We start from the raw sequence: 134,369 nt of genomic DNA, 5'->3' as shown, positions 1-134,369 counted from the left end.
ATTTTTTTTTCTTTTGTCGCCTTTTCAGTCTTTCTTTCTTTCCTTTTATCTTCCTTTGACCTTTTCTTTCTTACTTTAGATTATGCAGTCAAAAGCTTTACGACGGCAAACGCGGGAGTGCGTGCTGCATCGTACAAGCAGAGCGCTCTAGCGAGAGGCTGGCGCGCCCTCGTAGTTTGTATACAAGCTACGAGAGCGCGCCAGCCCCTCACTAGACTGCACTTCTTGTACGGAGAGGCACGCGCTCCCGTGTTTAATGTCATAAAGCTTTTGACTGCACATTACTCAGTGGAATATATGAAATATGCACCGCTAGTCAGACGTGTAGCCAGAGGCTATATACAAGAATGCGAGCCCCACAGGAAACGCGTTCGTTCACGCAGTTTTTCCCACAAACATAATGTAAGTTCAAAAAAAGAGACACACAAAGTACATACATACTTGCCAGTACTTAAGTAGACCATGACAAAACCAGCCATACATAACAGAAAATACTAACAAATGAAAGAACAGCACAAAATACCGGCGGAAACATAAAGGAGCCAAGACGAAGGCAAATGCATCTTCGATCCACGCTATTCACATTTGGCTTCTAAATAGTCGCGCGTGACACGTGGTAGCGTCACCTGTGCTACAGGAAAAATAAACACGCGCATAAAATCAGGCTTCGCTAGTAAGTTGGCATCCTGAAAAACCGAAACGGCCACACGGTCTTACGTTTCGCTGGCATCGCAAGCAAACGAAAAGAACAAGAAGAAAAAGACGAGCAATCGAAATACTAGTGGCGACGCCACCGTGTAGTTTCCGCACGGAATGGCCGGGAATACGGCCCCCGTGGAACAGCGCGCAGCGCCCGATCTCTGAGGCCACACCGTGACGACGTTGGGAACTTTGACAACGCACGCTCGGCTCTACATAGTCGGTTGTCAGTAGACGATGGCTACAGCACAAGCTAGCTATAGCTGCGACCTCTTTAGGCGCCGAAACGACCAACATACGAGAAAATACGTTGAAATCAGTGACGTCACTGATGTACCGGCGCTGAGGCTTCGGTGCGAAATTCAGGAAAAGAAAATTTTGATCTCCACATCAGTAAAAAATCTATCATTTTGGAACAAACGAAGGGAAACAGTGTTTCTGGCATAAGACTTCAGCGCCACTTCGGCCAGCGGACAATCTCTTCTCTGAGCTTCTAACGGCCCTCGTGTAGGCTTCTACCGATTTGAGTAACCTCTGTGAAAATTTCAGCAGCTTAAAAAAGTTTTAATACAAATTTATACACGTGTGCGACAAATTGCACTCGTAGGTGGACAGAAGAAAAAAAATAAAGTGTCTGACTAGGCCTTGTCATATGACTGCAGGGCCATAGAAGATATTTCCGTTTAACAGACGACGAGACAACGGGCATTTAGCATATTACAGACGCAGGGACATATGGATATGAAAATAAAAAACGATTGTTGAGTGCAGGCCATGTATATAATGCTCACAAAGTGTAAAATAGTACTGAAATAGCGATGGCTGTATTGTAAATTCGCGAATTTCCGTAAAGAAAGCATGTGAACAGCGCCAAACTTGAAACATATTTTGGAGAAAAATCCCCCAAACAAGAAGTTCCATCTCTCTTTTCAGTATTGGCTTAGATTACAGTTTGAGTTCCTATGGACGTTCATTAGTGTTTCATAAGTTCATAGATATTTCTTTGACACGCGCGTTTCTACATGAAAATTCTTCGAGACTTCATCTCGCATGATGATATGCTCGATAAATGCCTACCGGGGGTCTTGCGCAGATGTGCTAAACGTTCTCGTCGTTCCAAGCGTCTGCGTGCCTATTTCCTTCCGCTAATCCGGCTTGGCGGTCCCGTCGCGCACGTCTAGTTTACTCCGGCTCCCTAAAGTGGCAATAGTCTTTCACGCGAATGCATGCCGCCGATCAAGACCACCGATCAACAAAAAGTGTGTGTGCGTGTGTCTTTCTTCGCGATCACCGCCGTCACCGCTCAAGAGAAATAAAATTTTGCTCATACTTCTGATCTGGTTTTTGTGTCACCTCTATGTCTTGTGCTAAACTGTTTCGCTGGAAATCCACCTTCACAGCAGTGTAAAGGCGAGTGATTTTTTTTTTTTTTTGCTTTGTTTCACATCAGGAAATGCAAGAACACGCACTGACAAAAAATTACCAGCGGCCCCGCACATTCTTGGGAATCTACATGAGGTCAGACTCGGTCTGCGAGGCAGTTGCGGAGTATATCAAGTAAGGCTCAAGTTATAGCATCTTATGCGAATGTGCATGACAGCGATCGAACCCTTGAATGTCGCCACTCGCTGTACTTGGGTTCTTATCGAGCTCAACAAAGATGCTGCGAAAGTGGAGACGCACTTTGAGACTGCAGAACTCCGGCCTAGTATGCGAACATACGAGTTATATGGCTTCTCATGCCTGATGTGCCATAAATTTAGACGAACGTATCGTTGGTCGCAGTTGATGCAAGTTTACGTGCAACTCATTTAGAAGAAGTTATAGGAAAGGATAAGTTTTACATATACGGGGTGTTCTTTTTTGTTGTGTTGTTTTTTAGACCATACAGACCATACAAAAAGAAATTCGGGAAACATAAGCAAAACACAACCAAATGTGGTTCGGAATTCTTTGGAAGTCGAAGAAACCGCTCGAAGATAACGGCGAAGAAACCAGGTCGCTTACATATTTATCCAACACCGCTTGATGCATGTCTCCATACAATGCAACAGTGTTTTCCGCGTGCATTCTGTACGTTTCCGTGTGTGTGCGTGCGTGCGCGCGAGTGCGTGTGTGTTGTTTTGTGTGGTGGTGTGTCACTGTCCTAAAGAAAAAGTGAGCGTAACTTCTTAAGCTATATTTTCGAAGCATAAACTAGGAAATGTATTGACAACAAGCCCTCTTTCTTCTAAAGGTATGCCTTGTTTAACGTGTGTAGTCCTTACAAGTTGTTTGGACATTTTAGAGAAACATCAGAGATGTAGTAATCTACGGTTCTATTGAATATCTCTAGGCAGATTTATGTAGAAGGCTAATTAGTATCCTGCCCGTAAGCAGCCTGTAGCCTGTAGTTTTCTTTTTTGACTAATATGCCTACGAAGTTCATGCTATAATCCAGCTAAGAAATTTATAAACCGCAACGGACCATAGAATATAATGTTGTTAGCTTCTTCCGTTATACATCGTACTGTAGCGAAGAGAGACGCTAGTGGGTCTGGCTCTATTGGGCACCAACGTCAGTGGGTCCAGTGCTCTTGCTCGGGAACGGCAAGGCATGCTGAAGAATGCCGCAATCTCGCACGTGGCTATACTTCCAACGACCAAGAGCGCCAGAAGAGCACTCGCAGGGACTCCACTTCCGCGGTCACCTTGCTTCATGGCGCGCTTGTGTGGCTCTCTGTCCCGTTCACCGCCCCTGGCCTCTCATCGAAAATACTTCTGTAAAGGCGTTTATTGCACGCAAGCGTAAGGCTGACCGTCCGATCAGTTCAGGGAACCGCGAGCGCGAGCGGTGTAGTCCGAGCGATGCGCTGGAGAGACTGATCCACTAGACAGCGCTGGTAAGGATGCCCCACTGCAGTCGTCCCTCTTCACTACAATTACCCCGGGAACGAAAAAGGGAGCCGTCCGGCGACCTAACAGTTTGTCACTATTAGGGGATCATAAAACGGCTTGAGGCGCTCAACGTTTACAATATCGCGTCCGCGACGGCGCAAGTCCGAAGATGGTTCAACGGGCTCAATCACATAGTTGACGGGTGATGCACGCTCGACGATGCGGTAGGGACCTTCATACTTGGGCATTAACTTGGAAGACAGACCAGATGCAGCGGAAGGAACTGAAAGCAACACAAGCACTCCAGGAAGAAAGGTGGGCGCAGAGGTGGTGTCACCGCGAGTGTTCTTCTGGCGCTCTTGGTCATTGGAGGTGAAGGCGCGGGCGAGGTCGCGGCACTCTTCGGCATGTCTCACCGTATCAGAAATGGGCGCACATTCAGATGCGTCGGGCCGGTATGGTAGCATTGTGTCGATGGTGTGCGATGGGTGCCGGCCGTACAATAAGAAATATAGCGAAAAACCAGTAGTGCTCTGCGTAGCGGTATTGTACGCGTAGGTGACCAAGGGCAGAATGGCGTCCCAGTTCGTGTGGTCGGAGGAGACGTACATTGAGAGCATGTCGCCGAGCGTACGGTTGAATCGTTCCGTGAGTCCATTGGTTTGAGGATGGTATGCCGTTGTTGTGCGATGAACAACGTGGCACACTTTGAGAACAGCTTCAACTACTTCCGAGAGGAAGACACGTCCGCGGTCACTGAGCAGCTCCTGGGGTGGCCCATGACGCAGAATGAACCGACGAAGCAGGAAGGAGGCAACGTCGCGCGCAGTAGCTGCCGGAAGCGCCGCAGTTTCAGCGTATCGCGTATGGTGGTCAACTGCCACAATAGCCCAGCGGTTTCCAGCCGATGTCATGGGAAGGGGCCCATACAAATCTATACCGACGCGACCAAAGGGCCGGGTGGGGCAAGGTAAAGGTTGCAGCCCAGCTGGCGAGAGGCGGGGTGAAGACTTTCGGCGCTGGCAATCTGGACAAGAGCGTACGAACTTTTGGACGTAGCTTTACATCCCTCGCCAGTAGTACCGCTGTTGAAGGCGCTGGTAAGTCTTGAAAACGCCAGAGTGGGCACACTGGGGATCGGCGTGGACAGCTGCGCAAATATCGGAACGCAGGCTGCGAGGCACTACTAACAACCACCGGCGGCCGTCGGAGCTGTAATTGCACCGGTAAAGCAGGTCGTCGCGAATGGCGAAATGGTCAGCTTGATGGCGCAACGCGCGGGTTGTTGACCTGGTCGATGGATCAGAGAGCCAGCCTACAAGCGACGCAATCCAGGGGTCCTTGCGCTGCTCAGAAGCGATGGTGCGAAAGTGGATGGAAGACACAGTCAACCGAGATATATTGTTGTCAGCGAAGGGAGAGCGCGAGAGGGCATCGGCGTCCGAGTGGTGTCGTCCGCTGCGGTAGAGTACGCGGATGTCGTAGTCTTGCAGGCGAAGTGCCCAACGTACAAGACGGATGGAGAGTGGTATACGCTCGAACGCATCCTGGAGCTTCGATCCCGTACCCTCTCTTCAACCATGTCTCAGGACGCATCTCCGCCCACGACCCAGCAAACGCCTCCTGCACCCTCCGTCGTGTGCTCTGGTCTACCCCGCACCTCCACCACTTGTAAAGGCGTTTATTGCACGCAAGCGTAAGGCTGACCGTCCGATCAGTTCAGGGAACCGCGAGCGCGAGCGGCGTAGTCCGAGCGATGCGCTGGCGAGACTGCCCCACTAGACAGCGCTGGTAAGGATGCCCCACTGCATCGTCCCTCTTCTTCACTACACTTCCGAAGTATGAAGGCCCTTAACGCATCGTCGAACGCGCATCTCCCGTGAACTATGTAATTGAACCCTCTTCGGACCTGCGCCGTCGTAAACGAGACATTGTCCATGTCGACCGCCTCAAGACATACTACGATCCGGTATTCCTGACGAGCTGTTAGGTCGCCGGACGGCTCCCTTATCACTCTCGGGGTAATTGTAGAGAAGAGAGACGCAAGTGGGTCCGACTCTATAGATGGTGTAGCCAGACGCTTGTGGGTCCAGTGCGCTCTTGCTCGGCAACGGCGCTCATGCTCGGAAGCTGGGTCCTCGTTCGACTGTCGCCGATGCGCTGCTCTGAGTTCTAATAAACACTTTTACAGTATTAACTTGACATGACCTACAGGAAAAAATTTACAAGGAGGCGCTGCAGTTTACGAGCAGTCCACTGACGGCATGCAATACCACATATAGGTTGGCTATTATAGCTGCACAATTCGAATAGCGAATTCATCCCCCCCCTCTCCCCTCTGCTTCATCGCAGGACGATCTTCACTCCAACTGGTATTGTTGTCTTGGGGCACTTGTCCTACAACGATAATACCAGGTCTGATTGCGTCATCATGCCACCCGTGAACTTGGTCGAGCCACGCACTGAGATACCCGGCGTCGTCTACGGCCACAGCATGGTAAGCCGCGCATCAAGCAGCAAGGCACGCGCTGTTTTCGCTACTCCTTAGCTTCACAGTGAAAACAGCCTGTGAGTCGAAGCGCGCTGCGGGACCCTTTTATTGCGAGGCATTCGTTGCCTCATTCTTGCCACTCTGCGGCAAGTAGGTAGGCATATAGCTAGTTCGATTCCTGCCTTGACTGGTTTTAGTAAAAGCAAGATAATATGTGACCGACGGTTGAATCGTCGAGCACAGCAGCCCGGTGCCCGAACCATTAGGCCACAATCGCACGCGCTCTACTCTCGTTCCAAAGCCGGTCAGCTGATGAAACGCTCTGCGCATGCGCCCCGTGCCACTTACTCGTCATCTTTCCTTGCGACGGCTCGCGCTCTGAAGCGCTGTGTTTAGACGCCACTATCTCCGGGATCGGCCCTCTTCCCTCAGTGCTTTCCTCTTAGCACGCTGGGTAGAAATTGTGCTACGTGGTATGCCAACTTTATGATCGCTCAAGTTAATTATGCTGTAACATATTGCTTCGCCGGAGTACCAAATGCCATTTTAACATACACCGCGTGACATAACCTTAGGTACTTAGGATTGTAGAAAGCGGTGTCGCCGATGACGTCACAATCCGTGTTTCTCTCGGTTACGACTCGTCCACTGCTTTTGTAGAACCCAACAGTCAGCTTGCCGTAAGCTCGGGTCGAACGGCTGGCGTAGCAATCATCCCTTGGCCGCCATACGATTGTCTTCAACTTGGTCGTTGTCGTGTTGCTTAGTCGCACTGTTGTAGACCCACGCACATAAAACTAATAATTTTGCACAAAAATGAAGCTCCACCTGGTATCGCTTTGCAGAACCCCAAACCAAGCTGGATGGCCAGGTACTTGCAAAATTCTTCGCATAACGTTGATTCCCACAGTGCGTGGGATCTTCAGTATTTTTTTTTTTTGACAGTGAAGCTGTCTATGGGTAGGCCATGGCGTCCGCGTGGAAAAAACTATCAGCAGCAGCAATGGCTCGAGCGTCGTCGTCTTCTTTCGCAGCTGGCTCGTTGGCGCCCGTCGGCGCAATTCCGCAAACGCGCTCGTGCCACAGCTCAAGGGTTCGTCGTCTTGTTCCCCAGCTGGCTCCGTTGCCGCTCATCATTCCAGCGTAGAATTTCAATTCTCTTCTGTCGTCGTTATGAGGAGGCCGCGTTTACGGTGTATGAGCCATTTCTTAAAGGGGTATCAGCCCTTCATTGTCTTACGTTACGGACAGAGTTAATAGCAGAGGGGATACGCGAATGTCTGTGCGTACCTATCGTCAACGATGACCACCAATCAGGACAATAAGTATGTTCGTACCTTTCTTCTAAACTCTGTGTCACCTCTGTGTCGTGCGTTAAACAGCTTCGCTGTCCGGGTCACCCACGTTCACTAAGTGGAATGCCTCTTTCTTTTCTTTTTTTTTTTAACAGCGAAGCTGTAAATGGCTAGGTTCTGGCGGATCGCGTCCGCGGACAAAATGACGCGTTAAACAGCAAAGGGTGCCGATCCTGGTGATTTTACAGAAAGGGTCCAAGCTGAATGGCACATAATTCCTGTCATGTGGGCCGATCCTGGTGATTGTGCAGAAAGGTTCCAAGCTCAATGGCACATACGCCTGTCATGTGGGCCGATCCTGGTGATTGTGCAGAAAGGTTCCAAGCTCAATGGCACATACCCCTGTCATGTGGGCCGATCCTGGTGATTGTGGAGAAAGGTTCCAAGCTCAATGGCACATACCCCTGTCATGTGGGCCGATCCTGGTGATTTTACAGAAAGGTTCCAAGCTCAATGGCACATACCCCTGTCATGTGGGCCGCATTTGCCTGCGCACGTCCGGCATTGCATGTGTGTACCAAATTTCCGAGGCATCAAAATTTTGGGCAAAAGCCGCGATACTACTGCCCGTGAACTGTTGGAAGCCTTTCACATTTCGTCAAAAGGAGATGGCTGCATAAGTGATACCTTCAATTTCTTTAAAAGAAACTGAGATGATGTTCTTGCGCGGCACGTTGTAAGTATGTCATGTGATCACCGCTGTTGTACCTACGTCATTCTTGCGCTCGTCCCCGTCTACTTCTGTGTCCGTGTTTTTTTTTTTTTTTTTTTTTTTTTTTGCGCATAACCATTTCCTTTGCAAGTATGAACCAACTCGTCCAGCAGAAAGTTTTACTGACCCTGTGGGCTCGTGGACCTGTAACGTGCCCTTGTCACACGTGGGACCCTACGAGACAAAAACAATGCGCCGGAGCGATGAACGCTGTTGCCCAAACGCTAGGCCATGATGATGCGTGTCGAAACGTCAGTGATAACACGTAATAGCGTACCAACCAATAGCTGTGTCTCATTCTTTCTTGACATAGCCATTTCCCTAGCGACGTCATCAGTTGCCTCTTGAACTCGGTATGTGTTTGTTGGTTATGTTAAACCACTCGTCGTATACCAGAGTGATCACAACGCGATGGTTACTGTGGTTACAAAATAAATGATGAACACCGGGATGTTTGAGCGTATGTCTCTTTATTGGCTCAATATAGTCAATAATAATAATATTATTATTGTATATGAATTCACTATACCAATATTCACTATAGCAGACCCACCATAGTCACAGCTTCGCTGGCTTCCATCTTCGCAGTAGTGGAAGGGCTCTGAATTTTTTTGTTTGTCTTAGGGTTCTAGCTTGTACGTGTATCGTATTACAATATACGGTATACTGGTAACACAACCGGACCAGTCGCGCTAGTGGCATCATATCGTGACACTCAGCTCAAGCAGATCGCTCACAGCATATCCTCCGTGATTGTATAATAATCTCGGAGGCCATGTAGATACATGTGCAAGCAGGTTGTGCAAGCACTCTTTGTGCAAGCAGGTCTTTTTTTATTGCGATATGGACACTCCAAGCGGATTTCTGTCGTCGCCGTCGCCGTGAGGTTCCGTATAAAGTCCAACGGTGATAAAGTCGTCGCCGCACGACGTATGCTTTATATGCGAGTGAAAGCGCGAGGGACGCACGCTTTCACGGAGAGAGAACGCACGGCGGAGAGCAAACGCGATGTCTTCGTCGCAGGAAGGCCGTGGGGGAATGGAAGCGAGGGAGGGGGGGGGGGGTGCCGTTGTGCTACGCAACCAACTGCGCATTTACCGACTCGGCGCAAGGGGATCTGGCGATTCAATCTCGCGGGCGACAGGAGGAAAGTAGGAAGGCAGCGCGGTAGGGAGGGGGCGCGGCTTCGGCTCTGCCGTCAACTGCGAACGTGTACTTTGCGCGGCTGCGAGCGGTCGCGCGCACCGTATCTTGAAAGCGGCTGCACACAGCTCCTACCTTTGTATGCGCTGTGATTTCACCGCCAAGTTTCCGTTGAAGCGATAGACCGCATCGAACCTTCGCTCGCCGCTGCCGCCGCGCTTGCACACGCCAGCGTTTTGACAGCGGTTGTCTGCGGTCATCGAGTGTCATCAATGCATGCTTGCTTGTGCGCGCTAACACCATGCTTGTTAATTCAGTTGGTAAGCAAATGTGTCCAAGTTTAGGCAGCCGATAAAACTACTATCCTTACTCCATACAGCTATCTACTAATTTTCCATCGCAATTGATGCTTCGCCTTTCGGGCGAAACTGCGACTTTTATTGCGATAGCAATTATATGGACACTTCAACCGGAGTTCTGCCGTCGGCGTCGCCGTCGCCGTGAGGTTCCCTATAGATAAAATCTTCGCCGCGCGCCGTATGCCCGAGCGGAAGCGTGCGGGGACGCGCGCTATCACGGAGAGCGAACGCACTCAATCTTCCACGCGCAAGCAAGGAAGCGGGAAGCCAGCGCCGGAGGGAGCAGGGCGGGGGGGGGGGTGCGCACTTCTACTCTGCCAACAACCGCGCTCGTCGCTCGCTCGCACCGTCGCTTATCTCCACACGGCTCTGACCTTTATGCGCCGTGCATTCGCCGCTCAGTTTCCGTTGAAGCGATAGACCGCACGTACCTTGGCCGCTGCGGCGTATATATGCGCTTGCTGCCAGCGTTTTGACAGTCGTTGTCTGCAGTCATTCAGTGTGATCTATTCAAGTTTGTTTGTGCGCGCTCACACCACGCTTGTTCATTGTTAGTAATAGTCGGGCCACATTTTCCAACGCACGCTACACATGTAATGCTGCCCGGATCGGCAGTGCAGCACTACAGGTGTGTCCCTTCGCACGCGCTGCCCACGGGAAGCACTTCTCCTCAACACCACCGTTTCACACGCGCCTTCTCGTGGTCATCGAGTCTCTCTTCATGTCGGTCTACTTACGCCGCAGCACACCTGCTTACTTAATCAGCTCATGTTTACTACAATTCATATTGCTACCAAAGCCGCTCACCTTACTTCGTATGACATTGCTGTGTTGCTATCGCATTCATTGCTTCACCCTTAGGGCGAAACTGTGACATTTTTTTCTTCTTCAAAAATAGCCAACGAAATTTGCTGGTAGGCCTAGATCTCAGAATGCTGCTCGGCCGAAACCGTCAGGCAATTAAAGCTGGATTCACACGACGGACCAAATTCCGCGGACCAGCATTAGGTGGACCGCGTCTGCCGTCCAATCACGCCGCACATAAGGACGAAAGGGAGCGTTTACGCTCGAGCCGCCCATCACCGCTAGCGGCACCGCACGCGTGCGGTCGTGCGAAAACTTACACATATCGGACAACTGGTGCACAAATTTCAGCTTACACTGTGTGCACAGTTTAAACCGTGCACAGTGTAAACCGTGCACAGTGTAAACTGACATTCGTGCAAAAATGTTCGATATGTGATTTTTTTTTTTTCAAGACGTCAACCATTCGTGCGTCTGCTTGATCCTCGTGCATTGACAAACGCCCGACTGCAGTTCCGAGAACACGCTCGCAAAATCCATATAGCGTGGAAGAGAGCTCGCCCGCGAAAATCGGTGTAGTGTTTCTTTCTAGAAGTTGGATCGTAGAAGTTGGAGTGCAAAACATTTTGACAGCGAGACACAACGAAGAGAAACGCACACAGCGATCCGCTGTGCGTGTTTGCCTTCTGTGTGCCCGTCAGAATGTTGCGCAATTCAACTTCTACCATGCTATACCAACACCCCCAGTCTTCAACCTTATCAAGATATCCCCCCACCCGCTTTTGTTTTACAAAGAACTGTTTGTCCTCCGTGATAGAAATAAGTTTGAATATTGATTCGCTGTAGTCTTTATTACTTCTTGATCAGCCTGTGTGGTGTTTTCTGTGCTTAGCACGAAGCCATGCTTGATCTGGAGTGCCTTTGGGACAACGGCGTCCGCACCAACATGTCGCTATCCGTCACCATGCAAGCCCGCCGGTACAAGCTTAAAAGCGGCAGCCAAGGAAAACCGCCGTTCTACAGCGAGTGTGGAACAGGCCAGTACGAACAACGTGTCACGGCTCAGGAGGTACGCATGCATTGCGTTCTGCGTTCTACGGCGACATCTCTCGTGGCGTATAGGTAATCGACGCCCACCCTTAACACGATCAACGCAATCCCGAAAATAGTAGGCATTAATTGATAGCATAGCCTCAGGAGCTCGTATCTAAATTGCGTGTGAAAGGAGACGTCGTTTTCCGCGGCATCCACTGCACCTAATTTGAAGATCTCGCTTGCGAGAAATAAATATAAATCTACTTTCTCTTGTGAGAGGATGTGAATTATTGGCCATGAATTTTTCTAGGGCAATTGTTGAATATAGTAAAAATTCTGCAAATTAAATTGTCAAGCTAGCATATTTGTCATTAAATAGACACTAACGGAAAATATGAGGACGAGCTAGATTAAAAGATTAGGCTTCTGTTTTGAGGAATTCCTATTGGTATAGCCAGAATAGAGCTTTTCTGAGCGAGAAAGCGTTCGAAATGAAAATATCGGATCTGGCGATACCTGTTGTTTATTATGGTACATCTCGTGTGATGTCAACACCGACCGATTCACTGAGGGCCGCAAATGAGGAACGTCACGTGGGGGATTACGTCACTCGTCCGTCTGGGCGCCGGCGGTTCCAATTAAGGAGCAGCGGCGGTGCCTTCGGCGGCACCTTTTCTACGCGTCAAAGGGGATTTATCGCAGTGCGAAGGATGATAATAGACTTCTAGAGGAATGCTCGATCGATCTAGCCCGAGTTAATGTTTTCGTTTTTCCTAGCCCGGTTGTGTTCAATTTGGTTAAACTTTTTGTCACAAGATAGCGCTACAAGTACTGCAGCTCCTAAGTCTTGTGACAGCTCGCTCCACGCCTTTCGTTGTTTTTCATGGGACGTCCGTAAAATCTTGACGGCGCAAATCTCCGAGAGTAACACACAAAAATAGCCTTACATACAATTGGTGCGGCAGCGTTCAGACTTAGCCAGGGCTTAAAATAGGATCTCATCAGTCGAGGGGGGGGGGCTCACAGGGCGAAAGCACAGGGAAATGGGCTCACGCAGGCAGAAGAAGTTCTTACGAAAAAGACAAAGATGTTTCCAGAACAAAAGACATTTTGCAAGACGTGATTCTTTTGCAAGAAAAAAAAAAACAGCCAACGGCAACAGCAGCTTTTGGAACTCATAATGCAAACAGGCCTCCAATCTGTAAGGACACCAATGGAACTTACTACACCGGATATCTTCGACGGCTCATTGCCAGAGAGTGCATAGGCCTGGATTTATTTTGCGAATATGCCTGTGACCGTAATTGTGGCAGGATAATGTTGACAAGGTTATGAACATGCGGTTGTTTCTCTGAGGTGTCGCGAGTACTTGGTATGAGGTCACCGAAAAGGCAGGACCTCCTTGGGCGGACTGGCGAAAAAGCTTTTCGACCACATTTTCTGTAAATAGGCTCGAAAGTTGGGACAGGTCAATAGCTTGCAAGTACGTTTCCGGCCGTGTTCATAACTATTTTTTTTTTTGAAAATTGGAGGCTATTGCATGCAGAAAATTCTGCACTGTCAGACTCATCGCTCATGCCCTTCATCATACTAGCACTTCCTAAGCAGATACAGCATCAAGTTCAACTTGGCGCACCACAAACACTAGAAGACCTACTGCCAATTATAAAGCAATTGTTTGTTCATGAGTGACAACATGCGATGACAGACGCTATATAATGCCAATGAAATATCTCAATTACCGGGGTTCCGAGGCGACAGTTGTTGGAAGGCTGGCGGCAAACCTGGTTCGTTTGTTAAACGCTTTTCTGAACAGAATAAAAAGAAAATGCTTCAAAAGATGCCTGGTGACCTTTCACAACCTCAACGGGAAACAATTTTCTTACTTATCGGGTCAAGCTGATACATGTTCCCGGACAATGAAGGGAAAGGAGGTTAAAGCACTCGTGGACAGCGGAGCTTCAAACACTGGTTAACAAGAACGAGATCCCAGAGCTAAACATAGCCACATATTATCCTGTCATCGTCTACGGGTACGATAGAAACAAACAAGTGCATAATGAATGGGCGGATGTGCTCTCATTAAGTGTCAGGGCGAGAGCACCTCCGTAAAAGCCCTCGTTCTTAGCTGTGTCAGGTACCAAACGCTTTTGTCCCGTCCGGTAATGCAAGAGCTCCGTTTAAACCTCTACTGGGATGGCCAAGTCACAACGCAAGACGATCGCCGGTTGCCTGCCTTCACAGTCCTGGATGAAAACCCTCGCAAGCCCACTGCAGCTGAAGACGTCACTCGGATGCACCCAGAGCTACTTTGTGTCGGAGGCTATCCAAGAGCGACGTCAACGTTTCAAGTCCCATTCGAGCTACGAGATACGACAGTATAGTGCAGCGGAAGGGCCTTACAACATGTCGAGAGACAAGAAGCTTTGGCTGAAAGAAGAGCTGCAGAAAATGCTTGACGCTGGTCTCGTACGCCCCTCTACATCTTATTTTGCTTCTCCGATCCCGAGTGCGCCTAAAGAGGATGGAAGCTTTCCTCTGTGCACCAGCTACAGGCAGATAAACAAACAGACCAACCTCTTCCAGTTTCCGATGCCACATACAGACGAAATAACTGCCAGTTGAGGTCCCACGGGGAATGGTCAAAAGGGTGTAACTGCACTGACTGGTCAGTTTTCCAAAGAGGGACGGCGAGGGTATGGCGATGGCGAGCGACGGACAATCGGTGAGCGAGAACGCCGGATCTGTGGGGACGACGAGCGGCGGTCGCTGCGTAGGAACATCGTGGTGTGGCGGCTCATTGCGGGCGTGAAAGGACGAGGACCGGGCGGTAAGTGTATGCGGGACGAGGAGGCGGTATTAGGGAGCCGCACGATTTGTTCCGAGACACGACGGCTGTTTGCTTCTTCAAAGCGTCGGCACACTCTTATAATGTAGTCGATGATCGAGCAGTTCTTATGTACAAGTAAATTAACGCGTTGTTGGTGATGCCTTTAAGAATGTGGCTGACTTTATCAGCTTCGGGCATCTTATCGTCGACCCGCCGACAGAGTGCTAATACATCTTGAATGTACACAACGTAAGGTTCAGTAGATGTTTGAGCCCAGCACGAAAGGTCCTTCTTGGCAGCTCGCTGGCGCCCAACTGGCTTTCCACAAATCTCTCTTCCACTCTACACTTCCGCATCTTTTTCTATACCCGCAGGACAACATGCTCATAACAATATATATCTTTACATAGGCATAGCAACGAGTCTAATTTGGAACCAACGTTTCGAGAAAGGAACTCGTACCTTGTCAAGTTCTTGGCAACAGGTCAAGGCCTCTCTTGTTAGTCCCTCGTAACGCTTGACAACTGCCAGCGATACTCGATGCTAGAATCAACTGCACTAACTCCACAATCGATCCCTCGTTCAATGAACTGTCACGTCGACCCAAGTCATATAGAACAAGTGCAGGCAATACGTATAATAGCGCGTGACTCATCGATAGAGTTGAGTAATGATGTTTGCAATGAGCGGCTGGAACAATTGCCTAACTTTAATCATTTCAGGTCTTGGTAACTATACTTATCTTGTCCCCATATTTTTTGTCTTCTTTCTTAAATCTAGATCTGCGACAACCCGAATTCTGGGTACAAGAGGAACATCAACTACGATGGCGTGTTCATGTCCGGGATCACTTACGACCAGCAGGACGGTTTCGCCATCGCGTATGAGAACCGAGTGTCCTTACGTGTGAAGGTGAGTACAAATGACGCGGTGTGTAGTGGCCCATGTAGCATGGGCGGTATGTCGTCGAAAAGTTTGGCAACGATATGTACAGTCTTTGTCAAAAGTATGCGGGCTATTTCACGCTTTCACCCCGTATGTTCTTCGGCTGTCTGGTTCCCGCGGCATTCATAGCCCGCCCGGCATCTGAATATTTGAGAACGACTGTTCATTTTCATTTCCCAGGGAGATGGATGTAATGACATACGCAAGATTTACTATAAATAGCCTTTGTCAGCTCTGCAGTCGCGGGCGATCTAACCCGTATAATTGTAAATATAGCTCGCGGCAGACAGCACAGTTCTAGTGTATAAGGTGGACACAGAGAGAAGGCGGAAATGACTTGCACGAAAAAAATAACATCTAATGTTTAGCTAATTAGAAGTAGTTCAAACACCTTAGGCTAATCGCCCTATAGCACCTGTTGGGACTGATGAATTGATGCTGTTGAGTTCTTAAGTGCTGAACTGTCTGAGTTGGAATTGCGAATTCATCTGAGCTAACTGCAGCGTCAGAAATTCACATTCCCACGAGGACAAAGAAGTCCCGTGTACGTTTTGTGTGTGTGCGTGTGTGTGTGTGCGTGTGTGTGCGTGTGCGCGTGTGTGCGCGTGTGTGCGTGTGTGCGTGTGCGTGTGCGTGTGTGCGTGTGCGTGAGAGAGAGAGAGAGAGAGAGAGAGTGTGTGTGTGTGTGTGTGTGTGTGTGTGTGTGTGTGTGTGTGTGTGTGTGTGTGTGTGTGTGTGTGTGTGTGTGTGTGTGTGTGTGTGTGTGTGTGTGTGTGTGTGTGTGTGTGTGTGCGTGCGTGCGTGCGTGCGTGCGTGCGTGCGTGCGTGCGTGCGTGCGTGCGTGCGTGCGTGCGTGCGTGCGTGCGTGCGTGCGTGCGTGCGTGCGTGCGTGCGTGCGTGCGTGCGTGCGTGCGTGCGTGCGTGCGTGCGTGCGCGCGCGTGTGTGTGTCCGTGTGACTTTATGCGCTGGTTATCTGAGGTGGCGTTTTCGAGGCACGTCAAAATTTCCGAATACAAAGATTTCCGATCTTTGTAGAATTTTCAGAAATTCCACAAAGATCAATCATTGTGGCTAGCGAACATGAAGGCACCCCTGTACCTGGTTTTGCGTTACATAGTGGCTCCATAACAGTACATGCGCAAATATATATTTGGTCGAAAAACTTAGTGAAGAGGAGTAAAAACCGAACTCTTCTCAGAAATAAATCATCTGTAAAGAAGTTGAGTTCCCTTTTGCACACGGTACCGCTGACGCACTTGCTCTTGCTCATCAGTTGACGCTGCACGTGAAAGCTCAGGAACTTAATTGATTTAGACGGCGCAGGCAACTGCACGTCCTTCGCAAAGGTAATACGCTAATAAATTTCACTTTCGCTACATTGGTTATAAATGAGTGGCATAGTATGCTCTGTTGACGGAATCTTGCCAAACCTTCAGGGCTGGTAATGGACAAATTTTGTTACTAACTTCCTTTAAACAAGCACCTAACCAAACTACGCGTGGTGGTCATTGAATATTACGTGAATTCCAGCGAACCCATTCCGAGAATGGTTCAGTGCACCACGGCCAGGCTAGCCTCCGAGATCTTAGCCAGAAGGCGCGCTGGTTCTCTACGTTCTCGGTTATTCGTCACTTCCGGCGAGCAGTGATGGCGGCGTTTTATTCATTTTCAATTTCAGATTCGGTATTCAGGCTTTGTTCCAATACTCGCCATAGATGGCAAAGTAGACGGCTAAGTGGTCTCGTTCCACTTGTCACTAAGACGTCAAAGTAGACAGCTTGGCGAAGACGGCATCGAAGTCAAAAACGATGCAGGCTACTTTCCTGTCCAAAGAAGATGGCGGCTGAGCAGGACACTCGAAAAACTCGACGCGAAGGTCGTCTGCGCACAAGAAAACGTAGACACGCTATATCCTACGCCCTTGTAATTCACATTGTCTGTTTCATAGCTTCGCAGGCGCAAACACTTAAATTACAGAAATAATGTGTGCTTCTCTCAACTTTTTCCTTGTCACCGCAATGCGGCGTCACGTCGCAGAAGCGTCTTCCATACTTCTTCCAGACGGTTCGAAACGCATTCCATGACATGACCTCGAAGCTGTCTGGGCTGTCTCCTTAGCATTCTACGTAGACGGTCTCCGATGCTGTCGAGAAGTGGAACACGTAAAACCTCAGTTTCGGTATCCTTTTATTCGGTTTCCTTTTCTGAAGCAACCACTCGTGTCTAAATGTAAAGTTTCGCACGGAGGCTGCGCTTTACCTACGCTATCTGAAACGAGACTTCTTACACGGTCCGCAACTTTGTTGGAGTTGACCTTTATGCTTCTGTGTTTACCGCGGCTTTAGAGTCACTGTGCAAGCTCATATAGGCTCCCCAAAGGCAGCCTATACAGTAATTATATGGTGATGATGATGATGGTTTATTGGCATCCCCTTTGAAACGGGGCGGTGACAAATAGTCACCTAGCCTGTTTGATTTAATCAGGTATACTGTACATGCGGTTTATCTAGCATTTTTGTATACCTCTCATTATTCTTTTTTCTTCTTCAAAAATTTTCCTTGTACCGCTACCTATGATTTTAAGAGATCAGGTCGTATCCATCTTTTCCCTGCTTTTTTCCCACCAGTTCTCTAATCGTCTCTTGCTTATCTCGGCTGATCTGTTGATGTTTCCTTCCACTTTATACCCAAGCGCTTCTGGGAGTTGCACGTTACCTATGGTTCTCGCTGGGTGGATACCGTCTCATTCCATCAGGATGTGGTGAGTGGTTTCTGGATCTTTACTGCAGCATACACATGCCTCATCTAGTTCCGAATATTTGTTCCGGTATGTTTTGGTCCTTAGGCAACCGGCTCGAGCCTCAAATAGCAAGGCACTGCCCTTTGTGTTATCGTACAGATTTTCCCTTCGAATTTCTTTCTTCTCACTCTTGTAAATCTCCATTATCCTTTTTGTTTCCATTCTTTGCATCCAATTCACGGTCTCTATTTCTCTCACTTTCTTTCTGATGACTCCTGGCTGTCTATTTACAGTTTCGATTATCCTGTACTTGGTTGCCAACTTCCTTGACCTCTTCCTCCATTCTGTGTCCACCCTTTTCATGTAGAGATACTTGTGCACTTTAGCCGCTTATTTATTTTCATCCATGTTCCTGAGCCTTTCTTCAAAACTAATTTTGCTCTGCGCTTCTCTGACTTCAAAAGAGGCCCAACCCATGTCACCCTGCACTGCCTCATTTGTGGTATTACCGTGGGCTGCCAAAGCCAACCGGCCTACTGATCTTTGGTTAACTTCCAAACCCGATAAGATATGCGATTTTAAGCATAGAATGGCATTTGCTAATGTTAGCGCTGGCACCATTACTCCTTTCCAGATTCCACACGCCACCTCATACTTATTGTGGTCCCACAGTGCTCTGTGTTTCATTATTGCTGCATTCCGCTTCCCCTTTATTTTCAAATTATCTTGGGCTCTGCATTGCAGCCCACCTAGCTCACAGTCTGTGAATGACGGCTGTTGCCTCCGAGATTTCAGTTGAGATGTTCCCGTTTTTTTTGTTTTGTTTTTTTTTTCTTTAAACTTAGTTACTTTGACTGATTTGACAGTTTAAACTGTTGTTGTTGGACAGAAAGTTGCATTTAGTGTTAGCACTGGTTCGTAACGTTTATTTCTGAAACCTCTAGTATATCGTTTACGAGAGGCTTCACAAACAATTACATTACGAACGAGAGCTAACACTAAATACAACTCCCTGTTGTAAGTAAAACTTCGCGTGGCTATAGACATCTCTATTGAACAAATGACAGAGAAGAAACTTCAGGAACCAACGCGAACACTGAGTGCAACTTGAGCTAAAAGGACATCAGCCGATTTTTCAGTGCTTGTTAGGAATCGCAGAGCGGTCAAAACTAAGTAGCCCCTTTGGTCTTTATGCATAGGGCGTCGCTGACAGCTGATGATTTGTGACGTAGAGCCGGTTTAATCACCGTGAAATGAAGCAGTAGTGTTGTCGGCGTCAGGATGATAATAATAACAATTTCTCATTTCAAACACAACCGAAGTAGGAGGCAGCGCATGGGTAAAAATTGCTTATCAGAGAGACAGCTTAACAACAGTGCACAAAGCCAGATGAGTATAAAGCAATCAGCTTTGAGCGCATTATAGGCGATGTCCGAGGATAACGTGATTGCATGAAGCGTGTGGACGTATCTTGCGCAGATCTGCGACACCTGGACTCTCGAAGCTAAGGGCATAGGGGTCGGCTTGGCCGTGTACGACGTGAACTACGACCACAGGCCCACGATGTGCAACCCCATCTGGCTCAACGGGACCTGGTCGCGGTTCCGCTTTCTGCTGAGGCTACGCGACTTCCTCAATCAGGACTACCCCGAGGCAAACCTGTTCGATGATTGCATGCGCGTCACGTGATTTGCGGCGCACGTTGGGGAAGGTTTGAAATAAAAGATAAAAAAAGGTCGGTGCACAGATGACGATCGTAATGATTCAATAGCATCCCCTTTGAAACGGGGTGGTGACAAATAGTCACCTGGATTACTTGATTTAATCAGGTATGCTATACACGTTTTTATCTAGCATTTTTGCACTCATCTCTTTAATCTTTTCTTTAAAATCTAACTTGTACCACTACCTATGGCTAACAGATCCGGTTGTATCAATCTCATCTCTGTTTTTTTTTCCACCAATACTCTAAACGCCTCTTCCTTATCTGGACTGCTGACCGGTTGATGCTTCCGTCCACTTTAAATTCAAGCATCTCAGGAAGGTGTACGTTACCTACGGTTCTCACTGGGTGAATCCTTTCGCATTACATTAGGACGTGCGGAGTTGTCTCCGGACTCTTGCTGCACCATACACATGCCTCATCGTGCTGCGAATATTTGCTGCGGCATGTTTTAACAGCGAGATATTTAAGCCAGCCGTAATTTGTGGTGCGTAGCCTCGGTAGCCATGGCATCTCGGAAGAGGAGGAGGAGGAGGAGGAGGAGGAGGAGGCCATCCTCCTCGCCAGCTCCCTGCCTTCCCAACCCCTGCCTCTCTTCTCTCCGCGGCGCGCTGAGCCAGGTGAAAAAAAAAAAGGCGAAAGCTTGAACTAGGCCACGCAAAGCTCAAGACGCAGCTAAGCTGGCCGATTGATATCGAGCGGCTAGCCTCCAACGGTTCGGCGTCGGCAAGCAGCAGCGTTCTTGGCACTGTGCCAACCTAGGTTAGCCTGCCTGCGTTTGTGACATCCCAGGAGCGCTGTCGCTCGTAGGCACCCACGCGTCCAGCGCTAGTCACGCGAAATGTCGCGAAAGGGAAGGTACCTCCGAAAATGATCGCTCGAGAATACCTTCCTACATGCGTAGTTAAGTTCAGACCTAGCAGCAACCAAGTTCATACCTAGCAGTAGCAGCCAGTAAGCTTTTTGTCTTTAAGCAACCAGCCCGAGCCTCAAATAGCAAGGCACTGTCTTTCGCGATCGCATACGTACAGGTATTCCGTTCGAATTTTCGCCCGGACGGCGGCAAAAGCCAATGGCCTTCCAGACTAGGAGGTCCGACCACAAACGACTATTAATTTTTCACTAATAAATGTTTTATTCTCTCTCTGCTAAGCCACCAAATGCATAGTGGGTATGGGGCATATCTAGAAGGAAAATCGCCTAAAAACTTAAATGCAGCTGGATCGCAGAACGGGGCTTCATTTCTGAGCTGAAGAGTTTCTTTGCCGTGTGTCCACGACAATTTCACAAGAATCCAACTGCCGCGCACTGTTATATATTACACGAAGAAGACGACGACGAAAGTCCCGATGGGAATTTCACAAGAATCCAACTGCCACTGTCAAACATTAGAGAGTTTTAGCAGTGCCAAGTTACCGTACGGTAAGTGCGGCAATACCGTACCGGGCGAGCACTGCGCATGCGCGCACTTTACCTTACGGAAAGACTTTCCGTACGGCGCACTTGACGGTAAGGAGTCTCTACCGCAAACGGTAACGTGCGCACCATGTTTTGCGAGCCGTGCCGGACCAAGCCTAAACATAGCGAGCAAGTGGCGTCGGCCAGAGCCCATGCCGTGCATGTCCGCGTCTCGCGTGCGTTTTTCACCAAGGTAGGACCAAGGGACGAGTTAACTTTAATTCACCTTCAGCGACGCGGCGAAGTAACGGCACGTATGACAGCAGCCCTTCTAACCGAAAGCATAAACTTGAGCTAAGCTGAACAGAACTTGTTACCGTACCACCTTCGTAACAGGCGAGTAATATACTCACGCCGAATGCGAAAAAAAACTGATTAAAATATACGAAAACCAAGTACAGAAACAAAACATAAAGCATGGCAAGAGAAAAAAAAAACTTCGGGTTGGTGGCGCCATCTAGTGACGCATACATCACTTAGAGGGAGCTACGAGTTTTTATTGCAGTAATTAACTATATTCGACTTATCTGTTGGTGTAAAGTATTGTCAGCGATGTAATTTACACCAAACAGTCCTATTTTTATATATATTGCGCCGACAAAAACACCTACGCAAAAAGAAAAAGTTTCACGTGTTGCTGGACAACGCGTCACAAGATGTCGCCACCGGCTTCGTAACTGGTGTCCACGTTTGGCGTAACTGGTACTTCCGTGAAGAATAATGTGTATGGACAAGTAAAAGCTTTCTAGTATTCGACAAAATTAATATTTAGGGCTCAGCACATAGTCCTTCTATATTGGCAAAGCCCTAATGTTAGCCACTATCATCATTACCAAGTTACCGTACGCATCGAGCACACACGCAGCTAAAACGTCTTCGGTCATCGCGGTACGTTTGTACGGAACGGTAATACCGTACCGTATACCGCACTTACCGTACCGTAATACGGCAATGCTAAAACTCTCTATTAACGGAAGAAGACGACGACGAATACGACCACTAGCGTGTAAGCACGAGCGGCTTTCCCCGTGTCTCGTGATTCGTGGCTGATTCTGACATAGGGACCCTTCTCGCTCCACCTGTACACGCATGCTCACCCCTTTCTACGCGTACGTATACAATGGGTTCCAGGCCGTCAAGGATTGCGAGGAAATGTAAGAGCACACCAGCTCGCCCGCGCAGAAAATCCGGGACCTCCTATCCTTTGGCCTGTCGAAGATACTTACAATCCCAGGAAAGAGCAGGAGATGCAGCGGAAAGAAAGGATACATATTTTGGAGTCTCGCAGGAATAGCATCAACAATTCTCAACACACCATCCTACACACATTCGAGGGAGGACGCCTCAATCATACGAAAAGCACAAACACACACATTACTCACACCACACTATACACATTATATTATCATGGACCCAGGCTCCCCCACTTGTAAACAGTGCGGGGCCTATCCATCAAATAAACACGTCTTGTGGGAGTGCCCTGCAAACGCCATCTTCAAAAAAAAAACATTACTTTCCAAATTACCACACAACCAGCGTCCTGGCAGCTGGGAGGAGTGGACCACTCCCCCACGAAGGTTTGAAAAACTATGGTGGCCGCTTCTGGTGCAGCACGTCAAGAACGTGCTGGGCCAGGAGGCATGAGCCTACCAGGAGGCCCGGACTTGGGCTTTAGTTCCTGCTAATAATAGTTCCGTGGTAATAAATGTTATTTCTCTCTCTCTCTCTCTCTCGCCTGCTCTCTGGGCACCAATTACTAGGGGTTCCTTATGCTAGAACTAAGACGACTTGAAGGCGAAAGCCCGAGTGCCGCTAATTCAATGACACCTCCTTATTTCACCAAGCTTGTCATCCTTATCTCACCAAACTAATACCACTGCTCGGCACTTCTTTTTGCCGAGTCATCGTCACCCTGAACCCATATTTTGCAGTTCCTTTTGCAAGTCGTCATCAATCTGAAACCACAATTTACAGTCATTTTTGCAAGTCATCATGTTCTTTTGCAAGTCAACCTTCCTATGATCCACCAAACTCGAACCATGACTCGGCACTTTTTTTTATGAGTCACTCTCACTTGGACCCTCAAATCTCACAGATTTTTTGCAAGTCACTTCCCCACTCCATAACCACTTGGTTCTCTCTCATTTCACACTTGTTCACTCATGGTTCACCCTGTCACGGCTTAGTTCACCTTCATTCACTCAATTATCTCAGTTTTACTTCCAACACGCTTGGTTTGCTCTAGTACTCCAAATTTTCAATTTTCATCACTCTTGATTCACCCTATCACCACTTGGTTCACCTTCATTCACTCATCATTAACACTTATTCACTCTTCACTATCTTCGCTATCTCATCATAACCTTTCGTTTGACTCCTTATCACCCAACTAAACCCATTTAATTCACCATCAATTAACTCTTAATTCATCTCATTCACCTCTCTGTATAACCTTATCAATCATTGCATTCAACTGGTGCTAACATATGGGTCAGAAACTTGGAGGTTAACACAGAAGCTCGAGAACACGTTAAGGACCGCAGCAAAGAGTGATGAAACAAAAAACGTTAAGCCTAACGTTAAGAGACAGGAACAGAGCGCGGTGTGGATCAGAGAACAAACGGGGATAGCCGATATTCTATTTGACAATAAGTGGGAAAAAATGGAACTGGGCAGGCCATGTAATGCGTAGGATGGATAACCGGTGGACCATTATAGTTACAGAATGGATGCCAAGCGGGGGGATGAAGTTAGGAAATTTGCAGGCGCAAGTTGGAATCGGCTAGCGTAAGACAGGGGCGATTGGAGATCACATGGAGATGCCTTCGTCCTGTAGTGGACATAAATATAGATTGATGATGATGATATCATTATCAATTCAGTTCACCTGCTTAATCATTCTTCCACCGTTAATCGCGGTTTTGCGCGCATTATCGCCTCTTATCCTAAGATGACCATTGCGTATTGAAGACGCGGTTTTACAACGGCCTTGAAACGGAGACCTCACCAATGAGAGACTTTCGCCTTAATGAACCCTTTTTATAGCGATAGCTCTACTACTCCAGCAGAAAAAGCCTGGTTCCGCAAATCTGACCTTCAAGCTCACTCAGTCAAGGTCAAACTGTGACTTAGCCTGCCACTACCGGAGGCTGCTGCGTACGCCACGTGGGCGCCCATATCTTGAAAGCGATCTGCGATGCGGAAAAAGTGTGCCGAGTGCTGGTAGCTTCGTTTGCGCTGTGCTTTTGACGGTTCGTGTCAAAGCGAGACGCATCATGAAGGTCAATTCGCTCGCTGCTGCTGCTGCGCCGAGTAGCGTCTGTGTTGTCTTGTGGTGCATTTGTAGTTGCGGTAGCTGCTGACGGCGCCGGGCAGCGTCTGTGTCGTTTCCCAAACCAAGAAAAACCGTGCTATATCGCTCGACAAACTTGGTTTAACCGCGTTCAACCGCGGCAAAATTTTTTCTTGGCCTTATATCGCGAAGACGGTTTCACGGCCACATCGTGTTGTGTGCAATCGTCAGCGTTTTATTACACCATAGAAAACATTTGGCGGCGCACCTATCCTTTGTCGATGTTAATGCGACTAGCAATCTTATGAAGGGTGTGTAAGTGACGATTATACGTTTTATATAATAAGATTATTAATATCGTTGCGTTAGCATTCTTAGGTTAAGTCACTCACTTTCCAGGGATCTGTATGTTCTTATTTATCTAATCGCTTTCCCGCCTACCGGGCTTACTGAGTAGTCCATGGTCGAATGGGTAGCGCATCGTGCTGCTGTGCTGAGGAAACAGGATTCCAAACCAACCATCGAACCAATTGAGATGGCTGAGTTTGTTAACATATGCTACGCTCTTCAACGAACCTTTTTCAAGCCGGCATGGGTCATTGTAAATTAGGGGTGTGCGAATATTCGAAACTTTTTGAATAACGAGTCGAATAGTGTCCCATTCGAGTCGGTCTTCAAATCGAATAGTTACTATTTGCAAATGCGAAAATTTTTCGAATACTTTTCGAATATTCCTTAACGTCAACTGTGCCCTAATAAACATAAAATTGGAGCAAAAATATGGTTATTTTTCACCCCCGCGGGCAGGGTTTTCAATCCCACTGTTGGGCACGTGATTGCGCAATTCAATTTCTTTTTAAGCACGAGTTATTCGGCAATACAGCAGCAGCAGCAGCAGCAGCCACGGTCAGGAAAATCCGGGCAGGGTAGGCAGCAAAAAAGCTACGCTTTGAAATTGAACACGCCAAGCAACCGAGTGGGTGAAGAATGAAGTGAACGGAATGGTATCACAGTGTGCATTGATCGTAGAGGCTGCAAAGAAGGGAACCGAAATTTCGGTAACAGAAAATTGAAGAAGTCGGCTGCAGACAAAGTGTATGCCAGTACGGTGTGTGGCTACGTTGCTTCAATGCTGAACGCAATAACGACCGCAGTCATCGTGAGATGGTCCCTCCCGGATGTTCTCTGTCGTTTTTTTTTTTTTTTAATGCTTCAATGACTAAATAGCCTTTTATTAAGCATCGTAAACAGCACTACAGTGCACTTTAGCAGCAAGTTTGGCGGGGCGTATAGCGAGACTGGTGTCTTCGTCAAGATTCATTCCAAGTTGATATGCCTTGCGAACTCACCTGCTACATTCCGCAAATTGTAATACGTACCGTAATGTAATTAGTCAGAAACTTAATTAGTAATTTTTAATCAGTGTAGTATGCATTTCGATTTCTCGTGAAAGTAATTTCCGCCTCTTCGGAAATTCCAGCTCAGTTGTCCCATCATCCACATACGAAGACAGACAGACAGACAAAGACCTTTAATGAAGGTCCTGAGAAGCTCTGTTACCCGCCGTGGTTGCTCAGTGGCTATGGTGTTTGGCTGCTGAGCACGAGGTCGCGGGATCGAATCCCGGCCACGGCGGCCGCATTTCGATGGGAGCGAAAGGCGAAAACACCCGTGCACTTAGATTTAGGTGCACGTTAAAGAACCCCAGGTGGTCCAAATTTCCGGAGTCCTCCACTACGGCGTGCCTCATAATCAGATCGTGGTTTTGGCACGTAAACCCCATAAGTTAGAAGCTCCGCTGCCCCCTCTCAGGGAGGCGACGAAGCCGCGGGCCGCACCCCCGTCGGGACGGGGAGACCGAGCTCCAGCGCCGCATCGTGGGCTCTCTGGACAGCCCAAAATTGCCTCCACATACGAATTTTGAAAAAAATCTTCTTGGCGGCTTTTGCGAAACCATCAGGTATAGAATCGGGACACAGAACTGAAGTATGAGTTGCCACGGGAGTTGCTAGGTAAGCAGTGATTAGCTGCTATTCGAAAAAGAACGCGCCCCGCACAATCATGCGTAAGTTTCAAATGACCCATTGATCGAAATGCAGCTCCACTAACGTGAAACCGTGAAAACCTTGAAGGTGTGGGGATGACGAAAGTTTCAGGAGGCTGGGATGGAAATGATTGCATAAGTATCGTGTCCTGGTCATCCAGCTCTAACCATCACAATATTTCAGTGTCTGTCGTTTACATTTAGTTTTACCAGCGGAGCTGATTAAGCTCTTAGTTTCGCCGCGTACTGCAAACAAAAACTGCTCCTGGCGATGACGTCACTATGTGTTGCCTAGCAACTACCTCGCGGAGCGGCGTGTGCTTCGCCTCCTCACATACCGGCTGTGCACATGTTGCCTTGACTTGTGACGTTAAGGAGAGGAAGGAGAGCATGCGCGCGGCGCGCGCTATGCTCGGGAGAGAGAAAGAGAAAATGAGAGCAACAGAGAGAGAGAGAGAAAGCAATTGTAGCAGCACCAACGAGGCAACGCGCAGAGCTGCTGCCGACCTCGTCCGCGTTTCCCCGTTTCCCCGCGTTCGCGCCGAACGCGCGCGGTGTCCGTGACTGCAGCAGGCGCCTCTGGCGGTGGCTCGGCAGGTTTCGACCAGCCACGCCACGGCAAGTGTGGAGGCGCAGTCTGGCCGTGACGTCACCGGAGAAATAAAGCTCGGAGCCGCCGCGCCGGTGGCAGAACTCTCGTTGATTCTATGGCTAGTACATGTAGCCCTTACATGGGACGACCAAAGAAGATCCGGACAACCCGAAGAAGACGCCGCTCATCTTGAAGCGCGTCGCGCGGCCAAGCGAGAATTCTGCGCGTCGGCGGTGAGCTGATTCGAAATACCGTGCCTAGCAGCACTTAGCATTTCCTATCAAAACTTAGCCAAGCCTAGTAAAACCTAGAAAAGGCTAGGTACGATCGCCAGCTCCGCTGTTTACTCCCGCCTTGCACCACTTGTGCATGCTGCCCACATTTTTTATTGTTGATTTTTTTTCACAATGGTATTATTTATGATCGAGTTGGCGGCGAAAATGAAGTAATTGTATACCGTTTCGATAGCGAACCTTAGCAAACCATTGTTCGTGGGTAGGTGCCAAATTTAAATAGGCGACGACAATAACGAAAACGAATGAGTGATCCTTATGGATGGATGGATGGGATAACTCTATTGTAAGGTCCTGCGGGCTACGGGGCGCAAGGCCCCATAGAGCGAAACTTATTATTAAACATCCTTATTAGACTCCGATCATTTGTTTCTTCAATCACCTGATTATTGGCCAATCCCCCATAGTGGGTACGAGCCACTCACGAAGGGAAGCAAGCAAGCAAGCAGCTTAGCAAGCAGCGGAAGCCAGGGTTGTCGAGTCTGTCAGACCTGCTACAAAGGCGTTTTTTCAGCTTCCAGCATGATAGGTACGTACTACACTTGGCCAATGTTCGCTCTTTACCAGTCAAGAACATTTGTAAAACAGTTTACGATTGTCGGGCAGGCGTCTCTTAGACGGGGGGTGGAGGGTCAAGGTGACACTGGGCTCTTAGAGACGCCCAAGTGTAAGGCTCCTGATCTCATTCGACAAGCTGGCTTTGTTTCTTAAACCTGCGACGTAAAGATGGCTGCGGTTGCGTTGAGTCAAATCAACATCATCCGACAACTGCTACCACGAACCATCAACTTTATGTTCAGAAGTAGAACGTGGTATTCACAGGACAGCAGGTCGACGGCAGATTTAAGGTTGGATCATAATGAAGGCCCGTCCACCATAGGAAGTCCTAAAAATTGCAAATTTTTGGGCGCTTGCCCAACGCTTGGGCACTCTTCTCAGTGTGTTTTGCCGTGCGTTCTGGGGCCCTATAACGTAAAACTATTCCAATCTGTTTGTATTCCAATTTCCTGACGTCAAATTTACGTAACCGCCGACGCAAGCATCAGGTGGTGATCCGTGGCGTTGTCGAAACCCCTCCATCCAACGCTCTCATCGTTTACAGGAGGTCATCTTTGTTCGCTTTCAAAACAAAACGAATGACATCGCCTACACTGAGCGGTTTTTCTTATCTAATTGGCTCACAAGAGGCGAGGAGCACGCTCAAGTGGAGAGGGTTTCGATAGGGCCGAGCCAGCGCGGTGAAAATAGATAACAAGCTGAAGAGGGTGGTGCCGGCGTCTCCGATTGGTCCGCTTCCCCTTAGCTTGCGGCGGCTGGTCGAAAATCGCGGCGGCGTGCAACGGAAGGTTAACAATGCCGCAAAAACGGATCCTCAGCAAGGATGACTTGGAAGAGGGATGTCGTATACGTGCCAAAAGGGCTCGATAGCGATGACGATAACGCAAGAAGGTTTATTATACGCAAATGAATCCATGCTCACCGCCAGGTACCAGTAGCGAGTGCCTGAGCGATCGGCAGGTAGCCATCTTCTATTCCTTTCGGAACGGGGCAGTTTCCGGCTATTCACCAAAAAAAATCCATTTTGTTTGGTATAGTAACGCATCTTTGACGCGTACACGTCAATTTGACGCGGTAAGTTGTCGCGGTTTTGTGACGTCGCGTGACAGACAGGCGAAGTGGGCGCAGCCCGAAAACGGTTGACGAAGAGCAGAGGGCTAATGGCGAAAAGGCATCTAATCAGGAATATTTTTTTTTCTTTTGTTTGGTTTAATCATGTACAATTCGTGTGTACACGTCATATCAGATGGGGAGACATCGCGTTTTTCGTGACGTCGCGTGCCAGACAGGCGAAGGTGGGGGTAGGCCGAAAATTGTTTTGACCAAACGTGGAGGCCTGATTGCAGAATTGGAAATAGAAAAGTTTGGAATATAGTTTTACGTTGTAGCGCCCCTGGCCCCCACGTCAGCCTCATTTGAACTTCTCTACTTGAAGTTGCTTCGGTCTGCAAATTACTATTCATCTTTCAGATCCCATGACAGGAGTGATCGCAATAGAGGGTAAGTGGCAACAATGGACTGTCCCGTTCTAGGATTCGTTGAAAAGGAGCGTCTCCTTTAAAAGCTAACAGACTCCGATTATTCTCTGCCGTCCCTGCACCAATTTAATTCGACAGCAGGTAAGCCAAGAACCAAGAGAATAACGAAGAGCCTGTTGGAGCACAGCTTTATTTTAGAGCTCTTCATTTTGTAATTTTGAACACCCAATTAGTCCAAGACACTGTAAAGGCCACCTAATCAAATGTATGCGTCCCAACGTGGCATTGCGAACGTGAGAAAAATTCGGCAGAGACACTTAAAACTACTTACGTGTGGGAATGTGAACGCATTATGCCGTTCGTAGACCTCGGAACGTCATGAGCGCGCTCAATTTACACACTCGTGATGTGGCGCCACCTCCTCCCCATTGGGTGCGCCGTCACGTGCCCAATGACGTACGCACTAGGCCACACCTCTAGTCAGCAACATGGCGGCGACGTGACGTGTGCAATGACGCACGCACTAAGGCACACCTTTAGTCAGCCAGAACCGTGGAGTCACCGTGACGTCGGAGAAGCGCTCGTCTCACACCGCGGACGCCCGGGTTCGATTGACATCAAGACCGAAATGTACATTTTCTTTTCAAAGACATTAGTTTACTTTGTTTACAGGAACCTCGCACAATTGATAGCCTGGGGAATGGTTGATGCCCCAGTCTTCTAACAAGTGTTTAAAATATGATTTGAAACATGTATTTTTCTTGATCTTGCTTGATAATTTTTAATCTTCTGAAGCAATGGCAATTGTTTTAGTATTGGCTGTTTCCTGTTTATTTATTTATTTATTTATTTATTTATTTATTTATTTATTTATTTATTTATTTATTTATTTATTTATTTATTTATTTATTTATTTATTATGTTTGTTTGTCGCTTTCCTTCAATTTCACAAGCACTGTAACCTCAGCACTATAATGCCTTCTTGGCGCTGTAGGTGATGGTAATAAATAAATAAATAAATAAATAAATAAATAAATAAATAAATAAATAAATAAATAAATAAATAAATTATTCAAGTATTTAATTGATTAGTTAATTGACAGTGAAGCTATTTAAGTCTGTAGGGCAGCCATTCTGGACAGGGAAAATTTCTCCCAATAATGAGAAAATTCACCATCTCGCGAACCCCGATTGGCTCACCGAACGACCGTACCATCTCTAAATTGACTGAAAGCGAAAGTACGGAGTAATTCGACAATATAACAGATTTCGGCACAATCCAAATTAGTACCCCCGGGCAATCTCTCGCTAATTGCAAACCTGTGCGGCGACCGGCAAGAATTTGGTTGCATGAGTGGTGGGCTATGCTCCTCTCTCCCACGTTTCATTCAGCGTAGTGACATTTTAACCAGGACATGTGCGATTGAACTGCATACACTTCACTGTCTTGCGCTACCTGTGTTCGTCATAGCCTTCTTTTGCGCGGAGCATTGCGCATGCGAAGGGGCCACGCCCATTTAGCTGGGATTATATTCCGTTCCATACATAGCACTCAACGTTGTGGAAGCTACGCGAGAAGTTCGTTCAAGAAAAATTTTTTCACTCCGCAGATAGCTGCAGACGAGAACGTTTGTAAACCCGGTGATCTTGAATCTGTTACCCAGAGCTTTATCCGTCAAACCAATGCCAAGTTTTGTGAGGTCAGGGCAACCCTGAAACACATGTTATGGGAGTGCAAACAAAGGGGAGGGGGGGGGGGGGGGGTTCCAGACGGGGACGCAGCCTGGATCCGAACGCGCTGGGAGACTACGCTGCTCAGCTCCGTCCTCGAAGACCAACTCTGGGCCGTCCAGCAGCGAGCCGAGGAAGCCGCCAGAGCTCAAGGGCTCGTGGCCGACACCTAGGCCAGGGGTATTCGCCCAAATCCCCGAATAACTCGCCGGACTGTAAATAATGCTGTCGTTATTTTCTTGTTCCGCAGATCGCGCGCGACACATCAGGATCTGCGGAGTGATAACTTTTGTTGACCGAACTTCCCACCTCGACCGAAATGTTAGCAGTGGCAATCGCCTTCGTTCACGCAGAGCGTTCGAAAAGGGACTCGGTCGCGGTCACGGACTCCCGGGAGAAATGTGGCATGTTTCTCAAGGGGCCCGTGACTGCGGCTAGCCTTTTCATAGGTGGGGTCGCCAACTTCGCTGTTTGCCCAGTCTTCGCACCACTAGTTTGAAGCTGCCCCTGCCGTTTTTGATTGTCTTGTCTCTTGCGAAACAACATGGACAACTATACACCTGTGGTCTCCATTGTCTGTTTCCAGCTGAAAAATTCGGTAAGCTTCTTTTCTACATTACTTTGCCCGCGGTTTTAAATACAGGATAGCGCGTGAGTACGCGTGGTCAATCTGCAGGATCACACGCGAATCGCTCACTCTGCAGTAGCAGTTAGAACAGTAGCAAGTACAGAATATAGCTGAAAGAAGTACATATAGCCCAGTAATCAGAATAGCTGCCGCCAGTCACTAGAGTAGCAATACTTTGTGGCCGTGCCGGTCAGCGCTGGTGTGGCTTGGGCATACGTCTCTCTGCAATCTAAACGGACACTCCACTGACTCGTTATCATTCGTTTACGGCCGTGCGCTCGCTCGCATCTACACTCACTTTCACACACGCTTACCGGACACAAAGTTCACCCTGATGCCCGCTAGCTCACACGTCCACGCGCAGTCACAAAGAATCACTCACGTCCACTCAAACTTAAATCTCTCTCACACACACGCGCGCCTGAGAAATAAATGTCTTAGGGAGTGAGTGTAGTCATGAGTTATTATGCCGACATACGTGGACGTACAATTTGAGCTCACGTCCGAAGGTGACGTTTATTAATAAATAGCGCCAAGGAGAAGCATAGTGTTGCTACACGCAGAGTAAAATGTAAAGCACGAGAAGCTGCACTGATTGGCTCGAGAGGATTATTGTACAAAGCAGGGCAAATTTTCAGAATTGAGCACTATTGCTCGTTACTTGCGTCCCGTTCCCTATATTTCGTTGTTTTTACAACATTAAAACTTTTTTCTTTACTGAAGGCCCTATATCACTTGTAATAGTAATAGTATTACTTGTAATCTAAAGGCACTCGTTGCTGATACCCGAAGCAGCCAAACAGTAGTCTGTTTTTTTTCGAGTCAAAGGTCATTTAAGATAAGAGGTCTTAAATGTAGCCAACTAGGAGCAAAGTATACACGGTTTCATGCTCGCGATAACAGCAGCGAGCGTGCCGCCCCAAAGAAACTTCCGGTCACGTGCCTTATCAGTCTGCTATGTTTTAACGCATGGTTGCTTCTTTGCCATTTACATTTAGCAGCTACCTCAGTGGGCAAAACCGGAAGCCGTGCAGGGCCTCTGTTTGTAACCAGTGAAAAGGTCTATGGGCAAACCTGACAACCCTTGCGGCAGCAGAGTCGCTTCAGTCATCATCAAGTCAGCGTACTTGAAATGCGCTTAAACAAGGTTCCTAAATAAGCGTCAATGTTCATGAAAATGGCAACGCTACTTCGGACGACTAAAATTGCTTGACATAATACTCGATGAACTATAATCCGCGAAAGGAATTGCGGCTCGTTTGTGCAAGCGTTGGCTGCTAGTCGTAAAACCCGAATCGAGTATTCAATGTAACTCGCAGAAAACCGCGTCCCTAATGGCGGTTTTATTCTTATTTTCTTGCTCTTTGTTGCGCAGATGCGGAGTAAGTAAACGCGAATTCACTTTTGTTGCGCGCACTTCTCTGGAAAGCGCTCGGTTATTTATCTACGACGTCGCTCTGACGTGGTAACGAGCGGCCTTGAAAACACACTGTTCAACTCGTGTTCCTTCAGCCAGAGGGAACAGTCGCGCAAGTGGTGCCTACTTGCGGTCATCGTTGCCGTTGTCGTCACCGCCCTGATCGTCGCCGTCCTCGCGGTGGTGATCTTCAGCAGTGGATGTAAGCAGTACAGATTGCCGCCTAGTAGATATATTTTTTTTTTTCAGAATAACGTTTATACAGGGTGTTTCACTTAAATTTAGCTAAACATTAAAGAAAAGCGAATGCTACATAGCTGGTCAGAACCAAGGTAATGTTGTTTGCCGTCGCTTAGAGATGCTCTAATTATTTTGGCATTCCGCTTAATTAGGTGATTAGTGTTAATTAATTATATTAACTTCACAATTGTTATAATCCGATGAAATGTGTCAATGAGAAAATTGTGGAGCGACATGAGAAACTCCCGATACAGCTTTCCGTTGCTGAATACGTGCTACATAAAAGTGTTTTTCCGAGCGTAAAACATGCCCGCGAATACACCCAAAGTGTATCGAAAGGCCAGGTCGCGCGGCAAAAGGCCGGTCGCGTGGCCTTACCTTTTTTGCATTATGAAGTCTTACCAACTATAGCTCAGCTTTCTGTCGTTCTAGGCGCCAGGTTCATTGCCGTTCTCTTGGCACTTGTGTTCCCATATGGTAAACTAAGATTCTGCAGATCACGGTAATGTTCGGGTGCGATTAATGTACGCAAGGCTCCTCGTACGCTATTACAACTGTGTTCACTGTTCCACGCCCGGAACTGGATGCGGTGCCGAACCAGGGTATAGCAGAACACTGTGCGTGAGTAAGCGCTTTCTGCGGGCACATCGCCGAAAGCGCTTCACAGTGACAGCGTTTACAGCGATAGCTTGTTGTGGGAAAGCTGGGAAAATGTCGAGACCGCCTACGAAGACTATTGAGACGGCCCTGTGGGATTGGTAGCTCGAAGGAGTGACAAATGCACAATAAGATAACACTGCAATCTATACTAATTCAGTTTAGTGCATTCAGTCGTTCTGGCCTTTAACTGGAGGCTCTCAAGAGTTAGGAGAAGACTTATCTTCAACCAAGTCGTCATCTAGCAAGAAACGGAAGGGAAAAATGAAAAAGAAAAAAAAACGCTTGGGGAGTTTCAAGAATGGTAATATCTAATAAAAAACTTCAATTATTGAGGGTCCCTCTTAATCACTTCTTATAACGGTGGTGTCGATTGATCATTAAGACTCTTTCGGTGAATGAAAACTTCGACGCTGGATTCGTTCTCTCGCGATCATCATTACAGCAACGGACGACTCAACCGACTACGACGACGATGTGCTACGCGGCTGGCGACAGTGGTCAAGGACAAATGGTCACTCCGGTGGCCGACAAACCGCGGACGCCATCGACCACAGCCGGTAGGCGAGTCTTGTGTTCCCAGTGTCTTCGTCTTTCAAGTCTGAAACTTGAAGATGGAATACCAGCAGCATTCCTTAATGTGGCCATGAATCTAGGCAACGCATACACGCAGACAACAGAATATAGTCAAGAATGTAGCCGAGCTGTAAATAAGTGGTCACCAACGTAACCCTGCCTCACGTGACTAGAGATGAAAAATTTCCGGAAATTTTGAGCCAATCGGAACACAAACCTGTTTTTTTTTTTCACGTTTTTTTCCGAAATTTTGGAAAAAATAGGAAAAGAACAAAGTTTTCTTTAGCATACGCTCAATAGTTTATTGCGAAATGTCAAAAGCCATAACTCTCATTATGTAAATAACAGGAGTGAAATGCTTTCTGCCTTTTCACAAACGAATGCAGGGTTTAACAAATCGAAGACAAGCCGGAAGCATCACCGCGAACGCGTTCAGTTCTCTGTGAACGGGTGCGGCTTCTTAGAATTGTTACGGCAGTTAGAACAAAGAACACTGAAATGTCTCTTCCGTGACTATTTCGCGGTGGCTTCGACTATGAAAACATGGATCAAGATGTCTCCCCGATCGTGAAGGTCTCCCCGACCGTGAAGTGCATCCACACGTGGGAAATTGGCCGTACCATTGCAGAATCTGCTTCCACGCGGCTTCATATGCGGACTTCCGCCACAGGTTGCACAAGTGCACGAGGGAAAGTCAAAATTGAACAATAACGGGCACCAAAACATGAGAAACCGCACCCGAATGACGAACCCACGCTGACGCTGGAGCTGACATTATGTGATATCGATGGCGAGTGGTCAGCCGTCGTTTGGTGTTTCGGTATCATGTGTGATGTTTCGGTTTCGCGTTCTGCGTTTCGCTTTCACCTTCAACGCTGGGTGTTGCCTAAGTTTTATTTCTGTACGTTTTTCCCCGCGGAAATTTTGGCCAATTTTTCCAACTGCGCCGAAAAAAAACGAAAAAAAAACTGTTTTTTTTTTCGGAATTTTCCCGTTTTTTTTCCACACTTCGCATCTCTACACGTGAATTAATGGCAATTTGAGAGAGACCGCCGTTTGATGATTAGATGTTAAATTTGAGCATCGCTGATGACAGAAATGGCAGATGTAGCATACTGCAGGCTTTTATTATCGCAAATAAGGATTTGCGGAAAATCGGGATGTTACATAAATTTCCGCGGCACAAATATATAATGCTCACATTGATCTCATGAGTAGCGATAATGTAACCCGGACTTGTTGAAGCAGCAGCGTATCTGAGCAGGTTTGCCGGAAAGTTATCGCTTCACTTCAGCCGTTGTGCTCCGACGGTTTCTCCTCATTTTTGCTTCGTTTTGGTAAAACATTCGTCTGCGTTCCTGATTTCCGCAAAGCGGATACGCAGCATGTCTCCCCACCGCCAGCTGGTGCATGGCACACCGGACCATTGACGGTGTGCACCGTCACGGGTGGTCCAGAACCCTTGTACTTCCCGGACGACGGCCTCTGCACCTTCGTGTTTTTCGACTCGCTGGAATTGACTCCCAGAACCAACGATTTCTCGGTCGAGGGACAGAGTCCCGCCGTGCAAAACTTCGTCACTCAGGGGCAAGTTGGCCAAAAAACACGACTCGGCATGTCAGTGCCCTTCAGGTGAGGAGCTCGCATTACACGGCGTCTACACGGCAGCACCGTCGGAACGGTGTTCTCAGCGAAGTGCCCCTTCATTGCGTAGCTTCTCATCACCTTGTTCGATGCTATTCTGTAGCATGGTCACATGATTTCCTTCCCGTGAACGCGTAGAGCAGGGAAACGTTTCCCACAGTGAGGCGATGGCATCGTTGATATATGAACATGCTAAACGTACACGACAAACACGAAGTCATATAGCGCACTACACAAAATACGATGCAAACCTAAAGATTTACTCCACAGTATTCACAAGACTATGTCGCAAAGTTGCGACTTGTCTGAGAGTTTTGTTTTCCCAGCCAGTTTGTGCATCCAAGTTATTGTTCTCGCGATATCACATTTGCTGGTCGGTGAGTATCGCGAAGAGCTTGGCATCAGAAGGCAGAGCGCATGTTCATGATGACTATAGAGACAGCGCGCAAGCACATTATAACCGCGCGGCTCGAACGACAATCGTCGTTATCGTCGTCAATTATCGAAAACGAAGACGCGCACAACCTGTCCCGTGCCCAACGCTAATGAACCACAATGGCGTCGCACCTGCCCGTTCACGATACTGCCGCGAAAATGGCGACGGAGCGAGACAGTAAACAAAAAAAGACAGCGCGCGCTTCCCACGTAACGGCAGTCGGCCAATAGGAGTACCGCGGATGCCGGAGAAGGGACAAATAAGGAGTTTAGAGGGAGTTTTCACCGAGACTATTTCAATTACATGAACCCTCCAGGTGCATTGCCGCCGCCGTGATGTTCCGTATAACGTTCAAGTGCGATAACACCGTGGCCGTTTGTCGTATGCTGTAGGTGCGAGTGAAAGCGTGTGAGGGTAATCGGGGGGTGGTGGCTTTTTTTTAGTGATGCGTATGTGTCAGTTTTCGTTCAGTATGCCCCAGTGTTACGGGAATCTACCGGTGATAAAGCCGACATAACTGCAACAATTCTTCAAAGCCATGGGGTTTTAAAAGCTGGTTGTTCCGATACCTCATGCGTTATGCGAAAAAAAAAAACTTTCAGCAGGTCTCTGTGGTTTATCGTGGCAATAATCAGCACCAGAATACTGTTCCCTCAACAGTGCCCCAAATTGTACGTTATACATACAGCCGCGGTTGCTGGATTTCAGCAGCAAACAGTTCTTGTGGAATTCTGCCCAGTGCCTTGTAGCGAGCCTCCGCAGACACGCTTTTGTAGCCTGGCACTCACAACCACGTACTGATAATTACGCGATGAGTGTAATGCTGTTTTAAGGAATTACATCCGTTTCCTACCACAGAGATGCTGAGAACTTCGGTAACGCCTTTCGCACACCCAAGGGTAAGGCGGATTACGAGAGATACTGGACGTTCAGAATCTACGATTGGGGCTTCCTCACCATCGACGAGCTCCAGGCCGAAGCAAGGCACTCCGATGTCTCCTTCGCGCTGACCGCCCTCAAGGTCAGCGCTTAGGGGAAAAAGCATTTCATTTATTAATGTGAAAGCATTATATGCTCCATTACGCGAAAATCCGGCGTCCATCGTCGGTGGCGTGAGCGAGCAATGGAACCAAAAATAGCCGGAAGCGCAAATAGAAAACGGACGTCAAAATGCCACGGATTGACGTCAACTTTCTCAGGGAGGTTCCTGTAAACAATGTAAATTAATGGCTTTGTAAAGAAAATTCCGTACATTTCGGTCTGTGTGGGGAATCGAACCCGGGCCTGCGGGGCGTGAGACGAGCGCGCTTCCCCGATTCCACAGCGGCTGCAAGGTCCTAGGGCCTTGCAGCCGCTGTGGACCTTGCAGCCGCCTAGGACCTTGCAGCCGCTGCAGCCGAATTTTGTAAACCACACCCACCGCACAGGTGACGTCGGCATTTACATGCCTCTTGCCACATATAGGCGGCTTGGGTGCTTTGGAAATCCGCGGGCACAGGCCTGACAGCTTCCTTGGTGCACAAAATTCCGCTCAGCTGTGGCAGGGTTTACATCGGCCAAACGGGTCGATGTGTGAACGACAGAGCGAGAGAACACGCACTTTCCATTAAGAATAACCTTTCGACACATTTACCTGCGCACTGCAAGGCATGTAAATGTAAGGCAAGATTTAAGGAGATCAGCATTCTGGGTAGAAGCAACGAGGTGCTGGCACGAGAAATGCTCGAGGCATATTACATAAAAAGAAAAAAAAAGATATCTGCATTAGCGATACGTCAGTGGTGCTGCGCGGCGCCGAGTTTGAATTTTTTAGATGCTTTTTAAACTATAGCACATGTTCCTTGTTGACTCATCTGGGTGGGGTGATACGCGGAACCTTGCCGCGCATGCGTTAGCTCAGCTATATATTGCGATGCTTTCTCGGAATAAAGTTAGTTGCGAGTGACGCTCTTTCCTTTCACCTGTATTTCTTTTCCTTGATGTGTTGCGTCCTATCGTTGTATGAAGAATGTACCAACTAGCCCAACAACAAGTTTTATTAAGAAATAAGTCTTAATTATTAAATCAACTTATCAATTACTATAATTAGATGAAACATGAGAAACTCCCGATACAGCTTTCTGTTACTGAATACGTGCTATATCAGTGTTTTTCCGAGCGTGAGATAAGCCCGCGAATACACGCAAAGTGCCTGGAGCGGTCAGTAGAGGTACAATATTGCGTGTGTTCGCGGGCTTCTTTCACGCTTGCAAAAACACTTTTATGTAGCCCGCATTGCGCAATAAAAAAGCTGTATCGGGCAGTTTCTCGTGTTGCTCTACAATTTTCTCATTGACACTTTTCATCTAATTAAAGTAATTGGGAGGTTGAATAATTAAGACTAATTATGTAATTAGGCGGAATGCAAAAAATAATCTGAGTATCTCCAAGGCATGAAACACAGGATTACTCTGGTTCTGTCCACCTACGTGGCTTTTGCATACTTTTAAAGCTTGGCACAAGCCAAGTGAAACACCCTGTATATAAGCTTCTACTGACTTCAGTAACCTCTGTGAAAAACAACTTCGGCAACTTGAAAGGGTTGAAATTGAAATTTATACACGTGTGTGGCAAATTTCACTCACAGTTAAACAGAAAAAAAAAAGAGACGTGTCTGAATAGGCCTTCTCTACCACGGCAGTTTTCCGTTAACCAGGCGACGAGACATCGGGCATTTAGCATATTACAGATGCATGGACATATGCATATGAAAATAAGAAACGATTGTTGAGCGCAGGCCACGTATACAAGGTTTGCAAGGTATAAAATAGTAGTGAAAGAGTGTTGGATGTATTGTAAATGCGCGAATAATAATCATTTTAGCAAAAGAAAGCATGCGAACAGCGCCAAACTTGAAACATATTTCGGAGAAAAATCCCTTGAGCAAGAAGTTCATCTGTCTTTTGAGCATCGGCTTAGATTACAGTTGCTTATGAGATCCTATGGATGTTCACAATTGTTTAGAGCATCAGTTAGTTCATAAATATTTCATTGGTGCCCGCATTTCTATTTGGAAGTTCTTCGAGACATTCAGGCCTACTTGCTCTCGCACGATCGTCTGCTCGATGAATGCTTACCGGATAGTTTTGTGCAGATGTGCTAAACATTCTTATTTGCTTTGTTTTACCTCAGGCGATGCAAGAACACGCGCTGTCTAAAAATGTCCATCGGCCCGGCATGTTTTTGGGAATCTACCTGAGGTCAGACCCAGTCTGCGAGGCAGTTGCGGAGTACATCAAGTAAGGCTGGAGCTATCGCATCTTACGCGAATATTAAGTGCGGTTCGGAATATTATGGCGGGGTTTGAGCCCTTCAATGTCGCCACTCTCTGCACTTGGCTTCTTATCGAGCTCAACAAAGATGCTGAGAAAGTGGAGACGCACTTTGATTCTACAGAACTCCGGCATCGCATGCGAATGTGCGGGTTACACGGCTTCTTCTGCCTCGTGTGCCATAAATTTAGACGAACGTATCGTTGGTCGCAGTTGATGCAAGTTTATGTGTAACTCATTTCGAAGAAGTTATTAGAAAGCGGAAGTTTTTATATACGGGGCTTTTTTTAGACCATATACAGACCATACAAAAAGAAAATTGCAAAAACTAACAAAACAAAATGCACGATTTTCAAAATTTCCTTACAAGTCCCTTGTCAGCTATAACGGCGAATGAAGCAGGTCGCTTACATATGTATTCAACACCGCTTAATACATGTGGCCATACAATGTAACAGTGTTTTCAGCGTGCATCGCGTTCAAGTTTGCATGTGTGCTTCTCTTTGTTTCTGTTTGTTGTGTTGGGGGTGTGTTGTGGTGATTCTCCTAAAGAAAAAGTGCGCGTCAATTTTAAAGATGATCTCGAAGCACAGAAATGTATTGCGACGATAAGCTTAGTCTCCTCTGAAGGTACGCCTTGTTTCACGTGTGTAGCCCTTACAAGTTGGTTAAACATATTAGAGAAACGTCAGAGATGTGGTACACAACGATTCTAGTGAATCATCATCATCATCATCAGCCTTTATTTATGTCCACTGCAGGACGAAGGCCTCTCCCTGCTATCTCCAATTACCCCTGTCTTGCGCTGTCTTGTCTTGTCCCCTGTCTTGTCTTCTAGTGAATATTTCTATGCAAATTTAAGTAGAGTGCTCATTAGTATATTGCCCGTAAGCAGCCTGTGATCTTGCGCTTTCTTTTTTTGAATAATATGTCTACGATGTTCACGCTATAACCCAACGAAAAGATTTATAAACCGCAAAAGACCATAGAATAATGATCTTGTTAGCGACTTCCGTTATATACGCGTACAGGGTCGACCACATCTAAGGTGAACACCTTATTAGTATTCAAGACATCATAGAAGCTGATGTTCAATACATAATTCGAAAAATCATTATTGTATTTATCGACACCATGATTACCCATCGCATAACGAACATTTCACTCGTGAAGTAGAATAAACGCTGTAGTTTTACCGGCTTGAATGAGGTGTTCACTTTAGATGTGGTCGACCCTGTACATCATATTAACTTAACATACCCTACAGGAAAATGTTTGCAAGGAGGCGCTGCAGTCTACGAGCAGGCTACTGACGACATGTAGGCTGTCTATTATAGCTTAGTAATTCGAATAGCGGACACATCTCCCCCGTCTCTCCCCCCACCTCTTCTTTGCAGGACGATCTTCACTCCGACTGGTATTGTTTTCTTGGGACACTTGTCCTACAGCGACAATACCAGGTCTGACTGCGTCATCATGCCGCCCGTGAGCTTCGTCGACCCACGCACACAGAAACCCGACGGCATCGCCTACGGCCACAGCATGGTAAGCCACGCATCAAGCAGCAAGGCACGCGCTGTTTTCGCAACTCCTTAGCTTCAGAATGAAAACACCCTGTGAGTCGAAGCGCGCTGCGGCACCCTTTTATTGCGAAGCATTCTTTGCCTCATTCTTGCCACTTTGCGGCAAGTAGGTAGGTATACAGCTAGTTAGATTCCTGCCTTGCCTCGCTTTAGTGAAAAAAATTCGTCGGCCCTTCCACTCCGTGAAGATGGTTAACCAGCGAAACCGAAACGTGCGGCCCCGGTGTCTTCCACAGCCAGCTGTGGAAGAAGACGACGACGGCAAAAGCGGGAGCAGTGGCACGAGCGCGTGCCGAGCACGAGCAAGAGCGCAACCCACGGGGCGCCAAATAGCCAGCTGCGAAAGAAGACGACAACGCTCGAGCCAATGCTGATGACGTTAATTTTCTGTACGCAGGCGATTTCGCCTAGTCTTGTACGTTTTCGCGTAGACATATAAAGCTTCGCTTTAATAGAAACAAACCTGGTTCTTTCACACTTTTTACAGAGTGCACCCACTGTGCTCTGTCCTATCATTCCGCCCTTCTCCATGCAATTTACTCAGTAAAATACTTGTTGAGTATGTTGGTCTCCTTAATTAATCTTCGAATAGCGCAATGGTTAAATAGGTATGTACTACAAATAAGGCTCTGTAAACCCAAGCAGTTAAGTTGGCGACTGCCACTGTTACGCACCATAGAGGCTCAATCAATGGCTTCGCCGTAGCTTTCCAAGTTAACTTTACTGAACTTTGAATGTAGAGAAGCAAAATATAAAAACAGACTAGCATTTCTCTAACGTGCTCCACCCCTTCCGCTTTCTTGAGTTCCTACAATCAGTATATTCAACCCAAATGAAGCAAAAAAAAAGGAATTGTGACACTGATCTCATTTCACTGCCTCATTTTTAGAGGTGTAGCAAGATTCTTTAATTGTATTATGAATTGTTACTTAGGTTTCCATCTTAATTTGTTTATTTCTCATGCTCCAAACAGGGATACAACTGTTCCCTCAACCGCAGCTATCAAGGCCTTATGGCACCTTTGGACGTTATCTGAACTGAGTAAACAGTTTACTACACATTGCATAATTTCTGAGTACATTTTCACAGAATCCGTCAAAATCTTTAGTTTCTCATTAAAGACAGCATTTCTCTTGCGACCACCTTTGCTTGTGGTAATGTATATCTAAAATAAAAGATGGGTGCTTTGTAGTGCTAGTATGCTCCGTCCTAGCGTATTTTAATGTTTTATGGAAAAATTGCTGACATACAAGTCCGACAAATGCCGCATCAAGCATTGGCGTTTGCTATTTCGCCAGATGTTTCAATTTTACAGCATGTGTACATTTTACCAGTGCACCAGTAAAAAAAGGTTCAAAGCTCTTCGTGAAAACTCTGACAAGCACTTATCACAATCAATTCCCCATATAAGTGGTTTTGCTGAAGATAATACAGGGATACAAGCATAATTAGACAATGAGAAATGTAGGTAGGAACACTTTATTTTCACCACACGTGTTTTTTTATATAAACTGCTTCTATACTGGTAAAATCTGTGCTTTTAATAAAAGTACACCATGCTGCTTCATCACTCCATGCCAAGTTCAAGTATCCTGTACCAGGAAGTCAAACCAAGACGTGGGACGTTCAGTCTGTGAAAATAAAACCGAGTTTGAAACATTAATGCGTAAAAAGTAAAGCACACTCAACAAAATAAACACAGCGCAAGAACAAATCCGACTAATCATAATTACCTTTGAGGTCAAACATATAATTTATATGCAATAGTGAAGAAACCTTATTCCTCCGGCTTTTTTTGTGTGCGAAAAAAAAAGATGAGAGTGCATCTGTTCGGTCCCATTTTGTGTATATTTCATCTTTTCACGTACAAAAAGATGTCGTCTTAACGTGCTCAACTGTCTGCATTATTGATAGCTTTCACGTGACGTCACGCACCCACCTTATCCCCGTGTCGGGGCACCAACATGGCGACTACGAGCACTTCGGTCCAATCCATCTTATTGAAAGCTTTCATGTGACGCTATGGACCCAGCTTATCATCGTGTCGGTGCAACAACATGGCGGCTACAATGACGTCAGTGCAAGCCGTCTATACATTTCTCTGCTCTCACACCATGATACCTACAGTTAAAGGCTGTAGTAATGCTTAGTATTAATGAACCAACACCAGCTACATGCACTGTGCTGTTGAACATGGCAAAGTAAGTTAGGTTCATGTGCCGCACAATCATGTTCTATATACATTTGCTCTTGATTGTAGGTAAGATAAAAGGGAGGCATGTAAATAAGAATGTTGCCTGGTGAGCTATGCAGAAGTGCTCTCCCATTTGGACAGAAGCCAAGCGAACCGCAGTAAACAAAAAGACAACTTATACAGATTTCAAATCTAGGAGCTCAATGTGCTGGAGATATTTCTGAATTCGTGGTAAAAAATCTAGATGTTAAAGCTGACACATATATAAACAGGTCTCTGCTCAAACTGATAATGCTATGTGTAGCTTAGTTTTATAAAATGTGCCTTACGATTGGTCTCCCAAGCTACCCTACATAGCATTATGTAGGGTATCACTAAATATTTGTGTATTGAGTGATTTGCAGTTGCAACTGCAAATCACTCATTTATCTCTAGGGCACACTTGAGGAAAAGGTGGACGAAAATTACTGCACCACTGAGAATGTACCAGAGACTTCAACAAAGTAGCTGATAACCTGCATGAACTTGAGCTAGAGAAGTGCGTTTTGGGTCTTGGTGTGCACAGCTTGCAGTTGCTCATGGACTCTACTTAAAATATTTTACATATTTCAGTTCTTGGTTTCAGGCAAGAAATAATGTATTTTGCATCCTTTACATGGTTAAATATTCAAACTCAGGGTACCACAAGTCTGTTTTTTGGCATCCGATGTCTTCTTGGAAAACTACCCGTCTAAAAAATTTTTCACAGTAATTTAACCCCTACCCTTCTTGAGAAGAGTTTGGCTTTTGAACATGACAATGCCACTAATTACACAGTGACTCCTGGCGATGCGATGTACGTAAGCACCTCACGAAGTACAGGACAATTTAATAGCAGTATGACACGTACAGAACAAAGCAAAAGGATAAAACATCACACATGCTGTCATCAATGTTCATGTCTCCATTTCAATGGGGATGTCCTTAGCAGTGAATGCGTAGGGTAGAGTAGGGTAGAGTGGCAGAATGGGTGCCAAGAGAAGGGAAGCGCAGTCGAGGACGGCAGAAAAGTAGGTGGGGTGATGAAATTAGGAAATGTGCAGGTAGAAATAAGAATCAGCTAGCGCAAGACAGAGGTATCTGGAGATCGCAGGTAGAGGCCTTCGCCCTGCAGAGGACATCAAAATAGGCTGATGATGGTGATTATGATTAGGTTTTCGTTATAATGAATGTCATAATATCACAAAAACGAAAGGCAAGGGCCCTTGCACTAAACTGCCAAATGTGCTTTAGTATGTTTCACCAGAATACACAATGTGTTTTGCAGTGAAGCATACTAATAGCGGCAAGGTTGAACCTGTCACGTAGGGTTTCGGCAAACTACGGTGGACGTGTGTTGCAGTGAGGCTTCTTCTCTATTGCGCTATAGCATATTGATAGTGACAAGAGCTAACGTGAAATGTATAGATTTAGCTAACAAAATTGTGAAAACATCATCCTGCCGCGAAAATCTGCTTTCTTGAGACTAGAACATTTGGCGCTTCGCTGACTGAAACCCTACATTCCCGATTCGCGTGAACCCTTCCCATTATCGGTATGCTTCACTGCAAAACACAAATATGTCGCGGCGATATAACACTGGTCGAACAGGCTGGTGCAAACGTTTCGACAATAGAGCTTGCCTTCATCAGGGCAACTGCTTTCCTTGGCACTTTTCATATATGTCAGTCTCTCCCCCCCCCCTCCCAACGGGGGATAATTAATTGGTAAGACCTTTGCCAAACGACGTCCCGACAAGCGTTTGGTAGTGGCTGGTAGAGTGGCAAAAATCCAAAAAATGTTGCGAAATTCGATTTCGTAAAGTTAGCTTCGCCGCAGTTCAAGTATGTTATGCTGTTAGACATACAGAATGTCTTGCGGTGAACCATATCAAAAGTGAAACGGGCCACTGCGCAATGTATTAGCAGCTAAGGAAATAAAGCTGCAGCAGTCTCAATTGTCAACTCAGCCGAACCAGCTAAACCATTTGCTCCAGCTAATACGATAGCGGCCAGAAGACCTCGCACGTGTGTGATCAGCTCACACTTGACTGGGTATCTCATTAGCGCTAAAAAGACAGGAACATACAAGAAACGAAAACACGCGGCACAGCAGGACAGGCCAGCTAGCCCCAATCAATGCATTAGTCACAATCAATGCTCTTGGCGCCCCAGCCAGCCACCAAGTGAGGCGTCAAATCTTGATCAAGGGTGCCTGCCCTTTGATTCAAAGCAGCCTCTCAAGAGGCACGCTGATATCACGGCTAGTTACACAGTGCCACAGTACCCCGCGTTCGGTGGTCTCCCTGTGACATACAAAATAACATTGATTGACTGTATTGTAAATGGGTGACGGCACTACTGCTGCAAAAGCGTCGTTTCGCTTTCGAAAATTGCGCTCGACTAAAAAGAACGCCTTGACTTGCATATGACCAAAGCAGTTGGACAGGAAACCTCGAAATTACGTATCTATAATTGCAGAAATCAACACTTAAGCAAAAATGTCCTGCGTGAACATTGGCATGCGAGGTGGACGAAACAACGGTCCAAATCGTCACAGCCACGTCCGAAAAAAATTGGAGGACGCTTAAGTTTCGCTTTTAAGAGTGGAACGCGAATTTTTCTTTATGAGTAGACTTCACTGCAACACACAACGTGGGAAATCCAGCTTACAAAGACCAAGCTTAAGTTGGCTTCGCCTTTAAACACAAATGCATTGCTGAAAAGGCATTTTCCAGGGACCATATAAGCCGTCTTATATCAAAATGTGAAGGCCCTAGGACTCTTTTTTATTATTTGATTATATGTTTGCTGTTGCCCCGAGGCGCGCGCGTGTCCAAAACTCAATAGGCAGGCAAATTCCCAGTTTGACCTGCCGAGGAGGCGAGCGCCATCTGGATGGTGTTTTTGCAAGTAACCTACCCTGGCGCGCCGCTGTTGGTATAGTAGAAATGCTGGAAAAGGGGTTTGTGTTCGAGTTTCCTCGTAACAGAACTCGGTTTTCTCGCAAATTCAAATTGCAATCCTGCGCTATCATGTCTGTAGGTTGTAGTTAAGTCGTGCTGTACGATTTTTCTGACGTATTTTACTTTGAGAAATTCAATTAGTTCACTAACACATCTGCGCCACGCAGAGGGCCTGCCGGGTCGGGGTGGTTCGGGATGATTTTGTCAGCTGCGGACGCCGACGCCGGATTTTCTGCGACTCGGGGCCCTTAACGTTATCGCTTTAAAAGTTCTGAAGGCCTGCCAGTACACCCATTAGGCGCCTCGGCGCGCGTAATCTGACAGGAGACGGAGGGTGCGCGCGTACATGCTACGTATATGGCCCGTGACCGTGGCCCCTTTTCACTTTTTTGCATGCTTCACTGCAATACTTTTGGGTGCGCTTCACCGCGTTACAAACATCTACTGCGGCGAAGCTGACTTTAGGAAGCCGATTTATTCAACGAATATTACGAGGCAGGTACGCTTATCACGGTTGACAACCTTTGACACCACACTTACTGCATTCATTTCTTTTGTTCGTTTTCACTTTCTTATCATAGTGACCCTGCATTACGCAGTAGAAGGCTGATACCGCATCATAATCGTTTTACCTGCACCAGGACAGCGTGTAGATAAGCGTGTATGCAACAGGCACGGTGGCACTGGCTTTTGGGAAACTTTGAAACGCTCTTCTGCGCAGTGATGCCATTTGTCTTATTAAAAAATTATGCGTGGCTCTGCTACCGCAAAGACCAGAGACCAGCGGAACTGGGGAAAGCCTAGTAAAGTAGTGGCAAGCCACACACTTAGTTTCCTGGCGCTCAGGATTTCTGGAGCATCGCGATGAATTCAACCGGCCACGTTCACAAGCCTCCGGATACACGCTGAGGAGAAACACACACAGCGGAGCTCTCTGCGTGTTTGCCTTTCTGCGTGTCCCGTCAGAATGTCGCGCAATTCAACTTCTACCATGCTATACCAACACCCCCAGTCTTCAACCTTAGCAAGATATTCCCTCCTTTTGTTTATTACAAAGAACTGTCTTTCCTCCGTGGTAGAAATACGTTTGAATATCGATTCGCTGTAGACTTTATTATTTCTTCTTGATCAGCGCGTGTGATGTTTTCTGTGCGCAGCGGGACGCCACGCTTGCTCTGGAGTGCCTCTGGGACCACGGCGTCCGCACAAACATGTCGCTATCCGTCACCATGCAAGCGCGCCGGTACAAGCTTAAAAGCGCCACCCAAGGACAACCGCCTTTCTACAGCGACTGTGAAACCGACCAGTACGAACAACGTGTCACGGCTCAGGAGGTACGCATGCGCATTGCATTCTGCGTTCTACGGCGACATCTCTCGTGGCGTATAGGTAATCGACGCTCACCGTTAACGCGATCAACACAATCCAGAAAGAAGTATGCCTTAATTGATAGCATAGCCTTAATTATTGTCCATGAATTTTCTAGATAAATTGTTGAATATTGTAAAAAAATTCTGAAAGCTGAATCGTCAAGCTAGCGCCTTTGTAATTAAAGGGACACTAACGCAGAATATAAGGTCCAGCTAGATTAAAAGATAGACTTCTGTTATGACGAATTCTTATTCGTATAGCCAGAACAGAGCTCCCTTCTAAATTATTTGTGAAAGGAGACACTTGTTTTCCGCGGCATTCACTGCTAACTTGAAGATGTTCCTTGCAAGAAATCTAAATCTAGCTTCTCTTGTGAGCGGATGTTAATTATTGTCCATGAATTTTCTAGATAAATTGTCGAATATTGTAAAAAAAATCTGGAAACTGAATCGTCAAGCTAGCATCTTTGTAATTAAAGGGACACTAACGGAGAATATAAGGTCCAGCTATATTAAAGGATTAGACTTCTGTTATGACGAATTCTTATTCGTATAGCCAGAACAGAGCTTTTGTGAGCGAGGAAAACGACCATAATAAAGAAATGGGATGTGGCGACACCTGTTGTTTATTACTGTAACTCTCGTGTGACGTCAACACAGGCCGCTTCATCGAGAGCGCCAAATTATGAACGTCACGTGGAGGGTTACGTCAACTTGTCCGTCTTGGCGTGGGCAGTTCAAACTGGAGCAGCAGCGGCCCCTTCGGCGGCAACTTTCTACGCATCAAAGGGGTTATATAGCCGCACGAAGAGCGATAATATACTTCTGGAGGAATAATCTATCAATCTAGTCGGAGTCGATATTTTCCTCTAGAGTCCCTTTAAGTAATTGAAAACTATTACCATTTCATAGACTGCACGTATTGGGGCAACTGGAGTGGATAAAATTGACGTACTATGCACCATTCTGAAATAAACAACTTACTCCAGTGTACAACTTTCGCAAAACATATGTAAACATCGTACCAATATCACGTAAGCGATAAACTCGTAAGTTAATTTGTCACACTCAGATGCTCTAAGAAGCGAAATTTACAGAACTATGATAATTTTTTTGTTCCAGAGGTAGCCATTTTTAAACCTGATTTTTTTTTCTTACCAATTTTGATTTCTTGTTTTCTACGAAGTTTGGAAACGAAATTCTCCTTCCTACTGTAGCATGAATGGCGTTCGCTCTTCAGCGCAACAAATTCCTTAGAATTGTACGAGTGCTTGACTAACGGGAGCATTTCTGCCTTTCGCACGTTATTTGAGTAGGCGAACTACAGTTGGCCATGAGGCAATGCTTTCTCTTACGTGAAGAACAACAGAGAGATTTGATACAGCGGAGAAGTCCTACCGTAGACATATATGTATACCTTCGAGGGACATAGGCATGAGCAATAGTGTCTGAGGTAGCGTTGACGCCTTGCGACGCTACGATCAACACGGCTTGCTAGAAACTGTCTTAGACGAGAACAGGTGAAAAGTGTATTTTTGTGTTTGATGATATAAGATCGCGCGTGACAATGTCACCCTAGGAAATTAGTGCGACTTGGCGAGGTATTGGGATATTATGGTTGTAGTACTTGGTGTTGGGCAAGGTGGTGCATGTCAAATAATAATGAATTTAGCGCCTAAAAACACCATCACAGAGACGGGAGCAAAGACAGGAAAGTGCTCGTCCTGTCTCTATGTTCTCCCGTCTCTGTTGGTCTCGTGTACGGCGTTAAATTCATTATTATTCGACATGATGGTTGCGTTGATTTTGGTTAAACACTTTGTCACAAAGTGGCGCTAGCAGTAATGCAGCTCCTAAGCCTTGAGACAGCTCGCTCTGCGCCTTTCTATGTTTTTCATGGGACGCCCGTAAAATCTTGACGGCCGCAAATCTCCGATAGTAAAGCACCAAGATAACAGCACACGAAATCGATGCTGCCCCAAAAGCTGGTCATATCTTTATGCTGGAGCACGGCTGCCTTCAGATTTAACCCGAACAACGAAGACATATTTATAGAGCTGCATATATTTAACTAATCCGGTCTGTGAGGAACGAACTGTAATTCCTTGGACGAAAGAAGCATTGAGCAAACACCATTCAAGGTGCCCCAAATAGAGATCTCCGAAGTCCTCCCTGGGTGAAGCGAGAAGGCCCCTATTAAGGCGTGTTCTGATTAGAAATGAGAACGACTGTACCAGAAATGCGTCCGTACAAATTCGTTCACAGTTGATGAAGTCTTATATAGTATTTTTGAGAGGCTTTTAGTGGCAATAGCGAATGCGTGAAACTTCGTCTCGAAACTCTATGCTAAGTTGACATGGACTTTCTTTTCAATACATGACCTTGGTTTGGGTTTTTCCTTGTACCTATCGTAGTGGTTCTTTCTTTTTCTTGTATTTGTTGACCTCATGCAGTTGTATTTGCATCCTTTGGTTCGTAGTGTCTTAATGTTAATTTGTTTGCGTAGTGTTCTTTCCTAACGATGCAAGTATACCTATGTATCTTTGATCGCAGGTTCCTTTGCAGTTCTATGTGAGCCTACTGTGTAATAATCTTGTCTATATATATATATATATATATATATATATATATATATATATCTGAACATAGACAAAAGCACGAGTCAATTGGGAGTCAACGTTGTGAGAAGCCAACTCGTCCCTTGTCATGTTCTTGGCTCCAGGTTAAGGTCTTCCTTGTTAGTCCCCTACCTAGTGACACCTGACAACTGCCAGTGATACTCGAGACTAGAACCGCCTGCACTAACTCAACATTCGCCCCCTCATTCACTAAATGTCACGTTGACCGCAGTAACATAGAACAAGCGCAGGTATATAATAGCCCGTGACTCATCGAAATAGAGTTGAGTAACGAGTAAGCAATGTGCTCATAGAACAACATTTGACTTTAATCATTTCAGGCCTAGGTAATTATACTTATATCGTCCCCACGTTGTTTTGCAGCGTAAGCTGTTATGGGCTCATTCCAATAGCCGTTTCGGTTCGCGATGATGCCGCCGCCGGCGTCCGGCGAACGTAGCCGTTATCGCTGGAAATGCGAAAAAAGTACCCCCGCCGGGACTGAACCTGCGCCCGCTGCGTGAGAGCCAGATACTCTACCAAACTGAGCCACGCAAGCGCTTGCTATCGGGCGCCGGAAAAATTACCTTTAAAGCAGGCGCAGACGATCCGAGCCTCCGCCAGTATGGTGGCGCCATCTAATTAAGGCGCCTGCAAACATATCGTGCGCAGGCGCAGACGACGAGATGACATTCAGATGAGGCGCACAATAAAAAAAAAACGTGATCCCCGTCCTCCGCCAGTATGGTGGCGCCGTCTAGTTATGTGGTCTGCAAACGCGGCGTGCCCGACATGTAAGTTGCAGTTGTAAGGCTTGATCGGGCTCAACACACTGCTGTGCAGAGAGCATTACAAGCCGCAGCTCGCCGTCGACGCCGGGCGGACAGTTCAGATCGTTCTCGTCAAAACGAGGCGAACAGACTGCCGCGAAGACCCTGTTGTGCGTGGTGCCCGAACTGGAGCTACTCTTGAGCCGCTCCACGAGCTTACGCTGTGACCGTGCTGCGTGTGCCACGCAGGCCTGTGACTTCTTTTTACAGCAAAGCTGTTAAAGAATAGTTCCCCCAGGATCGTGTCCGCGTGTAGAAAAACTCTATCATCAGCAGCACTGGCTCGAGCGTCCTCGTCTGTTTCCACAGCTGGCTGCGTTGCCTCTAATTCATTCCAGCGTAGAATTTAACTTCTTTTCTGTCGTCGTAATGGGGAGGCCGCGTTTACGGGGTATGAGCCATTTCTTAAGGGGACTGACAGCCGTTTCTTAAGGTCCTAAATTTTTTATGGCGCAAAGAAAAGCTCCCCCTCGGTAGTGTTTACACCTGCAGCGGTTACTTCAAAAAGCGCCTGCATATTTTGTAAGCAGAATTTTTTCTATCTGAGCAGCCTCTAAAAAAGTAACAGTCCCTCTTCCGGCAACGCTGAAAAGTGAGAGCAATGCCGATAGCCCGCCTCGCAAATTATGAAAGCCGCCCATCGTTCTGCTTTCACAGGACTGAGTGCAACTGTGGTTAACCACCTGTGTTTTGACCTTTTCAACCACTTTTGAAAATCAAAAATTGGTACAATACGTTTGCGTAGTCGTACAGACCTTTCTTATACTTGTATCGCGTTTTTCTCCAAGTAAACGCCTACGCCCATAATGTTAATATACTGACTCTAGAGGACAAGCTGCCCATAGGGCCCATGCACTGAAATCGGTCACCGCAAGAGCGTCCGCCATTATGATACGCTGATGTTGCCAGCTCCTGAAACGCTTGCTAGGCTTGGCGATATAGTAATCAGTTTTAATCTGGCAACCTATAGCTTAGTAGTGTGTGTGCAGCCGTGTGCGCGTGGGTGTCGGAGATGTTGGCCGTGCAGCCGTGCAGCTGGCATTTCCGCAACCCAAGGATGATCCTGTTAAAATTTCCGGCGGTATGTGGTTTTCAACGGTCACGCACTAGCGAAAATACCGTATAGCTGTTAAGGCTTCCCTGTTTGCTGTCGCAAGTGTCACTTGACGAGCAATAATAGGTAAAAAAATGCTGTACTGTGATGCTTCTCGAACGATTGCGATGAATCACGAAAGCTGTCTACTCGCGTGATGTCCTGAACAAGTCAGACACGTTTACTTACGTGTGAAGGGAAATGCCAGAGCCCTTTGGAGCTTTAGTCTTGCACAAAAGGCACGAAGGTGCCATCGCGTCAACCGATGTCGTCGCGCGATCACTATGTCAGAGCCAAACTATACCAAACGAAACCACAGAACACCCATAACGAAACTACCACGCATCCGAAAACACAAATAAAAAATATCCGAAACCGAAACTCGCGTTATTGAATGAATGAGTACATCGTTAATTGCATAAATTGCGTTAACAAGCGCTTCCTGTAAGCTTAATATTCACACATCACCTTCATAAAGCCATCAGGTATTCGTTTTTTATGACACAGCATAAGGCGACCTATACTTGTTTTCAGCTCTCAAAAATAATTGCGCTGGCCACATTGACGAGTTACAAGATGGCGCCGACAAAATGGCGGCGCCCTAGCGGTCACTCCTTTTTCGGCCCAGCTTTGCCTCTAGAGTCAGTTATATTAACTCTATGCCTACGCCATGGCTGCAGTGTACTAGAATACGCCATAGCTGGCTGGCCCCTGTCGTCGCTATTCTGTCGATAACGAGCCAAGCCAACTCATCGAAAACAAAGGCGAAGGCAGCGCCACTCTTCTACTCGCTACAAACGAAGGCCCATCTGCGCATTGTAAGTTAGAAAAAACTTACAACAGAAAAACGTGCGATGCATTTCATTACTAATAAAAAGACCAGGAACCGCGTACATTAATAGAAGGTCACGTGATAGACCTCATATGCATCTTCATGTTTTTGCGCCCCCGAGTTGCGGGAGCGCGATGTTGAGGCCAAACGTCAGCGTCGTCTTGCCCTCCAGGAACCCGACAACGGTGGTGCATGCCTCGGCAACGTTAGCGTGCAGCAACGTTAGCGTTAGCGTGCCCCGGTGGGACGGCCATGTTTGATCACGAGTTCCTCAACCGGATCGTTCGGTTGGGTTATGCCCAACGACAATACGGCCATTCTGGTCGTGGGGGGCACTATTCACTACAGCCGAGCCACCATAGTGACAGCTTCGCTGGCTTCCATCTTAGTTATCACCATCATCATTTTTTTTTCTCTCTCCTTACCTATTCTTTCCTTTTCCCCCTCCCCAAGTGTAGGGTAGCCAACCGGGCACGTCCTTGGTTACCCTCCCTACCTTTCCCTCTTCGTTTATTTCTCTCTCTCCATCATAGTGGAAGAGCTCTGAATTTTTTTCTTTTATTTTCTTTCTTAAATCTAGAGCTGCGACAACCCGAATTCTGGGTACAGTCAGAACCTCAACTACGACGGCGTGCTCCTGTCAATGATCACTTACGACCTTCAGGACGGTTTCGCCATCACGTTTGAGAACCGATTCTCCTTACGTGAGAAGGTGAGTACAAACGACGCCATGTGTAGTGGCCCATGTAGCATGTGCTGAGTGTAGTCCAGTATGACACCGATATGTCCAGCCTATGTCAAAAGTATACGGGCTATTCTGCGCTTTCACTCTATAGGTTCTTCGGCTGTGTGGTACGGTTCCAGTAGTACTCACGGCACGCCCGACATCTGGATGTTTGAGAATGACAGCTCTTTTTATTGCGATAGCAATTATATGGACACTTCAACCGGATTTCTGCCGTCGTCGTCGCCATCGCCGTCGCCATCGCCGTGAGGTTCCGTATAGATAAAATCTTCACCGCGCGCCGTATGCCCGAGCGGAAGCGTGCGGGGACGCGCGCTATCACGGAGAGCGAACGCACCCAATCTCCCACGCGCAAGCAACGAAGCGGGAAGCCAGCACCGGAGGGAGTGGGGGGGGGGGGGGGGGGGGGGGAGGCGGGGGGGGGGCACTTCCACTTTGCCAACAACCGCGCTCATCGCTCGACCGCGCCGTCTGTCCCACGCGCAAGCAAGGAAGCGGGAAGCCAGCGCCGTAGGGAGCGGGGGGGGGGGGGGGGGGGGCATTTCTTCTCTGCCAACAACCGCGCTCGTCGCTCGCCGCACCGTCTCTTATCTCCACATGGCTCTGACCTTTATGCACTGTGCATTCGCCGCTCAGTTTCTGTTGAAGCGATAGACCGCACGTACCTTCGCCCGCTGCAGCGTATGGGCTTGCTGCCAGCGTTTTGACAGTCGTTGTCTGCAGTCATTCAGTGTGATCTATTCATGTTTGTTTGTGCGCGCTCACACCACGCTTGTTCATTCAGTTAGTGATAGTCGGGCCACATTTTCCAACGCACGCTACACATGTAATGCTGCCCGGATCGGCAGTGCAGCGCTACAGGTGTGTCCTTTCGCACGCGCGCTGCCCACGGGAAGCGCTTCTCATCAACACCACCGTTTCACACGCGCCTTCTCGTGGTCATCGAGTCTCTCTTCATGTCGGTCTACTTACGCCGCAGCACACCTGCTTACTTAATCAGCTCATGTTTACTACAATTCATATTGCTACCAAAGCCGCTCACATTACTTCGTATGACATTGCTGTGTTGCTATCGCATTCATTGCTACGCCCTTAGGGCGAAACTGTGACATTTTTTTTTATTTCCCCGGGAGTTGGATGTTATGGCTTACACAAGATGTCTGTGGTCAGCTCCGCCGTCGCAGGCGATGTAATCCGTATAATTTTAAATATGACCTGTGGCAGGCAGCACAAGTGTAGTGTACCATGTGGAGACAGAGTGAAGGCGGATATCACTTGCACGAAAAAGAGAGCACCTAATCTTTAGCTAATTAGAAGAAGTTCACTAACTGTAGGCGAAACGCCTTATGGCACCTGTTGGGACCAATGATTGATGCCGGTGAGTTCTCAAGTGCTCAGCTGTGGGAGTTGGAATTGCGAATTCATCTCAGCTAATTCCAGCGCAGAAATTCACATTCACACGAAGACATGAAAAAATACTGCGTACGTTTTCTTTGTGTCCTTTTTTGAATGTGAATTTCTGCGCTGGTTAGCTGGGGTGGAGTTTTCAAGACACGTCAACTTGGAACGAAATTTGTGAATGCAACCAATTTTGAGAAATTCAACAAACATCAGTCTTTACGGCTTCCGAATATGAAGGAACCCCTGTACGTCCCTTTGTGTTACATAATGGTTCCATAATAGTAAATGTCCAAATTATATTTGGTCGAAAAACTTAGTGAAGAAGTTTAGAAACCCAACTCTTCTCAGAAAAACATTCAGCTGTAAGGTTTAGGTTCCTTTTGCACACGGTACCGCTGACGCACTTCCTCTTGCGCATCAGTCGTCGCTGCATGTGCAAGTTGGCGAACCTAATTGTGTTAGATGGCGCAGGCAACCACCCGGATTTCTTAAAGGTCAACTGTAATTAAATTTCACTTTCGCTAAATTGGTTGGAGATGAGGGGCATAGTATCTATGAAGGAGTCTTTCCAAAGTTGCAGGGCTGGTAATTGTCAAATTTATTGCTAGCAGCCTCTAAACAGCGCATAAACAAACGACGCGTGCACCGGGTGGTTAGTGAATGTCACGTGAATCCCAGCGAACCTCCAGCACAAAAGGCCAAACTTTTTTCGGCCCACCGCGGGCAGGCCAACTTCCGAGGTCGCACGAGAAGCCGCTCTCGGTCGTTCGTCACTTCCGGCGAGCAGTGATGGCGGCGCTTTGTGCAATTTCGTATCAGCTTCGGTTTCGTTTTATTCAGTTTCGGTATCGTTTTATTCACTTTGGGTATCACTTTCGATGTCAGTTTCGGTATCAGTTTCGGTGTTAAGTTTCGGTGTTCAGTTCCTGTGTTCAGTTTCCTGTGTTCAGTTTCGGTGTTCAGTTTCGGTGTTCAGTTTCGGTGTTCAGTTCCGGTGTTCAGTTCCGTGTTCAGTTTCGGTGTTCAGTTTCGGTGTTCAGTTTCGGTGTTCAGTTTCGGTGTTCAGTTCCTGGTGTTCAGTTCCTGTGTTCAGTTCCTGTGTTCAGTTTCGGTGTTCAGTTTCGGTGTTCAGTTTTCGTATCGTTTTATTCCGTTTACTTTTTTTATTATTTTTATTTTTATGAAGCAGCCACTGGCACTTTAAACGTAAGGTATAGCACGGAGGCTGTGCTTTACCAACAAATCTGAAACTAGACTTCTTACACGGTCCGCAACTTTGTTGCCGGTGACCTTAATGCGTCTGTGTTTACCACGGCTTTAGACTTATTGCACAGGCTAATTTAGGCTCCCTAAAGGGAGCCTATACAGAAACCTTACGTGCCGCTGCGTTGTAGCGCCATCTCGCTCACAGTTATTGAATGACGGCTATTTCCTCCGAGATTTCTGTTGGAATGTTTCCGTCTTTTTTTTTTCACTTAACTACTTTGACTGATTAGACAGCTTTACGTGGCTATAGACATCTCGATTGAGCAAATGACAGAGAAGAGACTTGAGGAACCAGCGCGAACACTGAGTGCAACTTGAAGTTAATGGACGTGAGCCGATATTTCAGTTCTTGTTGGAATCGTAGAGTGGTCAAAACTAAGTAGCGCTTTTCGGCTTTATATATAGGGCGTCTGTGACAGCTCCTGTTTTGATTTGTGACGTAGAGCCGCTTCAGTCACCTGTAAACGAGGCAATAGGTGTCGGCGTCAAGATAATCAATCAATCAATCAATCAATCATTTATTTATCGTGCCCAGGAACAACCGTGAGGTCTAGGAAACTCCTTCACGGTATCCTCATGTGCCCCGAACTCCTCAGTTGTATCACATTTCGTATTCCGCGCAAGATCACCAGAGAACACAGACCTTTCCATGTTGCTGCTTGTCACCACCAACACTCAACAGTCCATAGAATACAGAGTCTTTATAACGCCCACTTTCATGACCTTGATATTTTTCACAACTCTATGTCTTTGTTCTGCTCTGAGCTTTCCGTTGTTGTGTCTTATATTTTCACATATTGTTCAACTTCCCTTCTCCTTTTCATTATGTATGCATTTTGCGCCTTCGGTTGCATGTATGTACACTTTTCTTTTCAAGATTGTTATTTTTATTCATTGTTTTTTTTTCACTGATACTCCCCTGCTGTATTTCTTTTTCTATGTATACGTGCGCCAGCACCTAGACCACACGGTTGTTCCTGGGCACGATAAATAAATGATTGATTGATTGATTGAATAATAATAATAATAATAATAATAATAATAATAATAATAATACTTTCTCATTTCAAACACAAGCGAAGTAGGAGGCAGCGCATGGGTAAAAATTGCTTATCATAGAGACAAATTTACAAGAGTACACAACGCCAGCTGTGTATAAAGAAGTCAGCTTGGAGCGCATCATTGGCGATGTCTGAGGATAAGGTGATTGGATGAAGCGAGTGAACATATCTTGCGCAGATCTGCGACGCCTGGACTGTCGAAGCGACGAACAAAGGGGTGGGCTTGGCCGTGTACGACGTCAACTACGACAGCAGATCCACGATGTGCAACCCCGTCTGGCTCAACGGGACCTGGTACCGGTTCCACTTCGTGCTGAGGATACGCGACTTCCTGCTTCAGGTCCACCCCGAGGCCAGCCTATACAACGACTGCCTTAACGTCGTCTGATTTGCGGCGTACGTATTGACGAAATGGGAATAAAGGATCGAAAAGTCGGTGGCGCGATAACCACGACATCTGTGCACGCAACGCGTGCATGACTGAGTAAGGGCTTCTTTCATCTACACAACGACACCGAAGTAGGGTGTGTGGGTAGTACGGTTGCAAAGATATGAGCGATAATGCTGTAACATGCTTTCGTTGCATTGATTTTCGCAAGCGACCACCTGTCACCGTTTTTAAAGGCGTTTCCCGCTAAAGAAAAGAAGAAGTAAAGAAAACGGTTACATGAGCGCCTTGTACATTTACGTAAGAAAATCTTTACACCAGGAATATTCATGCGGCCGAAACCTAGGCTAGAGGCCTCAAGAGTCAGGTCATCACTTACCCACAACACAAAGGTGTCGCGGGCAGGCATACGCGAATCGATCAATGCAGGACGTAAAAGAGGAAGCCACAGCCTGGTGCCTAGCTGGACCTGCCTTCCTTCAGAGCCCTGACATCGAAGGCAGTTCCTCTTGACAAAACATTGGCTCCAGGCGTCGCCATCGCTTGCTCACGCAATGTTTATCGGAGTAAAAGGGATGACAACTGGGCTTGCTCTAAGCTGGTGAAGCGAGACCGCACGAGGCTACGGCTGAATGCTTCGATTTTCGTCAAAGCTTGAATGGTTTTGGGCTTCGCGTCTCAAGGGCGTGAGATGGCGCTGCTGTTGCATCGTGGATAGATAGTGTTTCTTAGGAGTGAGGCAGGGGAACGCCGCCTGCCGCATGCACCTTACCGTCCAGCTAGAGGCTGACTGATGAATTTCTTTTTTCCGGTTCTTTTCTAATTCTTCTAATGACGCATGCACTAGGCCACACCTTTAGACAGCCAGATGGCCGCGACGTGACGTGTGCAATGACGCACGAACTATAGGCGAATCTTTAGTGAGCCAGAATCGTAGAATCGCCCTGCGAGGCTGTACTTAGAGCATCTTACATCTTAGAGATGCATTCAAAAGTCAAAGTGATCCCCCGGAGTGGATCAGTAGGGTGGATGAATTAACTTGCTACTTGAGGCGTTCTTAATGAGTGCTCCACCCAATGTCGGTGGGTGTTTTCTTTAAACATTTCATGCACAGTGTTCTTTCTTGTTTTTCTCCAAGCCGGCAATGAAGAAAGAGAAAAGAAAAAAATCCGCCATGGCGTCGGCGAAGCGTGCTCACCTCCCTGAGAAATTTGAAGTCAATTCGAACTTTTTTTTACGTGTTTTTACTCTTTGCGCCGTCAGTCATTTTTGGTGCCATCTTTCGGACACGTCAACTACGACGGATTTTCGCGTAATGGGGCATTTAATGCTTGCGCATTTGAAAGGGGTCAGATATAGATTGACGTTTACTCTCTGTTGTGCTGAGACCAGTCTATAAGCACCGCAATGTGGAATGCTCTTTATCTCTTCAAATTGAGAGAAATCCTAGGCCTCACTAACCTATGGTCACTGCACTTTACCCTACCTAACACTTCTACATCCTGCACTATGCTGAGATCGGCAGAGAGTATGAAATCTATTTGATTTCTTGTTTCTCCATTAGGCTTTTCCAGGTCCACTTCCTGTTGTTACGCTTCCTGAAGAAGGTATTCATTATTCGGTGTCTATTCCTTTCCGCGAATTTTACCAACATCTCTCCTCTAGTGTTCCTAGAATCGATGCCGTAGTTGCTAATTACTTGCTCAACAGCCTGCTTTTTCCCACTTTTGCATTGAAGGCGCCCATGACAACAGTATGCTGAGTTTGCACCTTTCTCATCGCTAATTCAACATCTTCAAAACACTGTTCTATTTCTTTATCAACGTGACTTGAGGTTGGGGCGTAGAATTGCACTACCTTCATTCTATACCTCCTATTCAGCTTGGTTACGACGACTGCTACCCTCTCATTGATGCTGTAGAATTCATCAATGTTTCCAGCTATATATGTCCTTACGGATTAGAAATCCTACCCTGTATTCTCTTTTATCTGGAAAAGCTCTGTAGCAGAGGACGTGGCCGCTAGTCAGCACTGTATAAGCCTCGCCTGTTCTTCTTACTTCGCTAAAGCCAATAATATCCCAGGCAATGCCTGATAATTCTTCAAACAGCCCTGCTAAGCTAGCCTCACTCGATAGGGTGCGCGTGTTGAACGTTGCCAGGTTCAGTTTCCAGTGGCGGCCTACGATTCGGACCCAGAGATTCTTAGCACTCTCTGCCGCATCGCAGGTCTGACAGCCGCCTTGGTCAGGTACTCCGCAGCTGCTGGGAACTGAGGACCATGGGTTAATTGCAGGAGTCATGAGGGAGGTAGTGGCCGAACACTACACCAGGGAGGCCAATTCCTGTTCTGATGAGGGAGTGACTTTGTTGAAGCTTAGTGGGCCTTTCTAGTTTGGTTGCGCCTGGACTAGTATTGATAGCCCCACTAGCTCTCGGCAATTATTTTCCCGGTGTCAGGCGCCACTCCATGCCTGAAAATGTAATGGACTGGAGGAGGATTCGAACTTACGACCTTCAGCTCAGAGGCCCGGTGTTCTACCTCTGCTCCACGCCACCACTTATTTTTTATTGGCGTTTATTTAGACGGCGACAGAAAAAAAAAAAAGTCGCAGTTCCACCCGGAAGGCGAACCATCGATTGCGATAGCAAATTAGTGGAGAGCTATACGAAGTAAGGGCCTGCCTCTAGCTTTATCGGCCGTATAAACTTGTAAACATAAGTATACGAACTAAATTAACAAGCATCGTGTTACGTGCGCACAAGCAAACATGAACGCATCTCACTCGATGACCGCGGAAACTCGATGGGTGCACGCGGCGTAGAACGCCGCGTGCACCCATCGTGTGTTGCACATTTGGACATCAACCCATGACGTTCGAGAGAGCATGCACATATTTCGAAGGCCATGTTTCACCATTGAACGTGTTCAGTTCCTGTATCCGCTCTTGCGTTACCGGCTACCACCTACTGCAAGGTGACGCGCATGCGCATGAAACGACTGGTGTATCACTGCCTTCTTCTTGCTGCATGTTTGTTGTTAATACATCAGCCGTCACGTGTGCATGCGCCTTAAAATGATTGTAGCAGACGACGCACACAACAGGAAATACTGCCTGCTCCACGGACAAACTGGAAGAGTGCAGTACCAGGTTTTCCCCGGAACCTATGCTCCAGTCTAAAGCTTACGACTGCAAAGACCTGTGACGCATTTCGAAGGTTCAAGGGGGGTCGAACGGTGAATGGTAAGTAGGCCTTAGAGATCGGCAACATCGGCTACCTTCAGGAACTGACAAATGTGCAGCCAGCAGTCGTGGTTCAGTTGGTCGAACTGCCTGCTGCCATCTTGCCGAACGTGGCACTGGACACGATTCCTGACGACGTCGGTGAGCTTCATAAACTCGCACAATTCGTGTTCCAGCTTGTCTACGCGCATTCTGGTGACAGAATGACGATCCCCATTCGCCTGCTCCCGCGAGACGGTCCCGTGCTGACGTCGTTCGACGTAGCGGCATTGAGGGAAATTGTCAAAAATGCGCTTTTTGCGAGTGTGCAGACGATTGCGCGTCTGACATCTTAGTTGCAGTACTCAAATGCGCAAGGAACGAAAAGGGGTTAAACAAAAGGGGGGGGGGGGGGGTTACAACCCCCGAACCCCCCCCCCCCCCCCCGTCGGTGCGCCACTGATTGAGAATGAGTCGCCTCACGGCAGGGAAGCTCATCGACGCATTCATCGTTAACAGCATGATCATGGAATTCGCCGTCGGAGCCTGCTTCTTCACGTACGGTCCCCGGAACCGGTCGTCAGCGCGATCTGCGCAGTATCTGACCAAGAAAGACGCGACACTCCGTAAACTTACTCTGAGGGCGGTCTACTTCAATATCGCGCCCGGGTGTCAGAGCCTCGATCGTGCAAGCCGTCTCCGCAATGACGACGTTGCAAGAGTTGCTGGCGCAATTTCACGACAGCAGCCGAGACGTCCACTTCTGTACCCTAGTGTCCATACACCCTCAACAGCACGTACAAGACGTTTCACGTACCCCCAATGCGGCTGCGTTCCGCATACAGCCTACCCGAAATTTTGTTGAAGGCGCAGTCTTCTTTGCTGAGTTCAGATCGATCCGGTGGTTCGTGGGAACGGGCTTTCTGGCTACGTCCGTCTTATATATTAGGCGATTTGAGGCCTTCTATTGAACGTAAAATAATGAAATAGGCGTCAAAGTGAAGCTTGGAACAAAAAGGATGCGCCAAGTTATAGTAGAGCTATTTACGGAGCAGTAACTAGCGAAACAAAATAAAAGGATGAAATGAAACCTAGATGCGGTCGTTCAAATTGCGCGCGCCTAACGCCGAAACCGGAAGTGTGGTAATATTGTAAATTAAAAAGTGAACTAAAGAAAAGTAAAGGTTTATGTGATAGTAAGATGGTGCTAAACAGCGGTTGACATCGAAGAAAGTCTACGTAACAGTGGCAGAATAGAAGAGGTAGCCAAACCAGCACCGCTAGCGCACCTACGCACCTCTCAAGTTCCCCTATATGTCGCCAGGTGGCGATGTAGCATTGCGGGCCTAGATAAACGCTGTGCAAACTTTCGCTGCGCTGTAAAGATCGGTGATTTCCGTTAAGATGTTGTTTAGAATGTTAATAACATTTCGAGGCTTTCGGGAGGTCTTCCCCACAAAAATAGCTGTACCCGAGGTGGTATGGAGCTTTAAAAAATTCAAATAAGCGCGGACTGCGGGTGATTCGACACAACTGATACAGGCAACCGATCATGAGCAGCGTGTGTTTATACAGCGCGTGTTTACTTTAGCGGAAACGTGAAAATTTCAACCAGTGAGTGTACAGCGTAAAAATAATGGAGCTTGCACGCTTTTGTACGTAGTATTGAGCTGACGGATCAAATCACTTTACCTGAGAGCTGTAAGTTAATTGTTCGGTTGCGCGGTAGGTACTTATTTATTTGTTGTTGAGCTCCCGAAGGAGCAGAAGGAGAAGCTGCTAAAGAAATAGCAATGAAACGATTTTTCTTGGCCACAAGTCACTGAAATTGTGAATGCTTAAATGCTCTAGAAAGATTCAAGGTTACAATGTATACACTGAAACCAATGTCGCGGAAATAGCGACTGCGACTGAGCGCAGTGAGGTAAATGAACACAAACGCTCCTACGCCTGTCTTTGAGAAACACTATATAATTTAGGCTAGTTTTGAAAGCCTTCTACGATTTCTTTTCTTTTTTTTTAGTTTTGTCCTCTGTTCTCTCGCTTTCCTTTTTCAAAAGTTTTTGCATTTTAGCGCATTCTCATTGGCACGCAATAGTGTGGCAGGTTAGGCAAGATCGTTTCCTTGTGACCTTCGGAGAGTGATTGTTAAATATAAAGTAGATCTTTTATTGCCGGCCGCCCCGGACAAACTACAGCTGCGAAGATAGAGTTCTTCAATTTCGTGCTCAAATTCTTGCATATAGTCCCGCTATTATTTCTTGCCCATGGGAAGCTCATGGGCAAGAAATAATAGCGCCCATGGGAAACTAACTACGGGTGAACGCTACCGTCCTCACTTACAATCAACGTCGAATAACATTGCAGCTAGGCGACACGCTTCATGTTATCTGGCTTCCTTGCGTACGCATCTAAAGAACGCACACAGCTACTTCAACAACAATACTAACAGTATTACTGCTACTACTAATATAATAATAATAATAATAATAATAATAATAATAATAATAATAATAATAATAATAATAATAATAATAATAATAATAATAATAATGCCATAAACACGTTAACAATAACGTTTTTAAATAGTAAGAATTTTGTCCGCATATATGCAAATAAATATTTGTTACTTAACGTCAAGGATCTACTTAATTGATCGTGAACATATATTCAACCGTCGGCCCTTTAGCAACGGCGCATTTGAGTCACCGGAACCGATCTGCCCAAGCAAAGTAAATAAATAAAAATAAATAGATAAAACATTATTAGGGGTCTCTTATGCTACAACTAAGACGACTTGAAGGCGAAAGCCCGAACGCCGCTAACTCAATGACTCGACGTCCACTTTTTACGCTTCGTGAATTTTTCTTTCCCAATTTCTTTATTCACATTTTTTTACACATTTTGCGAAGTCATTTTTGCAAGTCATCCTTCATTCACCAAACTCGGACCGTGACTCAGCATGTTTTTTTTTTTTGCTGCGTCATCATCACTCGATCTGAAACCCCAATTTACAGTCATTTTTGAAGTCACCCACCCTTTCTATGATTCACCAAACTGGAACCGTGACTCAGCACTTTTCGGCTTAGCCACTCTCACTTGGACCCTCAAATCTCACATATATTTTTTTGCAAGTCACTCCCACACTCCATAATTAACCCCTTGATTCACTCTTAATTCACACTTGATTCACACTATCACTGCTTGTTTCACCTTCATTCCCTCTTAATTCAATTTCATTTACTCTTCATTATCTTAGCTCATTCTATCTCATCATTACCTTTCGTTTGACTCCTATCATCCGACTAAAGATATACTTCACAACTATATACTTATAGCTTACTTATAATTTAGTTATACCTTTAACTATACTTATATACTTAAGTATACTTATAACATATACTTCATAACTAAACATATAACACCACTCTAATGTGTGACACTACAACGTCAAGCTATTCTTTCAAACGGCTGAGAAATAAAAAAATGTCGCAGTTTCGCCCGAAAGGCGAAGCATCAATTGCGATAGCAAATTAGTAGAGAGCTATTCGGAGTAGGGATAGAAGTTTTATCGGCTGCATAAACTTGGACACATTCGCTTACTAACTGAATTAACAAGCGTGGTGTCAGCGCGCACAAGCAAGCATGAATAGATCACACTGAATGACCGCAGACAACGACTGTCAAAACGCTGGCAGCAAGCGGAGCCGCTCTCGGGACGCCCGCAACCACGTACTTTCACAAAACGGCGGAATTCTACCGTAGGTCCGGATAGCGATAGCTCCCTAGCCCGGACCACCCGTGCTGCCACCTTGCGCAAACCGGCAGCAACTCGAGAGTAGTCAAGCGGCCTCGTTTGGCCACCTCAACCACATGGTACGTTAGTGCGCCACGGAAGACCTCGCATTCTTTGATGTCAACCGCTGTTGACTCGCCTTTTTATGCTGCCTTGGCTGGTATCGCTTCACGCAATTAGCCCGCATTTAAACGGACGAAAGGTTTGTTTTTGCTACCTGTTTTACTGCGGCATCAGTCATAAGTGCTCGATATTGGATTTGACTTGTCCGTCTCGTCTGTCTGTATTCTGTTTACGATGACCGTTAGTGGTCATGGGCGACACAAAACGACGATTTCTGTCGTCGTTAGGTCACCTCGTCGTCTTTAGCTTTGCCATGGCCAAAGGGTGATGAAAAAAAAAACAAGAGAAAGAAAGCATTATAGCGCTAACCCAGCATAATAATGACGTTAGAAAAGGATACGGTAGCCACTTGGTTTAAGCGCCCATGCTTGCCATCACAACTTTCTTGAGGAAAGAAAAATCAAAAACAGAACGCGAAATAGTTGAAGCGTATTTATAAGGAAGGCAGGTGACAAGTGTGTCGTCAGCTGTCCGTCTGTGGCGTCGCAGGTAAAAGAAGGGACATTTCTTTCAAGGTATCTAAGCACGTGAACTGATTGACTTATGTAGTATGTTGTTGTTGTTGTTGTTGCCTCAAAACATGGCTCGTACCCAGGAGGGGGATTGGCCACACTGGATAAAATAAAACATACACCTAACAACGAACAAAGGGCTAAAGGTGAATAATCAAAATTAAGATTTTGGCAGCTCCTTAACACAGATTTGGAGATGTCCTATACATAAACTAACTAAATAAAAAAATTAAGAGAAAACTAGCTACAAAAATAAACATAAAATAGCATGTCCCACGGTCGGTACCCTAGCAGCGTAACCTTCCGGATGCTTTAATAAATTTGTGTACAGCAGTGATCATCGAACCCTGACTTGTGCCTAATTGACAGGCCCCAAAAGACAAAATGTGTGGCGTTGTAAGTGCCAAACCCAGATTACTGCTTGAAAATAACAGAAACATTCTACGGAGGGAGGAGAAGCGGTGGCAAGAAAGAAAAAAAATGGTCAATAGTTTCCGGCTGATTACAAAATGAGCAGAGGTCAGTGATTGATAAACCAGATCTATGAAGATAAAAATTTAGGCGGGGAACTCTGCAGCGGAAATTTGACAGCGTCACCTCACATTGGCGTGAAAGGCACTTGCTCGTGTTCCACCGAAATTTTAAATGTTGAAAATCGTCTGAAGAAAGTATGGACGAGTCATGGCAATTCAGCAATAAAAGGCGTTTAAATCTAGCTCCTGTTATGAAAGAGAAATCGGGAAGAATATTTATGACCGGACCATTTAGTGATGTCGATGCACGATGTACCCGATGCGCAGTGCATAAAATAGATGATCGTTTGAAATAAACGCCAATTGGAAGTTCAGCGCCCGTCCTGTCGTATATGTTCCTTTCGTGTTCGTCTTCCGCGCAGTTTTTATGAAAACTGTCAAGATAACCAACTCGCCCTAACCAAGGTATTGTTGCACATTCCTGCAAATTGCACCGAATAGTACATATCTAAAGCGGAGAAAATTGATATATTATACACGGCTCTCAAGTACTCCACTAATAGGGGAGTAGAACGTTTGCGAAACCCTTGTAGACAATGCAACGGATTCGCGTACGATTTAAATTGACATATCAAATTTGTCCGCTTTGGATCCTCTAACGAATACCGCTTACAGAAATGTGATATGTGTTCTTGATGCAGCGCTTCAATTTCGTAAACTTTTTCTTCAAACTTACGAAATTGGGTAAGTTACTTTTGGGTCCGAATTCGAAATTAACATCCTTCTTCAATGCGAGGTTGTACAGTTGTACACGTTGCTTACATTGTTTTAAAAATTTGTGACTTTTAAATTACAAATTGACGACCTAAAAAGTCTCTGAAACTTGCAACGAACAGTCACATCGTCGCAACGGTCTCTTTGAAATGGAATGACAATCTATCACACCTCTCCGAAGTATTCGCCTTTGCAGCTTGCACCCACCATAGAGTTTTATAGTGAGATACTCTACGGCACCCACAAACTTCTTTTAACCGAGGGCCTTCAGCAGGAATTTGCCCAATGACATCAGATTCGCGATAAGCACCCGGTAATGCAAATCGCACGGAGTGTAATTCACATAGAATCATTCTCCAATCTCATCACAGTCAAAAGGCTAATTAAATCCCTCTGAAGACGAGCATACATGTTTCAAAGATGTTACTCCATCCCCGAAGACCACATGAAAAGTCAGGTTAACCTAGTAATTCAACTTAAAATACTTACATTACTGTACAAATTTACATAATATCTTTAAAGCAGGGCATTTACTGCCTTTCGATAAATATAACTTTTAGTTAGAACTTTACACAAATGCATATGCTAATAAAAACATCGTATTCTTTTGGCAAAATTACTGTGATGCGTTTGTGAAGCCAGCCAACGACCACTGGTGCGCACTTACGATTATAGATGGCGGCACAAGTCGACTCATGCAACCGAAAATGAATCGTCCTCAAGAAAGAAAATGCTATATTAAAATCATGGTGAGTTGCAACTTTTCTTTATTTAAGCGCATCTATAACGTGTTGATTTGTGATACGGCTAAAAATCTTTGTCAGCCAGTTTTACGACCAGCCGCAGATCTAGCCAAACTTGGTCGAGTTCGCCGCGATGGCCGCGAACGCCTGAAGGGATGGTTTGTCAGCTGATAAACGCGAGACAGCTGATAAAGCTGAACACTTTTCGTGGTGTGCGTGCTGCCATGAGGGGAATCGTCTAGTCTTTGATGAATTTGCCTTAAAAACGCGCTTTAAACTGGTTAAAAATGAAGTGTATTACTACATTGACGCGAGCAGACGACGCGTGCGGTTGCTGTTGCGCACTCGCCTGTAGCAGACGTAGCTTCGTCGCGTTGCTTCTTTTACTCGCGCTAACTCTAGGTAACCACGCGCCCTGCCATACGCTAGTCGAAGCGTTTTGTACGCGCCAATCGAGCGTTCAGCGAGCGCACGCTTTGTGCAGAACTCGTCCCTGCTGCGTCAAGCGGCAGCGTCCCCATGCGTGTCGTGAAGCAAGCCAGCGGCTTTGACGGCGGGTTTGCAGTGCACGGTCAACAGCATCGGCAGCTGAGCCGGGCGACTCCGCGGCCCTTCTCGGGGCCCGAACACTTGAGGCCGCTGCTGGGTCGATGTTTCAGCCGCACGGCTGCGGGGTATCATTTTTTTTGCACTTGCGAAAACCTTTCAGAGAGATTTCGCCTGCCGTGCTTTGCACGTGACTGCGCGCGCGCGCGATGGTTTTCTTGCCGCGCAGGTACCGCTACACCCTGTGCCCTTTCGACAACGCCACCCAAGCTGAAGAAAGCGCCCGCTGGAACGCCTACAACGGCGTCCTCGGGTGCGTTTGCGAGCATCGATTCCACCATTCTGTGCTTGCATGCCTAAGTTTGTTTTTCCGAGCAACAATGACCGCGTTGCCAGCCGCATCTCTTGGTGGAGCAGCCCAGTGTTTAACCGTAGGGGTACTTCTTGTTGGGCTAGTTGCATGATGAAACGTATGGTGGCCTGTTAGAATAAGGGCACAAATAATTAAAGTGCACGAATGGTGTATAACGTTCTCCATTTGGGTATGTTTATTCATTTGCTCCCCCTCTTATAATAGCTACAATGGTATTGAATTGTTTAATAAGCTATAGTTGCGTCACGTACTCGAAACATTTGACATTGTTATAGCGATCCTTCAGCCTTCAAGTACGCTTTAATTGATCATATTGTGTCTGCTTATGCAAAATAACACTTTCTATAACGCCATAGTGGCCCTGAGAGTAATAAAATTAAATTAAATGGGTCAAGCAACACTCAATTAAGCAGACAGCTACAAGTGTCTATTAATTATTGCTGAGGTCAACTAAATATCGCATTAACGAGAACAGTGATGCATTGATAGCTCTTAGAATATGCAGAGCATTCTGTGAAACAGAACTTGTTTGTGTGCCATCACCTCGATCGTGGTACTCTAAGCGTTGGCGTCTAATACTATTCCAATGATTCTTTTTAATGTGTGATTGCCACGGTTTCATATTTCTCTTTCTCTGAACAAACATTGTGGGACAGGATATCATTGTAGTCGTACCCTGCCTAGCAGTCGAAACCTAGTACTTGTTACATATGTGCCAGCATAATGTACGGATTCTGTTTACTCAGTAACGTTCTATTTCTTTCTTAATTATCACCCACTAATCACGGCCAGTCAATCCCAGTGACAATATAGGTGGTGCGCTGTTCTGGCTAGCAACGAAGCTTGGAGAACAGCATTACAATAAAATGGTTAAGTTATCCAAGCTGTGGCTGTAGCTCCATCAGGGCTCTTTGAGCATGGATGTGTATGGCAAGGCAGCATTGTAATTTTCCTTCAAGGGTGCTTTGTATGTATGTACTGCAAGCACATATTCAAATGCGAACAAGTTGAAAACAACTAGAATGTGTTATGTTTTCAGGTTCCCCTGCATTTGTAAATGTGGCTACATTTCTTTCATTTCTTTGCTTTATTCAGGTTAAATTCAATACAAAATTGCCTTGGTAGGCACGACTAAAGGCTGAGGAAATGACCAACTTAGCCATCACACCAAAATCAGTGGCATATACACTATTTTCTTTTGGGGGGGGGGGGGGGGCTCACGCACGTGACCAGAGTAAGGGGGGGGTCCTTACCCGGTCTCTCTAAAATAAAACAAATTTTATTAAAAGCAGCCCCGGAGTTATCTCAAGAAGCATTTGCATTTCGCATGTATCGAAGTTTGGTCCAAGCTAAGGCTGACGGTCATCAGTCGGAATCTTGACCAACTATCTCAGATTCGAGATAAGCATACGTAGTGCAAATCGCACGGAGTGTAATTCACATAGAATCATTCTCCAACCTCCTCATGGTTATTGGTCAATTTATTGCCCAACTGAAGATGAACACACATGTTTCAAAAATGTTAGTCCATCCCCAAAGACCATATGAAGAAGCCAAGGTAAACTAGTAATATAACCTAAAAAATATCAATTCATGCAAAGGCATAAATATTATTTTTAAACCAACTCATTGGAGGTCTTTTACTCAGTAGAACTATTAGTTAGAACTTTATACAGATGCATATTCTGATAAAAGCTCTGTATGTTTTTGGCCAAATTACTGCGACGCGTTTGTGCAAAGACAACCACTGATCACTGGTGTGCACTTATGATTATAGATGGCGACACATGTCGACTCATGCTACCAAAAGAAAAGAATCGTGCTCAAGAGCGATGATTACGTAATAAAATCTTATATTAAAATCATGTTGAGCTAGAACCATAACCTTGCTTTATTTAATCTAATCTATAACGTGTTGACTTGTGGTGTGGCTAAAAGATTTACATCAGCCAGTTTTATGACCAGCCGCACATGCCGGGGTAGGGGGTACTTGTGTGGTGCACCCCCCTCCTCTGGCCACTCTCTGACCGAAATGTATGCCTGTGTCATCGTTATGCTTAGAAAGTGGCTGCGGAGTAATTTCACGGCACGCATTGACGTGATTACTTGAAACAAGTGTTCTGATCAGATTTTTCTTAGTTTTTTTTAAATTTATGCTGACAGTATACCGTTGGGCAACCTGCCACGACGAGACCCGTGAAATACCATCTCAGCTTCAGACAGACATGGGTGTCAAAAACTTGGCAACCGTATGGCGTGTTGGGTAAGGTCTTTCGCATTCTTCCCGCAGTGTCTGGCAAGGCTGGTCGGCTGCTAACGGGAGCCTCAGTGGCATGCACTATGGCAACGGCGACAGCTGCGGCACCCTGAACCGCTCTGTGGAGGTGTGTGACCATTTGCCGGACTTGTGAAGTGTGATGAATGCACGAAGTACAGTCGAGAGTTAAGTGTTTGAAGAGAAACTGCATGGCAAGGGAACAGCGTGGTGGGATGAAACGTACACTCGCCAACGTACTCTCGCCAACATATTGATGTTTTGGCACCCAGCACGGGTGCCATCCTTTTGTCACGGCACCCAAGAGAAAAGGAAATTGTCAGATCCCACGATGGTATGGGAATCGGTGTCGAGTGAAGCTTTCTTTGATGTTTCCACAAATGTTAAATGTAAAAGTCATGCAAACGATTCAAATGTTTGTACGGAATCACGCAAGTGGAATGTACGTTTACGCATTTCTCTGTAGCCGACTTAATCACTTCTCCGTGACTCAATGTTCCTAGTTCATGTGCATGCTCGGATCCCAGTTTGTTCGCTAGAATCCTTTCTGCACACTCGGCTGCTAGTGTTTTCGACTTCTTCATTTGTTACCTCTTGTCTATTTGGGTACAGACCCATTCTGGGGCATTGGCCAAGAATGATTACATACCCAGTGGTGCATACCAAATGCCCAGTAACCCAAGCTAGGTAAGCTTCATATTTATATGCTTCATTTATGAGCTTCCTTCCGCGACGAACACTCCCACTGAATATGCTCAAGACGCCTTTGCCCGGGTGCACACGGCACGCCAGATTGCCGGCTGCCGGCTCACCACCTCTTGGGCCGCGCAAAAGATCCGGTGCGACAGCCGACATCGGGACGTTCGATTTCCTCCCGGCTCCGTCGTCCTCCTATGGACGCCATGTCGCCTGCATCGACTTGTCTGAAAAGCTGCTGCCGCGATACACAAGGCCCTACTCGATATTGCGGCAGCTTGGCGATCTTAACTACGAGATCGCTCCACTGGACTCGCCTGACCCCACTGACATTTATGCAGGTATCTCGGCTGAAGCCTTACTTTGCCACGAGTTCACCTCCATTATAGCTGGCGCCGAGACGGTGCCAGCTATAGGAAGGAAGCAGTTTGTCAACGGGCAAAGTAGGGTGGCGGCCGAAACAGAAAGTAAAAGGGTGAAAAGCCAGCGGTCTCGTGACGGGGATGAATTGTAAGCGAAAGTCACAAAGGGTAACGCGTTGTCCCAATCACTGCGGTCGTCAGAAACGTACATAGACAGTTATTTCTGTCAATGTGCGATTGAGCCGCTCCGTGAGTCCGTTTGGATGCAGGTGGGAGGGGCGGTGGAACGCTAGCACTCGGTAGAGCAGGAACAAGGTATGTCTTCAACGACGCGGGACAAAAGGTGCAGCCGCGATCGGTGAGGAGCTGCAGGGGTGCGCCGTGATGGAGGATGACGTCATGTAAAAGGAAATCCGCTTATAAGCTTCATTTATATCCATAAATACCTATGTGCAACAACGAAATGACAAACCCCAGGGAAGAGGCAAATAAAACTTTGTTTTAAAACCATTATCTGTTTAGTACCCTGTACAAGTACAGTATACTAGTGCAGTATTACAGTAAAAAATGGCTGCCAAGGGAAGGGAAGTGCAGTGGAGGATGGCAGAGAATAGGTGGTGTGATGGCAATTAGAAAATTTGCAGGCACAACTTGGGAGTCAGCTAGCTGATGTTGATATACGAGGTGCTACCCAAAAGTTCGAGAATTTGAAAAGCGCAGGTAGACTGAGTGTGGTACATATTTCCGCCGCTAGCTATAGCTAGCAGTATGCCTGAACGACTTGCAGCTAAGAAGAAGCATTGTTTTGCAAAGTGTTGTTTTGCAATGCAATGTTTCACTGATTTGGCGCATTTATTAGCAACCGTTATGGTAGACTTCAAGGGGCAAAGGATTTGCATTAAGTTTTGTTTTAAACTTGGCAAAACTGCGGCAGAAACACATCGTATGCTAGAGGACGCTCTCGGAGTCGATGCCATGAGCCAAAGTAGGATGTTTTTATGACATAAACGCCTTCGAAAGAGGGTCGAATGTGTGTTGATGACGAACATTCTAGATGCCCATCAACGAGCTTAATCCTGGAAACAATAGCGGAAGTTTCAAATTTCAATTTTTTGTTTACCAGACAATAAGCTGGAAGGACTCTGAATATAAGTACATGACGGCATAAAGGCAATCTAAAGCTGTTTCATCAGGAAGACACCAAGACCCTAAATGATGAATTGCAAATGAGGTCAGCTTTCACGGCATATGCAAATAATCTCTCTCGCCGACAATGATAGTGACGATTTGCTGATACATTGATCAGCGGCCGAGAGTGATTTGGTCAGTTTCTATTGTTAATCTTACATTCTCGCGTTTACTTACCATACTTATCTTCAGAGTTGATATCGCTGTGCACATGGTTTTTTGTGTATAAGTACGATAGGTCCCGCAAATAAATTTCGTTGTTGATAGTTAGCGCTTCTCTTCGTCTTCGTTTTTCTCATTTCCGTGTTTTTTCTGTGCTTCCAAATACCATTACATGATGACCGACCAACAAGCCCACATCGCCACCCTCGTCAACATATAAAGTCCTTGCTTGCCCATAACACATCTCTCATTACTGTTTATCACATTTATCACAAGTGAACAAAGAAAGCAAAACTGGACGCTTGAAACTGATGCGCAGTGTGTGCAGAGCTTGTAGCTTTTTCTCCAACTTTAGCATCCCGTCGGCACTGTTCACGTTTGAGATAACTGAACGATCCGGCATGAGTTCTCATGGTGTAGTACAAGAAAAATTTTTTTACAGATCTTTGAGAAAGAAGCCAAGCCAATGCCATCACTTCCCAGCATTCCCATGCATACAACAGTGCCACAGCAGCAGTTTTTTCCCTCTAGATAACGTATAAGAAACGCTGTGGCTGGTTCGATTGGCGCAGGTACACCTCACGTGCGGTCGTCCTCAAACATCCCTGACAGACGTGAGTGAGCCCGAGCGTTGCCACTATGCCATGGTGCTGAGCACCCCCTTGGTATGCCACCCGGATGCACTGCTCGTTTGGCCCACTCTGTCTGACCAGCAGAGGCAGCGATGGAGTCTGGCTGACAGCCGGCTGTACTCAGGAGAAACCACCACTAAGGCATGACTGTGTTTCTTTTCAAGTGGTTTGAATGCGGAGCAAGGGGGGAGGGGGTGGGCTCACTTGATACCCACTTAGATGCAACAGTTCAGGTGCCACTTCATTGCCTATTGAAAATTTCGTTTTATCACATTGCAGTTGAGTGCCTTTATAACACAAAAAACTTGAGAGACACTTAAGCTTTGCCTTTAAGAGTAGAATGCGATAGCATTAAAGGGTCCCTGACTGCTTCTCTTGCTTCCCCGCAACTGTAGCTTATGCAACCATAATCTTTACCGGGAAACGCTTGCGGCAAACGCTATGCACGAAGGCGAGCTTTCTGGTTCTTTTTTGTTCTTTCCCCCGCACGGCCGGTGGCGGCGCGGATGCGAGTGCCATCTGGTGCTGCTGAAGGGAACCGAGTGGCGCATGCAGCGTGCGACCACCCTGTAATTGGTATAAACGCACCGCACTGTGATTGATAGGCAGTTTTTGCTCACGGTCAACTCATGCATAACACAGGTCACTTCATTGTAAAGGTTGTGCATCGCACCACTCGCAATAGAACCGGGACAGAATTATTCTTTCGTTGTACAGGTCATTTCGTTGTAAAGGCGTTTGACTGTACCTGCACCTTCAGAAATCACGAAAAGCGTACAGAGGCGTGGCAGATTACGAATTTTCGATTATTCAGCTAGTTTTGTCAAGTTTACAGAATGTGGAATCCACGCGAGAACGCTCTACAAGTGCGATTTCTGGGAAATTTATAAAGGCAGTACCAAATAATGCCACAAGAACATCTGAAACTACTGGCGTGAGGACTGGACTAATCCATTCAACTGCCCATCATTCTTATAGTAGCTGAACAATAGCAGCGGCACAAGTTCCATATAGTAATTTTTGCACTAAACTCTAGGTTGGTCGTGAAACGGCTGCGGTAATCGTTTACAATAAGCCCATACTGAAATTCCTAATATTGTTTTTGTGTTTGCCTTTGAATTGTGTCCTGCTTATATAAGTTACAGATGATTAGCAGCACTGTGCGGTGAAATTTTAGCACCCCCATTATAGTTTGCTTGTCGTAACCTTTTTAACATTTTTTTAACAACTGCACGTGTCTTTGCAGTTAAGATTCTCAACTGAGGGAGAAAAGAAAACAGATCGGTCTTGCTTAAGCCACGTCTGCATTTATTCTTGGCAAAACCTGGCAAGCAGTACTGCCAAAAGATGGAAGCGTAGCTTTGCCGTTGCTGTAGAACTCATTTGTGGCCACACTCGCTGGTGGTTGTCGAAGCCGCAATAACGGGTGTTCTTCACCGGGTCCCAGGGCCATGCAGTAGAGCTGGCGCAGATTCTGTGGGAGGCCGGTCTCGGTGTAGAGCCACCTAAGGCGGCGGCACGGCCCGCCTTCGCTGACATGGCCGTCCAGTGTCACACGGTGAGTTCTAGACAGTTCGTTCTCCGTGGTCCCAGATGTTGGCAACACTGAACTTGGCAACTTGGGCGGTCCTTTCACTGCAGGCTTACGAGGAGCTGGCCTAGGGGCGCATAAACGGCTGGTGCAGGACCTCGTGAAGCCGATGAGCCTGAAGACGGAAGAAACAAGACCATGACTCAGCGAGAACAGAGCACATCACCACAGCTGCTGCTTGTTCTTCAAGATCGCAGCTCACCCGGTCTCCAGTGTTTCTCGCGCAATCGGGTCACACCTTAGCTCTGTTATCGAGTTGGCCAACATGGATGAGAACTTTCTTGTGTGTGTACAGTACGATCCACTGTTGAAGGGAACACTTAACCAGTAATAAATGCAGTACAGTCAAACCTCCACATAACAGAATTATCAGGTATAACAACGTATATTGAAACTGTTCCTTGCCAATATCAGCATGTAACGAATATCGGATATAATAATGTTTGACTGCATAACTGGACCATTTCTTTGCCCTCCTCTGAAAGAAATGGCTGATCTAGTCAACTGGACCCACACCTATGCATAATTAATTTCTCTGTGGGCTTTTATGACATCTCAGCAAGAATCAATGGTAGAATATACTAACAGCGTGTTCCCTTTAGCAGTGAACTGTACTGTACATTTACTCTTGCAATGGGTCTCGCAGCCTAAGACACTGCGCAGGTCCAGCGGAGCTGTGCAAGATTGCCCAATTCGTCTGGAGAACTGCACCAAAGACATTCTCTTTAATAAGCAGCACTTTGCTGCTTCTTTGTAATGTGGAACTAGTCATGGGCCCGCATTGACTGCATGTCCTGTCACGTGAAAAACTGCCCATGTTCGGCATTGAGGCTCGGAAAATGTTGTCACACTATGCAACTTGGCTTGTTGCCAAAGGTCACAAAGTCCTTTTTCAATAAAATGTTATGTTCACACTGGTTATTACTGAAATGAAAACATGAAGGGAGGATTAACCACCATGTAATGTTCACAGCCACTCCTTTTGGTTAAGCACATAGAGAATACAAAAAGCTAAGAACTATAGAAGAAAATCTGGGAGGAACCAAAGAAGATTATCTTCAAAGTTGGCAATATTAACTCAGCAGTAACACTGCTACATTCTCATCACATCAACTCTACACAGTGGAATAATGTAACATGCCAGTGAGTCTTCAAGAGGCTATAGCCAGAGGCTGATGGTGTGGCACGAAACAGCATCATACTGCTGGCCTGGGGCCTCTTAGTTTTGCTCACAACAGTACAGAGGGACGTCGCCAGCTTTTCGAACTACCCTTGCTTTCAAATCCGTTTTCTGCCTAGCAGCGCACCATAGGGTGCGCACACCCACAGTGATCGTGGAATTCCAAAGTGCATGATGTTCTTGTAAAGTACGAGTCAATGTGCGCACACTACCTTGTGGGGTCCCAAACCTGGCTGCAGGATCAGCTCCTGTTCAGAGGCTTCTGCGATGCGCTCCAGGCTCTGCAAGAGAAAGTCGACTCAAGGCAGGCAGTGGTGCTGTTAGTGTCCTCTGGCCACTAATACACACCCCCGTCAGACAGGCAAACTTGGCGTCAGTTAAAGCAAGTGCACTTGGAACGTTAGTGTCATATGCAGGCAATCACAAGAAAATGCTTAGTGGCATTCGCTGGCAAGTGCGTTTGTCAAAATCACTAGACGCGTGTAGCCTCGATAGTGGTGCTTCTAAAATAACAGTGCAGTGTCGGCACTAATTTTGAACACACTTATTTATGACTTCAAACGTTATGAGCGTCCCAGGTATTGAAATGGCTATTCTTTCTTAGCCAACAAAAGTTACCTTGTTTTTTTTTTTCTTCTTTTTTTCAGGCAAGTACACTTCGCTACTCGCAATACGTGTAAATGCGCAACGCATCTGTCAGGTGCTGAATGCAACGTCGTCTTGTCTTTGCTCATTGCGAGTGACCATGCTAACCTTATCTTGCAAATATTTCCTAACGTAGGAGATATATAATGGGCTGATTGCAATGCCAATCAACACTACCATAATTCCAAATGAGACTTTCCTTTCCCGTCTAGCAGTGTGGTGCTAAAGTGACACTCGCTGTGGATAAGTGCTCTTGCTTAAAATGTCACTAAACTTGCCCCTCTGACTGTGGTATAACACACTAAGTGCTCCATGCCTGCCCATTCTGCCAAGTGGTCGTGCATTGCACACACTTCTGGCCCGGTCACATCATACAGATGCACAGCCTCCTAGATATTTAATAATATTGCGAGTGTCATCCACATGACATGTCCGGCGCCTTAAAACGGCGACGTCATCGAAAGTATGCACAAGCACACTCCCGCTGAGAGGTGACACCTACTAAGCTATTCACTTCAGGAGGACGCACGCCCGAGATATATGGCCAGTCTCGTTTACAAAAAGAATAGCACAGTGAAGTAGAACACATGCTCGAATACGATGTTCATCTGCAATGTGCTTTCAGTTTTTTTCTCTCTCTCATTATTACCACACCTGCGCATGTGGCAGGGAATTAAGATGAAAAAGACAAATTGGAATATATCGGCATGCTTGAGCTATTGTCAGTAATTTGCAATAATGACTGGTCCTCATGGATAATAGGTTTGTTTGATTCAGAAAAGGTGTACGGCACCACGAACGAAAAGGTGTGGGTGGTGCCAGTTGTGGTGCGCCGCGCTGCACCCACTACAAGGTTCAAAGGCACCATGGCAGCACCTTGTCTTGCACCCCGTGCAATGAAGCACGGGGGTGCAGGGTGCAGCGCTGTACCTCGGGGAATAGACGGCCTAGGTGCATTGCACCGTTAATAGGCGCAGAGAAACTTGGCTGAATCGAATAAACCTAATGAAAGCCGGGCACGTGCACATTTAACGACTGTAGCGGGCAACACTTGCATTGAAGCACGTTTTGCGTGTGTGCGTGTACTATCGCCGGCCTCGCCACATTCTCGCCGTTATAAGGCGCTGGCGTAGCTTGCAGTTAACGCCTGCATTACATTATTAAAGATCTGGCTAACTGAATTCTTCGGGGGTGTTCGGGTACTGGGCTCTGCAATACAAACATCGAAAAGATGCAGTTAACGCGGCACGGCGGGATGGCCTACTCACCCCAAAAGAACTGAGCAGGGCCACTGCGTCCGGTCGATTCAGGGACCGCACCGAGGAGATAGCGTCGGTCAGCTGCAATGCAAATGTTGATGAATGCCACGCACGAGCGTAGAAAAGCTTCAGGGAAGCGCGCTTACATAACACAAACTTAATTGCCTTAATGCCCTCTTTGTACAACTGTGTATGGCAGCTTGCCAGATATTGCACTATGTATAGGATGAAGCAAGAGGTACCTCCAAAGGCAGCCAGTTTGTGAATGGGTGACCCTTAGAGCCTCAATTTGTCGATCAATCAGTTTTATTCATGTAAGAGAAAGTCACTTTGCATATACTACTATATTCCTCTACAAGCGACGGCACAATGGATATGCAACTTTCTTTTTTTCTTTCTTTCTGTCTTTCCACCCCCCCCCCCTTTTTTTTTTTTGCAGCAGTTGCTTTGTGAGAAGCTGAGATAGTGCTGAAAACACGAGTAAACTCGGAAGTGGCAGAGGCTGCGCGAGAGTCGGTCACTGAGTCATCTCAGGAGTGGAAGAGTTAAACGAAGAGGAGACAAATCTGCATGCGAGCCAGAGAGTTAACATCCACAACCACAAAAACGGAGAACGGAATGCTCACCTTGGATAATTTGTCGCCATCCTGCCTCTCCATGAGGGCGTCGGCAGGCTTGGCCTCGAGTGCCTTGTAAGTCTCGAGGTGGCGTCCGGCCTCTTCAGCACTGCGCAGCAGAATAACACCGCTGCTGATTTCAAGTGTTCAATTGTATTATTGACCATGTATACACTGGTTTAAGGGTTGCACTTCTTCTTTGCAATCTTGACGAGGTGCAGCCGATTTCAGACACATTGTGCCCTCAATCCCTTTTCAGCAAAAGCGCAAACGCAACTGTTTTCGCTACGTACTTATTTCTTCACGCATTAGTCAGGAGTGGAGGGGATGCTGCTGGTTCTTCCAAGAAGTAGGGCCGACAAAAATGGTAAAGTATTTCAAGCGTAAGTACGCATTGTCATTTGTTTGTCAGATGCAAGCAGGCTTTGCCGGTGGGTATAGTTCGAAGTAGTCAACTGCGTTGCCCCAGCTTACCTCCATGCCAGCAGCAAGGTACAGTCGGCCAGCAAGGACACCTGGGAGAGTTCGCGAAGACTAGGATGGGGATCCGCCTGCACAGCGAGACAAGGCAGAACGAGCTCAGCAACATCGAACACAGGGCACATGCTTGGACTAAATGTACAAGCACTGAAGAAGTGCTGCATTCAAAAAAATATGGTGCATAAGTTGCACAAGTTTTGCATCTACTGTCAAGGTTTACCAAGATTACTTGCCTTCATTGCCTAGGACACTTATTCTGCTGCCAATAAGATCACAAGGTATGCCACCTTTTTTTTTTTTCGTTTTGCTATTCTACTGCCCTCCTTCTTCTTGGGCCTATCTTACCCTTCATCTCATTCCCTGCAGGGTAGCGTGTAGATATAAATATGCCAACTTTTCAATAAAGAGCTTTATTTCTCTCTCTTCAGCATAGAACTGTCGCTTCGTATCAACAAAAAGAAGGACGTTTCTTGCTGTAGACAGAACTTTCTTTCAAGACTCTGTTGCCATTAATGCGGTGGTAAAGGGAACTTATTCAGAAAGTTTAGGCGAGTGAAGTATGCGCAGAAATTACTGCGTGGTACTTCTTGACTACAAATGGGTTCAGTTACTTCCCAACTGGTCTGTATCTGGAAATACCCCCAACCACGGAACCAGATGGTTTCCACGTATCTTTTAACTGAGCTCGTTTTATTTTTAGCGGACCTCCAGGAGACCAGGGGTGTCGAACCGAACTGAAAACTGTACCCAAACCGGGATTCTAGCCAGAACTGAAGTGCAATCACAAAGAAAGTCGCTGCAGCGGTGTAACACAAAGTGTCCTTGTTTATTGTTCAGAAGCGTCAATGTCCTCCCCTGCCTTTTATTTAAAAAGTAACTATACACTGAATAAAATGCCACTTACTGGATTCTTTCTTTGCTGCAGACTATAAGTTTGGAGTAGTAACTTACACAACACAATGTGAGTCCGCCCCGTGTCACATGCCACAGTTTGCTCACCACCAGTTCAGTAGTAATTACTTGGAGCCAAAGAAATATTTACTATGCTGCTGTCAAGGCGTGAAAGCTAAGCACACAGAGGCATTCTCACTATTAAGTCTGTCTTCGATATATACATGAAAATTTCTCCATATCTGTGCACTCTATTCGTAAACTGCACAGTGTAGCAAAAAACGGAGTGACTCATTCTTAGCAACTTCCCTCGGCTGCTTTCCGATAGCTCATTTCGAAAAAAGCCAATCTCGGCAATGGCGGCAACCTGATAAAGTTTATCCAAGCAGCACACATCGTGCTTCGAACGAGTGCAAAAAGAGACCCACAACATAACAGTGCGGCCTCTGCCCACATTGTCGGAATCTCAACACCGGGATCTACGCTGCATTTTCATATTTGATTCGATTAGAAAATTTTACACTTCAAACACCCATATAAACTTCTACTGTTTTCCCCGTACTCAGTATAGTTCACAATAAGAGGAAACATTTAAAAGAGCGACAATGCGTCGAGGTACCACAACGCGTATTGCACAATCTTGCGACGACACTGCCTAAGACGACTGTCAGTATGAGTATTTCTGCTGTAGCTGTTCAACCTTAAAGTTCATTGATATTCGCGCACAAAAGACACCCTGCAGTAGACACAAGGTGCGTTTCTACTCGGACCAGTTGATTGCCAGATGGAAACAGCTGATAATAGTAGCAACCACTTGCGTTCCCAGTTCAGGATTTTTACGACAGGGTTAAGCACAAAGTTCACTCATACTTCTGGCATCAGATATTAGCAACAGTACATGTGATTAAGCTTGCTAAGGGGGTAGCTGGTGGTGCATGATCTAAGTACGGCGCGCACAGAGATGAGACACAAAAGTAAGAATGGCAGTGCTGTGTGCCTTTCCTTCTTTCGTGTCTCGTCCTTGCACACACTATGTAGAAGATGGTTGAAGGTAGATGGTAGAAGATGGCTGTGATGTACTACTGACCACATCCACTTGCACCAGGAGCAGGCAGAGCTCGAAGGCACGACCTAAGGAGCGTAGCCGGCTGTGGATGTACCCAGGGAAGAGCTGGTGGTAGCGCAAGCTGCACACAGTACGCAAACGTGTCACACTTGCCAGAGCATACCGGCAACTGAAAGAAACAACTGAGAAACGTTTGAGATAAACAAGCGAAGTAGCCGCGCGCGCACACACCTGAGGTACAAAGCGCACGTTGTCTGGCCCAGGACGTAGTCCGGTTCGATGTCGCCGTACTCCCACGGCACGCTCCGCAGGCTTTTGAGCAGCGGGTTGCCCTTCTGCAAGCACACGAACACCGACCAAAAGTGCAGTGTGAACAGCACAGTAGCGAGCATTGCACCGGCAGCACAAAGTCGGCATCTTGCCAAGCGTCCGAAAGGATGAGCGCGAATACTACGAGCAAATACTTGCCTGTCGAGAACTGACTATCAGCGCTCCCGATTTGCCCTTGCCCGTCGGCTCCGGAGGCCTGCGACCACAAAGAAACGCCGGTTATTAGAAGACAACAACGGCGGAAGCACGAGCGAGTTTACTTTTCCGAATCAGCGGACATTGCGACGGCTGTCGCAGGCGAACGGAGCCCCAGAATCTGCGGTAAATGAGCCGGCAGCAGATGCTCGAAGCCTCACTCGAGCTACTTTTGCAACTGGAGTGACCTGTCGAAGTCAATTTTTCACTGAAGAGAGCTTAGACGGCTTAGATCACAGTCCATACCTGCAAACACGCCGATAACGTGAGCGCGCTTGGTTAGCGTCGTTCCTACCCGTCGAAATAAAAAGGTTCCGTTTTGTTTTCACGTCCCCTCGTGGTTACACCGGGGCATAGCCTCCTCTGACCGGGGACGCTGGTTTCGTACTTGCCGAACTCGAGTGTATGTAGTACTTGCCCCGGTATGGCACCGAGCCTGACGCAAGCCAGGAACAGTCGCAAGAACCGTTACGAATTACTAGATGCATGGCAGGCAGAAGTAAAGAGAAAATTCAGCAGTGACACTAAAACAAAGAAAACAAGCCATAATTTCTGGCATGACCTGCGTGTGGTGTGTGTTCGTAAAGTAAGGAGAAATTAGTGTTCTATATACAAACTATTTTTATTTCACAAAGTGCTTCACGAAGAAACGCCGCTCTTTGCTGCGGGGACTCTGGGAATGCGCAAGCGAGCTGCGGCCAGCCTTTCGTGCTTGGCCCGCAAAGTGAACCTTGTCTCTGGGATGTTGTCGGGCGGAGGTCTCGACACTTCGCTCAGCATGCAGCGCAACTTGTCCATGCAGTCAGCCACGTTGATGGACTTCTTCCGAGTCTTGTCGGACGCGAGCACCAAGTTCCCGCGGCTGTCGATGAACGGCTTGCACATAAGTCGCAGTCTGTCCTTGGCCTCCTGCGAAATCCACTGCGCCGAGTCCAAGTGCACGCGAACCTCTACCCGGTACGGGTTCGTCGGGTCGTGGTCGTAAACCTGAACGTCCTTCATCTGCACGCCTCCTTCGAGAGGCGGCGACTGCGCGTTGCTGCTCGCGGGGTATAGTTTGTCCAGGCTGATGTCGCTCTTGTACGACATGCACCGGGCCGGCAACAGCGGCCGCATCATCGCTGAACAACTCAGCCGACGCAACGCCGCCATTTTGCTGACTGTAATGGCTGCGGATGCGGCTGCTTGTGGCTATCGTTGCTAGTCATGAAAAAAAAAAGTACAAGCTATTTACACAAATTTATTTTTATGAGCAGCTCTATGTGCGTAAAATGATGCAATTTTACGTGATTTTGTGCATGTTTTGTAATTTTTTGGTAAGTTTTGTCTTCTGTTGGCTTCTGTTTGGTAGCCGCGTGGCCACCTGTGGCCGGCATATGTCAGGTTTCTGTTTCAGTCGTCGGTCTTTGAAACTTTCGTCGGCGCCGTCGAGTGCGTGCGTTGTTTTAATACCGCAATTCAGCCTTTCCTTGAGCACTGTTGCGCTTTGATTTTTTTTCTTAACCGTCTTGATTGTCCCTGTGCTTCAGCGGGATCTCCACCCTGCTTACCAAGATTTCCTCGTCCAACTCTGCGCTGAAGCGGCACCCTCTCGTAGTACAGCAGGGCTAGCGCACGTTTTACTACGGCGGCGCGATGTTCGTCATCAGCGAGATGTCGGACAGCATTCGCGTCCCGCCGTGGCTTTTCCGCGTGAGCCCCAACGAAGCCATCGTGGAGCAGCTGAATCGGCGTCTGGCGAACAAGGCAAGGACCGTCTCTATCTCGTTGAATTAGCGACCTCTATTGAAACGCTGCTCATGTCGTGTTTCTTCGCTGCTCAGGTGGTTATCAACGTGGGGCTGTGCATCGCGCTCTTCGACATCACGAAAATCGAGGACTCCCGGATTCTGCCGGGCGACGGGTCCTTTCACACAACCGGTGAGGAAGTCGTCTTGTCGCTTCGGCTTGCGCACGTGATAGTCATGTGCTGAACCATGCTGCCAAATAAACATTGCATGAATAAGGTCGTTCGCGCCCAGACTTCGCTTTGAGATAACGTTTCGAGCCGAATAGTGTTCCTAGTGGCAGATACTTTATATTGTTGTGAATACCATGATATGGTAAATTTGTTTAAGAAAGCTGTACATTATTCGAAAACTATAAGAAAAAAAGAAAACAAAAACATTCGATTCCCTTCTGGCACTCTTCGATTCGTAATTGATTCAGTCTCAAAAGCTGCTATTCACGCGCTCCTAATAATTGGTGATTGATTTGCTGAGCTACCCACAAGTAATGTTTTCACTCCTGCGTTTCAAAAACGCATTTAAGTTTGTCGCCCTTCAATTTGAACTTTTATGCATCGAACTCGGTGCATAAAAATTACGCATTTAGCTTGATGCTGTTAAAGTGGTTAGACCAGTAGACGGGTGTCTGTGCAGTGCAATTCCGCTACGTCGTCTTCCGACCCTTCATGGACGAGGTGCTGGTGGGCAAGATTCGCAGCAGTAGCCAGGAGGGAATCTACGGTGAGTTGCATGCACTCTGTTGGGGCATTTGTTTTACCTTTCCTCTTGCAGTGTCTTCTGGTGAGCACCTGAGGGGCCTTCTATTGAACCATCGTTTTTCGGTGTACCTGGCGCTTGATATTTAAATGAGGACAGAGAAAGAAACATTCGTAGTGCTTCATGCATTTGTAACTGAGAAGAATCCGGGATACCAAGGGGATCAATATTTTGTTAGTAACAACCATACGAGGCCGGCATACTGGGAAGCCGAGCAAAGCATAGGTGAAATTAACGGAGTAAATTTCAGGTTCCTCCGCTCGCCTTTCCCTCTAAAACATAGAGGGTGAGTTCTCTGGTCTGCCTACTGTCACTGCTGCTGAAGTTGGCAGGGCCTTGGTTTTCCACTAAGCCTTCAAGTACGCGAAATACAACACTACTAGAACTTTTCTAGGAAAATATGTTGTACTATTTACAGAAGTTTGGTTTACAGCAGGGCGTTATCTACAGGGCATGTAATTTGCAGCATGTCAGAAGTCCGAACTGACAGTCTGGTAAGTATTCCTCGGCACACTGCATCTCACACTAGACTACACCTGCTTGTCTCCAATGCAACTGCGGTGCGCTGGCACCTGCGTATGTCATCCCATCCGTCAAGGCCCAGCTTGACACAACAGTCAGCTCCGCATTTAACTGAGAATGCCTTCCTGTCTTGAAGTGCAGGAGCCTTGGTCGTTTTGTGCCTGTTGTTAAAGGGTATCGACCTTCATTCTTATGCATTGCGGTGTGACTGGGCAAGCATTGAGAAATATAGGCGGTTATGGCCCAGCGAGTGTGTTGGCCAGTGCCATTCACAGCCAAGGCAGCCAATGTCAAACATCCTTTCAACTGCAGCCGTCACATAGTAAGTGGTCTCAGAAGCACTCAACTAGCCAATGCCTTATCTTAGGAATACAATGTGGTTGCCGGACAACTTCTCTGCATTGGCCGCTGTCTTTTTTTCGTTCCAGGAATGAAATCTAATAACTATCTAAGTGGTGTCCAAAAGCTGACATCCATGACATGTTTCCAACTCCAGCAATCGCTTCTGCCCTGTCTGTGCACATAGCAAAAGCATGGCCTTTGAGATCTGGGCCGGTATTTTGTAGCGATGCCTTTCCGATGCTAATGCCTTTTCATGCTTGGTCAGTGGTCAGAGCGACGGTCCACTCACATTATCAACGGGATCAGCCGGCCGTGAGCGGTGGATGATAAGACTAGTATAGAATAAATCATAATGCATCGCTACAAAATAGCGACCCTGCACTTGTCTCTTAGAATACGCTGTCACTGGAGCATGGAGTTCTACACTACCCATTCCCTCTGACAAACTCCAAGCTATGAAACAAAACCCAAGTTTTGCGTCAGCCAATCCGAAGAAGGGCTCCTCCGTTGTAGGTAGCAAACCTGACACTCGTCTGGTTGACCTCCCTGCCTTTCTTCTTCTTGCTTTCTCCCTCTCCTGTCGTCATTGCCAGTTGAATGCCAGTTGAACAGAAGCTTCACAGAAGGATCAGGGGCGCGCAATGGGCGAGCCCTTGTTCTCTCTTCTCTGGAACACGTCACCGGCTCTCGCTACTGATTTTCTGACACGAGCCCCTATAGACATTGTTACACTGCACGGAATTGGTGAGATGGAGCATGAGCATGCAACGTGTGACGCCTGGCTCACCTGTTTCAGTGTCCATGGGCTTCTTCGACGACATCCACATCACTCCTGATGGGATGCAGCACCCAGCTCGCTTGTATCCTTACAGTGTTTGCTGAACAAAGAGAGCTACTTTCATTTTCCGAGCTTTATATCAGTGCAACAGCACTATAGGTGAACTTCGCCCACTTTGGAGGTATCTAAAATGTGGGCCAATCGTGCATCTCCTTTCACATTGAAATGCAACATTATGGCCTTTTTCATTACCAGCAGTTCACTACAATTTAGCAATCCTAAACGAGGTATGTTACGTCATGGGAGCTGGGGCCAAATTTCCGCAGCAGTAGATACCAATCTTGTCGCACGGTCACGTCATTTTTGTCACTTGTGAAAGCTTTGTTCTTGGTAAAAGTGAAGCCATTGACACCGTTAACTGTATTAATGTATGACACTAGCTTGACTTAATATTTGGCTTTAATGTCCTTTAACTCAGTCACTCTTACACTTGCTTGACAACAAAGTAGTGAACAGCCTGGTATCTGTGAAAGCAATGATGATCCATAGGCCGGTTAGTGCACACTTGGGTGATAAAAGAAACAATGCTTTAGAGTGGGACATGCAGCATACAACATGTGCGAGCGTACCAGTTCTGCCGCGGTTCTGTCAGGTTCGGCACCACTACATTTGTGTTTCGTGTATGCCAGCAGTGCTGTGTCCATTTGGCCCGATCTTTGTTCCAGCCAGGCTAATCTGATGTCTATCTGATGGCTTGCCAAGCAGAACATCAGGTTAGGCTAGTGGCAAAAGGTGCGCATGTCACCATGCTCTGCAGTATGGTCAGGTTGCTAGACCAGAACCTGTTCTAAAGCACTGTTTCTTTTTGTCACCCACAAATTATGATTTTTCAAAAGAAGAACCCTTGCGCTCGAGCAATCATCCTTGACTGACCGCAACCAGCGACGAAGCCGAACAGCTCTGGGTGTGGCAGTACGAAGGCGAGGACGGTGTGCACGAGATGTTCATGGACCTGGGCGAACCAATACGGTCAGTTTTATAGCGAATAGCTTTCTTTGGCTGTTTCGCCCATTTTCGTGATCGGTGGTTGGACTTTCGCCGCCACTGCAAAGGGCGGGTGCCCTTGCGCAGCCAAGATGTGGGGTGCGTTTGTCACCGAACACTATTATAGCTCATAGAGATGCACATTCCGTCCATCTATGCCACCATCACTGATATGGTGGCGGGAGAACGCTGCAGAAATAACCTTGCTACAGCAAATATGTGTCGCCAAGCGCATCATTCGTTTAATAAAAGGAATAATAAGTAATAAAAGCTAAATAAATATTTTAACAAGCATTTTTCTTTTGAATTACTCATTCTAAGTAACCTTGATTTTGTTAACACCCATTTTAATGGTTCGTTGAGGTTTAGGATGTGTCGTTGTAATTGCTTTTATGGTTTATCTTTGATTTTTTTGCTTCTGTTCTTGTTTTTATCTTAACATGCATTACCTGTTTGAATGCGTCTACTGTCACTATTATTGATTTATTGTAACATCCCTATGTAATGCCCAATGGCCCTTTAGGGTACCTGAATAAAAAAAAGGAATAAGTTTTTAGAAGCATTTGGCTATTCACCTACAATTATATTTAGGGTCGATGGTTCTTTCATTAGGTTTTTCTTGGCAGCCGGCTCTGAGAATGCTGGTGACATATGGCTTGCTACAGTCACACAGAGGGAAATGAGTTGCCACTATTGCAAGCAACATCAAACCGGTCTTGCAGAAAAAATGGTTATTCGATTCGCGGTTATTCGAAGTTGAAAACCGGAGTGATCGGTAATTCTGTTAATAGTATCCGGATAGCCGGATATTTGTTCTTCCGTACTTGTGCCGAAATTACCTCTCTTTCTCTCTTGTATTCTTATATTTGTAGTTATTTTTACAACCACTCGTGCAAACCCAATATCTGCTCTGGTTAACCTCCTTACCTTTCCTTTTGTAAGCACCATATATTCGTGTCCAAATATTCGAATATCCGGCTAACCGGTTATTTAAACCGGATATACTGAACATCGTTTCTTGAAATCTGAATAACTTTCCGAATCCGTTTTCAAGACCAGATTCGCTGTCCACCGGTTAAACCAGATAGCCGGTTTGACGGATATTTGCAAGCACTAGTTGCCACTGTGCCAATTTCAGAAATGGTCATGCCTTCTTCTTTCTCTTTACACCCTTATGCCTCGGCCTGTGCCACAACTGACCGCAGCTTTAGGGTGGTGGCCGAGTTGTTCGTGGACACCACGCCCGGAGGCCCCGAGACGACCGAGCTGCCAGACGGCGAAGAACGCCACGTACCTTACTCTCTCACGGTCAGTGTCACCGTTCGTCGGTATATGGCAGCTCATGATTTTTACCTGCATTGAACTTAGACTGGACTAAATGAGAACACGCTAGGCAGACACCAGATAAACGGGACAAATTGACAGGTGTATGCACTGCATGCATCTTCCTTCATCCCCTCCAAACTTTGCACCGGTAAAATCTGTGCTTCGCGGTGCTTGCAACCTCGTAGTCCAATTTTCTTGTTTGATTGTAGTGATCCACCTGTGGCCGAGCATCTGTTGTGCTACAGTGCATGCTGCGCCATAAAATACAACATATGAAACTTTTACTGTCCAGATATACAGAGTGTGTGTTGCAGAAGCTTAGCGCTTCGACATGTAGAAGGCCGTGGCACTATAACTGCAACGGCCATGTTCTGCGAGTGTGCTTGTGCAAAGACATCTGCAGCAACAATCAGTGACTGCATATTGGACTTCTTGGACAGAAAGTGTTTCATTTATTTTGGTTTAAGAAAGCGCCATGGGATGGCAGTGCTGCCGCCATCCACATCTCCAGTGCAGTCAAACGCCTCTATAACGAAGTATTTGGGGCCTTCGAAATCATTCGTTATAGAGGCCACTTCGTTGTATAGGTCATGCAACGCACACCTTACAATATAACCGAGACATATTATTCCTTCGTTGTACAAGCGCTCGACTGTGTTCTGTCAACTCATTTAGGGACCGGATAAATCTTTGTTGACCCAGCATTTGCCACAGAGGGTGCCACTTATGACACCAGTATGGCGGCTCCTTTTGCTTCTGGCGTACTTCGCATGGAGGTGAGAAATAACTAGGAGAAAGCATAAGGTAACAAAACTGGAGGCAAGATAAGTAGGCCCAACACATGATCCTGTCGTGGTAAGCTGTAGTGTCTTCCAGCGTAATGCTACCTGCTCTTCAAAACATGCTCTTTCAAAAAATGAATTGATGCAACAGCATTGTGCAGCTGCCGCACTCGTACGTTGCAGCGAAGATGATAAATGTATATATTTCATTAAGCAACTGAAGTTGTTAAGGCATACCACGAGAAAATGTGCGCAGAGTGGTTGTTCAGACCAGTGTACGCACCGTTGTGCACTGACCGGAGTGTGCCGACTCTTACTTGCTTCACGCTCGTTTTGCATGTGTGAAATAGAGCGTTAGCAGCTTACTAAGGATGCGAGTAAATGTGATTAAAAAAGTGCCAATTATAATGAGTATATGTATAGATATGAAGGAGTGCCAGTGGGTGGGGGTAGACGTGAATATGAGCATGAGTGTATGCCCGCAAGTCCGAAGTAAAGCAACTATAAGCGCAAGTGAGAGTTGGCTAGTATATGAATAGGAACTTGAGTGAGTACTGACAAATGTGAGCAAAGTACACAGCCTGCGAAAATATTGGTGGGAAAGTATCGGTTTATTCTGCCAAGCTGCACTGGAAGTTTGCTGGAGCAAACATTTTGACAAGGAGACCGCAAAAAAATGTTGGCTTCAACCTGAGAAATTCCTTGCTCGATCACTTTTAAACAGTCGTCTGTAGTCGTTAAACTTTGTGCTCAGCATGCCCCATTGTACAAGACCACGGCCAACTAGCCCAGTTTCACGTCGTCTTGAATGTGAAGTGGGTCGAGTGTGCTTGTCGTGGTGAGATGGGCCTGTAGCACTTAACCAAACGCTAACCAATGAAGCTGAGTCAGCCAATCAGACTGTACTGCTGACTTGAAAAAATGTCAGCCCGATTTATAGCGGAGATCCAGATGTGCCGTTTGCAGGCTGTATTACTTTGTCCCGCAGATCGAGTGTGCAGCTTCGTCTGCATGAACTTGACGCAAGCACGTCGAATCAGACCCTCAGAAGTCGACCCGACCCAGTCCGGTCTGACCGCGTTTACACGCACCTTGCCAAGCAGGTTCAGCAAGTTAACCTTTCTTCTCTAGGAGAGTTCACCAAACTCGTCTCAACGCTCACTTGGCCCAACCCATTAGCGTTTGCATAAACTCGACGTGAGCAGGAACTTCAGAAGTCGAACTGCCACGAGGAACGTGCCCCCGCCCCCTGAAAAAATGTCTGCCTCGCCATGGTCACTGTCATGTGAAGTGAGAATCAATGAAGTCAGAGAAAGCATAGGGGAAGTTATTTGTTAATTCTGTTTTAATCGAAATGTAAAAATAATCGGCTAAGGGGAAATGAAAGTGAATGAAGGTATCACTTGGGGGTCGCTAATGAGGACCAAACCAACCAACTCTGCATTATGCATGCAGTGCTTTACCAATTAAGCTACGGTGGCACCATACCTCTGGCCACTTTTTTGTATATTTGTCTACAAGATTAGCCATGGGAGTCTCCAGTGTTTCCTGCTGCTGTGTGCATGCAGTCTGCCACAACAGTTTATGGGACAAAAGTTTCCTAACAAAATTAAATTTCTGCTCTGTTCTGGCATGTATGTTCTGATATAATGGATTGCTGTGTGGGTTGCAAAAACTGATATGCTACAGACTGAAAATTTGATCTTCGAGGCTATGTGCCCAGGTTTAGCCGGAATTTGGTTATTAGAAAGTTTTAGTTTGTCTGTAAATGTCTTATTGTTTGCATGTTACCGGAGACATAAAGGTTAGCGGCCAGGTTATTGGCGCAGAGCTCTACCAGACAGACACAGCACTATTATTGCAGTAACCTAGTCTATTCTACTTACCTGCTGGTGTCAAGTTTTGGCAGCACCATAATCGTTAAGATGCAGCCTCTTTGAAATGTTTCATATAAAACACTCGTGTAACACAAAAACATGTCTAAGACACTGGAGTTCAACGAAGCATCACCAGCTGTCTCTATCAGCATTGTTGTTGCTCTACACTTCTCCTGTTAACCGCAAATGGTAATTTTGCAGACCAGATAGAACTATTAGAGTTTTTAGCTTGCCCATAAAATATTATCCTTCACAGAATATTGGAGACCTGAACTGCAGCAACAACAATGATAATTAGCAACATCTTGTGAAGCTTTGTCCAGTCACAATGCGTTAGACACATTCTTGTGTTACATGAGTGTTTTTCATGAAGAAACATTTTAAAAAGGCTGAATGTTAACGATTACGGCGCTGCCGAAACTTTACACCAGCGAATAAATATGCTTGGTTACAACAATAGCTACTGTGTGTTCTCTGTTGAAAACTTAATACCACCAGGTGGCGCCACCACCCCAGCTTTACGATTACAGGGAAGCTATTAATGTGCTCCCCATTAATTTGGTGCTGTCGACACCTTTACGACACTAGCTAAGACACCCTAACTCTCATGGCAATAATAGCTTTATGTGCTTTGGTTGAGCTCAATATCAGAAGATGGCACCACCAGCGCTGCTGTTAACGTCTTTTGGATGCCGTAAGTTAAAACTCGGGTGTTGTAGAGTTTTAGTGGATTGCCTTTTTAAATTTGTTGATGTTCGCAGGCCTCCATCAGCGAGTCCGGCCTGGGACTGCTCAAGTGGTGGACGTAGGGAAGCCAGCCGGCAGCAGAGCATTTTATTTTACTGTTTTTTTTTTTTCTTATTTTCTTTAATCACACGGGGAAGACTTGCTTTGCCGGGCAGGGTGGGGCTACTTCTTCATCTTCTTCTGTGCGAGGAGCAAAGACAAGAAAGAAAAAAAGAAAACAAGGCATTATCATTGTCATAATCTGTACATAAGGGTGCGTGCGCCTGGCGCACGGACGCACACAACACAGACACGGACACGCACATCATACAAGCTGCACGGTGGCTGCCGTGGCTCTGCGGCGTGGTGTACGCCGCACGCTTCTTCTTCATCGTCATAATCATCATCGACGACAGCTGGACACGCACGTAAAATACAATGAACTATTACAACATCTCGTCGGCACTTGCATTGTGTTCTTTCGCAATGGAGCTGCTGTGGCAACCGTTGTTGCTCGGGAGCGCCGTTGTTTCTTCAGTCGCCTCTTTCGAGAGAAAGATGGCACCACATATAGGCAGGCAGTCTCTTGTGCGAGCCGGCACACGCCAATGTTGCGTTGTGTGGAAGGCCCGTTGTGAGCATCAACGTCTTTACGACGTCGCTATAAATACCTCTATACTACGTCTTGGGACGTCCACTTTCCTCGCTCAACTAGTTTACTCAACGTGCGGTCCCCGCTGCAGTGTTGATCCACTTCCTGACTGTTGAAGGGCGGATCGGTCGCTGAAGAGGCTGTCGCAGGGTGGTGTGTGTTTCTAAATCGCGAAGCGTCCTCAGAATGGCGATATCCCTCGGCAGGTGGTGCATAATCAGCAGCTAGTTAACTAGTCGCTGGTGGAGTAGGGAGCAGTTTTAATTGAGCTGTCAGCCTGAGTGAAGTCGACGCCCCTCTTCCAAGCCAAGGGGTGTTTGAGGATCGCTGGCGACACCACTCCAGCCTTGTGAATTGGCTTCTTCCTTTCTGAAGCGAGACTGCAGGTGCTGAAAAAGCAGGCGACGGCGGCAAGCTTTGAAGCTACGGTTCGAAGATGAATCTATATCTTCTCGACAAGGCGGAAGGAGGAGGTCTGTGGGGAGCGGGTTCGCAGTGGGCGGTGGTCATTGAGTGGGGGAAGAGTGTGTCGTCACAACCGTGGGTATCAACTTCTTATTGCTGGTCGTCATCGCCGCTGTCTGTGGCCACGCGTCGAGCAGAAGAGCAGCAACAGGCGACTCATTCGACGACGAGGCAGTGAGGCAGCTGCTCGCGCAGGAAGGCCAGGAGCTCGGCGGTGGCGCCGGGGCAGTTGGTGAGCTCGAGCTCCTGGAGCTGTCGCAGCTGCGCAAGCCCGGACAGGCCACGAGCCGTAACCTGCGGGCAGCCTGCATGGAGGGAGATAAGAAGGAAAGGGGGATTGTAGGGACTACTCGGGCGGCCAGCTGGCCGCCAGTGTAGTTCGAATTGAATTTCGCATGTGAACCATCTTTTGGCTCGGGAGGTAACCTTGTTTACACTAGTGTCAAGAAACTGTGATACTCCTTTATAAACGTCTCCTCGATTGGCCTTCACATTCTAGACTACTACTGGGTGCGTTGCATCTTTGCTGATCATTTCAGTCGGGCAGTACGTCTATCGGCATCGGCCCACCGCCAGTCCCTTTACATACACAGCGTTGCATTCGTGCAGACCTGGTTCACAGCACAACCTGTAATTGCATACTTGAGGAAAAAGCACAAGGCACACTGAATTGCAGTAAACCAATCGCAGGCTGCACCTAGTGGAACTCTAATGGTGCAGAACGGCTGCATAACTTTTAAGCCTCAGCTCACTCACGCCATTGCCAAGACAAGTACGCAAGTACATACTCTTGTGTACGGAAGCCTACATCTTAGCACTTTACACCTGCTCGTATCGAAAGTAGGCCTAGAAGGCGTAAGCCAACGAAGTACCGTCACTGCAGGTTGCAGCATGGTTTCCGTGCATGGTTCGCCGCACTGGTGGGTAAATTTTTGGGTGGAGGTGCAGGAGACTGTGTAGGCAAGTGTAAAGAGGAAGAGGCACTATTTTCTCCAACCGTTTAGGAGCACAGTACGGGTGTAGGCAGACGTGTGCTCGAGGGGGAGAGGAGGAAAGGCAAGCGTAACCAGTGGCGCACGCGGGGAGTCACTGCAAGCGAGGATAACATAGTTGCCGTATCCTAGCTGAGGCTAGAGCTCCGGAGCTCACGCTGTCGCCTGCTACAGTTCACGGCAATACAAGGCAAACCTCTGGGTCTTTGAAAGAACCCTCGCCAAAGGCGCATGTTGAATGCCGTCCATATTCTACTATTTCAACTACAAAAAATTGTTCTGATAACCATGACTTTCGTCTTTGGAGAGCATTCGTGCGTTATATCACGAAGGGCTAAACCTTACGAGAAGGGCGAACAGATGCCTCTAACGTACGAAAATTGCGGCGGAAAATGCATTCTGTATGGCCAAAGATTACGCACGGTTAGGTGTCGTCGCGGAACGACTGCTGTTGTGCGTGGAATGCAATCGTAATAATAAAAAGGCGCAGTTTCGCCCGAAAGACGAAACATCGATTGCAATAGCAAATTAGCAGACAGCTATACGAAGTAAGGATATTAGTTTTATCGACCGTATAAACTCGCAAACATTCGCTTACTAACTAAATTAACAAGCACGGTGTCACGCGCGCACAAGTAAACATGAACACATCTCGCTCGATGACCGCGGAAACTCGCTGTCAAAGCGCTGCAGTCAGGTAGCGGCAGCAGCAGCGAGCGAATTGACCTTGGTGCTGTTTCTCGCTTCAACGCGTACTAAACGTCGGTAGCACAGCGCACACGAAGCTACCCGCCCTCAGCGTACTTTGTCCACATCGCAGATTGCTTTGAAGATTAGGCCCGCACGGGCGCGAACTCTGTGCACGTTACAGATCGCTGTCAAGATACGGCGGCCGCGCCGTAAGTAGCAGCCGCCGCCGCCGGAGTTGAACGCCGCCCCTGCCGTGCCTCGCGCGCGAGGAGAAGCGCGCTTCTGCCCCGCCTTTCTCCCTCGCGCGCAGGATATCGAGCCGCGATCATCCGTTGACCCTCCCTAGCTTTCACTCGCACATATAGCGCGCGGCGACGATTTGATCGTGTTTGGACTTTATACGGAACTTCACGGCGACAGCAGAAATGCGCTTGAAGTGTCCATATCATTGCTATCGCAGTAATAGAGGACTTATTTCCCGATCTCTCTTCCGATTACTAATCTGGCCCGACAACTGCACTCGCGAGTCTCAAAGTACGTGTACTAGCTTAGCGGCAAAGTTGAACTTCCTGATGACAGAAGTGAGGCTGGGGACGATGTGTATGTGATCTAACAAAAAGTTATGGCGCCTTCCGCGGTGGCATGCGACAATCGGGACGTAAGACTTAGAAGCAGGCACCCCTGATTGATCATGGAGAATTGTTGTCGAACCACGGGCCTGATCTGTGATAAAAAGAAAACGGCAGGTCCAACGCACTTGCTGGAATCTACGTTATGCGAGGCTTTCTTGAAGCGCTTTAGTTAAATGCTACGCAAAGACACGCATGGTGTGCAGAATTGTATATCTTATTAGAGCGCAAGTCTTGGGAGCCCGTTCGTGCGTGGGCGTTGGCGTCGTCACTTGTAACCGAGCGAACGAGTACAGCGAAAGATGAAAGCGAACGCGGAGCGCAGCAGGGGATGACAGACGCGAGAAGGAAAGTGGCGAGGAGTGTGCAGTGGAACCATGAGGCGGAAAGCAGAGGACATGGCGAAAGCGTGATAAGAAAAGCGTAGTGCGGCGACGATGGCTACGAGATGGCGCTAGAGTAGCGTGCGTCGTCTGGGATGTCTGTAGGCAGTGGCTGTGAATCGCGCCACACTTCGCTCCGTTTGCAACGTGCCGCACGAGACAGATTGCCAGCGTCCGCCAATATACCGCGAAATGAAAACACGTATAGAGCTGCGCTCGAATTTCGCATTAGGGAGTATCGTAATCGTCGGTGATTTTTTTTTCACCGGCTATCTATATATCTATATCCCACCAAAAACAGACCGATCCCGAAGGTAGCGAAATCTAAAGTGTGGGCCGTTCACGTGGGTATGTGCCACTGAGCATGCGCCGCTCTTCGTTGAAGCTCTTTGACGCCGACTCGCGTAACCTTATCCGTGCCGGCATGCGCAGGCTTCACGTCGAGTGTATCTAGGGGGAAGCGTGAGTGAGGATACCCGGCTGCAGGACATGCCTCATTCATGATGCGTTTCGGCTGCTCGCTCACTTGGATAGTCATCGTAGATGGTTTCGGCTGGAATTTTTTAAAATGTGATTAGCATTCTTGGGGTACCTGATGAATTTTCTTGAGGCCGTCTGCCCGTCAATCTCTAACCGTTGTCCCGCCAACTTGAGTCACTGGGTGGGTAGTCCGTGGTCTAATGGCATTTGGCTGTTGTGCTGAGGTAACGGGGTTCGAAACCAACTGTCAGACCAGCTTGGGTTACTGTATATAGGTGTGTGGCGCTCTTCGTTGAACGTCGTATGCACCAACTTAGGCCAATAGGTATGCATCACTACGTTCGTACCGCTCTTCAGGGACAAAAAAAAAAAAAAAAAAAGATCCTTTGAAATTTATCCAGTGCTCGGCGGAGTCGAACGCGCGGACTTCGCGGCGGTGCCGCTAGATGTCGCTGCGTGTGCAGTGGGGATAGCGTGCCTTAATACCACGACTATTGGCGACGCTGGCATCGAGGCACGCTAAGTGTGAAGCACTAGGGAGAGGTGGGCGAAGAAAGTGTCGCTTTTAAAAGGTCATACTTCCGTTCACTTAAAGTATATCACCACCTTCAAAAACGGATTTTCTGAAAGAATATCGGTGTTGTGCCATTTACTATTGTAAGCTCTCTGGTCATTCTCGAATATTTTGCAAAAAGAATTAAGTTTCCATCTTAAGCCGTTGAAAAGCAATGAGTGTTTTTCCAGCCTCTCCTGCTCGCATCCTAAACCGAAACTGAACGTTTTTTTTTTTTCAAAACTTGAGCGATTTCATCAGAGATATCGCTTACTTTGAATATTACGCAATATTAATTTGTTTTATTGCGTTATAAAAGCTTTTAGTAGCATTTCGGGACACGTGCTGTTTTCGAATCGGTTAAAAACTTTCGCTAGAGGCTTTCAACACCTAGACATTTGCTTATAAGTTAAAACTCGTTCTTCTCAAAACGTTCTTTTTTCCGTTTTATAGTTACGCGAGCAGTGATAACTTTTCTTGTAATTAATATTTTTGCATGAAATTTTGCGTACTGTTTCTATATACATTAAGCTGTGCACTGAAGCAGAATAACCAAAATTGAGCGGTAGATTTTCATACTATGGGCAATTGTTGCGGAAAACAATCTGCTACAAGTTACATTTTTCAGCCTTTTGATGATAACTTTCATTTTCCCCAATACGTTCCTGCCAAGTGGCATTTGTTTCATACCTTCCATTTCACAGTTATGACAATTGGCGCAACACTCATATTTCGGCAAGTTTTAAATATTAAAAAAATGTTTTTATAGTTTTTTTTTATAATTCCATCACCTGAGAGGATCTAGCTACATAGGCTTTGCGAGAGAAAAGGTAACGGCAAGTTTCTGACTAAAACAGTTATTTTTTTTAACCTTAAGCGTCACGGAATGGCGACTTCAAACAATTTTAAAGTGCTACGAAATTTTTAGAAATCACTTGCGGCAGATACAGTCGACGCCGGATATATCGAATCCACATATAATGAATTATTGTTTATAACGAACAGCAGTAAAATCCCCTTGAAAATATTGTATACATTTTTTTTATTTTATATGTAGAATTACCTGTATATCGAACTTTCGTGTGATCCCCTTCAGATTCGACATATCTGGGTTTTACCGTAGCGTAATTCTAGTACTTGAGGTGGTTCATTCAAAGAGGCGGACATTACTTGCATGAGAAACCGAAACGCATCATCAGATAAGTGACTAAAATTCACTAATTAACTTCCTAATTAATTGCTTTACGACACATATTTCAATTTACGAATTGTAGCCAGTGAGTTTGCAAAGCGTAAGCACTTGGAACGAATTTTGAGCATGTCATGGGTTTCTCGATATGCGCCACTAAACTACCGGTAAAAATGCATTGTTGTTCCACTTACTTAATTAACAAAACCCCTTTCATGCATTGAAGCACAAAATTAATTGGAACGCCCATGTAATTTGTCACACACTTTGGCAATGTATATGTCGAAACGTGTACGTCATCCTGCAAAATTCGTTCGATGTGAATACGCCTTGCAAGCTCACCGTTTACAATTCGTAAATTGCAGTAAGTGCCGTAAAGTAATTCATTAAGAAGTTAATTAGTAATTTTTGTTATTTAGATGAATATGTTTTTCGATTTCTCGTGCAAGTAACGTCCGCCTCTTTCAATAATCCAGCTCAAGGATTATAATTATGCTACTGCATGCCACGGGCAATTTCTAAATATTCTGTAAAACTTAAAAATGATTACCTATAACAAAGCTCTTGCAAGGCATTTCGCAGACCTTAAGTGCTTCCGATACCTATATTGTCGAACAATGGAACGCGTAAATCGCATGAAGTAGCTACCACAACTACATCCGGGTGAACTATTAAGGTCAGAACATAGCAGTGTGGCCGGGACGACCTTGGAACAGTCGATGAAGAGGAACATCTATATGCACACGTTCTCTCCATATTCACGGAAATGTAAACAAACCTCGGGGTCTTTAAAAATGTTCGTCAAATGCACGTCTGATAACCATGCAATTTCTATTTGCGACTACATTTATGCAATAAAAAAATATGTTCCGACTTGATTAACTGGCATCGCCGATACAACACCATAGTGATGACCACAATGTTAATTTTCGTGAATTGCCGACTCGATAAGCAAAAAAATATATATATTGTTTGAGTGATTTAAATGTTCGTCTTCAAGGACGGGCGACTCGCGTCTCAACAGCACCTGTATCATGCTCTCCCAAACCAAGGCGAACTGTCATCGCTGGTACAGAGTAGTGGACTTGCATGAGTATGTATTCGGGACGACACGCTCGGCGCGTGCGAGCGCGTGCTTCAAGTGAAGGCCTTATATAACTTATGCAATCAGCACAGTTTGGAAATACCGTGGCCGTGAGGAAAACTACGCAACAAATATACAAAAAAACAAAAAAAAACAAGAAAACTGGAAAACGCCTAAAGGGAAAGTCAACCAGATTTTTATCACGAACGCGCTCAATTCGAGAAATCGCAGACAGATTAAAAATGACGGTTTAAAAATGTTCTTCGGTGGTTTAAAAATGTTCCCGACAGTATCTTTAAACACTCCTTTTTAATCAACGCACATCGAACTTTTCGTTATCTCGGGTCCACTATGTCGTTTCTGGCACGTTGTATATATAGTCATGCGACTGATCAACGACCTGCCCTATACTACGTTGGCACGTCAACGTCGACCATTGAGCTAGGTGGGGGAGAACGAGTTATATATGGTGATCGCGTATACGCAAACTATAAAAGTGCTTCGTCACTCACCGGCCACCGACAGTATCCGCAGGCTCTTCATGGTGCACAGGTGCTGCAGACCGAAGTCTCGTATCTGCGAGCACCAGCGCAGGTAGAGGACCGACAGGTTGGGGATCGTGGACAGGTAGCCCAGGCCGATGTCCGTGATGTGCATACACCTGCGGACGAGACGCGCATTACATATTCGTCACGTGTGTACGTGCCACGCGACCTATTATATACAAGCATGCCAAGACGCGGTAACGGTCGAAAGCCTTTATACGAAGTGCTTGGGGCTTGCGAAATCATTCGTTATACAGGTCACTCCGTTGTATAAGGTCGCGCACCGGATAGCACACAATAGAACCGGGACAGAATTAATCCTTCGTTATACCGGTCATTTCGTTGTAGAAGCACTTGACTGTGTATACACCCTGCAGTATGTGTACTATCGTGGCACGCACGTGTGCTGCTTCGGGACAAGTATACAGGAGTATTCTGCAGGCATTTCAATACTACGCTGCACGAAGACCTTCAAGGTATCGCGAACGTTACGGGGTTCGTGTTTTATCCGCCGTGTACACACGCGTAACGGGTTCTGCACCAATGACAGAGTGCTCACGTTATCATTCACCGCAATAAAATACAGTGTAGGCTAACTGACAGAGGAAGGCTAACGAAAAGCTCAACATGCAGCTTCGCCAACAGATGTGCACGTCCAGCGTGCCGCCATCTCAACGATAGTTGCGGGTGGAAGCTGAAGCAACCCGCGCTGCCATAGAAACAGACAGGCGCGTTAACGTCTCTTCAACGTGGCGGCAAGTATATGGAAAGCCGTGAGCTAGAGTTTTACGACAACGAATACTCGTGCAGGGCTAGTAGCATGCCACAGACCTGCCATATATAGTATAGTTGAGGCAGTGCGCGCTCTGTAGAATCGAGCGTGCATCGAACAGTAAAAGAAAGCGAGACGGACGTACGCACCGGTCTAGGGTGAGCTGCTGCAGCTGCGTCATGTCGCACGCGATGAACTCGAGGCTGGCGTCGGTGACCCGCGGGCACCACGACAGGTCGAGCACGCGCAGCTGTCGCAAGTTCTCGGCGAGCAGCTCGACGCCGTCGTCGCTGATCTTGGTGCATCCCGAGAGGGACAGCTCGCGCAGCTGGGGCACCGCCTGCACCAGCTGCACCAGACCCTGGTTGGTGAGCTCCCAGCAGGAGCGCAGTCGCAGCACCACCAGCTGCGACTGCTGCTGGTGTTGCTGCTGCTGCTGCTGGTGGTGGTGGGAGCCGACCCCTCCAACTCCACCGAGGTGGGCCAGCGAGGCGTCGGTGACGTGGTACGCCTGCAGGTTGAGCTCTCGCAGCGCGGGAAGCAGCTGCGCCACGGCGGCCAGCGTCTCGTCGGCGACGTTGATGCAGTCGGCGAGCGTCAGCGACGTGACGGTCGGTCGCAGCGCGGCCCACAGTCCGGCGTCGGTCAGCTCGTTGCAGCCGAACAGCTCGAGCGCCGAGACGCGAGGCGCGGCCGCCAGGAGGGACTCGAGCCCGCGGTCCGAGACGCTCGAGCATCGAAGCGCCACGAGCCTCGCGCGGCTCAGCAGCGCGGCGCCCAGGGACACGACGTCGGCGAGGTCCTCGTCCGAGGCGCCGACGAGCCAGACGGCGTCCATGCCGCGTCGCTCGAGCGACTCGAGCAGTCGTCGGCGGGCGTCGGCTGTCTCCTTGCGCAGCTCTCGGCACCGCAGCACGGCGGCCATGTCTCGCCAGTGGCGAGGGTCGTACAGGGCGTCCCTCCACGCGCGACACACCGATGCGAGGGGCAGCCGCTCGCGGCCCCGAAAGTGCGAGAACAGCCGCGACAGGAACTCCGGGTCGCGCATCATCTCGGCGGCCGTTCGGGGACGCGACGCCGCGGCGGCCGCGACTACGGCGGCTGCGGCGGCGTTGGGCGACGCTACCGCGGCGGCCGGATCGCGCGCGGCCGCGGTGATGACGACGGCCGCCGAAGCGGCCGGAGCGGTGGCTGTTGCGGAACCGACGCGTCCGGATCCCGCATTTCCCGTTCCTCCTCCTCCGCGACCGCGTCTGCTGGTCGCTGCGACGCCACCGCTGTTGGTGCTGGTGCCGCCGCCGGTCGCTGTCGCGGCCACGGGAGATTCGTGCTGCAGTCCACCCTTTGCCCGCACGGCGAGCCCGTTGAAGCAGCGGCTCAGCTCGGCCGCCGCTCGCTTGGTGAAGCTCACCTCGGCCATCGCGGCCCAGCCGACGGCGGTGGTGGTTCGCGCTACGCCATGGCGCCGGACGCCGGCATCGATCCCCTGGCGCGCGGAGCGCGCGTGACGTCAGCTGAGGGGTTACGGGTTGGGAGGAAGGATCAGCGGGGGGGGGGGGGGGGGGGGGGGCAGTAAGCACGTGTGTGTGCGCGCGCGCTCCCTTCTCTGTACCCCGCTCGCACGCCCGAAGGTTGTGTGGGTGTGGAGGGTGGCGGTGGGTGCTGGCAGACGGGCTGTCGCGCGCTCTGGAGCGAGCGAGTGAGAGCGCGCGCCCGTACCTCAATGGAAATCCAAGCGCTGACGCACTGTGTCCGTACCATGCGCCACATGGCTCTCTCTCTGTCTCTCTCTCTATTTCCCACACTCGTTTCGTGGCTAACGCTTGGGGACGCTCGTCCTTCGCTCCGCTGGTGTCGTTCGGTACGCGTTATGGATTGCGCGCGTTCTCGACGTTTTCTAGTTGGCGTTAGAGATGTCTCGCTTTCAGGGGTGGGTCGCACAGCGCGGCAAGGAACGTCGGTAGAAGGAAAGAGACGACCCTGGGCCCGCTGGCTTAACGACTGACGGTTAAGTTGGCGCGCAGAGGCGTTATCCCACATAAGGATGAGAAATGCGATATAGGAGCAGAAAAACAAGTAAACGTCCATTTAGGAACAGAAGAAGGCCATTCGGCCTTGTGACAAAATCTATTTTGCTTTTGAGTTTCAATTTTGCCGTTTATTATACCAGGAAGTCTGCAGCTAGTTCAGTGCATTGTGAAAGGTTACATTTGCCTCTTTATTCAAAGAGCAGGAAACTGAAATAGAAACAAAGTTGAAATTTACCTTCTTTTCTTTTTTCGTGTCCGCAATCGATCCCCTAATTTGTTTTCTGGATACCAAATACGCGAGCAGAACTTGACCCATTTTCAAAGTCGTGCTGCTGCGGCTCCTTAAAAAGCGCCGTCTAATGTGGCTTCACCGCATTAAGAGCTATTGTGCGGAGAAGCCAGACTCCGGTATTCCTCGGGGATAATGCAGTATTTTTTTTTCGGAGCAAACTAGACAACCTCTAAAAAGATGGGCAGCACAGGCGCTCGCATGCATCTTGTTTACGCTAAGCTGTACACTATCGATGACCTGAACTTACTGGTCCACGTATTAAGACGACGCTTAAAAAAAAATTTTTTTTTTCAGGGCCCCGCGGCGAACGCTCATCTCCCTCTGTGAATACATTTGAAACGCAGATATCTCTCATGAGACAATCGCTGAACCGATTTTAAGAAAATTGGTTGCATTGAAGGGCGAAATAACAACTCCACTCATTTCAGCAGCAAAATTTTAATTAGGCGTCTGAGATTTCTTTTACAAAAATTGTCTAATATCGATAAATTTCGAGAAAAAGGAATTGGAGCACGGAGTTTACAACCTCGTTAACTCTGCGCCAAACACATATATCAGAATTCTCTCTCTCAAAAAAAAAAAAACAATGCCGACGCATCCATACTTCGGAGACGATTGGTGACGTTAATGCGATTAGCAGTCTATCTTGAGATGGCTGTGTAATTTGCGATTATGTGTTTTCTACGTCACGATGATTATTATGAAGAGCGGCTCATATTCAGTGGCAACTACGCAGTGACCCAAACTGGCGTGAAAGGAATGAATAAGTATCCTTACAATGCTAATGACAATAAACTGCATCTGCAGTACCGTTTGTAGCAGGCAGATGTGATGCATTATTTCACGCACCACGTCAAACCAGCGTTATTGTTTACGGGATTTTCTGACGAAAGTCCTAATTATTGGCGTACTTCAGAGCAGCGGAGAATTTAGCAATTTCGTCAACTCCAAATGTCTCACCAGCTGCACTTTAGGGAGTTGTGATAGTCTCGGTAAAGGTGAGTTACAGAGTCTCAAGTTTGGTGCTTCTTTTATTATTATTCAATCTTTTCGGGCAGTCTGGAATAAAAATTGACAGTTTAAATAAAAATAAGCCTGTTGCTCCCCACATTTGGTATAGGGTTTAACTTTTCTTCTTCATCTAATCCGGTCAAGCCTGCCGTGGTTCCCTAGTGGCTGTGGTGCTGCACTGCAATGCACGAGGTCGCGGGATCGAATGCCAGCCACGGCGGCCTGCATTTCGGTAGGGGCGAAATTAAAAAACGCCCGTGTACTTTGATTTAGGCGCACGTTTAAAGAACCGCCGGTGGTCAAAATTAATCCGGAGTCCCCCGACTACGGCGTGCCTCATAATCAGATCGTGGTTTTCGGCACGTAAGGCCCCGTCACTTAATTAATTTAATTTAATCAGGTCAGTGGCGTAGTCAGCAATCTTTTAGTCAAGGGGAGGAGGGGGGTGCACGCACTTGCCCGGGGATAGGAGAGTGAGCGGAGGAGAGGAGTCACGTGCCAACACCTCTTAGATAGCAGGGCTGTGCGCTTTGCTTTATGACGTCATAGACTACTTGGACCGAAATTTCCATTGTCGAGCCCGGCGTGACGAAAGCGGTGACGTCAAAATCGCCGCGGCTCACTCGGGACCGTCCCCATTAAGTTCTGTGGCAGTCGGGCAAGGTAGCATGACGTCACGGATCGAAGTGCACAGGCCTTGTGCTGTCTAGGAGGCGTCGTACGTGCCATATATGTGCCACCTCCTGGCTCCGCCACTGAATCGGGTTCAATGGCTGCGGAGAAAAAAAAAAAAGAATATCGCTGTTTCTACGCATTTAGATAGGAGCGCCACAGGCGCTCTTCTTTTCACTTTGAGGAACATATGTACAGTCAACCAAAAAAGACTACGGACCACGAGATCTCAGAAAACGTCCACATTCCGAGATGCCTTACAACACAGACTATAGTATTCGCATTTAGAGCTTCTACCAGTATATATAGTGAACAACATTGTGATATTCGGTTTTAATGCACTACTATATATTGCAGGCTGGCTCGGCAATTGGACGTTTTCGGAGATCCCGTGGTCCGTAAACGTTTTTTGATTGACGGTATACGTGCATTTGAAAAGGGAACTCGGAGTCGGCTCCGGGCCTAAAGCTCCCTCCTAAATTTTTTGTTCAAAGTTGCTTTCGTCCAGAAGGACGACGCCGTGTTTAACTGAATTCATCGGTGCGCGTAGCCGGCAAAGTTATGTATATCTCGGGGGCGGATTTACAGCGAGAAAGGAGGGGTGTGGGGGGCGCACCCCCCTCCGTCCCAGCTTACGCGCCCGACACTTTCCTGAACTGGAGAGAGAGAGAGAGAGAGAGAAATTCAGTGCCATTCCACTTTGTGAATGTGGATGACCTAGCGAAGCTGTGTATGTAGTGATTGACCGTTGCTCCGGTGAAACGTTCCAAGTTTGCGGGATCGGGGCCACGTGGAAGCTTAGCATTTCTTTCCTCCTCGCGGTCCTGGCGGGCAGCACGCTTACGCTTGGCGTCCGCGGCCCGCTCATCGTCGGTGGTCGCCTTCCGCCGCCGCCGAGCCCATTCCCTTTTCTGTTCACGCCGTCGTTCTTGGTAGGCACGCTGTTATTCTTCAGACCGCACAACACGGGGCCTATCCATTTCACAGTCAGCTCAGAACTGAGGAAAGGAGCCTACGTAGAGCATGACGTCAGGAGACAGAAGACACTCACATTGGTAGGCACTATAGCTTGAAAACGCGGGATGGCGTACACGTGTACTGATGCAAACGTAGACATGACCGACGCGGGTCAAAGTGTAGTATCCGTTCTTGTCAGCTTAATATCTGATACGGGTTGTTTTCGGACCCAAGATATTAAAACTTATTTTTGCAAGCTGGATGGAGTGCTTGAAGCCTGCTTCACCTCAGCCGTGGGTCGGCCCGGTATTCGACTATCTTCGGGATCGGCCCACGGCTTTTGGTCTACGGACATCGATCCGCCGGAAACTAGCCGTATAAAGCTTCGCTGTAAAGAGACCTATAACGCATTATTGCGCTCAATACGAGCTGCAACAAGCGAGCCGTGGCTGCAGCGACGCTCTCGAGCAAAAAAAGTTACAGTGACGTTTCACTTCGTGAACGCGGGTGACGCGCAAGCGTGTGGGTGCTATAGCGCGTACACGAAGCTAACGGCCCCCGGTGCGCCCACAGACTGTCCGTATCGCAGATCGCAGAGCGATAAGCGATCTATGTATACGCAGCGGCCGCCGGAGTAAGAACGCCAAGTCGTAAGTGCCCACCAGAGGTCGTTGGTTGTCTTCGCGCAAACGCGTTGCAGTAATTTGGCCAAAAGAATGCAAAGTCTTCATTGGCATATGCATCCGTGTAAAGTTGTAACTAACAGTTCTATTGAGTGAAAGGCATGTCAGTGATCTGCCTTTAAAATAATATCTAGGCCTTTATAATTATCTATGTATTTTTAAGTTATATTACTAGTTTAACTTGGCTTTTCCGTGTGGCCTTCGGGGATGGAGTGACATCTTTGAACGTTGTGTGTTCGTCATCTACTAAGGTATAAATTGACCAATGACTATGATGAGGTTGGAGAATGATTCTATGTGAGTTATACTCCGTGCGATTTGCACTGCGGGTGCTCATCGCGAATCTGACGTTATTGGTCAAGATTGCAACTGATCACTGTGATGACCGCTAGGGTAAAGAGGAAGCTCTCGCTTGATCTCTATTAGGATGTCGCCTATTCAAATGCAGGTGAAAGCAGAAATGCTTTTCTTAGGTAACTCCTGCGCGAATTTTAATAGAATTTGTTGCATTTTAGAGAAAACGTTAAATTGTAGTGACTGTTTGGACTAAAATATTGATTTAGGGCTTAAGTAATTTTTAAGAAATGCAAAAAAATGTAAGCCGGAAGCTTGCGAATTCGTAGCGCTGCACCAAAACCGATATCTCAGTTATGTAAACTGCACCAATTAGAGCATCCAAAGCGGACAATTTGATGCATTAATTTATATCTTACGTGAACTCGTTACAATCTTTTTTTTCAAGCATTTCGCAAAAGTCCTACTCACATATTATTGGTGTATTTAGTGGTCAAATATATATACATTTTGTCCGCTTTAGATGTAGGTACTATTAGATGCAATTTACAAATTCGTGATATCATTTTTCATAGCTGAGTTACAGAATTGTAAACTTGATAGTGGTCATTATTGATGCATCAATAAAGAATCCACTTGCAACAGTCCCTAGCATTTTCAATTTTTTTTTTTTTTTTGAAATTCAACAAACCTCATTAAGCTTGGGCGAGTGGTCGTCGAGAGAAACGATTTCTCCTTTCCCATGTATGCAACCTTTCACGGCATAAAATTGCAATTTATGAATTGTAGCCGGTGAGTACGCGAGTCATTTTCACGCGGAACGAATTTGGGAATGGCGCTGCAGTGTACAGATATGCGTTGCCAAAGTGCGAGACCAAATGCATTTGTGTCCCAGTTAGTTTGGAGCTTCAAAACACGAAAAATGAGTTTCGTTTAATATCTAAGATGTACGAAACAGTGCATTTTATCGCGACTTTGATGGCACTTATCGATCAAAACTGGCGCCATTTTCAAAATTCGTTTCGAGTGGATGCGCCTAGCTTGCCGACTCGCTGGCTTTTCCAGTAATCCAACCTAATGAGTAGATATGTGCTATACGCCACAGGGGTACTATATGCCATAGGGGATTTTTTAAAATAATTCTGTTGACGTTGAGAGGGGGGAGGCACACCTGGCTCGGCCACTGGTTAACCAGCGGCGTAGCCAGGGGCGTATTCTCGACTCGTCTTCATTTCAAGAAAAGAAAAAAAAAATTGCTATTCGTGCACCGCCAACGAACAAACAACTTTTAACATAAGCAGCTTTATGCACTTCTATAGATTGCACGGGCCTGTGGAAGTGTTCAAAACTTTTTCGTTTATTAATATTTTGTTTTCGTGGTTAAGCTCGCGGAAACACGTCTGAAACGAAAGAACACTTTTTTCTTTCCCAACGTTGTACAGGCGTAGGCAAAAATAAGTCTGCGTTTTCATATTTCGTTGTGTTTCCTTTACGTTGTAACAAAAGGCAATATGGGACAGTAACTTTGTTTTGACGCGACATCTGTGCAGCTGCCACAAGCGAGAGTATCCGCCGTGCATCGAGCGTATACCTGCACACAGCAACAGTATACCTACAGCCCTACACGTACGCATGCGCACTTTCGACACCACGGCTGCGTGCAAGTGGAACACAGGTGAGTTTTTCTGTTTTCTTTTTAACAAATTTTATATCCCTGTCTGCGACGACGTTGTGCTTCGTGAGCGTCCCGTAAAACCAGTCAGTGCTAACAATGTATACAGCCCTATATATAGAACAGCGAACTTGCTCCCTTCGTGCGCGGGCCCTTGTGGCATCTCATAGTTCTCGTTCTCCAGGTCTCGCATACTCAGCGCGTGCCCTCAGTGTACGCGACAGAGCGAGGGACACTTCAAATATATATATATCAGACGCCGACACAAAGAAATGAACTGTATAATGAAGTATTCCAACTCTCTCCTGGCTCTTTTGTGAGTGGTGCGGGTGCGCAACCTTTACAACGAAGTGTTGTAATAGCGAATTATTTTGGAGGTCCCAATTGCACTTCGTTATAAAGGCGTTCGACTGTAGTCTGGACTCTCGCTCCTTTTATGGAGAAGATTTTGGGCATATGGAGACTATGATTAACCGTGCCCAACGCGTCGTAAAATTGACGCTAAATGAAACTGTTCGGTTTTACGTGCCGAAACCACGATTTGAATATGTATACCGGCCAAACATGTGAGCAGTAGATTCTTTGTTTAGGCGAGCCTTCAATTGTTTTTAAATTGAAAACTGGTGAAAAATGTAAAAAAAAAGTACGAAAGATAAAAGTGAGGGATATATGAAGATTACAAATACGTCAACTCAAAAACGATGTCACAGAAGACATGTAAAGTGGACAAAATTATAGTGTATTATACACCGCTATGAAATAAACGGCTTAATTTGAGTAGGACTTCTGCAAAACCCCTACACAAGTTTTACGGTGGCTGGAGCCATACAAGAATTTACGTTTACATAACTGGATATAAATTTGCAGCTGAGTCACGAACTTGCAAGCTTTCAGCTACAGTTATTTTGAACTCACTAATTTTGGACAATCTTTTAAAAGTAAGTAATGCCCTAAGTCAAGAATCCGCTTCGCATACTTATATGCAACAAATCTAATTCAAATCGGTACAGCGGTTGTCGAATGCGAATATTTATGCGTTTTACATGTATCTGAATAGGGAAATCTGAGGGTACTGCTGAAAAGTTATCTTTCTGCCGAGTCCACTCATGCGCAATGATGCAGCCTCCAAATGAACATAACACTGCGTTTTAGGCCTCGTGAAATGCGAAAGTTCATCTTTTTGGTAGATTTTATAGCTCTCCGTGGGAAGAATGAAGCAGACGAACCCGTATGCATGGCCTCCGAGATGCAGTAGTGACTACTACCGCCAACCGCCGCAACAAACGATGGCGCAACAGCGGGACGCAATCTCTGAGGCCATTGATTGCGGCTTTGAGGAAGCAGTGCCCGCGACGCTTTACCGCATGTTTCAGCACACCTGAGGCTCAGGCCAGTACTGAAAGCCGTCGTAGCGCTTACCGCAGCTAATAAAATAGGCTGCAAAAATGAAAGTTGAACGAACTACTCATGCCTGGACCGAGTTGTCGGCATGACGTCACGCCCCCCTGCCACACTTGTCGGCTGGTAGCCTGTTTATGTTGTTATCTGTTTTTCAAGGTTTTTTCTCCCCTGCTACATGTCAGTCGCCGTTCTCACCAAAAGCAAGTTCGTTGCAGCCTGCTGTAGCCGTTTTCTCCAGCGTCTTCACGTGAGAAACTTTCGTCGTTTCATTGCCCTTTGTTTATCTAATTTCGAAGTGCGATTGCCTCGCGCCTGGGTCGGTCGGTTTGCTGTCGCCGGTGTACTCGTATGATAGTGCAGTAGTACTAACCATTGCGTCGCTAGTTTAGTACCGTTCCTACAGCTGGCCGCCCGCGGACTGCGCAGGTACTGCGGCCAGGCCAACGCACGATGCAGATCAAAGTGCTGAACGCGCTCGAGGACAACTACATGTATCTGCTGATCGACGACGCGAGCCGTGAGGCGGCCGTCGTCGATCCAGTGGAGCCGGTCAAGGTTCTCGACGAGGTGAAAAAGCTCGACGTCCGCCTCACCACGGTACTCACGACGCACCACCACTGGGATCACTCGGGCGGCAACGAGAAGCTGATCGAGCTGTCGCCCAAGCTACGCGTGTTCGGCGGAGACGATCGCGTACCACGTCTCACGCAGCGCGTCACCGACAACCAGGAGCTGCAGGTCGGCAAGCTGACCGTGCGGTGCTTGTTCACGCCCTGCCACACGTCGGGCCACATCTGTTACTTCGTGCCGGCCGCCGACGGACAACCGCCTGCAGTGTTCACAGGTATAGTGCGCACGTAGTTGTGTCTGAACACCTAGTAGACTCGGTCTAGCGGTAGGATGGATAGTTGAGCTAGTGGCAATTGATAATCGTGGAACTAGAACGCTGGGGCGATGATGAAATGAAGAGGGGAAAACACATACAAGCGTTTGCATGGGCCCTTCCCCCCGTTTCTTGTTGTCCCGGCACGCTAGTTTCGCAAAATTCACCTTAATCCACTTTATACTAATTTGTACCAACCTTAATCCACCTTGCTCTAATTTGTACCAACCTTAATGCACTTTAATTCACCTTCATTCACTTTACTTCACCTTAGATCACTTTACTCCGCCTTAAGTCACCTTACTCTAACTTGTTCTAACTTTAATTCGGTATTACTACTGACGTCACACAAGATGCTAATAACGTCACTGATGGTGATGATCTTTTGGTACCACTCGTTGCCTACAACGCCAGTTTTTTTGCCTCATGGGACATATAATGCTTTCGTATTAATAAGGAACGCTCATAGTTGCAACCCTGTCGCGCGCGCTACACTTGGTTCTGCATGCATTCAGCCCCCTGCGGAAATCATATTCGTGTGCCATACCAATGACTGGCACAGCATTGTGTGCAAACAGATCTAAAATGTGTACTTAACACACTATATGTTTGCAAAATTTGGCCACAGACCTTGCTGTGCAAGGAGCTTGTTGTTTATGTAGTTTGTTTCTCACTGGTACTGGATTGCTTCCAGTGCCAATATGCTATTTTCCCTGACACACACTACAATGACAGTGAGCTTGCGGGTAAAGTTTTTCTTTTTTGTGGCAAGTATGGACTTGCATGTATGCGAAACAGGCCGCATGCTACTGTTTGCCGGGTCTGCTGGTAAACTTGCCTACTGGGCTAGAATGTGGGCCAATTTACTAGCCGGCATTACCAGATACTACTATTCTTTGCCATAAGTACAGCATTGCATCGCTGGAAAATGGGCAGCATATTACTGTCTCGTATTCTTTCAAGATTACTGTCCTAGATTACTTATGTTCTAGCTGTCGACTGGACTGTTGTGAAACACGCAGCGTCCCCTGACTGCTTTGAGGGGGTCTCACTTTGTTGCACAGACACTTTTGAGTGAGCTTGATTCAGTACAGATCGATGTCCGTGCAGATCGAGTGTTGCTGCGCGCCACTATTGTTATGAGGACGGCGGAAAAAATTTCTGGCAACACCGCTGCTTGGCACAAACCACCCCTAACAATATCAAGTCACTTGACTTCGATCTTACTACAATTGTGCCCAAACAGATGCAAATTGAGTTTAGTGATGGCTGAAACTACCAGTGTGGCAGTGACATCACGCTTTCGATTTCATCTGAGCCAGTGCCTATTGAACTTGTTGTTCATTGCACGTCGAACACTGGCTACACAGTCACATTTATACTGCTTTTGCATGAACACTTATGAACATGCTTGAGTCAGTACAGATTGAGTGTTGCCGCAGACGTCATGTCTCAGGTATGTTTGACTGCAGTTCTGTTGTACTCAAGCCTGCTTCGATTGTGCTCCAAAAGTGAGGTGCAGCTAATCTTCGGCGAAAACAACTGCCCGCATGAGAGAGGGCAGGTATTAAGCACGCTTGACATCGGTCCTGCTCCTCCTAATACCATTAATACTCAAGAGAATGTTCACTGCAAATCGGGCTCAATGAGTGTCGCCAGTGGTAGTGTGAAAATTGAAGTATCGATATACATGTATGGGCTTTGATCTTGAAGTGCTAGATTGTACACTCTTCATCAAAACTATACAAGCTACGTTGTATGTGACCGCCAGGCTGACTACAGGCTGTTTAAGAGAATCTCTTTGGTATTCCATAAGTTCCAATGCTCTGATGAATCAAAAGAACTCTCGTACTTACAATTTAGAGGTCTGGAGTGTTAGGAGCTCCACGGGGACTGCAGCATACAGCTGAGCGACACATATGACGAAGGCGCAGAGTGGCCTATATAATTTTGGCTAAGGCTGTAGATCGTAGCTCACCGAGAGGTCAATTCAACACATCTAGAGCGAACCATGCTTCAAAAATTTGTGCTGCCAACATAAACGTGCATATACCCTTACAGCTCTCTGTTATTGTGTGGCCGTGTTTTTTGTGTGTTTCATTCTGCACAGGCCAAGTCTCTTCTGGTAAAGCAGTGTATATGTGTATGACTAATGTTTCGTTTATTGCTTCCCTGAGCCAAGCTTGAAAGAACCTTTAGGCGAATAGTTGAATAGATATAAAGGCTTTGACCAAGCAGCGATGCTAACCGAAACAAAGTGTGGCTAGTTTTGAGTTCTTGTTATTAAAGTTATGTTGTGGAAGAAATTAAGGCGAGAACAAGAAGGGGACAGAACTAACCCTTATTCTGCATCCTCAATGCCATAAGTTTTAGTCGGTTGGTTGCAAGATTGCAATTACTCCTGAGCAGACAAACATTGTAGCTAAGTGCAGTCTTGCATGGCAAAAGCTGGAAAAAGCTCAAACCAAAATTTATACAGAGTTAAGTGGTGACAGCTGTGTTATTGTTTCTACCCTCCACTCACTGAAATACTTAAGCCATTTAGAGGGGAAACAAATGGTTATTACCTGCAGTCTTGAATTTTTTCAATAGATTTCCAGTGTATTCTTTCCCAAGAAAGTGCACCACTAAAAAGAAAGCATCTCAAGCTATGTTACCTGAGCAATTCTAGTAAACGTGCAAGAAGCAGCCTTTTGCGTGCGATGTTGCACTTGAAGGATCGTTTGGCTAGACGTCACTGATTTCAAAGCATTCCATATGCTCAGGCCATTTTTTTTTTTTTATTTACAAGTTCTCAAAACTCACTAGGTTGTGTCCCTGCAATACTTACTTACTGGGAAGCTACTAACTGTTCCAAAGCAGGCATTATTCAAATCGCATGGCGTCATGAGGAGCTTGCGTGAAAACTTTATTTTCTGGTTTACCGTGGGACTCCAGATCACATGGTGAGACTGACACTCCTGGTATTCCAGAATTTAATGGAGTAATCCTTCATAACATTCTTCGTTAGTGTCTGTTTAATTAACATGGCCAGAATTTCAGCAGTGTGCACAATGCCTACCAGCAGAGTACAAGGAGTAGCACTATACCACTGTTCAGACTTTCCTTTGGGTCCATGCGCTCTGCGGTGTAATAACGCTCGGTTTTGATAATCAGTAATGTCTGCCGTCAAGGTGTGCACGGACCTGGATGTGGCTTGAAGGCTCGGTCAGCCCCGGATAATATTTAGTTCTGCCCGGGCTTGGGGGCTTGGGCTGATAGGTGGAATTCATTGGGTGGGCCAGGCCAGCATTTGAACCTGATTTGGGCCTGAAATTCTTGATAGCGCTGCCATTTCCAGAAGGAACAACAGATAACCCGTAGACCCTCATGCCTGTCTTGCGCCAAGGTACAGTTGAAGGCATTGCTGACAGTGTTAGTGAATGTGTAATGCATTGAAACTTGAGTCACATCCATGCATACGCAGTAGTGTTATAGATACTACTGCATAGCTGGGGGCAGGCATGGTGCAGTGCCGTTGCGGGGCTGAGCGGCGAGTCTGATACGTTAGGCAATATCCGTGCTGTTCTCAGTACTGTTCTCAGTCTATCATTGGGTCGGGCTGGCTCGCCTTCTGCTAGACTTGTGCCCAGGCCTTGCCAGGCCATGAAATTGCAGCCAATGCACATGTCTAGTCTACTGTCACTGTTGTGATAATTGAAGTACAAGTCAAGTGGCGATTGTTTGGGACAATGACTGTTGTCACGGCCGCAGCATGGAAGGCATTTTGTGCTTTGGAGACTACTGCACATTCAGGCACGAGCATGGTTCTCCATTGTACATTTGTTCAGACAGGTGGGAGCAGGGCTAAGGATGAGTACGAAGTAAAGGTTCAGTTTTATTGATTTCTCGTGTACATAGATCGTAAGAGGATAAAACGATGCTGTAATTGCATTTGAAGGCCACAGAGTTGTGAAACTGTCAGGGGAGCTCCTAAAACAGAACATATGTGTTATGTGAAAATTACGGCATGGTAGTACAATTCCGCGAACATTTCATGTTGTAGAATAGTTAGGGAGAATGCAAGAATACAAAGTTAAAAAAAAAAGCTACAAGAATATGCTATAAACAAAGAATAGTTTGCATTAGTTAGTGTAAGTCTAAAACTTTTGCAGCTACAAGCTTACAGTGTAAACCGCATGAAATTATTGCACAAAAAGCCAATGTAATTGATAAAACGAACTTCTATACACCAGCTTCTAATTATAAATAATTATCTTCTAAGGAGCGTAATCTAAAACCAAATGGGTTAGTGTGAATATTAGCTTTGGTTGGAGATCTTACAAACAGACACATTCAAAATACAACAGAAGCAGCAGAAGATGTTCGATGCAAAACAAGCGTTGGAATTGCAAATTAATGCTACTCTTCCGATGATTTATCGAGAGAGTACTTCTTGCAGGCATATAAAAATAAATGTACTGATGATTTAGTTTCAGCACATTTAAGGAAGGCGCATAAAAAGATGGCCCGCAGCACTGTCCGTAAAAAAATGACAGGGTAGTGTGTTGTCTCTTTATGCGCCTTTACTTTGCTTGCATTCTTACCATTTCTCCTGCTTGATAATGCATAACCAGCCAGCTGACTCTCTCACATTGACGTACATACAGACATTGAAGCAAGGGAAGTAGTGAAAAAAACTTTGTGAGTTATATTTTACCTTGGTGGCAGAATAGCATTTGGGCATGCCCAATGCGTTAACATCTGTGTGCAGAGAGGGAGAGAATTTATCATACGAAAGGCAGAAAGGTCGGCAGTAGGCGAGCATGTTCTGCACTGCTGCACTGCGCAGGTGAAGAAAGAAACGAGACAAAAAGAGTTATGAAAACTGATGATGAGGAAAGGGGAAGGTGATATGTACATCCGTGAGCAAAAGTGTATGGACCACAGACTTGCCAAGAAAACCTAATTTCTTCATAATTCAGACGGATCTGAAATTGGCGTGTGCACTGAAAAGTACGCAATGTCAAGTTTGGAGTGCAGTCCTCAATTTCAAGTTACATTCACAGGCTGAGCAGAAAATCGGCTTTATCGCGGAATCCCTGGTCCGTATACTTTTGTGCGGGGAAGTGTATACGATAATAGTACAGGGGTTTCCACTCAAGCCTCGAGTCCACTCCAGCGCATTGGAGATAGTCCTGAACAGCAGTCGTGCCTGTTTTTGCCGTCGTGTCAAGTGCCCAAAGTACCAGCTTCTGATAATGCTTGCCTTCTGATGATTGCCACTGCAGTGGTCAGCCATTTGTAGAATGCACACGCGAGTAAAGATTACGGTCACTGTTGACAAGATTAGATAAGCTGTAGCAGTGTAGCGGAGTCAGCGATAGTATAAACAGGGGTGAACATTCGGTGATGGTGAGCTAGATGCAAAGTGAATTGTGTGGTACGTTCAGAGCGAAGCTTAGTTTTAGCACTTGATCAAAAGAAAGCCTGAGGGAGTCGGTAGTACTTTTGATAATTGCTAACTCTTACAATGTTATTGTAACATACACAGCTTTTAGCACTCGTTTACGATTGTCCTGTTGATACAACTATTTCATGATTTTTATTTGCGTATTATAGTTTAGGGCAATAACACTTGAAAAAAAAAAGGCAAGTACAGTTGCTGAGGGAATTTTTCCAATACCTGTGCAGCAGCGACATGAACTGATAGAGCCAATGCATGACGGAAACTGAGTCTTAGACAGCCATTATGTGAATGTCGCATTAGTAAACTTCACAAGCATTTTTGCTTGCCTGCAGCACAGCGTCTCTGCAGGGAAAAGGCTGAGAATATTTAATAAACAGTAAACATGTTGAATAATAAAATAATCTTTAGCATTTTCAATGAATCTTAGTATTTTTTGCCCTTCACTGTTGTGTTTTTTGAATTCTAAGGTTGCCAAGTCTGACTTCTATAAACAAAAATTGAACCCAATGCTTCACAATTGACCAATAAGTGTTTTTGTTAACCCCTTAGTGCATGGTGTATCATACATCATACGCATAAAACAACTTCATCTAGCATAATAGTATCAACAAGAAAAACAAATCTGCATATTTACCTTGAATCAATGTCCTCTCTTGCAATGAAATACATAGTGATATTTGGTGCTAGAAATAACTTTTTAGTTATTCTTTCTTTAAAAAATGTGTGGCCATAGCTAGGAAGCATGCAAAACGTTCGTAAATAAGCAGGGTATTTTTCATAATTTATACTCTTCATATCGGCACCCGAGGATTACCACCCTGTTTATTAACTGTTTATCAGCCTACTGTAGTGTTTTGAACGAGAAAGACATTAGGGAGACTCTGTGAGGCTAATTGTATACGATACAGCAATGCAGTTATGTGTTCTTGGGAGGAGAGCACATATTTGTTTTCTTCCAAAACAACAGAATTGATGGCAAAACCTAATGTTTATATGTGCTATACTCTCTCTTAGGCCCATTATTGGTGACGAATAGGTCAGAAAATGAAAATGCCAGCAGTAATTACAACTAAGATAGTGTGGTTCCTGTTGTGTTACAAGAGCTAATAGTAACTGCAGCAACCAGTAACTCTTGGAGGAAGAACAAAAATGTTTTCTTTTGGCTTGTGTCAAATTCCTAAAAAATACGCAAAGCAAAAAATGGCCCAGAACCAAAATCTGTACGTGATCCAGCCCAGATGTTCAAGCCATCAATTAGTCAATGAAGGATGACGTCATCTAATTGTAAAGAAACTTGTGCAAGCTGGAGCTGCAATAAATGCACTCCATTTTTTTAGAGCTTTGTTTCAAGTTTTTTTTTCAATGGTTCTGATATGTTTTGCAAGTTTTGTGCCACTGAAATGCCTTTCTGCATGGCCATAAAATATACATTTACCTGCATGCTGTATCGTATATAACACGCCCAAACATTATCTCATAAAATCGCAGCCAAGCATTGCTTAGGAAAAGTGACGTTTGTTTAGGCATACCTGGCCTAAACATGGGTTTGTCAAATTTTCTTTGCAAGAAAATAAAAATTCGTGCAGTAAGAGGTAAACGCACGCCATTGTGCACTGTTTACAACCACGAAGGTAGATGTAGGTCAAAATGAATTAGGGCATGTAGTGTGTCGTTAGTCTAATGCCTTCCACTGGAACTCGCACACCTCCCCCTGAACTTGCATGCAGCACTGACCTCCAGCATCGATTCATTTAGGGAAAGCGCTCATTTACATATGCAAAGTAGATGGAGTATTTTTTTTCTTCAAGTTTTCTTGTTACTGTCACTTTTGTTCCTGCATATTTTCACATTTATGTGAGCAGTTCTTCAAAATAAGTAATTTTATAAGTTAGTGCTGTATGCGTCTTTTCTCCTTTTATCTGTGTTAGCACCTTCAGATGTAAAAATCCCTAGGTTCCTTCTACTGTTTTTGACATTGCAGAATGAACTGCGTAAAAACATTAGAAGACCACTGCTTAAAACAATCTTTAAGAATACTACTGTTACAAAGTGTTGACAGCTATGTAATCCTCAACAGTCCTTTATTCTTATTTCGACGAAATCTTTTTCTTTCTTTTTCTTTTTTATTTTATTTTCCAGTAAAAGAAACAGAAACTGGATGGTCATTTTGGGCTAAAAGCTACGATAGTAGCTTGACGGGGCCCAAAAGACCTTACATGGCTTACATGTTCCTTCAGCGAAATTACCCATGTTGCACTATGTTTCTAACTTTTTATGGGTTCACAAAGTATTCCAAGATGTCGCTACTAGTCCACGTTTGTGGTTACGCGGTATTCTTTAAAGATAAATATAAGGTTATATTTAGGAGGAGGGTGGTCTCGGTGCTGCCCTATAAGTTTGCACCTGGTTCATCCAGCAAGGAAGCGCCACCGTTTGCTATGGAGACAACGCTCGATATTGTGACCGAAATCCGGAAAATGCGTATGCGATCGCAGCGCTGTCCTATTAAAAAAAAAGAGAAGTTTTATAGATGCGCCAGCCAATTACGGTCGCTCCTTTCCGTGACGTCACTGCGAAGGCGAACTCCTTTTAGTGTCGGCGTCTCCTGAGAACTGCCGTATTTACTCGATTCGAAAGCGCAGCCCGCTTTTTGTACACCAGAAAGAAGAAAAAAAGAAATGCAAATTTCGATACTCCGGATAGTGTCCTCAACAGATTTTGATGGTAAGAGAGAAATATCGACTTGTTGCCACTTTAAAAAAATTGCATGCGAACCACGGTGGACTGAGCGTCGCTCTCCGATGCCTCCTTGTTTAAAAAATTTATTTGGCGTGATGCAATCCCCTCTTGGGGGATTTTAGCAGGGTGGTTTACAAAAATACAATAGTAATAAAAAATTTGCAATAAACAAACGATACAGCTGGTTTTGACGCAAGCATGATAACATGACAAAATGGTGTCACGTGTGTCATTTGTCATGTCACGTGTCATAACAGAACGTGGGGGATTCGATATACGGGTGGGAATAAGGGGGTATTAGGACACCACATACTGAAGTTTTGCCTTCGTACTCGATTGTAACACGTGCTTATCATATCTTAGTGATTTGTATTTCCGAAAAAAAAAAAAAGAGTGCGCGCCGAAAAAGAGTAAACACGGTACGGGTGCTTGGAGCGCGGAGAGACACAAAGGGCAGGGCAGGAGCCGCTTTGTGGACGCAGCTATAACTACGTCCTCAGGCTGTCGCCAAATGTAGTCTGTGACACTACACTAGAGATGGATTCCACAGGTAGACGCCCGAATCCTTGAGCGATGACTCGTGTTTTGCTAATCCGAATACAATATCTATAGAACCCGGATATATCGAATCTGAAGGGGATCGCACAAAATTTCGATATATAGCTAATTTGATATATAACATAAAAGTTTTATACAGAAATTTTCAACGGGATTTTACAGCTGTTCCACATGCACAATATATGTGGGTTCGGTATATCCGGGTTCGACTATTACGGTGGAAATCCGCGCCCGATAAAAGCGGAAGCCATCGCGAGCAACCTGTTCCGGAAATGGGGTCTCACTTCCGTTCGGTGCGTTCCCAGCAGCTTATGGTTAGTGAAGTCGCTGTCTGTAAAGCGTGTGTCGTGTCCTGCATGTTTGGCATGGGCGTTGGAATTCGCAAGAATCGACAGAACGCTGTGAGGACACGGCGACGTTTTGAACTATACCGCGCACTACCGGCTCCACCGCCACCCTGCACAGTGGAATCTCGTTGATACGATTCTGTGTAGTACGTTTTTCGGGATAATACGTTGTTTCTTATATACGATTTTCTTATATATGATTATTTTCGGGTGATACGTTTTATTTTCCGGTTCTCGTGAAGAGTGTATCAGCGAGATTCCACTGTACAACCAAAACCAGACTCCTCCCGACCCCTCCCGCGCCTCTCAGCATAGGCGGAAGTGACGTGAGAGACGCCTTTTGAAGTTCCGGCCGAATCCGTGCCTCGACGGTGGAGCGAGAGGGCGCTCCGACCGGCTCCGCCTGTCGCTCGGAGAAACGGGCGGAGCGAGTTGATTCCGAACGATTGGAGTAAGATCCATGACGGCAGGTTTTTACGCACAAACTAGGAGACAACACGTGAGACGCGCGTTGTTGTCTCCTAGCTTGCGCGCAAAACAAAGCTGCCGTCATGGATTTAAACGTACCAAACTCGCCCAATACCTGACGACCGGAACACGTCAACCTGCTCCGTCAGTGGAATGTGAATTTTTTCACTGCGGAGCAAAACGGAAAAAGAAAGCTTGCTCCGCTGCTGCCAGTAGAATTCACCAAAGCGTTGCTTTAAACCAGGCAAGGGTGTCGCAGGAAGATGGGAGCAATTATATAAAGTGATCGCGCGGGCAATTAGTCCCCCGGTGAAAACGTTTAATCCAACCTGAGGCTTCTCTGGTTGGCCCACTGTTCACCACCTATTTCGAGAACGTGCAGTCGCCTCCAGACCAAGTACCCCGCTCTTGTGTGTGTGTATATATATATATATATATATATATATATATATATATAGTTTGGGTTTGTGACGTCATACTTCCATCTCGCAGGATCCTAGCTGTCTTCGCAAGGGTGAAACCAAAGACGCTCGATAGACGAAACGGCTCGAGGATTGAGCAGAACGGCATATGTTGTATATAGAGCTTGGAGAAAGGGCCGCGTTTCGATAAACGGAGTCGCCGAGTAGAGAACAGAGCGCATTGTCCTGATCGGGTTGGTTTCATCCCTTAGGCAGCTCAATGACTCTATAGCGTTGCGCTGCTGAGCTCGCTCGAGGTCGCGGGTTCCACCCCGACCGCATTAAGAACGCCCGTGTACCGTGCCTTGTGCGCACGCATCAAGGAACGCCAGGTGGTCAGAATGGACCCCCATGACCCGCTGTGCAGTTTGTGGACGTTAAACCCAACAATTTGACTGATTTCGCTTCGGAAAAATGTCGACGCGTGCAAATATACACATTGAAAAACGACACTGTGAAGAAGGCTTCGCGGTGTGGTTACCGAAACGTCGTTTTTAAATATGCTTTTTCGTTCTCACCTTGGTCGGAGTCTGTTTTATTATTGCGATAGCAATTATATGGACACTCAAAAGCAGATTTCTGCCGTCGGCGTCGCCGTCGCCGTCGGCGTCGCCGTCGCCGTCGCCGTCGCCGTCGCCGTGAGGTTCCGTATGACGTCATTTGGAGATGAAAACGTCGCCGCGCGCCGAACGCTGTATGTGCGAGTGAAAGGGCGCGAGGGGCGCGTCTTTCACGGGGAGTGAACGCACGGCGGAGAACAAACGCGCGTTCTGCGCCGTGCTCGCTTAAGGGCTGCAGAAGTAGGCGTCTCTTTTCTCCTTTACAATCACCATATATGTAGAGCAAACGCGCCTTCTTCGGACGCGCGAGAGGCCGTGGGGGAGGGGGAGGGAAGAGAGGCGACGTTTAGCTGCGGCACCAAGTGCCTATTTATATCAGAGGCTCCAGCAACAGTCACCAACGCCGCACGCATTTTGAGCTAACGCGGGCAAAACGCCGATGGCGTCGACAACAGTTCTGCGTGTTGTTGCTACCAAAGCCGCTCACCTTACTTCGTATGACATTGCTGTGTTGCTATCGCATTCATTGCTTCGCCCTTAGGGCGAAACTGTGACATTTTTTTTTTATTTTTTTCGCCATGATATTCTTCCCGACCAGACGAGATTTCGCGCGAGACTCTCGGCTGCGAAGACCTGAGGTGTTTAATTTAATTCGGACCCCCTCCCCCTCCCCTCTCCCACACTCGCACTACGGCGTATCTCGTATACCTCAGAATACAAAGTCAAATAATACGTTACAAAATGCGGGGCGAGAGAAACCTGAGCTATAAGTTTGTAGGGGTTCACGCGTAGGGAAAGATAGGCGCATGCGCACAAAGCACAGGGGTGTTTGTTATCCTTCTCGTCTTTCCTGTGTGCGTGTTTCCCGTGCAGCTGCCTTTTCGGTAACAAAAAATACGGGTCTCAACTGACACTGGTCTGCTGCGGATCACCGTCGGTTGCATTTTGCTCCTCGAAGAGACGGGACGGCGTGTCGAGTGAGCTCCTGAACAAACACTTCGGGATGGGGTGAACGCGGTTTATAAATCGTGTATCCGGGACCTCAAAAGAGGAGCGACGTTAATTCTTGCGCATTTACCGCTAAATCGCATTTACGGCATATATTGCAATTTGCCAATTTGTAGCCGGTGAGTTTGCAAGACGTATCCACTTGAAACGAATCTCCAGGCTGACTACACCAGTTCATAGATATGAACCACCAAACTCGCCGTAAAAATGCACTGTTGTTCCACTTTTGTTTTTTGAACAAAACGCTCTTTTATGCATTGAAGCACAAAAGTAACTGGAACGCCCATGTGTTTCGTCCCACACTTCGGGAAATATCTCGAAACAGGTGCCACCCTGGAGATCAATTTCGCTCGTGTCATCCTGGAGATTGATTTTGATGCGCACTGTACGGCAAATCAGCCGTACAAGTGCGCGTGAACTCATTTCCGGCGGATGTGGACCAAGGAGGTTTAAAAAAAAAAAAGATTGCTGGAGTGGAGATGACGTCTCCAAAGTGAAGCCGGACCGCCGCCATTTTACCATGGGCACGAAGCAACGTTAGCGAATAGCGGATAATATGCGAAGCGTTTGCTTCCCATCCCGTGCTTTCTGTAAGACGGTTAATTTTGCCGTATAGATATTGTTCGACATCTATCTTTCTGTTACTGGTTACTGAGAAGAAAGCTTAAACTATCTTCTCAAATTTTACGGCACATCGTGATATTAGCGCACAGCCAAAGGTAATATTTTAGCCAGAAACTGCTAGCTTGTGTTTTCTAAATAGCCTATAGCATTTATAGTAAGCGACTAACAGCAAGTGAACTGTGATCGGATTTCAGTTGTCGTGGCCCGCTTTCAGAGTATATGTAAACTCTGGCTTCACCTGTGCTGGTAAGAAACAGCGGGGGCTGCCACTCCAGCAATTTCAACAGGGGAGCTGTTATTAGTCGACCCTTCGCCGTCTGTCCGGCGTCACGCAGGTCACGTGACCAGGAGAGGAAGAGAGCCGCGCCGGGGGAAGGGCAGGTCACGTGACCAACAGAGGAGGGGAGAGGCGCTGTAACACTGTAACTAACACAGCTTCGCTGTTCGACCATCTTCACGGAGTGGAAGGGGTGGTGATCTTTTTTTTAAAGAACCTCCTTGGTCTGGACAACGACGGCACACGCGCAGCGTCGAGCCGATACATTTAGATAGCGTTATAATTGGGGCCCCAAGACTCTGGGTCTCCAAGCCGCGTTGGGTAGGGTGCTCTTGGGTTTATAGGAGCAGCAGAGTTTGAGAATTGGGTCGAACGCAGACAGCGTTGGGTCGAGCGCTCGGGACGCCGCAGTGGGGAAAATAAAAAAAAGTGCTTGAATGCAAAAAAGAAGGCAAAGGTTTTTCTTACAAGTGAAAATGAACAGAATGCATTTTTTTAGCAAGAAGGGCAAACAGTAAAATGTAATAAACGTAATCACTGTGTTAGTACTACGAATTAAGTATGATGTTTTAAGACCCAAGACGGTTTGGGAACCCACGCTATAGTTTTCGATTTTTGGGTCTTGGGTCAACGCGAACGCAAGAACCAAAGGATGGTTTAGGTTCTGCGCATGCGCACTTGTGGCCCGCTATATGGGTCCCCAAGCGGCTTGGGGACCCAATTATACAACTCTATTAACGCGTTAAAACTGGGCTTCTGGTTCGCACGCTGCCGTCTGCAACATGCTCTTTATCATGGGCCTTATCGCTACGATAAGGTTGTACTGCACGGTGCCTTGTCCTGATACTATTCCCTTTGCCGGCGCAAAAAAAAAAAAAAAAAAAAAACGTTGCAGTGGCTTAGCTCGGCTATGCCAGGATATACGTAGCGTTAGCAAAGGTTCAGCTGATTATTCTTAGCTTTCCTGGTTGTCTCCTACGCTCAACCGCTAATTGCCAGGCAACTACTTCGGGATCCGATGAGTCAAGCTTCTCCGTTCTTCTGCGCTGTTGAGCAGCATTTGCGCTCTCCTTCTCCATGGCTATGGGGCTCTTGCGTTGCCCAGGGGGCGCTGCAAAAATGGTGCTAAAAAGCGCCCTCAATCCGAAACTGGGTAGTACCAAGCTCGGTCGTCTGCTTCGTGAAGAACGTTGGTATGAACGTGGTATAACACAGCCACTTTCGGCTGTGTTATACCACGGCTTGCAGCGAATATCGGCAAGAAAGCAGGAAATTATGCAACGCGACGCCGTTCAAGAAATAAGCGGCGAAGTTTTCGCGCGGTACGTGTCAATCTCAAGTGAAGCGAGTCACGCACGTGCGAAGTTGAACTTCAGGTAAGGTTTGCACGCTGCTAGATTCAGGCGCAAGGAAATGCTTTCTATAAATGAATTCACAGCAGCGATAAGCAGACATGTGTACGGAACTGCTCGAGCGCACGATCGTACGCGCCGCGATGGCAGCGGTCTTTCGACATGCCGCGAAACGGCGCGGTACTCCTGCAATTTTTTTGACTGCATGCCGCTAGACAAGTAGTTATGCCTGCGCTGTAGTAGCGGCCATCTGTCTAGCAATTGATAAATAACTGATGCAATGTATATAAGCTCGCAGTAACGTACGTACGTGCGAATCGCGCTGCAGCGCGTGCTCGTGCACTGCTCGCTTGATGTAGCTTTTAATGACAGCGCTCTAACATCGATGTGCTGTAATCAATACTACCTTGCTGTGCTGCCTCAACGTGCTGGCTTGAGGTCAAGGATGAGCACATTCAACTCTCTAGCCTGTGCTGCTCGTAGTGGGGTAGTGAATTATCACCGAATCAGCCCGACCATTTGTGGTCATTTGCACACCTGGTCACTTCACCACTTCGCACCGGTCGAATTGTTAATTGTCGCTGTGGCCGGGTCTCGAATCGTGAGTCACCAGCCATGCCTGCTGCTATGTCGGTCTTCCATTTCGCTTACCCAGCGCGACGAACTGCAGTTATCCAGCGCGCCCGACGCTCCGCAGCGTGAGGCCTTGAAGGAAAACGGTAGAATCTGATGTTGGGGTTCAGGCCTTCTTGTTCATGGCAGCCCACGACGCAGCAGTAACGACGGTGACGCTTTTTCGAGGCTGAGCTAGGTCTCTCCGGATCGGCGTTGCCGATGTCTTCTGCTTCCAGCATTACGTCCCACGGCACACGGAGAGTCCGTTTTCGTAAAACTATAGGCTGCGGCCAGCTCGCAGCCTGGTTGCCATGGTCTGTGAGAAGTGACGAGCCTTTTCGCACTCGTAACAGGGCAGAAAAAAGTGCGAATCCACGCAAAACGCGGGCTAGAAACGTGCTTCGCCACAGCCAGGGCTCAATACTATCCAAGCTGGTACTACCCAGATGACGTTTTTCTCCGCCACCAGGCGCCGCTACTATACCTCAAACTCCAGCGCAAGACGCCCATACCACACTGGCAAACGCCAGTCAGAAGCGCAGCGGCTCCAGCGCAGTGTCAGACGGCGACTGCACAGCGAGCGCGCGCCGGCGCCAGTGCGTCTACCACGGCTACGACGTCACTCCTCTGGAATGCGCAGACCGGCGGCGGTGAGTCGCGCGCGGCGGCGGCGGAGTGCGCGAGAGGTGCCGGCTCCGGTGGCTCCGGTGCGCAAGCCGTGTGACATCACTGATCCTTGCGCATGCGCAGCACGGCTCTTGATGTGCCGCGCGAAACGGGCTTGGCTAGGCCAGTGTAGCTAACGCTACAAAATAGCCACGTCACTGTTGTCCCGCGCAAGTCCCGGCGCTGGCGGGCCCGATCCATCCGTGTTAACGTGTATACTGCGAACGGGTCGGGCTAGGTATGTAAGCTGTCGGGCTCAGCTCGACGCTCGTTCAGCTCAACCGGCTAGCGCGTTTATACGAACTCGACAGGCGTATTCCATGTGCGACAAGCCGGCTCGATCCGCTTCTGTCGCGTTCATGTGAACGCCCCCGACTCTCGATGGCGCCAGGCCCGTCTTAATATATATAAAATAAAAATTTCGTATAAAATTTTTCAAGTGGATTTTACTGCTGTTCGTTATACACAATAATTCGTTATATGTTGGTTCGATATATCCGAGTTCAACTGTATAACATCTTTATTTTATATATCGAATTACCTATATACCGAACTTCCTTGTGATCCCCTTGAGATTCGATATAGGTATCCGGGTTCGACTGTTTCCAAACCTTCGTATACAGTGTATATGCGTCATCCTTTAACGTGCGATATGCCTGCGGTGGAGTGTCTACAACTTCACAACTTTGGAAGTTGTGAAGTTTGGAAGTATACGTGTGAGCACTCGTTTTGTTTTCGAGCGTCGAATCGAAAGAAAACGTGTGTGGCTGCTTTTTTTCTTCGCTTATCTTCTCGAACTCAAAGAGAAAGGATCTCTCTGTTTACCCGCCTTCGTTATCTGACATTCTGCTGGGAGCGCGTACCGGACTATCTATGATATGTCGAGCGATGTCTTGAATAAAAGAAAAAATATAAGTGAAAGTAAATGCAGTACCGTATCTTCTGGACAAAAGTCCGCATACTATGCGCATGTTTACGAGCTAAAATTTCGCGTGACGCGTGTTATATATCTGTGGTGGGGTGCAGCGTTATTGAATTACTGTTAGATCGCGGGCACGCTTCGGAAATCGAAGTCCGCCACCACGCTTGAAACTTTTTTACCGTGCTATATATATCACATTGCGGAATCACCTAGTAAAATTTTATGATGAGCTGTGCAATAAAGCGTGGTTCGAACAGTCGTCGTCAGCATGAAAGGGAACATTGATCTTTTTTTTTAACGGCGACAACTCGTGGTCAACGGGTTCAGATCTTGAAATAAGTTGGTTCTTCTTCTTTCTGGGGCTTTACGTGCCAAAACCATTTCTGATTATGAGGCACGCCGTAGTGGAGGGCTCCGGATTAATTTTGACCACCTAGGGTTGTTTAACGTGCACTACAACGCAAGCACATGGGCGTTTTTGCGTTTCGCCTCCATCGAAATGCGGCCGCCGCGGCCGGGATTCGATCCCGCGACCTCGTGCTCAGCAGCGCAACGCCGTAGCTGACTGAGCCACCGCGGCGGGTAGGAATAAGTTGGCACATAACAGTAAGTTTTGCTGTTAAACTTTTAGTAGCGTTGAACACTTTTATGTGGAGGGCATGTGTATTAAACTCCTACGGGCCTGTTTGAAAAAAAAAAAATATTTGGTGTCCCTTTCATATTGATGATGACTTTACCTTCGCATTCTTACATTCTTTCGTTCGTTCTGAGGAAATTTTATGCGACACTTTATTTTTAGTGTTTTCACATGTTTTTTTCGTTCGTTCATGGCCATCACTCGAATTTTTACCACTTAAAACTAACTATTAATTATGTATCTTGAGCTGTGATTACCAGTGATGTGTATTACTTGGTTGTGTTGTTGATGCTCTTCTTTTTTTTGTGTGTGTGCATATTCTGTTTTACTTTTTTCCTGCTACACTCCGTAGTATATTGGCCCTGATGGTATATTAAATCAATAAATAACGCAGAAGCTCCACTGGAGTTGTCTAAGTATGCGAAAGCATTGTGCCACTTACACATCTCCACGCAGCCAGCGCGGTGTCATTATCAATCTTATCAAACTTGATCCGACCAGCATAAAAACTTATCAAGCTTTATCGGTCGTTATCAACCTTATAAGACTACCTACGTCCGACACTTAATATCAAACTTATCGGTTGTTATCACCCTTCTCGGGCTCGAACCGACCCTTATCAACCCTTATCGGTTGTTATCAACCTGCGAATGTGGATGTCCAGCGAATCTGTTGCAAAAGCACCACTATACAACTGCTGACGAGGGTATGCAATGCCTTATTGATGGTTCGGATGCTTGTTTTGAGCTTGTTCTTTATTGAAACGTATGCTGTTCTGTGTGTTGTATGGGCGATGTTAACGAGTGTGTGCACTGTTCGCTTGACTTTGCTGAGCGCTTGTATCCTCAGCCTTACGGGGGTACGAGCCATTGCAATCGTCTTACATGACGGACAGGCTTCCTCGTTGGGTAGGCACAGAAATGCTCACGCATTTAATAAATAATACCTTACATACTTCTGCTAAATTTACTAGAGGAATATCTGGCACTGTACACCGTGAAAATAATGGTTAGTATTCTTGGATTTGTCTGATCTTCGTGCTTGTGGCTTTGTTTATTACGGTGTGTATATACATTTTATTGGTCCAAATTTCGCATCAGTGCTACTGTTCTCAACGCAGAATGCAACAAGACTCTGCGCGCGTGCGTAATGCACTACTAATCGCGTTGCACTTGTAACGTGATATTTTGTTGAAAATGTGCACATTTGCAAAGTCTACAAACCTGTTTGACGCCAGAAGGACGGAAGTTTGGGCTATACTTGATGTGCTATCATTGCCGTGCTGTCTGAACCGGCATGCTTGCAGCTGCCACAGACACTAACGTCATATCTCCCTCTGGGGATTTTTGCAAAAAAAAAAACATCTATCCAATAGAGGTCCCAGGGTCTTACTGCTTGCCAATACTTTTTTCCTTACCGACTGGGTGCTGGTTACGGTTAATCTAATCTAAAAAAGTCACCAACGATTACGATACTCCCTAATGCGAAATTTGAGCGCAGCTCTATACGTGTTCTCATTTCGCGATATGTTGGCTGGCGCGGACAATCCGTCTCGCGCGGCACGTTGCGAACGGAACGAAGTGGGGCGCGACTGCCTCGCTGATCGGGAGATCGCGAGAGGCAGCGCGTGAAGTGACGCGTGGGCGCGATTCACAGCAGCCGCCGCATACAGACCTCCCAGACGACGCGCGCTACTCTGGCGCCATCTCGTATACATCGTCGCCGCGCTACGCGTTTCTTCTCACGCTTTCGCCATACCCTCCTCCTCCTCCGCTTTCCGCCTCATGGTCGCGCTGCACTCTCCTCGCGCTCTCTTCGCTATCGCCGTCTGTATCATCTCCCGTTGCGCTCCGCGTTCGCTTTCATCCTTCGCTGTGCTCGTTCGCTCAGTGACGCCGACGCTCGCCACATGAACGGGCGCCTAGACGCTGCGCTTTAAGAAGGAAAGCTTTTCAGAAATGGAAGTTATTCCCTTAGAACCTTAACTACAGCGGGTGCGGACTATAATTCTGGAAATGCGGTACTTTGGTTCGGGCCTGCTGCAAAAGGGAATGGAACCAGACCCATTGAGTGGCGTGATTTCTCGGCCAAACCTTGGTTGCGGCAGATAAAAAAGGAGGGCGCTGTTTTGTATAAGACGCGCCTTCCGTACATTGTGTGATGCTGAAGGACGTCGGCCGGCGCACGTCAAGTGCTTCTTGTGTGTGTGTGCAGCCCCGGTGATAGTGTGTTTTCGTTGCGCGTGAACGACGTAAAGAAAAGGGTTACAAGGAGTACGGGCGCATATCTTTTGTTGTAGGAACTACGAAAGCACGCTTACCGAACGTAGAACGCCGGCGCTCATAGCACGCATACGGGATGGTCATTTTTAAATTTTGAGGAATTTTCAAAAAATCGCCTATATTGCGGATATCGTAATTCTAGTCCTTGAGCTGGATTGTTCAGAGAGGCGGACGTTACTTGCACGAGAAACAGAAGCACATATTTAAGTAGTTAACACACTATCACTTATTAGCTTTTTAATTATTTACAATTTACAATTATTTAGAATGTCCGCTAATATGTACCAACTCGCCCAACAACAAGTCTTCTAAATTACAACACAAATTGTGCTGTAAATTTCATTCAAATCGGTTCAGAAGTTGTCTCGTAAAAGCATTTCTGAGTTTTACGTATTTTTAAATAAGCGGCATCGGAGTTGGGCCCGAGTTAAAGCTTACTCTTGATGTTACCCGCCGTGGTGGCATAGTAGTGTTGGTGCTGCGCTGCTAAACCCGAGGTTGCGGGTTCGAATCCCGGCCGCGGCGGCCGCATTTAGATGGGGGCGAAATGCAAAAGCACCCGTGTAACGTGCGTTGAGTGCACATTAAAGAACCCCAAGTGGTTAAAATAAACACCGAGTCCCCCACTATACGGCGTGGCTCATAATTAAATCGTGGGTTTGGCACATGAAACCCCAGAATTTAATTTTATGAATGTTACTGTCAAACTGCATTATGCGTACCCGTATCTTTCTTTCACGCGTGACGCAGTATTTCGTTGGTCGCGAATGCGACCGGTGAAATAAGTCTCCCTGTACCATTCGTGTCGTTGCCTTCCATGTACGAAACAGAGTGCAACTACGATGACTCGATCAAAAGTCGTTATCAGGTATCACATGGCCGAAAAATCCGCGATGAATTAAGCAGTCGAACTCGGATATATCGAACTCGCATATAACGAATTATTGTGTATAACGAACAGCAGTAAAATCCCCGTGAACATTTTTGTATAAAATTTTTACTGTATATATCGAATTATCTATATATCGAACTTTTTGTTTTGTGATCCACCTCAGATTCGGTATATCCAGGTTCGACTGTATGCTGGTATACGATGACGTTCCTGATAAAAAAAAAAAAAAATGGGTGGATCCAACGCACATCTTATCATCTATGTGCGAAGCGAATCTTTCGTCGTGAAGCGGTTTAGTGAATCGCTCTAAAAATTGCCCATTTCGATTCCTGCGTCTTTGGAAACTGGCGCGCACGCGAGCGCCCTGACGCACCTGTGCTATACGGAATGTGACAAACGCGACGATCATCTCAATTAAAGAGCTAGTCGACCTTGGCGCGATAGCAGTGCACGTGCGATCGTGTTTGTTTTTCTTCACTGTTGGGAGGGAGTATATTTTTAGCACGTGCTACAGGGAATGCAAAAAAAAAAAAAAGACTTTCCACTAGATCCATGTGGCGTAAGATTTCTGAACGTTATAGCTGCGACGACGGAGTACACACGGGCCTTCACTGCCCACTGTGAAATAATTTACACCCTTAAAAGTGAAAAAAGGGTGTAAATCTCTCTACAACTCACGCTCTTTTTGGTTGCAAGGGTGTGAGTTACGGACAGGTTCACACCGTTATGCGCTGAAATGCAAAAGCAGCGCGCCCGTGCACTGCAGGTGCACGTTGAAGAAACCCAGATGGTCAAAATTCATCCGGATCGAGTCTGCCTACTACGGCGTGCCTCGTAATCATATTCCTGGTTTTGAAACGTAATACTACGGAGTTTAATTTTAACACGCTTATTCGTTTTAAGGGTGTCAATTATTTTACAGGTGTATGGGCGCGCCTGCGCGGCGGGCTTTCATTGTCACCCGGCCGCGCGACCCGCCCGGCTGTTGTTCCGCGAGTTGCGTGGTGCTGTTAACGCGACAGCGTTAAGGGCCCCGTGTCGCAGAAAATGCGGCATCGGCGTGGATGTCGGCGTCCGTGGCGGAGAAAATAATCCCGAACCACCCCGACCGCGCAGGCTTCCACGTGGTGCAAGGTGTTAGTGAACAAAAATTGAATTTCTCACAGGGAAATCCGTCAGAAAAATCGCAAAGTATGACTTAATCACAACCAACAGGCATGGCGGCGTTGGACTGTAATTTGAATGTACGAGAAAACATAATTCTGTTACGAGGAAAATCAAACACAAATCCTTTTTCCAGCGTTTCTACCATACCAACAGCGGCACGCTCGGGTAGGCTACTTGCGAAAATCTTATCCAGATGGCGCTCGCATCCTCGGCAGTTCAAATTGATACTTGGCCTGCCTAATGCGTTTTAGACACGCGCGCGCGTCGGGGCAATAGCAAACAATTAATAAAATAATAAATAAAGGCCCTAGAGCCTTCATATTTTAATATAAGACGACTTATATTGCCCCTGGAAAAACGCTTTCCGAGCAGTGCATTTCTGTTTAAAAGTGAAGCCGACTTTAAGGAGATCGATGTAAGCTTGGTCTTTGTAAGCTGGCTTTCCCGCGTTCTGTGTTGCAGTGAAGCCCACTAGAAAGAAAAATGCGATGCGAACGGGGCCCGATAATGCTATCGCGTTCCACTCTTAACGCTTTCGCGTTAAAAGTGCTTGATGTGGAAGCCGGTAACATGGCCCCATGTCGCAGAAAATCCGCCGTAGGTGTCAGCGTGGGCGCGCCGGCGTCGTTGGCGGAAATAATCATCCCGAACCACCCCGACCGCGCAGGCGCTCTGCGTGGCGCAAGGCGTTAGCGAGCAAAATTTAATTTAACAAAGTAAAACCCGTCAGACAAAATCGCGAAGTACGACTTAACCACAACCTACAGACGTGATCGGGTTGTAATTTGAGTATTCGAGAAAACGTAATTCTCTTACGGGGGGGGGAGGCGAAACTCAAACACAAATCCGGTTTCTAGCGTTTCTACAATTCATACAGCGGTGCGCCGCGGTTTCTTGCTTGCAATAATACCATCCAGATGGCGCTCGCTTCCTCGGCATCCGCGCGCGGAGGCAAAGTTCCACGAAAAAAGCCGCAGTTGCCGGGAAGCCTGATCCGTAGTCAGGGATCTTTGACTGATATCGCGTTCCCCTCTTAAAGGCGAAGCTTAAGCGTCCTCAAAATTATTTTTTTCCACTTTGACATACTCCTAATGCTAACGCATTAAAAAAGAGAAATCTCAATTGACAAATTGTTCTGATGCGTGACCCCCCCCCCCCCGGGTGTCGTTCCCAACAGGAGACACTCTGTTCATCGCCGGCTGCGGCAAGTTCTTCGAGGGCACCGCGGACCAGATGTACAAGGCGCTGGTCGAGCGGCTCTCCAAGCTGCCCGACAACACGCGCGTCTTCTGTGGCCACGAGTACACGGTCAACAACCTGCTGTACGCCTCGACCGTCGAGCCCGACAACGAGTCGATCAAGTCCAAGCTGGCGTGGGCCCGCGAGAAGCGCGCCAAGATGGAGCCCACCGTGCCGTCGACCATCGCCGAGGAGCGCAGCTTCAACCCGTTCATGCGGGTGGCCGAGGCCGCGGTTCACAAGCACGCCAAGCTCGACGACCCGGTCTCCACCATGGCGTTTCTGCGCAAGGAGAAGGACCACTTCCGGCCCGCCGCTTGACCGTTTCTTTTGCCCAGTGACCACCTGTTGTTGTACACCCGCGGTACTAGACAGCCCAAATACAGCCTTTATCCGTTGTTTCTTTTTTCACATCCGTCTTATCACTCGACTCTCATTATACAGTCGAAACCGGATATATCAAATCCGCATATAACGAATTATTGTGTATGTGACAGCCGTAAAATCCCATTGAAAATTTCTGTATAAAATTTTTTATATATCGAATTATCTATATATCGAACGTTTTTTTGGTGATCCCCCTTCACATTCGATATATCCGGGTTCTACTAGATACTCGTCACTTTTCCACTGCCACCAGTGTTGCCACCATTCTTGCGAGACCCCTTGTGCATTTTATTGCACAGTCCCTTGAATCATTTTACAAAATTGTGGAGTTTTAGCTATTAGAGAGTTCTAGATTAGGGGACGCAAGCCGCTTGCTGTATAGGGGTCTGCGCATGCGCAGTACCGTGGCCCCCGTAGTTCTTGCGTACGCAAACCGCTTGCGTCCCCTAATCTGAAACTCTCTATTACCCTTCGGGGTGCCGGATACGTAGATGTGAGCAGCCTAAGGTTCCTATGCATTTTATCTAGGAAAGTGTTGGTGGCGCCATCTTGGGGCACGAGATTGAGTATAAGATGGGACACAAAGCTATTATTGCAGTGGCCTGCTATATCCTACACTTAACTGTAGCTGCGCTGGTGTAAAGCTTCGATGTAGCGGCAAATTATTTAAAATTCTTTGGTCTTCTTTCGACGGGAACACTGACGCGATACAGAACGTTTCAAACGCGCTGTAGTTTAACAAGGCGTCACAAGATGTCGCGACCAACGTTGCTGTACTTGAATCATTTTACTAAATTTGGGAGTCTAAGGAGATGTATGCAAAAAAAAAAAGGGGGGGGGGAATAAGGAGGTGTATACAAAAATGCTAGATGAAAAAAACATGTA

At 46.9% G+C, this 134,369-nt stretch overlaps 8 protein-coding genes and 1 non-coding gene across 13 annotated transcripts in view; 6 read left to right on the top strand and 3 right to left on the bottom strand.

Annotated features, from left to right (window-relative positions):
• LOC125945322 (uncharacterized) overlaps positions 1-19,709 on the top strand; it is a 28,043-nt gene extending 8,334 nt beyond the window's left edge. Inside the window, exons 5-9 of the mRNA XM_049667091.1 lie at positions 2,150-2,256; positions 5,929-6,073; positions 11,333-11,509; positions 15,086-15,217; positions 19,471-19,709. Of these exons, the coding sequence (XP_049523048.1) occupies positions 2,150-2,256; positions 5,929-6,073; positions 11,333-11,509; positions 15,086-15,217; positions 19,471-19,680 (771 nt within the window). The 3' untranslated portion in view covers positions 19,681-19,709. The remainder of the gene's footprint in view (positions 1-2,149; positions 2,257-5,928; positions 6,074-11,332; positions 11,510-15,085; positions 15,218-19,470) is intronic.
• A 28,286-nt stretch (positions 19,710-47,995) lies between these two features.
• LOC125945321 (uncharacterized) lies at positions 47,996-58,480 on the top strand. 2 transcript variants are annotated; one of them, XM_049667090.1, is made up of 3 exons: positions 47,996-48,163; positions 54,153-54,284; positions 58,224-58,480. In XM_049667090.1, exons 1-3 carry the CDS (start codon positions 48,041-48,043, stop codon positions 58,431-58,433), a joined length of 465 nt encoding a protein of 154 aa, XP_049523047.1. In that variant the 5' UTR covers positions 47,996-48,040; the 3' UTR covers positions 58,434-58,480. The 2 variants fall into 2 exon arrangements, with proteins under 2 accessions (XP_049523047.1, XP_049523046.1); XM_049667089.1 differs by lacking the exon at positions 47,996-48,163 and adding an exon at positions 52,681-53,558.
• Positions 58,481-65,573: 7,093 nt separating this feature from the next.
• On the top strand, positions 65,574-76,812 carry LOC119453211 (N-acetylglucosamine-1-phosphotransferase subunit gamma-like). 2 transcript variants are annotated; one of them, XM_049667638.1, is made up of 8 exons: positions 65,574-65,654; positions 68,010-68,083; positions 68,562-68,751; positions 68,853-68,936; positions 71,287-71,380; positions 74,252-74,452; positions 75,759-75,869; positions 75,953-76,812. In XM_049667638.1, the coding sequence occupies exons 3-8, from the start codon at positions 68,597-68,599 to the stop codon at positions 75,971-75,973; spliced, it is 666 nt and encodes a 221-aa protein (XP_049523595.1). In that variant the 5' UTR covers positions 65,574-65,654; positions 68,010-68,083; positions 68,562-68,596; the 3' UTR covers positions 75,974-76,812. The 2 variants fall into 2 exon arrangements, with proteins under 2 accessions (XP_049523595.1, XP_037571162.1); XM_037715234.2 differs by lacking the exons at positions 65,574-65,654; positions 68,010-68,083 and adding an exon at positions 68,187-68,479.
• LOC119453212 (DNA excision repair protein ERCC-1) lies at positions 75,597-82,911 on the bottom strand. Its single transcript, XM_037715235.2, has 10 exons — positions 82,812-82,911; positions 82,631-82,753; positions 82,509-82,566; positions 82,272-82,375; positions 82,062-82,161; positions 80,078-80,154; positions 79,613-79,712; positions 78,996-79,067; positions 77,295-77,363; positions 75,597-76,017 (listed from the first exon to the last, which is right to left on the bottom strand). The coding sequence occupies exons 2-10, from the start codon at positions 82,648-82,650 to the stop codon at positions 75,970-75,972; spliced, it is 648 nt and encodes a 215-aa protein (XP_037571163.1). The 5' UTR covers positions 82,651-82,753; positions 82,812-82,911; the 3' UTR covers positions 75,597-75,969.
• Positions 82,912-83,168: 257 nt separating this feature from the next.
• Positions 83,169-83,745, bottom strand: LOC119453210 (peptidyl-tRNA hydrolase ICT1, mitochondrial). The gene has a single exon (XM_037715232.2). It carries the CDS (start codon positions 83,715-83,717, stop codon positions 83,205-83,207), a length of 513 nt encoding a protein of 170 aa, XP_037571160.1. The 5' UTR covers positions 83,718-83,745; the 3' UTR covers positions 83,169-83,204.
• A 192-nt stretch (positions 83,746-83,937) lies between these two features.
• LOC119453209 (DNA-directed RNA polymerase III subunit RPC8) lies at positions 83,938-92,751 on the top strand. Of its 2 annotated transcripts, XM_049667637.1 has the most exons (8): positions 83,938-83,998; positions 84,095-84,311; positions 84,389-84,485; positions 84,986-85,072; positions 86,769-86,832; positions 87,693-87,779; positions 89,000-89,102; positions 92,541-92,751. In XM_049667637.1, the coding sequence occupies exons 2-8, from the start codon at positions 84,201-84,203 to the stop codon at positions 92,586-92,588; spliced, it is 597 nt and encodes a 198-aa protein (XP_049523594.1). In that variant the 5' UTR covers positions 83,938-83,998; positions 84,095-84,200; the 3' UTR covers positions 92,589-92,751. The 2 variants fall into 2 exon arrangements, with proteins under 2 accessions (XP_049523594.1, XP_037571159.1); XM_037715231.2 differs by having other exon boundaries at positions 83,956-84,311.
• On the bottom strand, positions 92,598-102,410 carry LOC119453208 (F-box/LRR-repeat protein 16). The gene is made up of 3 exons (XM_037715230.2): positions 101,089-102,410; positions 100,135-100,283; positions 92,598-93,927 (listed from the first exon to the last, which is right to left on the bottom strand). Exons 1-3 carry the CDS (start codon positions 102,357-102,359, stop codon positions 93,779-93,781), a joined length of 1,569 nt encoding a protein of 522 aa, XP_037571158.1. The 5' UTR covers positions 102,360-102,410; the 3' UTR covers positions 92,598-93,778.
• A 3,649-nt stretch (positions 102,411-106,059) lies between these two features.
• LOC119454730 (U2 spliceosomal RNA) lies at positions 106,060-106,241 on the top strand. The gene has a single exon (XR_005192660.1). It is a non-coding gene; the product is annotated as a U2 spliceosomal RNA (small nuclear RNA).
• A 2,193-nt stretch (positions 106,242-108,434) lies between these two features.
• On the top strand, positions 108,435-133,506 carry LOC119453207 (hydroxyacylglutathione hydrolase, mitochondrial). 2 transcript variants are annotated; one of them, XM_049667636.1, is made up of 3 exons: positions 108,435-108,553; positions 110,378-110,795; positions 133,036-133,506. In XM_049667636.1, the coding sequence occupies exons 2-3, from the start codon at positions 110,402-110,404 to the stop codon at positions 133,416-133,418; spliced, it is 777 nt and encodes a 258-aa protein (XP_049523593.1). In that variant the 5' UTR covers positions 108,435-108,553; positions 110,378-110,401; the 3' UTR covers positions 133,419-133,506. The 2 variants fall into 2 exon arrangements, with proteins under 2 accessions (XP_049523593.1, XP_037571157.1); XM_037715229.2 differs by lacking the exon at positions 108,435-108,553 and adding an exon at positions 109,938-110,198.
• The last annotated feature ends 863 nt before the right edge of the window (positions 133,507-134,369 follow it).

The sequence above is a fragment of the Dermacentor silvarum genome, chromosome 5 (assembly GCF_013339745.2).
Source record: "Dermacentor silvarum isolate Dsil-2018 chromosome 5, BIME_Dsil_1.4, whole genome shotgun sequence".
Taxonomy (NCBI): domain Eukaryota; kingdom Metazoa; phylum Arthropoda; class Arachnida; order Ixodida; family Ixodidae; genus Dermacentor; species Dermacentor silvarum.
The sequence above is the reverse complement of the archived record's forward strand: the minus strand, read 5'-3'. Positions and strand labels throughout refer to the sequence as shown.

Coding starts and splice junctions, on each gene's coding strand:
- LOC125945321 (XM_049667089.1), top strand. CDS start 53,400: ATGCCTACGCCATGGCTGCAGTGTACTAGAATACGCCATAGCTGGCTG. Junction 53,559..54,152: donor CGAAGGCCCATCTGCGCATT/GTAAGTTAGAAA, acceptor TCTTAAATCTAG/AGCTGCGACAACCCGAATTC. Junction 54,285..58,223: donor GATTCTCCTTACGTGAGAAG/GTGAGTACAAAC, acceptor TATCTTGCGCAG/ATCTGCGACGCCTGGACTGT.
- LOC119453211 (XM_037715234.2), top strand. CDS start 68,365: ATGAAGTGTATTACTACATTGACGCGAGCAGACGACGCGTGCGGTTGC. Junction 68,937..71,286: donor GCCTACAACGGCGTCCTCGG/GTGCGTTTGCGA, acceptor TTCTTCCCGCAG/TGTCTGGCAAGGCTGGTCGG. Junction 74,453..75,758: donor CAGGAGAAACCACCACTAAG/GCATGACTGTGT, acceptor ACCGGGTCCCAG/GGCCATGCAGTAGAGCTGGC.
- LOC119453212 (XM_037715235.2), bottom strand. CDS start 82,650: ATGTCCGCTGATTCGGAAAA. Junction 82,567..82,630: donor ATGTCCGCTGATTCGGAAAA/GTAAACTCGCTC, acceptor TTGTGGTCGCAG/GCCTCCGGAGCCGACGGGCA. Junction 82,162..82,271: donor ACGTGCGCTTTGTACCTCAG/GTGTGTGCGCGC, acceptor TACTGTGTGCAG/CTTGCGCTACCACCAGCTCT.
- LOC119453210 (XM_037715232.2), bottom strand. CDS start 83,717: ATGGCGGCGTTGCGTCGGCTGAGTTGTTCAGCGATGATGCGGCCGCTG.
- LOC119453209 (XM_049667637.1), top strand. CDS start 84,201: ATGTTCGTCATCAGCGAGATGTCGGACAGCATTCGCGTCCCGCCGTGG. Junction 86,833..87,692: donor ATGCAGCACCCAGCTCGCTT/GTATCCTTACAG, acceptor GACCGCAACCAG/CGACGAAGCCGAACAGCTCT. Junction 89,103..92,540: donor ACGTACCTTACTCTCTCACG/GTCAGTGTCACC, acceptor TGATGTTCGCAG/GCCTCCATCAGCGAGTCCGG.
- LOC119453208 (XM_037715230.2), bottom strand. CDS start 102,359: ATGGCCGAGGTGAGCTTCACCAAGCGAGCGGCGGCCGAGCTGAGCCGC. Junction 100,284..101,088: donor CAGCAGCTCACCCTAGACCG/GTGCGTACGTCC, acceptor TCTCGTCCGCAG/GTGTATGCACATCACGGACA. Junction 93,928..100,134: donor GCGGATACTGTCGGTGGCCG/GTGAGTGACGAA, acceptor CCCTCCATGCAG/GCTGCCCGCAGGTTACGGCT.
- LOC119453207 (XM_037715229.2), top strand. CDS start 110,127: ATGTCAGTCGCCGTTCTCACCAAAAGCAAGTTCGTTGCAGCCTGCTGT. Junction 110,199..110,377: donor GTTTTCTCCAGCGTCTTCAC/GTGAGAAACTTT, acceptor CGGACTGCGCAG/GTACTGCGGCCAGGCCAACG. Junction 110,796..133,035: donor ACCGCCTGCAGTGTTCACAG/GTATAGTGCGCA, acceptor CGTTCCCAACAG/GAGACACTCTGTTCATCGCC.